We start from the raw sequence: 144,179 nt of genomic DNA on the forward strand, positions 1-144,179 counted from the left end.
TGGAATTTCAACATCCTCGAAAGGAGTGTATTCCGTTGGAGGTTCCTCTTCTTTGTAGAAGTGAAACACATGTGTTACTGGATTTGCTTCAGGTAAGATACTCCATGAATAGAATACCTCTGTCTGCCGATATTCATGTGTCTCTATGAGAAAGATCACCCTACCACCTCTTGATGATAGGCCATTTGTTATAAGTTTTATAGTGATGGTTTTCCTTAAATTTTCCAGGATGATTATAGCATCCGGGTCATCTTCAATAAAACCTGTAACGTCTAAGCCTGGTTGTGCTGCAGCTGCTGCAGCTCCACCGGTTGCGTTGTTGTCGCCGTTAAGCGACATTGTTTAATGAAAGTTTGTAGAGCCAGTTTCAAGGAAACAAAGATAAGGTGCACAATATTTTGGAACACTGTATCCTTTAACGTTGAACAAACTGAAAACTAATACATAGGATTTTCGTCCTACTCAGTTATGGCGGATATTTGATCCTTTTACCCAGTCCAGACGTCTATTGGAGTATTTTATGGGAAAAAGGGGTCTCTGAGAAAAGCACGACTGAGTTACTCTACTATCTAGTGTTAAATTAGTGCCTTACCAAACATTGGGCGCCATGTAGTGTAGTTCCTATATTCCCAATAGGCTATGCACATTAAATTAATATATCCTATAGTTTAGACGTAGGACTGAGGTCGACTAGGTCTCTATTGAAGGTATTAAACTTAATAGTGAGTGCCAGCTAGCTCAAAGGTCACTAGAAACTTTGCGAATGCACAAGAAGGGATTAGTTTCTGACAACCGCATAAACATGACAAATTTGTTTCCCAAGAATAAAAAATGTATCTCTAGAGTCACGGAAACAATAGATAAGTATTTCACTCAGTCAATCGTGCATGCTTCTTTTCTACAGAGGTGCAGAGAAATAGAGAGACGGGCGTTTTCAATAAAAGGTTTTATTGAACAGTCTTTTTTCTCATGCAAGTAAAGTGAACTGCTACAATCGCAATGCAGGCTGCAAAGTATAATGCTTACAGAGAGATCAATAGTATAAAATAATACTATAAGAGCATTGTATGGTTTCTAAGCCATATACAAATACATACATAAATAACAATGACTAAAAATACTCAACTGGTGCTTCTAAAATACGCCTCCCCCAATGTACCTAACCTAAGTCTAGTACGCGGGAGGGAGTAAGTATTGTGTAGCATAGGTTTGGTTTTCTTTGCCAAGAATCTATCCAAGATTTCTCTTAGGTACTAATCAGCTCCATACCTTAGTTTAGAATGAAGGAGGTCTGGTATCCCTGTCTCGGGACTCGATTTCCCAACACCCCGCAAGTGGAGCTTGGAAACACTGGAGCTGGATTCTCAGCGAGAGAAAGGACAGCTTCTCGATCAGTGTGTCAGCTGGAGGGTCGGCTTCCTTCGGCACTTGCTGTAGCGAGCTGCGTCGGGCAAGTAGAAGTTCGAACTGCTCCGAACCACTATGTCTTGCTAGAGCAAGTAAAGGCATATTTATACCATGAAGGTGTCTAGTGTGACGTAAAGTCGGGCGTAATAACGTCAGTAAAGAACCCCAAGGGAATAGTAGTTCTTTGTAAAGTACATGAGTTCTTGGACAAATCAATATTCAAGCAAGGGGAGGTCCCTGACTGCTTAAGCCAATTTTCCAAGAAATCGTTGTGACGTTTTGGTGCGGGTGGAAGTAGCCATGCCTGTATTTGGACTGCATGGGCTATGTATAAATAAGGGAATGATTTCTATGCCTATATAAGGGCAATGTGAATTGTACCTATATAAGGGCATGAATCGGGAAAATTAGCTCGGATCCTAAAACGCCATACAACACCCACTCCACTTTATTATGTATGACATTACTAAGTTCTAGGCACATAAAACATATCTAAAGCATGATGTGTTAACACCCCACCCAAAATACAAAAAAATGCATTGGTATTGGTTGTACACGAAAAAGAGCTTTTGTGCTGTACACATTTTAAAAGCAATGATTCATTCAAAGCATATAGTATGACATGGGAAATGCTATCCAAATGAATCACTAAAATACATTTATGAAATGGCTCCTAAATACAGAAGACAAAAAGGTCGAGACCATTCCATGACATAATTTATAATTCGTTTGGTTGTGGACAAGGTCAAATATTTTCTCAAAGAATTCTTGTTCTCTAGGAATAGTTCTACTTTAAGCAGATTACTTTGTGCCCCAAAAAAAAGTTCAACTTTGGAAAAAAGTCAAATCATGGAAAAATAGAGTTCTAAAGTTAGAAGTTTGTTATGGAAATTGAAGGTCGAATTCAGAGTCCCACAGAACACTGTGTGCTAAATTCTAAAGCCAGTCTCATTGTTTGGAGAAAACATCAAATCTTCTAAGCTGGCAAAGAATTTGTCTACTACTGTAGGTGAACGTTGGACTACCTCGTTAAGCAGATCGATCGCACAAAGATGAGAATCATCGCCGTCAGTGTCCGCCGCATTAGCAATGTTCGAAGTAGATGGTACCTGTAGGCCTGTCGCTCCACGTATCTCACTGTCTGCTGTTTGCATCTGTGAGATCTCAACGAATGCCGTCATCAGGATTGGTAGCCGCTGGGGACAACACAGTGCATGAGCCGTTCCCGGTCCAAGCAAAGTATCAACATCCGTTGGCAGGACTGATGGGAGTGTCAAACAGATGCCTAGCACGCATTCTTCTCCACATAGCAGGCAACGTAGAACAGGTAAGATGCAATCTTGCCAGATTGGTCGGAATGATAGAAACCACGTGGTATTTAGATCTCTTAAACGAGCCAAGCCCAGAATCTGTATCATGCGCTCACGACACTTCATTGCCAGGAGAGTGTTCTCTAAGGTAATCTCGGTGTCGACGGTGACTTGACTTGTCATATCGGAGCAGAAGGAACAAAAATAGTATCCATGCTATGAGTCCCAAAATTAGAGGCAGGCCGCCGAACACAGAGTGCACGAAGTTCGGAAATATGCCGAGGACTGCTTCAAAGGGTGCTAACAGTCCTGAAAAAACTGTCTTTAATACATGTACAATACCACTGGTATCAGAGATGTTTAAGATATGACCTAACATCTCTGAGAAATTTATAGGGCAGTTTGTGGATAAAAGGGCATGTATCTCTGCAGAAGTCCTCACAACTTGCAGATCATACGTCTCTTTGGACAAGGTCACTGGCATCGTTTTCTGTAAAAGAATGACTTTCATTCTGCTTAAATATCAATTCGTATAGAAGAGATGTTCGGTGAAGGCCATAACGGCGACTCTCCCTCCGTCTTGGTTGTAGGAAACAATACTTGCATACATCAAGTGACCCTGGCTGACACAGTTACGAGATAGGTTATTCCTGGCAACATGCCACAGCAGCTGTGATCATTTAACATATTATAGCCTCCATTAGAAAGCTGCCTAAAAATTGGATCTATCACTGCAGCTGGAGAACCTTGCAGGTGCCAGGATAAGTTGGTCGAAGAACCATAGCAGGCCCTGTGAGGGTTAATACCCTGACATAAAAGTGTACCGCTTAGTGCGTTTTTGCAGTTTGTACCACTAAGAAACACTTCTTTTCCCCCACTCCAACATCTGTGTGTATATGGTAAATCCCAGGATATCTTGATATATTCTTTACCCAACCTTTCATATACGCCTGCTGGTATATGTTTCAAACAATACTGAAAATGGAAAATTGTGACAGGCAGAGTGATTGTTCTGTGTATTATCCATTCTGTTGTTGGCTTTTCAGAAACAGGTAATGGTAATCTTTCCAGTTTTTCAATGCTCAGCACCGTATAGCCTGCTCCTCTTTGTGCAAAAGTGATTTGTTTATCTGTAAGGTTAAATTCAGAAAACAATGACGTGGTGTTGATTAGACACCATGGCACATAGCCAGAATGAAGATTTTGTAACGTCCAGCCTAAAAGCATAATAGAACGCAATTGTGACTGGCCATGCTGTAACATGACCAAGTCCTGTTCCATTATGTCTATGGCAGAGGATACTATGCTGTTCAAATAATAAATTCTGGATGACAGAGTCGTTAACCCATTGTCAACTACAGAGAGAGATTTCTCTAAATTAATACGATCAATTTCTCTTATTCATTCTGCAGTCTCTGCTTGTGTTGCTTTCCAAGCTTCATTATAAATGGCATATATACCAGCCTATATAAAATGTTTATGACGCTGTTTCATAGGTCCTTTTAAGAAGTCCCTTAACTCAACGCCATCTTTAAGTAAAGATAAGTGTGCTTTTACCTCTGTTAGTGTGGACTTTTGTAACCACTCAAGGCACAGTTTTCCTACAATGTATGTTGTTACTATCCCTGGGTGTTGTCTCTGGACATATCTTGGATCTGGCCGAGTGAATGTAAACCCTTGTGTTTTATTCAGGAATCTATCTTGACAGTTGTTTGTGTCTGTGGGCCAGATTAACCATTTTTTCCAATCAGGATCTGTTCTGTTTTTAAATAAAATAGTTTTTATGTCGACCACCCCCTCTGTAGTGTTCTTACTATCAGGTGTAGGTGTAGTTATGGACTGTTTGTTTAAATCTTTTATCATAGCTAGGCCAAGACAAGATGTCGGCTGAACAGTGTCATTAAAAAACATTATTTGTTCAGTCATGATGAAGGCTCTAAATAAAGCTTCCAAACCCTGCACCTGCCAGTCTTTTGTGCCCCAGACAGTGTTTCTCTCAATGTTGTCTTCCCAAAAGTCAAAACCTAATGTGGACAGCTGAGCATAAAAGGCCGCAGAATAAATTTGCTTAGCCTTAGTCAACATATTTTTAATTCCTGTCTTATTAACATTTTTAAAGAAAAATGTTTCTGGATTTGAGACATTAAAACCTGAGAAGTATTGACATTTTTCATAAAATGTTTTTTAGCTACCCTTTGGTGGCGTTGGACAATGTTCCCATTGATTAAAAGTATAAACATTTCTAGGATTTGCAGATTTCTGCAAAAAATGATGACCATAGTGATTATAACAGCACATTTGTTCATAATCTGATGGCCCATTTAAGTATTCATGATTTGTAAATTTTGCAGACATTTCTAAGTCTGACATCATATTATTAACCGTCTCAAAGTCCCAATCATCAGAAAAGGTACTAGATGAAACAACGTCACTCAAGGAAACCTTGAATTGGTGTAGAATCTTCAACAGTTCTGCAGGACCAAAGATGTCATAATCAGTTCTGTCCCAAGCTATACCACCAGGTATAAGAACGGCTGTGTTGTTCACTGATGACAAGTCTCTTTGTTCAAGATGAGATGATTTGTGTGGCTTGAGGAGTAAGTCGATGTTCTTACTTGCTGTGTCCTTTTTACTATATCTTCCATTTATCAGCATTCCCAAAATTAATACAAGAGTCAACCAAAGTAGTAGAAAAAGTACACCCAACACAATCCAAATTTCAATCCATGGTGAAACCAGATAAGTCTTTTCCAGTTGATGAAAAAATTCCTTTGCTTGTTCTTTGAAAGTTCTTTTTGCTGGCGTCGTTTCAGGTTCACTGGGATCCTCGGAAAACGTATCAAAGTTAAAGAAATAGCGAGAGGCAGTTCTATCAATTGTGGGTATTGCATCAAGATTATTTGAAATCGCTGGAGCTATTTGATCACTTGTCACATCAGTGTAGTCGGTTGCTATCTAAATGTAGACAGGTGTTTCTTGACGAACTGTTTTTGTTGCGTAGTCCTTCTTTTCGCACTGCAGAGTCTTCAAAGGTCATGAGTCTCTCAGTTTGAACCTCTTGAATAGTAGCCAGATTTGGTTATCTGCTACATCTTTGGACTCCACTTGGCCTACTACTTATGATTGGACACATGATGTGGTTTTACCAGGTCGATAGATACGACACTGTTCTCCTTTCTTCCAGCAAAGGGCGGCAGTAACACTGTTCTTGATGCGTGGATTGCTAGCACAGGTACTGGTTGTCTGTAAGAAGGCCCAAATTCCTTCTTGTCCGCGATCTTTTTTCTGACTAGATCCCCAATCTTTGGAATCCAGGCAGGCCTTGCTGGGACGGGTGGTTCCCCTTCAGTGGTCGTTGGCTTCAGCAATATGTTGCTTTGACTTCTCCTTGTTTCATTTAAGTCCTGCAAAACAGCCAAACGGTCTTTGATCTCAAAAGGTTTTTGTTCTACCACTGAAGTGTGACGATCGAGGTCCTAGACAATCATTCTAGTTACAAAAAGGATTTCATATGGAGTGATTCCACCCAGAGAACTTCTTGGCAGATTGTTAAGACTACGTTGGACACTTATTAGATGTTTGACCCACCCGTTACCCGAGCCTAATACTCTAGCTGTTATAGATTGCTTTATGTCCCGTTTTTTTCTCTCCACAACCGAATTCCCCTCAGGATGGAATGGACTAGAATACCGCAATGCAACGCTCAGATTGGCCATGGCCTCCTTATAAGCCTTTGAGCTAAACGCAGGACCCTGGTCAGAATGTAGCGTGCTGACTGCGTATGTGCCGATAAAGACTCGCAAATCTTTTATAACAGTTCGGGCGTCAGCCGAGCACTGAGGCCACATCCAAATAAATCTTGAGCATGAGTCCACTGTGACCATGATATATTTGTAGTTACCATCCCTCTGTGAGGGACCGCAGTGGTCCAGGTAAACACACGCTAATGGTTTATCTGAAATTAACAGGGGCATCTGCGCACGACGTTTCACTGTAGAGACTTTCTTCTTTTGGCAGATTTCACATTCCAAAACATAGTTTCTGGTCTGTGTCCTCATGCGCAGCCACCAGTATCTCTGTTTTAATAACGACACTGTGGCGGAAACACCTGCGCGTGCAGAGGCAAGCCCTTCGTGTGTTGCTAAGTTTAGTCCTAATCTATGTTCCATGTTTGGAATTACTCTATCCCCCACTCCAGGGATTCGAGCAAATGGAAAAATGTTTGCATCGGTGATCTATGAGTATTTGAGTGAAAAGCCTTTCGGAAGTGTTTTACCACTGTCTTTTATTGAAGCATTGACAGCTTGCATTATTTTGCTGTCTATTATCGTTTTTGAACGAGTGATTGCAGCTACGGAAGCCGTTTGCACAGCTTCCTTCACGGCTTTATCAGCCAAAGAATTCCCTTCAACATGAACACCATCACGTTGATGACTCAATGTATGGATCACGTGAGTTTTTTGTAGTTCTTTTTGTAACTGAACTACTTGTTCCCAAAGCAACTTACGCTTGATCGTGCCACCTTTTGCATCTTTGAAACCGTTTTGAATCCAGCTCTGCAAGTATTCATTGTAAGATTGAATGCAGTAATAAGAAACGCACACTATGAGTGTGGGGAATTCGCGATCGGTATTTTCAAGTGCCATCTTGAATGCTTGTAGTTCAGCTCGCTGAGCTGTACAATCTCCGAGAGATTGCGTTTTTGTGACCATAGGTCGGAATTTGCCATCGCACCAGCCACCTTTAACGATCGCGCATGCAGCACTATAAGCTTGTTTACCCCCAATTGCGGGCTGTGCTGATCCGTCCGTATAAATTAAATATCCGTACTGTTCTAGAGGCAGAATCTCAGTGGGCAGAGGACATTTTTGTTCGCATTGTAGAAATTCTTGTGCTTTTAAGTATGGGTCAAAAACGTATTCAACGCCTATTGCAGCAAGAGAGTTAACCCATTGTATCCATCTCGGATGTAAAGCCTTTGCATTTGGAATGCTCGCTTTTGTCACTGCCTCTAAGGAAGGTACAGGAGTAACGACCATTATGCGTTCTCCCTGTGCGAGGGCTCTCTCTTTTGCTACTGCAGTTTAAACCGCTGTCAGAATTTTTTCTGTAGACGTGAATTTCATTTCAGCTTATGTGTACAAGTGTGATTTATAAGCTATTGGTACTTTTTCTCCTTCATTAAAGGTTAAGTACTTGAATCTGCATCTTCCTGGAATGATTCGGATTACAAGGTTGCGTACGTTTATGCGAGTCTGTAAATGTGTTGTTGCTAAAATGTCTATTTGCACTGAACGCAAAATTTCTGTGTGTTTTTGAGTCCAATTAACTGTTTTGAAATCAGGTTTGATTAATTTGTAGAGAGGTTTAAACCTTTCTGCGTAATTTAAAATGTATGTTCTTCCGAAATTTAGGAAACCTAGAATTGACTCCAAGTTTTTCAGCGTTTCTGGAGGTTGGAGCAGCGCACACTTTTCTAAAAAGTTGGCTGCCAGGCTTTTGCCTTCACTTGATAACTCATATCCCAGAAAAAGGACGTTGAGGTGGGCAATTCTCGATTTCTTAAAATTTAATTTATACCCTTCAGAGGCGAATCCAAGTATAATGGTATTCACTCTGTTCAAGTGCCTATCCAAGTCATCGTCTGGTAGATAGATTTCATCGACATAAGATAATGCCTCATCATCATACGTTTGTAGTAACTCTGTTACTCTAGCTGAAAATAACCCCAGACTATTCCTAAATCCCTGGGGGAGACGACAGAAGTGACGCTGTGTCCCCATAATTGATAAAGCGGTAAAGTACCTACTTTCTGGTGCAATGTTTTTACAGAAGAAACCGTTAGAAATATCTGAAGTGGTTTTATATTTTTTACGCACAATGTTATTCATTAGTGCTGCACTGTGTGCATTTTGTACTGCAAAGGTTTTGCAACAAGAATTTAAATGTCTGTAATCCAAAACTAGACGATATGTATTGTCTGATTTGGAGACAGGAAACAAAGGATTGCTCATTGACGAGGTGCATGTTTCAATTACCCCTTGGTATTCAAGTTGATCTAATATCTCCCTGACTTGTTTTTTAGCTTCTTGCTTAACAGGGTACTGCCTTTGTGCAGTTGGTTGAGGTTTTAACTGGATTTAATGGTGAGGGGAATCCTCATCCCATCCTACATGACTTTTATATAATGCTGGAGCTTGGGCTACAGCCCATTTTCTGGCATAGGTGTATTTTAAATGAATTAGAATATGATTGGAGAAGGCTGGCATAATGATGTCTTCGTCATGTGAGCACTCCCTGACAAATTCCGGTGGCCAGTCTTTTTCAGCTAGAAGAATGTCATAAGCCTTAGAGAGCTTCTCCAAAAAGTTTGCTCTTATTTTTCTAGTTATATCCCCCTCCATCCGGAGTGTTACGTCATATAACTTATGTGGTTCACTAACCCTGGTATCAGCAGTTTCAACTTGGATGTACTCATTCAAGTCCACTGTCTCCAGATGATCCTTCAAGATCTTGCGAGCTACGGTTACTTCTGCTGCGCTGTCCAGCATTGTCTGAGCCCACTCCCCGTTCTTGAGTTGTGTCCTCAAGATCCTCGGCATGTCTGATTTTTAGACCTGCTACCTTCTTTTTGGTGAATTGGGTTTTCTTATTTTTTGGAACGTGTTGATCGTCTTTGGATTTCACACGTTCTTCTTTTTGTTCTGACCGTCCTCTTCTTTACGATTTCTGTGAGGAAGTCGGAAAGGTACGAGAGGAACGTTTATCAGTATCTTGATATCTATCAGGTTTTCTCAAATTATGCCTGTTCCTGAGGTTATACCTCTTTTCAGAGGGCTCCTTTTGAGGAGACCTACCTCGGGATTGAGAACGCTTCTCTTTAGAAGTTTATTTACTATTCTCCCACTTCTTTTTAGGAACAGTGAGAGTGTTTTTAATAAAGACCTTTTCAGGACTTTCAGTTAGTTGGGGTTTAACTGGTTTCCCACCCAAACTATCTCTACCTAGTTCTTCATAGGATTTTTCAATTATTCTGGCCAGTTCATATGGTTGCTTAGTTGCATCAAATTCACTTAACTTTTGGCGGATCGCCACAGATGCTGCCTCACCCTTAATATTAACTAATATTATTGTTGAGACCTGTTTAAAATCTTTCAGTAGTTTCATACCCAGATTTAAAACAGGCTCTGCCCCGTATTCATTTTGAATCTGTTTCAGGACGTCTGATATTACCGCCATAGACAGAACACCATGTGTTTTTGTGTAGATTGCAGCAAAGACTGTACTCCAAGTGTCACAGTCCTCCAGGTGTGGTGCCATCCCCATTGGTAAACAGATTGTTAGAATCCTGTGTTTCTCATGAGGGGTAGTATCGGGAAATACTGCCTCGATTTGAGTATTTGTTTGAGCCATCCAAAATGGAATTTGTTCCCGTTTTGCGGGCAATTTACCAATGACTGTTTGTATAGTCTGTGGTGTGATTTTATTTGTGTTCCCCATGTAAGGGGTGTGTTGTGGAATCCTTATAGGAGGTCGGACTGTTAGAGTCCGCATGACATATTGAACCAATTGTCTATGGATTTTGATTAGTTGTTTTAGTTGAACTAATAGTTCCGCACCTGACATTTCTTCAATGGCAGGATGGGGTGTATAGCTGGCTAATGCCGGCCATGTTGCTCCTGGTCTACCTAGTGGACCGAGCCTGGTAATGTGATTTTGATGTTGTAGGGCGCCTTTAAACCAGACCGCATGCTCTTGGTATGTTAGTGGAATTTCAACATCCTCGAAAGGAGTGTATTCCGTTGGAGGTTCCTCTTCTTTGTAGAAGTGAAACACATGTGTTACTGGATTTGCTTCAGGTAAGATACTCCATGAATAGAATACCTCTGTCTGCCGATATTCATGTGTCTCTATGAGAAAGATCACCCTACCACCTCTTGATGATAGGCCATTTGTTATAAGTTTTATAGTAATGGTTTTCCTTAAATTTTCCAGGATGATTATAGCATCCGGGTCATCTTCATTAAAGCCTGTAACGTCTAAGCCTGGTTGGGCTGCAGCTGCTGCAGCTCCACCGGTTGCGTTGTTGTCGCCGTTAAGCGACATTGTTTAATGAAAGTTTGCTGAGCAAGTTTCAAGGAAACAAAGATAAGGTGCACAATATTTTGGAACACTGTATCCTTTAACGTTGAACAAACCGAAAACTAATACATAGGATTTTCGTCCTACTCAGTTATGGCGGATATTTTATCCTTTTACCCATTCCAGACGTCTATTGGAGTATTTTATGGGAAAAAGGGGTCTCTGAGAAAAGCACGACTGAGTTACTCTAGTATCTAGTGTTAAATTAGTGCCTTACCAAACATTGGGCGCCATGTAGTGTAGTTCCTATATTCCAAATAGGCTCTGCACATTAAATTAATATATCCTATAGTTTAGACGTAGGACTGAGGTCGACTAGGTCTCTATTGAAGGTATTAAACTTAATAGTGAGTGCCAGCTAGCTCAGAGGTCACTAGAAACTTTGCAAAAGCACAAGAAGGGATTAGTTTCTGACAACCGCATAAACATGACAACTTTGTTTCCCAAGAATAAAAAATGTATCTCTAGAGTCATGGAAACAATAGATAAGTATTTCACTCAGTCAATCGTGCATGCTTCTTTTCTACAGAGGTGCAGAGAAATAGAGAGACGGGCGTTTTCAATAAAAGGTTTTATTGAACAGTCTTTTTTCTCATGCAAGTAAAGTGAACTGCTACAATCGCAATGCAGGCTGCAAAGTATAATGCTTACAGAGAGATCAATAGTATAAAATAATACTGTAAGAGCATTGTATGGTTTCTAAGCCATATACAAATACATACATAAATAACAATGACTAAAAATACTCAACTGGTGCTTCTAAAATACGCCTACCCCAATGTACCTAACCTAAGTCTAGTACGCGGGAGGGAGTAAGTATTGTGTAGCATAGGTTTGGTTTTCTTTGCCAAGAATCTATCCAAAACTTCTCTTAGGTACTAATCAGCTCCATACCTTAGTTTAGAATGAAGGAGGTCTGGTATCCCTGTCTCGGGACTCGATTTCTCAACACCCCGCAAGGGGAGCTTGGAAACACTGGAGCTGGATTCTCAGCGAGAGAAAGGACAGCTTCTCGATCAGTGTGTCAGCTGGAGGGTCGGCTTCCTTCGGCACTTGCTGTAGCGAGCTGGGTCGGGCAAGTAGAAGTTCGAACTGCTCCGAACCACTATGTCTTGCTAGAGCAAGTAAAGGCATATTTATACCATGAAGGTGTCTAGTGTGACGTAAAGTCGGGCATAATAACGTCAGTAAAGAACCCCAAGGGAATAGTAGTTCTTTGTAAAGTACATGAGTTCTTGGACAAATCAATATTCAAGCAAGGGGAGGTCCCTGACTGCTTAAGCCAATTTTCCAAGAAATCGTTGTGACGTTTTGGTGCGGGTGGAAGTAGCCATGCCTGTATTTGGACTGCATGGGCTATGTCTAAATAAGGGAATGATTTCTATGCCTATATTAGGGCAATGTGAATTGTACCTATATAAGGGCATGAATCGGGAAAATTAGCTTGGATCCTAAAACGCCATACAACACCCACTCCACTTTATTATGTACGACATTACTAAGTTCTAGGCACATAAAACATATCTAAAGCATGATGTGTTAACACCCCACCCAAAATACAAAAAAATGCATTGGTATTGGTTGTACACGAAAAAGAGCGTTTGTGCTGTACGCATTTTAAAAGCAATGATTCATTCAAAGCATATAGTATGACATTGGAAATGCTATCCAAATGAATCACTAAAATACATTTATGAAATGGCTCAGAAATACAGAAGACAAAAAGGTCGAGACCATTCCATGACATAATTTATAATTCGTTTGGTTGTGGACAAGGTCAAATATTTTCTCAAAGAATTCTTGTTCTCTAGGAATAGTTCTACTTTAAGCAGATTACTTTGTGCCCCAAAAAAAAAGTTCAACTTTGGAAAAAAGTCAAATCATGGAAAAATAGAGTTCTAAAGTTAGAAGTTTGTTATGGAAATTGAAGGTCGAGTTCAGAGTCCCACAGAACACTGTGTGCTAACTTCTAAAGCCAGTCTCATTGTTTGGAGAAAACATCAAATCTTCTAAGCTGGCAAAGAATTTGTCTACTACTGTAGGTGAACGTTGGACTACCTCGTTAAGCAGATCGATCGCACAAAGATGAGAATCATCGCCGTCAGCGTCCGCTGCATTAGCAATGTTCGAAGTAGATGGTACCTGTAGGCCTGTCGCTCCACGTATCTCACCGTCTGCTGTTTGCATCTGTGAGATCTCAACGAATGCCGTCATCAGGATTGGTAGCCGCTGGGGACAACACAGTGCATGAGCCGTTCCCGGTCCAAGCAAAGTATCAACATCCGTTGGCAGGACTGATGGGAGTGTCAAACAGATGCCTAGCACGCATTCTTCTCCACATAGCAGGCAACGTAGAACAGGTAAGATGCAATCTTGCCAGATTGGTCGGAATTATAGAAACCACGTGGTATTTAGATCTCTTAAACGAGCCAAGCCAGAATCTGTATCATGCGCTCACGACACTTCATTGCCAGGAGAGTGTTCTCTAAGGTAATCTCGGTGTCGACGGTAACTTGACTTGTCATATCGGAGCAGAAGGAACAAAAATAGTATCCCTGCTATGAGTCCCAAAATGAGAGGCAGGCCGCCGAACACAGAGTGCACGAAGTTCGGAAATATGCCGAGGACTGCTTCAAAGGGTGCTAATAGTCCTGAAAAAACTGTCTTAAATACATGTACAATACCACTGGTATCAGAGATGTTTAAGATACGACCTAACATCTCTGAGAAATTTATAGGGCAGTTTGTGGATAAAAGGGCATGTATCTCTGCAGAAGTCCTCACAACTTGCAGATCATACGTCTCTTTGGACAAGGTCAGTGGCATCGTTTTCTGTAAAAGAATGACTTTCATTCTGCTTAAATATCAATTCGTATAGAAGAGATGTTCGGTGAAGGCCATAACGGCGACTCTCCGTCCGTCTTGGTTGTAGAAAACAATACTTGCATACAGCAAGTGACCCTGGCTGACACAGTTACGAGATAGGTTATTCCTGGCAACATGCCACAGCAGCTGTGATCATTTAACATATTATAGCCTCCATTAGAAAGCTGCCTAAAAATTGGATCTATCACTGCAGCTGGAGAACCTTGCAGGTGCCAGGATAAGTTGGTCGAAGAACCATAGCAGGCCCTGTGAGGGTTAATACCCTGACATAAAAGTGTACCGCTTAGTGCGTTTTTGCAGTTTGTACCACTAAGAAACACTTCTTTTCCCCCACTCCAACATCTGTGTGTATATGGTAAATCCCAGGATATCTTGATATATTCTTTACCCAACCTTTCATATACGCCTGCTGGTATATGTTTCAAACAATACTGAAAATGGAAAATTGTGACAGGCAGAGTGATTGTTCTGTGTATTATCCATTCTGTTGCTGGCTTTTCAGAAACAGTTAATGGTAATCTTTCCAGTTTTTCAATGCTCAGCACCGTATAGCCTGCTCCTCTTTGTGCAAAAGTGATTTGTTTATCTGTAAGGTTAAATTCAGAAAACAATGACGTGGTGTTGATTAGACACCATGGCACATAGCCAGAATGAAGATTTTGTAACGTCCAGCCTAAAAGCATAATAGAACGCAATTGTGACTGGCCATGCTGTAACATGACCAAGTCCTGTTCCATTATGTCTATGGCAGAGGATACTATGCTGTTCAAATAATAAATTCTGGATGACAGAGTTGTTAACCCATTGTCAACTACAGAGAGAGATTTCTCTAAATTAATACGATCAATTTCTCTTATTCATTCTGCAGTCTCTGCTTGTGTTGCTTTCCAAGCTTCATTATAAATGGCATATATACCAGCCTATATAAAATGTTTATGACGCTGTTTCATAGGTCCTTTTAAGAAGTCCCTTAACTCAACGCCATCTTTAAGTAAAGATAAGTGTGCTTTTACCTCTGTTAGTGTGGACTTTTGTAACCACTCAAGGCACAGTTTTCCTACAATGTATGTTGTTACTATCCCTGGGTATTGTCGCTGGACATATCCTGGATCTGGCCGAGTGAATGTAAACCCTTGTGTTTTATTCAGGAATCTATCTTGACAGTTGTTTGTGTCTGTGGGCCAGATTAACCATTTTTTCCAATCAGGATCTGTTCTGTTTTTAAATAAAATAGTTTTTATGTCGACCACCCCCTCTGTAGTGTTCTTACTATCAGGTGTAGGTGTAGTTATGGACGGTTTGTTTAAATCTTTTATCATAGCTAGGCCAAGACAAGATGTCGGCTGAACAGTGTCATTAAAAAACATTGGGGCATATTATCAAGGGGGTTTATCTCCGCTTTTTTGGCTTTAAAAGCCAAGAAAGCGGAGATAAAATTATCTCCCTATTACCTAGCTGTCGCTAACACCAGTTAGCGACAGCTAGTAGGAGATAGCGACCATCTTGGGCCCCACTTTGCATGTCAGTGATATTTATCACTAATGACATGCAAAGTGGGCGTGCCAAGATGTTAGCGACTGGAAACAGTCGCTAACATCGCTATCCCCTATTACCAACTTTTGGAGATATTCGCGCTAAGCGCGAATATCTCCAAAAGCTAACACCTGCCCTGAGCAGTTCTTAGCAATGTTATCCAATGGGAGGTGGATAACATGGCTAAGAGCATTAGCTCAGTAATGCATGAATATCACTGACTTTTCAGCGATATTCATGCATTGCGGCCGTTTTTTATCGCATTTGCGATAAACCTTGGTAATACCAAGGTTTATCTGCGATAAAAATTGCCGCTGCTCAGCGGTAAATTTTTGTCTCTAACCAAGCAATAGCGATAATTATCGCTATTGCTTGGTAATATGCCCCATTATTTGTTCAGGGATGATGAAGGCTCTAAATAAAGCTTCTAAACCCTGCACCTGACAGTCTTTTGTGCCCCAGACAGTGTTTCTCTCAATGTTGTCTTCCCAAAAGTCAAAACCTAATGTGGACAGCTGAACATAAAAGGCCGCAGAATAAATTTGCTTAGCCTTAGTCAACATATTTTTAATTCCTGTCTTATTAACATTTTTAAAGAAAAATGTTTCTGGATTTGAGACATTAAAACCTGAGAAGTATTGACATTTTTCATAAAATGTTTTTTAGCTACCCTTTGGTGGCATTGGACAATGTTCCCATTGATTAAAAGTATAAACATTTCTAGGATTTGCAGATTTCTGCAAAAAATGATGACCATAGTGATTATAACAGCACATTTGTTCATAATCTGATGGCCCATTTAAGTATTCATGATTTGTAAATTTTGCAGACATTTCTAAGTCTGACATCATATTATTAACCGTCTCAAAGTCCCAATCATCAGAAAAGGTACTAGATGAAACAAAGTCACTCAAGGAAACCTTGAATTGGTGTAGAATCTTCAACAGTTCTGCAGGACCAAAGATGTCATAATCAGTTCTGTCCCAAGCTATACCACCAGGTATAAGAACGGCTGTGTTGTTCACTGATGACAAGTCTCTTTGTTCAAGATGAGATGATTTGTGTGGCTTGAGGAGTAAGTCGATGTTCTTACTTGCTGTGTCCTTTTTACTATATCTTCCATTTATCAGCATTCCCAAAATTAATACAAGAGTCAACCAAAGTAGTAGAAAAAGTACACCCAACACAATCCAAATTTCAATCCATGGTGAAACCAGATAAGTCTTTTCCAGTTGATGAAAAAGTTCTGTTGCTTGTTCTTTGAAAGTTCTTTTTGCTGGCGTCGTTTCAGGTTCACTGGGATCCTCGGAAAACATATCAAAGTTAATGAAATAGCCAGAGGCAGTTCTGTCAATTATAGTTATTGCATCAGGATTATTTAAAATCGCTGGAGCTATTTGATCACTTGTCATATTAGTGTAGTCAGTTGCTATTTCATTGTAGACAGGTGATTCTTGACAAACTTTTATTCCATAGTCCTTCTTTTTGCACTGCAGAGTCTGCAAAGGTGATGAGTCTCTCAGTTTGAACCTCTTGGATAGTAGCCAGATTTGGTCGTCTGCTACATCTTTGGAGTAACCCTGGGCGGGCAACTTCGCTACGCCCACGAAGTGGGCGTAGTGTTGCCTACTTCACCCTTTGCAAAGTAGGCGAAGCAGGCAACACTACGCCCACTTCGTGGGCGTAGCGAAGTTGTCTGCCACCCGCCTCCCTCCCGCCCTTCCTAAATGCTTAAATAACAATATAAATGAATTATAAAACCACTTATTTATTTATTTAATTTATATAGCGCGTTATAACCACCGGGGTCTCTAAGCGCTGTTTGTCCAGATTCCGTAGTGGGGTTCAGCATTTACTTGATCATGACACCACCTCTAGAGGCTGCTCCATGCTTGCTTAAACAGTGCAGTTTTTAACTTTTTTCTGAAGGATAACAGATTGCTTTCCTTCCTTAGCTCTGGGGCCAGTTTGTTCCACAAAGCTGGGAGTGTGTTGGAGAAAGTGCGTCCACCCACCGTAGCCAGTTTAAAACGGGATTGGGACAGGAGGGTAGCGTCCGACGAGCGCAAAGTCCTGCTCGGTGTATATGGGGACAGACGGGATTTCAAGTATCTTGGTGCCTTACCGTACAGCGCCTTACGTACGATACACAGACCTTTGAATACAACCCTCTGCCGAATCGGGAGCCAATGTAGCTCCTGCATCAGGGGGGAAGAGTGGGCAGTCCTAGGTTTCTTATAAATCAGCCGAGCAGCATCATTCATAACCCCCTGTAGCATATCCAGCAACCGCTGGGGCAGACCAATATACAGGGAATTTCCATAGTCCAACCTAGCCAGGATTGTGGCTGAGACCACGTGTCTCAAGGTGGAAAATGAAAGTAATGCAGAGATCTTCCTCAATTGTCGCATCAGGCCTATACAGGTACCCACTACCGTGGTGACTTGCTTTTTCATGGAAAGCTTGTCATCCACGTACAGGCCCAAACTTTTGACTGCAGACGCCGGTTCCGGTGGCACACCCAATTCCGCAGGCCAGAATTTCTCGCTCCAGGGGTTGCCCGTGATGGAAATAGGCAACACTTCCGTCTTGTCCGGGTTGATTTTTAAAGAATTCTCGGACATCCAATTGACCGTCGCTTTAAGTATGTCCTGCAGCCTGGTAGACGCTCCTGGGCCATCATCCAGGCGGATGATTATTTGGGTGTCATTGGCGTAGTTATATACTAGGCAGTCCATCCTATTCAAGAGTGCAATCAAAGGCTGCAAGTAGATATTAAAGAGTAGGGGTGACAGGGCCGAACCCTGTGTAACCCCACAAGTGATGGGGGCAGAGGTAGAAAGAAAATCCCCCAACTGTACTCTTTGTGTCCTGCCCTGCAGGAATGATGTAAGCCATGCATGTGCTGTACCCCTGATACCAAAGGACCTTAACCGCGACAATAGTTGTTCATGACACACAGTGTCAAAAGCCGCGGAGAGATCCAATAGTACCAGGGCGCTCGCTGTTTTTATATCAGCCCGACTCCTCAGTTCATCTAGGATTGATAGCATGACTAGTTCCGTGCTATGGTTGGCACGAAAACCCGCCTGATTAGGCTCCAGCAAGTTATTGCTCTCTAGATGTCCTGAAAGCAGTGCCAGCACATGCTGCTCGATCACTTTTGCCAAAAAAGGCAGCTGGGAGATAGGTCGGAAGTTCTTCAAACACTTCGTGTCCGATCCAGGTTTTTTTAGTAGAGGTATCAGGCGGGCCTCTTTGAAAGCTAGAGGGACCTGTCCTGTGTGAAGGGAAGAGTTCAACAGATGCAAAACTTCTTTCTCAACTCCTGGCAGTGCCAGTTTAAACACATCAGGAGGACATAGATCAACCCGAGAACCAGATTTAACTCGGTCCATAATCGTGAGTAAGTCCTGTTTTGCAATTGAGGAGAACTCAGCTAACAATGTAATATCTGCCGGACCAATATGGTCAGGTGGGCGAGGACAATCAAGGGGTATAGTTGCAGCAACTTCTCCCAGAATATCGGAGATCTTGTTCACAAAGAAGTCCTGAAACCTCTGGCAATCCTCCTGGGTGAACTCAGTGCTTTGCTCTTTGTTTGTCCTGAGCTCAGCCAGGACCCGAAAGATTTCCTTCTGAGGATTTCTAGCTGCCACTATTCTTTCCTCAAAGAAAGCAGCCTTCCTGGTTTGAATGGCTAGTTTATAAATCGCTAAGGATGAAATATATTCTTTCTTAGCTGTGGCGTCATACTCTTTCCACCATGCTCGTTCTTTCCTCCTCAGCCCACGTTTCAAATCACGTAAGGAATCATCATACCAGGGAGCCCCAGCTCCTCTCTCCACCTTCTTCACCCTGCGAAAGGGTGCCACCAAATCAATGGCTCTCCCCAGTCTATGCTGAAGGTGTCCACAAAGGGCATCAACATTAGCATTCTGCTCCTTTACTGGAGGAGACTCTTCCAGGAAATGCACCATTTTCTCCCCATCGATGTTTCTCCACTTCCGGGCCATTTTCCAACCTTCCCCAGGCTTGGACAAGTGGCCGTTCAATAGAATTCTACCCCTTATTAAGGAATGGTCAGACCAGGCACATGGCAAGATCTCTGTAGAGCTCTGGACTGGCATGGTGGTCCAAACTAAATCAAGCACATGTCCCTTCTCGTGTGTCGGTCCCTTCACTTGTTGAGTGAAGTCCAAGGAGGAAATTGCTTCCTCAATCTGTAGCGCTTGCCCCTCTTTAGGGGATTTTTCCCAATGGTAGTTGAAATCTCCGACAATAATCATTTTGTCATATCTCGACCGTAAATCCTGAACCAGTCTAATGAAGAGAGCCGGGAATTCTGGCGAGGCCCAAGGCGGTCGGTATACTACCAAAAACACCACACATACCGGCCCCCGCCTGAGTTTTACCCCCATCACCTCTGCGCCCCCCAGAGTTTCGGATAGAAACCTTTCGGCACGGAGACGGGCCTGATAGAAAAGAGCTACTCCGCCTCCTTTCTTAGCTCCCTCCCTATTGAAATGGAGTGCCAGATAATTATCTGGTAAGGCCGCCACTAAATCCGGCGCCGAGCAATCATCCAGCCATGTTTCAGTAAGGGCAAGGGCATCTAGCTCCCCGTCTTCCAATAGTGAGAAGACCTCCAACTTGTGGCCCGGTAAAGAGCGCGTATTCAACAGGCCATAGTTTAAAGCGTGAGTGTTGGAGTAGCGCTGCCGCGCTCTTGTGCTCTGAGATGTTACCTTGTCCGCCGCGTCCCCGGGGCTCCCTCTCGTCATCGCGCCGCCGCCGTCTTAGATACTAATGCGCATGCTCGGCCGCCCGCGCATGCGCATTAGTATCCAAGATGTGCGCGTCGGCGGCGCGATGACGAGAGGGAGCCCCGGGGATGCGACGGACAAGGTAAGTGGTTTTATAATTCATTTATAATGTCATTTAAGCATTTAGGGAGGGCGGGAGGGAGGCGGGTGGCGCGTAGTGGGGCTACACGAAGTGCGTGGGTGGGCGTCGTTTTTTGCCCACTTCGCATAGCTTCGCGAAGCCCCACTACGCCCACTACGCCCAGGGTTACTTTGGAGTCCACTTGGCCTACTACTTATGATTGGCCACATGATGTGGTTTTACCAGGTCAATAGATACGAACCTGTTCTCCTTCCTTCCAGCAAGGAGCGGCAGTAACACTGTTCTCGATCCGTGGATTACTAGCACAGGTATTGGTTGTCTGTAAGAAGGCCCAAATTCCTTCTTGTCCGCGATCTTTTTTCTGACTAGATCCCCAATATTTGGAATCCAGGCAGGCCTTGCTGGGACAGGTGGTTCCCCTTCAGTGGTCGTTGGCTTCAGCAATGTGCTTTATGTCCCGTTTTTTTCTCTCCACAACTGAATTTCCCTTAGGATGAAATGGACTAGAATACCGCAATGCAATGCCCAGATTGGCCATGGCCTCCTTATAAGCCTTTGAGCTAAACGCAGGACCCTGGTCAGCTCGACTGCGTATGTGGCGATAAAGACTCGCAAATCAGTTCGGGCGTCAGCCGAGCGCTGAGGCCACATCCAAATGAATCTTGAGCATGAATCCACTGCGACCATGATATATTTGTAGTTACCATCCCTCTGTAAGGGACCGCAGTGGTCCAGGTAAACGCACGCTAATGGTTTATCTGCGCAGGACGTTTCACTGAAGAGACTTTCATCTTTTGGCAGATTTCACATTCCAAAACATAGTTTCTGGTCTGTTTCCTCATGCGCGTCCACCAGTATCTCTGTTTTAATAACGACACTGTGTGTGCAGAGGCGATCCCTTCATGTGCTGCTAAGATTAGTCCTAATCTATGTTCCATGTTTGGAATTACTCTATCTTCCACTCCAGGGATTCAAGCAAATGGAACATTATTTGTATCAGTTATGTATGAGTATTTGAGTGAAAAGCCTTTCGGAAGGGTTTTACCACGGTCTTTTATTGAAGCATTGACAGCTTGCATTATTTCACCGTCTATTTTCTTTTTTGTGATTGCAGCTATGGAAGCCGTTTGCACAGCTGCCTTCGTGGCTTCATCAGCCAATGAATTCCCTTCAATGTGAACGCCATCACTTTGATGACTCAGTGTATGGATCACTTGAGTTTTTTGTAGTTCTTTTTATAACTGAACTACTTGTTCCCAAAGCAACTTACGCTTGATTGTGCCATCTTTTGCATCTTTGAAACCATTTTGAATCCAGTTCTGCAAGTATTCAATGTAAGATTAAACGCAGTAATAAGAATCGCACACTATGAGTGTGCGGAACTCGCGATCGGTATTTTCAAGCTCCATCTTGAATGCTTGTAGTTCAGCTCGCTGAGCTGTACAATCTCAGAGAGATTGCTTTTTTGTGACCATAGGTCGGAATTTACCATCGCGCCAGCGACCTATAACGATCGCACATGCAGCACTATAAGCTTGTTTACCCCCAATTGCGGGCTGTGCTGATCCGTCTGTATAAATTATACATTCGTACTGTTCTAGAGGCAGAATCACAGTGGGCAGAGGACGTTCTTGATCCTATTGTAGAAATTTGGGTGCTTTCAAGTATGGGTCAAAAACAAAGTCAACGTCTGTTGCAGCAAGAGAGTTAACCCATTGTATCCATCTCGGATGTAAAGCCTTTGCATTCAGAATGCTCGCTTTTGTCACTGCCTCTAAGGCAGGTACAGGAGTTACAACCATTATGCGTTTTCCCTGCGCGAGGGTTCTCTCTTTTGCTACTGCAGTTTGAACCGCTGTCAGAATTTTTTCTGTAGAGATGAATTTCATTTCAGCTTGTGTGTACAAGTGTCATTTATAAGCTATTGGTACTTTTTCTCCTTCATTAAAGGTTAAGTACGTGAATCTGCATCTTCCTGGAATGATTCGGATTACAAAGTTGCGTACGTTTACGGGAGTCTGTAAATGTGTTATTGCTAACATGTCTGTTTGCACTGAACGCAAAATTTCTGTGTGTTTTTGAGTCCAATTAAATGTTTTGAAAGCAGGTTTGATTAATTTGTAGAGAGGTTTAACCCTTTCTGCGTAATTTAAAATGTATGTTCTTCCGAAATTTGGGAAACCTAGAATTGACTGTAAGATTTTCAGCGTTTTTGGAGGTTGGAGCAACGCACACTTTTCTAAAAAGTTGGCTGCCAGGCTTTTGCCTTCACTTGATAACTCATATCCCAGAAAAAGGACGTTGAGGTGGGCAATTCTCGATTTCTTAAAATTGAATTTATACCCTTCAGAGGCGAATCCAAGTATAATGGTATTCACTCTGCTCAAGTGCCTGTCCAAGTTATTGTCTGTTAGATAGATGTCTTGAATCCCTGGGGGAGATGACAGAAGTGACGCTGTGTCCCCATAATTGAGAAATCGGTAAAGTACCTACTTTCTGGTGCAATGTTTTGACAGAAGAAACCGTTGGAAATATCTAAAGTGGTTTTATATTTTTTACGCACAATGTTATTCATTAGTGCTGCACTCTTTGCATTTTTTACTGCAAAGGTTTTGCAACAAGAGTTTAAATGTCTGTAATCCAAAAATAGACGATATGTATTGTCTGGTTTGGAGACAGGAAACAAAGGATTGTTCATTGACGAGGTGCATGTTTCAATCACCCCTTGGTATTCAAGTTGATCTAATATCTCCCTGACTTGTTTTTTTGCTTCTTGCTTAACTGGGTACCGCCTTTGTGCAGTTGGTTGAGTTTTTAACTGGATTTTATGGTGAGGGGAATCGTCATACCATCCTACATGATTTTTATATAATGCTGGAGCCTGGGCTACAGCCCATTTTCTGGCATAGGTGTATTTTAAATGAATTAGAATATGATTGGAGAAGGCTGGCATAATGATGTCTTCGCCATGTGAGCACTCCCTGACAAATTCAGGTGGCCAGTCTTTTTCAGCTAGAAGAATATCATAACCCTTAGAGAGCTTCTTCCAAAAGATTGCCCTTATTTTTCTAGTTATATCCCCCTCCATCCGGAGTGTTACGTCATATAACGTATGGGGTACACTAACCCTGGTATCAGCAGTTTCAACTTGGATGTACTCATTCAAGTCCACTGTCTCCAGATGATCCTTCGAGATCTTGCGAGCTCTGGTTACTTCTGCTGCGCTGTCCAGCATTGTCTGAGCCCACTCCCCATTCTTGAGTTGTGTCCTCAAGATCCTCAGCATGTCTGATTTTTAGACCTGCTACCTTCTTTTTGGTGAATTGGTTTTTCTTATTTTCTGGAACGTGTTGATCATCTTTGGACTTCACGCGTTCTTCTTTTTGTTCTGACCGTCCTCTTCTTTCCGATTTCTGTGAGGAAGTCTGAAAGGTACGAGAGGAACGTGTATCAGTATCTTGATATCTATCAGGTTTTCTCAAATTATCCCTGTTCCTGAGGTTATACCTTTTTTCAGAGGGCATCTTTTGAGGAGACCTACCTCGGAATTGAGAACGCTTCTCTTTAGAAGTTTGTTTAGTGTTCCCCCACATCTTTTTAGGAACAGTGAGAGTGTTTTTAATAAAGACCTTTTCAGAACTTTGTTAGTTGGGGTTTAACTGGTTTCCCACCCAAACTATCTCTACCTATTTCTTCATAGGAGTTTTCAATTATTCTGGCCAGTTCATATGGGTGCTGAGTTACATCAAATTCTCTTAACTTTTGGCGGATCGCCACAGATGCCTCCTCACCTTTAATATTAGCTAATATTATTGTGGAGACCTGTTTGAAATCTTTCAGTAGTTTCATATCCAGATTTAAAGCAAGCTCTGCCCCGTATTCAGTGTGAATCTCTTTCAGGACGTCTGGTATTTCCGCCATAGACGGAACACCATGTGTTTTTGTGTAGATTGCAGCAAAGATTGTACCCCAAGTGTCAAAGTCCTCCAGGTGTGGTGCGATCCCCATTTGTAAACAGAATGTTAGAATCCTGTGTTTCTCATAAGGGGCAGTATCGGGAAATACTTAAATGTGAGGGTTCGCAACGGACACCCGAGCTCTGGGGACCACCACCCCCCGGGGCTTTGTCAATGATGGGAGGTCAGCCGCACGGCCCCCTCTTGAAGCTTGTGATGGCCCTGGGGACCGCCACCCCCCAGGGCCGGCTCCTGCAGTGTTCCGGGGTGCCCACCCCCAGGACACTGTTATTTGCTATGGCAGGGCGGGAGCCCATCATAGCAAACTCTGGTTTGGTTTTTGGAAGAGAGAGCAGGAAACCTGCTCTCTCTTCCAAAAACCAAACCAGATTGCTTTTCCACACGAGGAGCTGCATCTTAGCAGCTCCCTGTTTGGAAAAGCAATGCCGGCTCCCGTTGAGGCGGGGAGCCGGCGGGACCGGGGAGGGAATTGGGGACCCCCACGGTCCCCAACGAAGTGGCCAGTCCCCGGGGGATGGGGTCCCCAGGGCCAGAAGTGGCCACGGAGGGGGGCCACTCGGCCCCCCTCCCCATTAATAAAAAAACGCAAGGGCTGGCCCCGGGGGTGGGGTCCCCGGGGCCATAAATGGCATGAGGAGGGGGGCCATGCAGCCCCCCTCCAACTAATTAAAAAAAATGAAAACAATGTCCATGCCCTGGGGGATGGGGTCCCCGGGGCCACATATGGCGTCGGGAGGGGGACCACGCTGCCCCCTTCAATTTTTTTAATGTTTTTAAAAAAGGGGTCAGGCCATGGGTGATGGGGTCCCCAGGGCCCATAAAATAGAAAAGGAAGGGGGGCCACACAGCCCACCTTCTTATAAAAGAAAAAAAATACATGCGATCGTGCCGGATGCCCCACCTCCTCCCAGCAGGACTCTGTAAACACGCCCCCCTGGCACGTTGTTAGATGGGGAAGTAATTCCCTTTGAACACTGGGAGTCCCTGGGGGCCAACTAGCCCACCATGTACCTCCAGTATGCCCTAGGGAGCTGCGTTGCAGAGAGGTGTTCAGAGGCCATGCCCCTTTCCACACCTCCCTGCAACGCAGCTCTGTGGTGCTTACCGAAGGTACCTGGTGGCCTAGTTGGACCCCAGGTACCCTCAGGATTTAAGGGGACTTAATCCCCCAACTTAAAACGCACCACGGGTGCGTTTGCAAAGTGATGAAGGGAGGGGGTGGGGCCTGAGGTGACATGTGTTAAAACACACTCTGTGGCACGTTTTAAGTTGGGGAATTAATTCCCCTTCAATCCTGAGGGCCCCTGGGGGCCAACTAGCCCATCAGGTACCTCCAAAAAGCACCAGAAGCCTGCATTGCCGAGAGGTGGTCCAGGCCACGCCCCTTTTCACCCCTCTCTACCACCACACTTACTTCTACAAAAACTTACACATACTTACTCTCTTAAACAATCACTTATAGAAAGACATACTTATTTATACAGGAACTCTTTCAATCTCTCACTCTCACATATACTCACTTACATACACCAATACTCACATATACTAGTTTAAAACATATGTAGTTACTCATAAAGACACTATTGAGACAGTCATTCACCCCCTAACACACCCATACACACACTCATCCACCCATACAGTCCTGCACACATGCTGTCTTCAACACATACAAACAGTGAGTCACTCAGTCATGCATCTACGCACTAAGTAATACCCCCACCGAACCATACAGAGACTCAGACACTCATACTGATACTAACCAACCCATGCAGCCACTTATACACAAAGTGAGAGACTGATACAGATATTTACATATTTACATATTACTCACGAACCCATGTATTCACTAAGATACACTTAATCAGTCAGTTATACAATAAATTTTACAAATAAAAATCATCCATTTAGACAGTTATATACCCCTTTATTCTTCCATCGACCTTGAGATATACATATATAAAACACATTTAATTTTCAGAAGAACACACATTCACTGGATGATGTCATCAGTGATGTAATTTGAGATGTCATTAGTGATGTCATGAGTGATGTCACTGACCATGTCATGAGTGATGTAATATGTGATGTTATCAGCAGTGCATTGCGGGCGGGCGAGTTATAGTTAGCTGAACTAACTATAACGGAGGAATTTCTATGGTTTTGTACGAGTGAAATGTCAAACCAACTATAAAGCCCCTGAAACCTATGTTTTTTCAGTGAATATTACCTACTGGCGGTCGCCAGTAGGGAGTTATAGTTAGGACCTATTACTCATAGGAAATCCGCAACATTCTATTGCCAATAACTTTGGCGGCGATTGATGAATCTTCTCAAAATTTTCCAAACTTAGTTCCGCTCCTTCCCTGAAAGTTTGGGGGTGATTAGTTAAGCGGGGGCCGAGAAAAAAGGGGGGTCCCAAAACATGTTTTCCCCATGCAATTTCCCATAGGACCTTTAGCCACGGCTACAGCCTGAACGGCTGAACGGAATTACACCAAATTTGGCAAAGAGGTAGTCCTCAGTTCAGACTTGTGCCTTTTGCTTAAATGGTGTTAATCTGTTCAGTAGTTCCTGAGAAAATTACGGTTAAATTCATTTATATATCTATGGGTGCGGTGGATCCGCAGATTGTGCGAGGATTGGCATCGTACCATAAGCGCACTGTCCCGATCACACGCTCAATGCTAATTGGCTGTCAATCGGTTGTAAACATTCGAAACCAGGAACTGTTGGCAGCCATTTTGTGCCTCGGTAGAAGCGAGGCTGAGGATATCAGTGGATTATGTGTGAAAAACTGAGAAAGGGGGCAGGGTAGACATATTGTTACCCTCTATACCTGCTTAGGGGGTCCCAGATAAACCTGAGCTGTTTTTATAAGTAGCTCCCAGGGGGGTAAATACCGGGGGCAAAATTATTATATTTTATGGGGGGCCCTTATAATTAGACCTCGGGGGGGGGGCTAAATACCGGGAGCAAAATTATACAATTTTATGGGGGGCCTAAAGTGGACCCCCATCCCCGGGGATCGTCACCCCCTGGGGCTAAAAAGAAAAAAATGGTGGGGGGAGGGGTGCAAGGTCCCCAAAGCCGTGGGGACCACCACCCCCGAGGCTTTATGTATTGTGGGAGGGGGACTGCATGGCCCCCTTCCTGGAGCACTCGAGGGACCCGTTACCCCCAGGGCTACAAAAAAACAATATAGTTGGGGGGGCTGTAAGGTCTCCAAAGACCCGGGGACCACCACTCCCCGGGGCATTATGTATTGTGGGAGGGCCAGCTCCAGCAGAGATTGATTTTCTACATGGGGAGCTGCATGTTAGTAGCTTCCCATGTGGATAAACAATGCTGGCTCCCAAACGCGTAGAAGTTGTGCAGCAAAGGCGCTGGATTTGTGCACCTTACAGATTATGAGTTGTCATGCAGCGCGTGCACACCAGGAGGCCGCACTGCCGGGGCTACAAAAACAAAATGGTTGGGGGGGCTGCAAGGTCTCCAAAGCCCCGGAAACCACCAGTTCCCGGGCTATATGTATTGTGAGAGGGCCGGTTCCTGCAGTGTCCCGGGGTGTCCATTCCGCCCTCCCATAGCAAGGAAATTTGTTCTCTCTTTCAAAATCTAAATGAGATTGATTTTCTACATGGGAAGCTGCATGTTAGTAGCTTTCCATGTGGAAAAGCAATGCTGGCTACCAAACATGTAGAAGTTGTGCACAAAAGACGCTGGATTTGTGCACCCTACAGATTATGAGTCATGCATGCAGCGCGTGCACACCAGGGGGCCGCACTGAGCAATGGCGACTCCCAAACGCATAGAAGTTGTCCACCAGAGGTGCTGGATTTGTGCACCCTACAGATTATGAGTCGTGCATGCAGTGCGTGCACACCAGGGGTGCGCATTGAGGACTGCGCTGGGTGCGCGACTTTTAATTTTACCGTTAAAAAATAGTCCCTATCAGTAATTTCTAATATCCTCGTGGACCCCATCCCCCGGGGCATATAAAAAAATTTGGGAGATTGTGGGGGGAACCACTATGCCCCCACGGTCCCGCCAGCTCCCCGCGTTCTTCGGGAGCCGGCATTGCTTTTCCACATGGGGAGATGCTAAGTTGTATATGGAAAAGCAATCTGGTTTGTATTGTAAAAGTGAGGATAGATTTCATTGCTCTGTCTTTGAAAATCCAAACTAAGTTTGCTATGGGAGGGCGGGAGCCGCGAGACTCATGCCCTCTCATAGCAAACAGCAGTGTCCTGGGGGTCGGCATCCCGGGACACTGCAGGAGCCGGCCCTCGGGCGTGGCGGTCTCCAGGGTCTTTGAGGGCTGTAGGCGTTGGCCCACGCAGGCTGCCTCCCTCAATACACAAAAAAACTTGAGTGGTGGTTTCCGGGGATTGAGGGGGTCGTTGAGGTCCCCACACTTTTAATTTTGAAGGGGGGCGTTGGCGCCCCCTACAACCATTTATTTTATAGACCCAGGGGGTGGCTCTCAGTCTTGTATAGTAAACAGCAATGTAGAGAATATCTTCCGGTAAGATAACGAAGGATTTTGAAGTCCATTTTCGGTGTTTGTTTTTACTTTGCAGGCGTTAAAGCAACGACAATTTTAACTCTGTTTTTGTAAATATGCCACTAAGTTTTGTAATGTTGACAATCTCGTCTTCCATTTAAATAGGCACAAAGTATTTATTGAAGTTGATTGTGAATCGTGAAACAACACTGTCTAATTGTGATTGATAAAGAAGTGAATGAGTTGTGTACTTGTTTTGCTCGTAATGTGCATAGGGGTAGATTTACTAGTTCATTGCATTACTATTGCATCACTTTTAAGATGGGAAAAGTGACGCAAAATTGGTGCAAGGGTGTTGTAAATCTGGTTTGGATTTTGATAGAGAGAGTAGAGTGCATCTGTAGGGTAAGTGCAGGTTACTGTAGGGGTAACAATTACTATTCTATGTCAAGTGGGGTGCATCTGTAGGGTAAGTTCATGTTAGTGTAGGGGTAACAATTAGTATTCTAACTCCAGGGGGGTGCATCTGTACGGAATGTGCTGGATAGTGTATCATTAAAAAAAATATTCCAACCCCAAGGTGGTGCATCTGTAGGGTATGTGCTTGATAGTGTATGAGTAACAATTAGTATTGCAAATCCAGGGGGTTGCATCTGTGGGGTATTTGCTGGATAGTGTATGAGTAATAATGACTATGAAAAATAAAGGAGTTAAAGGAGGAGACACGCACTTTCACGGGGAACGTGGAAGAAGAGAAAGTGACGAGCGATGATTTGTGACGTGTTTAGGCGTGAGAGTCTGGTTAATCATTAAATGGGGTCTGGCAGATAAGTGCGTATTTATTCTGCAAGAAGCCTTTTGGGGTCTTGCGAAAGCAAGTCATCTTTAATAATTGCCTCTCGCTGCATGTACTTGCAAGGTCATCTGATTTGCTCGTATGTTAAAAACATAAACTTTCTACACCTCTTTTTGATTGGTTGTGAAGCATTGTAAGAAGACGTATTACAGACCAATCCCTTTCCTTGCGCAGATTTTGAAAAACATTTGATTGGCTGTTGTGTGGTTAACTCTACCGTCCTGATCCTAATGTTGATTGGCTTGTTTTTTCTATGTGAGGTTACGATACCCTCACCATGTGCGTAGCGCATTTTGTGACGCAATTTATTTTACAATGCGTTTCAAGAACTAGTTGTAGTAGGGTGTTTTTAACGTAAACTGTCTACTCTGCTTTTTAGTTTGTTGACTATAACGGTATTCAAAAATATTATTTTATTTCTTATTCTATCATAGTTGTGCTGACTTTTCTCCTTTAGTGTGGAGTACTTTGTCCTTTCATTAAATGTCTAATTCTTCAACCATTTTTAAAAGAAAAATGTCCAATTTTTAAAAATATTTTTATTGAAACTATTATTTTCACCACACGGTTGAAATGCAAAATCTTTTTTTCATTCATTGGTATCACGCGTTGCACCACATTTTTTTTATTTTATCATAAGTACTCACTCCTTATCTTTACATTATGTGAGTGTTGCCCCATCATCTTTATTCAAATGTTTGGGCTTTTTTTACTTTCAGATAAAGTCGAATAGAAGTGCTAGGACAAACACTCCCTCACTACTTCATCTCTCTTTTTTTATGTACAGTTCATGTCATTATTACATATAACAATCATTTTTAAAAATGGAAAGAATTATCAACATTTAGAGGCACAAATATATTATTTTGTTAAAAAAAAATGCTTGCTAAGATAATCCTCTGTTCTTCAAGAGTGAAAATTGGGAAAAGCACTACTCAATATAAATACTTTTAGCTCATTTTCACTCTAGAAGATATAGAGTATTTTCCTTTATTTCAAAGTATTGCGTCGATACTTTATTTATAGTACATTTTTTAATCATTAAGAAATACTTGCATACTAAAAAAAATATTATTTATTAATGTATTATATTCTCGGTTGAAAGTCATCCAACTCCAGTTGAAGGATCCTAAAGTTATATATGAATTAAAATATACATTAACAATATGATCCCTCTGTGGAAATGAAATATACATTGAATTTAATGGCATCGCTGCTAATCATTACTTTGCACGTGGTAATTCCTTAATTAACTTATATTTTTTGTAATTATATTCCATTTAAACTTAATCATACCACATTCTATAATCATTTAAATATTTTTGCTTTGTTTTTAAAAAATATCAAACATATACCCATTCAGATAATTTACCTCTCTTCGATATTCTTTCCTTCTTTCGTCGAAATTCATCCAACTCCTCTAGAAGGAAGATAATGTATAATGTATTTTTAAATATACATCAACAATATGTTCCCTCTGAGGAAATGAAAGATATTCTGAAGATGCTTCCGCAGCCCCGAATCATTACCTTGCTTGTAGTTTCTTCGCCCGTATTGTTGCTCTGAAACTAAACTAATCATCCCAGGGGGGTGGTTTATATACTTTTTGGTTACTTAACACTCTATGGGATCAATGTATTGCTCCTCCCACTTTTAAGTCACGCTTTTCAGTTGAGAGGTGTTCTCATTTCCACTGTTTTAGTGTGTCACTGGTTTATGTAAACGTGCCTCTTTCCATTCTTTTTAACTTTCGTATAATTTCTAAAATGCTTTATTTAAACTCGTTTTTCTTATTAAAGCATTTTTATAGGTTACTTTTTTTAATACGAGTATTAACATTCATTCCCCTTTTTTTTCGACTTATTATTCTAGTAACTTCCCTTTGTTTGTAAAACTATTTTTAATATTCTTCATTACCGTAAACCTCTATTTTCCCTGCATCCCGTTGAAGAGGTACTCTTTGTTAAACTTTATATGCGAGTATTAATTTATTTAATTCCATTACTCCGAGTTTTAATACATTTATTTATCTAATATTTTTAATCTTTCTTTATACACTGCAAGGGATACTGTTATTTGTGTAGAATAACACTGTGGAGCAGTGTCCATTTGGTAAAATTGAGAGATTGATTTGGTTGGTTGATGTGTTTGCAGTTACATAAGTACGTACACTCTTGCAGTAAGCCAGGCTTTAGGGTATGCAGTGCTTCAAACTCCTATGCATTATGTATGTAGTGGTGTAACCACCTTCACATTTGTGCTCAGGCCTATAATTCCCCAGTCAGTATCTATATACTCTAGCAAACACAGTGTGAGTGCTGTTGGAATTTCAAAATGACTCTTTTGGTACTATGTAGTAATTCATTCAGTAAAGTAAAAGTGAACCACTTAAGAATTCACCCAGTGTCTTTACTTATATTAATGTAATCATTCAGTCAGTAAGCATGTACTCATGCAGTGAGGCAGGCTTTAGGGAATGGAGTGATTCAAAGTGCTATGTATTATGCATGTAGTGGTGTAATAACCTTCACATTTATGCTTGAGGACTACAATTCCCCACTTACTATACATACCAGGGGTCTCCAACCAGTAGCTCGGGAGCTACTGGTAGCTCACCAGCACCCTGAAAGTAGCTCTCAGAGGTGAAGCCAAACCAAACCAATCTCAGAGATTCTGTGGATATTAAAGAAGGTAGCACTTCTCATTTCACTACCCTTAAGAGTTACTGACAGCGAAAGCAATGGCAGGGCCTGTTCATAACATTCAAACACAAACTGTGGTGGCATATCAATTAATCAATTAGGGATGTAATTTAATTTAATTTAATTTAATTGCGGGTTTATATAGCGCTAGGAATCGACTCCCGGAGGAGTATCTCCACGCTTCGACCGCTGGGGAACCCGTCCTGGCTCACCCTGAGAGATGGTCCCTGATGGGTATCTCTAAGGTGCGACCAAGCATCCCCGGCGGTCTGGGGGGGCCGTTGTGAAGATGAGGCAAGCTGATGCCCAGAGTTGCCGTGTGTGGTTTCTGACTAGAGTAGGCACCGAGGCGAGAATTATCGAGTCCGCTGACCCTGGTCCACGACCCTGCCGCGTCGGGAATCGAACCTTGGTCCCGGGCCGTTCTCTGCTTACGGGTCTGCCGCCTCTAACCAGTGAGCCACACTTCTCCACTCATGTATAGAGCTTACTACTAACTTGTGAGGGTTTCCAGGCGCTAGGGGAGAATGTGGAGGGGATTTGTGCAGCTTTGGTCATTCGAAAAGGCAGGTATTATTGTCTTTCTGAATTCTTTCAGTGTGGGGGTTTATTTGATGCTGAGGGGGAGTTAATTCCAGGTTTTGTCCATGATGTACGAGAAGGGTGTGCCTCCTGTCTGGTTATGTGAATAGAGAGGATTTCGGGCAAGGCCTGATCAGCGGAGTGGAGGTTTCTTTTGTGGGTGTAGAAGGAGATTGAGGTATTGGAGTCCGATGTTGTGGAGGGCTTTATAGGTGTGTGTGAGCAGCTTGAAGGTCACTGTTTTTTCGACGGGGAGCAAGTGGAGTGCTCTTTGATGCTGGGTAATGTGGTCTTGTCGTGGGATGCTGAGGATGAGTCTGGCTGCGGTGTTCTGGACAGTCTGAAGTTTGTGGAGTAGGGATTTGTTGATTCCGGCATAGATGGCATTCCCGTAGTCCAGCCTGCTGGTGATGAGTGCTTGGGTGACGGTCTTCCTTGATTCGTGGGGTGGTCTATTTGAAGGTCTTGTTGAGTATGTGGAGGGTGTTGAAGCATGTGGAAGCTGCAGCGTTGGCCTATGGGTCTGTCACATGAAATATGTTTATTCACTTTAAATCTAAGTTGGGGAGACTTACTGTTGTGGTAATACCATTTGTGGAACACTGCATGTGATGATTTGAATGTTACTTGATTAGAAGCATTTACTATTGATAAACGTTTTCCTAGCATTCTGCTGATAACTTAATTTGGAATTTTTTTGGGGTTACTACTGACAATTGTGCTTACAGTGGTGATAGTGTAATGTTAATTCATACCCCCAGCACAACCCCTAAACTTCACAAACACCACTATACTACCTTAAACCCTAAACACTATACCCAGCATGAACCTCTACAGTACATAAACACCACTGTAATACTCTAAACCCTAAAACACTATCCCCTACAGTAGACGAACACCACTGGACTATCCAAACCCCTAAAACACTACGTTCAGCACGACCCCCTACACTACACAAACACCAGTGTACTACCCTAAACGCTAAATGTACCATCAACATGACCCCCTACTCTAGACAAAGACCTATGCATTACCTTAAACCCTAAATATATCCCCAGCAAAACCCGTTCACTACACAAACACCCCTACACTACCCTAAATCCTAAAACACTACCCCTAACACTTATACAAACAGCACTTCATTTATTTATATATATAGTAACTCATAGTTAGTGTTATAAAATCACTAATACAAGTATACAGTTATCTATACAGTTACTGATGCAATTGCTGAGTTATATGTATACTTCTTTTTATACAAGAAATGTCACATACGTTGCCTCTTATTTTTGTACTTTATTGCACATGCACTATTGAGAGATATATTTGCTCATCACCACACCCATAAAGATGTTAATTCACCCAAACAATTGTTATAACATGTAGTCTTAACGTCATATACCTACTGAATCAACTATTTATACATCTTTGGGCAGCCACACATCCCCCACCGAACCACACACACATTCATTCTCCCATACATATACTTAGTTAAGTAATCAATAAGTAATATAGACTTTCACATATCTAGTAACCAACTGGTGCAGCAGTTTACAGAACAACTGACAAAGTAGTAGAAATATTCCCACAGTTTAGTCACTATTCAATATATTTAATGAGACATTATAAATTAGTCAAGTAAACAATCAATCACACTGCTACCAAACTCTTTATCCAGATTTGTTTATATCACCTCATTCTTTAATGCAGATTATTCTATATATAATACATATTTAAATAACAAACCAAACCACATTCCCTGGATGCTGTCATCAGTGATCTCATAAGTGATGTCATATGAGATGTCATCAGTGATGTGATCATTGATGTCACTAACCATGTTATGAATGATGTAACATATATACGTAAAGAGCTGCGTATGAAGGGGCTGTATTTAGAAGGAAAGGAAAAGTCATGCAGGGTAACTTTTTTTCTCCTTGTAAATATGGAGGAGCCACCTGCACAACCAGTATGTCACAAAAAGTGATGTACTGGTGGCGCAGAGAGCTTGTTAATCTGCCGCAGAATTGTTTTCATTTCTCCTCATTTTTTTCATTCAAATATACGCTACAATGCGCAGCATACATTGTAGGAGAAAAATGCCTTTACTGATTGTTTTTGTGCAGGAAGGTGTGTCTTCCTGCACAAAAAAGAAACTCCACACAAGACAGATATTCTTGCACCATGGTGCAAGGGTGCCTGTATCACCAACCACATGCATGTAGTTTAAGCAGCAGTGGAGAGGGAAGGACAGACTTCCAACATATTTATGTATATATGTTGCATCTGTGTCCTTTGGAAGTAGCTTAGCACGCTATAGCTAAAGAGCTTACAGTGGCATGGTACAACACTTCCTTATAGTTATGCAGTTATGCAGTTATACATTCATCATATATGATAAATGCATTATTTAGTCAATTATGCAGTACGTGTACATTTATGAAAACTTTCACACTCTAGCATATACATTTAGCTCTTTCTTTAACCAGAGTAGTTAGTTCTGAAAATAACTTTTTTTTGTTTTTTGTACTTTTATATTTTTTTGTTGATTTTCAGAACGTTTTTTGTTTTTTTGTTTTTTTTTAAAAGAAAAAAAGCAAACAGGATGAACAAAACCATGAACTTTGAGGAAATTAAAAAAAATCTAGCATTGATGGTTATCAATTGGTCTGCAAACTAGGTCTACTGATTGCAAGTGATTATAATGGGTGGGGTTCTTCAATAGTTACAATAGTAAGTGACTTGGGATGCGCGTTGGGTGCGTACACGTAGCACGCATCTAGCGCGACTTCTCTGAATTGCATTTAAAAGTAATATAAGTTTATTAAAACTAAAAGAATATTATTTTTTTCTCCTTAATATTTATATTAAATACATATATATATCTATCTTTGTTTATACCGAATAATTTTGCGGAAGTCGTGCGCCCACCGCGTTGAACACGTACATGACACCATGCGGAAACGTGCGCGCGTGGTGTGGCGTGATACGTATATGTTGTGTATGCGCTTGAAGTCCCGTACAGGTCGCATAGCAATCGCGCATGAAAATACGCACCTATCGCACACCCTACGCGCATCCTACAGAACAATGGTAAAATGGTGGCTACGTTCTGCGCAGCAATCGAGAGAGGCGCGCTATGGGTGCGGGACTGCTCAACAAATTGTAAAAAATATATATATATATATATATATAAATATATTTTAATAAATATAACAAATATATATATATTACATTTTGTTTTTTAAATGTTTTATTAAAAATGTGTAATGTAATCTAAAAGAAATATCGAAAAATAATTATATTTGAAAAGAAATTGTAAATCAGTATCAAATTAATAAATATAACAATTAATAGATTTAAAATTTGTTGTTGAATAAATCTTTGAAAATCACTGAAAAAAACCTTGGGTTTCAGGCAGGGTATAGTTAGGAATTATCATTTAAAAACATTTGAAATTTACTGAAAAAAACATAGGTTTCAAGCGGGTTATAGTTAGGAATTATCATTTAAAAAATCTTAAAAATTCACTGAAAAAACCATAGGTTTCAGGGGTGTTATAGTTAGCTGGACATTTCACTTGTACAAAACCATTGAAATTCCTCCGTTATAGTTAGCTGTACTAACTGTAACTCTCGCACCTGCAATCCACTGGTGATGATGTCATTCATGACATGATCAGTGACATCACTCATGACATCACTGATGACATCTCAAATGACATCACTGATGACATCATCCAGTGAATGTGTGTCTTTCTGAAAAAGAAATATTTTTTATATATGTATATCTCACGGTCGATGGACGAATAAATGGGTAAATAAGTGTCTAAATGGATGGCTTTTTTTGTAAAATTGATTGTATAACTGACTTATTAAGTGTTTCTTAGTGAATACATGTATTAGCGAGTAATGTTTAAATATCTGAATCAGTATCTCACTTTATGTATAAGTGGCTGCATGGGTTGGTGAGTAGCTACATGAGTGTCTATATGGGTTATTAGTTGTTTTTTTCACTATCAGTATGAGTGTCTGTATGGTTTGGTGGGGGTATTACTTAGCGCACAGATGCATGAATGACTGACTCACTGTTTGTATGTGTTTTGAAGACATCATGTGTGCAGCACTGTATGGGTGGATGAGTGTGTGTATGGGTGTGTTAGTGAGTTAATGACTGTCTCAATAGTATCTTTATGAGTAACTACATATGTTTTAAACTAGTATATGTGAGTATTGATGTGTATAAGTGAGTATATGTGAGAGTGAGAGATTGGAAGAGTTCCTGTATAAATAAGTATGTGTTTCTATAAGCGATTGTTTAAGAGAGTAAGTATGTGTACGATTCTGTAGAAGTAAGTGTAGTGGTGTGTGTATAGCTGTATATGCAAATAAATGGAGTATTGGTGTGTAACAGGATGTATAGATGTACGAGTACATATGATGAGTGAGTACAAATGTGAGTGACTATATAGAACTGTTGGTGAATGAGTGGATGTGTATGTAGAGGTTGGAATTACTGAATAGGTTGTTGTAACTGGTATTGGTATCTCCATTTTTTTTAACATTTTAGTTTCTATTTTTGAATGTGTGTATCAAAGGTTATATTTCGGTGAGAGGAGGTCTGCCACTCTTTCAAAAGGATGATGTCATCAGTGATGTCATTTGAGATGCCATCAGTGATGTCATGAGTGATGTCACTGACCATGTCATGAGTGATGTAATATGTGACGTCATCAGCAGTGCATTGCGGGCGCGCGAGATATAGTTAGCTGAACTAACTATAACAGGGGAATTTCAATGGTTTTGTATGAGTGAAATGTCCAGCTAACTATAACATGTGTGAAACCTATGTTTTTTTCAGTGAATTTCTAAGGTTTTTTAAAGGCTAATTCTTAACTATAACGTGGCTGAAACCTATGGTTTTTTCAGCGAATTTCTAAGGTTTTTTAAATGCTAATTCCTAACTATAACGTGGCTGAAACCTATGGTTTTTTCAGTGAATTTCAAAGGTTTTGTAAATGATAATTTTTAAATGTATTAAATGGTTTTTTTTAGACTGATTTACTACATTGTTTTAAAGTATTTATTTTTAGAAATTTTATTTTTTAAATTACATTACATATTTTTAATATAAATTGAAAAAAAATGTTTTTAAAAATATTGAAATTGTAATATTTGTTTTTTATTATTTTATATATTTTTTAATTTATAAATATTTTATATAGCAGGCAATGACATCCTATGGAAGGAAATTCAAGTTACTGGTAAGTACGATTAAAATTACTTTTCAGGATCAGTACTGGGCTGAAAGATGCAGCACTGAAGTCTCTCCTGATAACAGGTGAGTAAATCGGATTTCGTAGTTCGACTGATTTGAGAGGAATTTTTTAAAGTTCCAAAACTCCACACTTAGAAGAATTTCCAAGTGAAACCAGTCAATGTTACCCTATGGAAGGAAATTCAAGTTACTGTAAGTATGGTTAGAATTACTTTACAGGAGCAGTAGTGGGCTAGCACTGAGGTCTCTCCTGATAACAGGTGAGTAAATCGGAATTTGTAGTTCGGCTGCTTTTAGAGGAATTTTTTTAAGTTCCAAAACTCCACACTTAGAAGAATTTCCAAGTGAAACCAGTCAATGTTAGCCTATGGAAGGAAATTCAAGTTAATCTAAGTATGTTTAGAATTACTTTTCAGGATCAGTAGTGGGCTGAAAGATGCAGCACTTAGGTCTCTCCTGATAACAGGTGAGTACATCGGAATTCGTACTTCGGCTGATTTTAGAGGAATTTATTAAAGTTCAAAACTCCACACAGAAGAATTTCCAAGTGAAACCAGTCAATGTTAGGCTATGGAAGGAAATTCAAGTTACTGTAAGTATGCTTAGAATTACTTTTCAGGATCAGTAGTGGGCTGAAAGATGCAGCACTGAGGTCTCTCCTGATAACAGGTGAGTAAATCGGAATTCGTAGTTCGGCTGATTTTAGAGGAATATTTTGCTCAATAGTTCAGGAAGGGGGCGGGCCTGAGGTGACATGTGTGCAAACATGCACCGTGGTACGTTTTAAGTTGGGGAATTAATTCCTCTTCAATCCAGAGGTCCCCTAGGGGCCAACTAGCCCACCAGGTACCTCTAGTATGCGCCAGGGGGCTGCGTTGCAGAGAGGTGTTCAGAGGCCACGCCCCTTTTTACAACACTCTGCAACGCAGCTCGGTGGTGCTTACTGGAGGTACCTGGTGGGATAGTTGGCCCCTAGGGGACCTCTGGATTGAAGAGGAATTAATTCCCCAACTTAAAACGCGCCACAGGGCGTGTTTGCACATTCATCACCTCAAGCTCCACCCCTCCCTTCCCTTCAGCGACCACTGTGCCCTCAGCCTGGTTGCCCCCACGCTCCCCGCCTGCTGCCTGCCTCCTACCTGCTGCCTGACTGCTGCCTGCTGACGCCACTCCAGCCCGGCGCCCCAGCCGCCGCAGGGCCGCCCGCCTTGATCGCCACTCCAGCCCGGCGCCCCAGCCGCCGCAGGGCCGCCCGCCTCGATCGCCACTCCAGCCCGGCGCCCCAGCCGCCGCAGGGCCGCCCGACTCGATTTTCGCGCCGGTTTTTGCCGCGACCCCGCCCCCCCGCCTGCTGATAGGACAACGCGCTCCCCGCCTCACAGCTGACCCGCCCTCACGGATCCCTTCTTAAGGGGACCCCGACCTCCTTTCTGCAGCGACCACTGTGCCCTCGGCCTGGTTGCCCCCACGCTCCCCGCCTGCTGCCTGCCTCCTACCTGCTGCCTGACTGCTGCCTGCTGATGCCACTCCAGCCCGGCGCCCCAGCCGCCGCAGGGCCGCCCGCCTCGATCGCCACTCCAGCCCGGCGCCCCAGCCGCCCGACTCGATTTTCGCGCCGGTTTTTGCCGCGACCCCGCCCCCCCGCCTGCTGATAGGACAACGCGCTCCCTGCCTCACAGCTGACCCGCCCTCACGGATCCCTTCTTAAGGGGACCCCGACCTCCTTTCTGCAGCGACCACTGTGCCCTCGGCCTGGTTGCCCCCACGCTCCCCGCCTGCTGCCTGCCTCCTACCTGCTGCCTGACTGCTGCCTGCTGACGCCACTCCAGCCCGGCGCCCCAGCCGCCGCAGGGCCGCCCGCCTCGATCGCCACTCCAGCCCGGCGCCCCAGCCGCCGCAGGGCCGCCGGACTCGATTTTCGCGCCCGTTTTTTCCGCGACCCCGCCCCCCCGCCTGCTGATAGGACAACGCGCTCCCCGCCTCACAGCTGACCCGCCCTCACGGATCCCTTCTTAAGGGGACCCCGACCTCCTTTCTGCAGCGACCAATGTGCCCTCGGCCTGGTTGCCCCCACGCTCCCCGCCTGCTGCCTGCCTCCTACCTGCTGCCTGACTGCTGCCTGCTGACGCCACTCCAGCCCGGCGCCCCAGCCGCCGCAGGGCCGCCCGTCTCGATCGCCACTCCAGCCCGGCGCCCCAGCCGCCGCAGGGCCGCCCGACTCGATTTTCGCGCCGGTTTTTGCCGCAACCCCGCCCCCCGCCTGCTGATAGGACAACGCGCTCCCCGCCTCACAGCTGACCCGCCCTCACGGATCCCTTCTTAAGGGGACCCCGACCTCCTTTCTGCAGCGACCACTGTGCCCTCGGCCTGGTTGCCCCCACGCTCCCCGCCTGCTGCCTGCCTCCTACCTGCTGCCTGACTGCTGCCTGCTGACGCCACTCCAGCCCGGCGCCCCAGCCGCCGCAGGGCCGCCCGCCTCGATCGCCACTCCAGCCCGGCGCCCCAGCCGCCGCAGGGCCGCCCGACTCGATTTTCGCGCCGGTTTTTGCCGCGACCCCGCCCCCCCGCCTGCTGATAGGACAACGCGCTCCCCGCCTCACAGCTGACCCGCCCTCACGGATCCCTTCTTAAGGGGACCCCGACCTCCTTTCTGCAGCGACCACTGTGCCCTCGGCCTGGTTGCCCCCACGCTCCCCGCCTGCTGCCTGCCTCCTACCTGCTGCCTGACTGCTGCCTGCTGACGCCACTCCAGCCCGGCGCCCCAGCCGCCGCAGGGCCGCCCGCCTCGATCGCCACTCCAGCCCGGCGCCCCAGCCGCCGCAGGGCCGCCCGACTCGATTTTCACGCCGGTTTTTGCCGCGACCCCGCCCCCCCGCCTGCTGATAGGACAACACGCTCCCCGCCTCACAGCGGACCCGCCCTCACGGATCCCTTCTTATGACGCCCCCTCAGCGACCGCGCAGCGGACGCGCGCAGCGGGAGCACCGAATGAGCGCCGAAGGTGCGCCAAAGGTAAGCCCGTCTGCGCCCGTCCGCGCCTGGCCCGCGCCCAGTGCCAGGGCCCCTGGCCCCCGCAGTTCCCAGCCCACCCGCCGGACGTACGACGCCGCCACCCTCAACGCACTCAACACCTGTCGATTCCCAGGATGCTACCGAGCCACCCCGAGACGCACCCACGGACCCTTCTGCTGTACCGCCTGCAAGTTCATCTGCATCCGGACCTGCCTCGCACCAGCACCCGCCAAGACGAACACCAGCAGCAACCACCTCAAGTGCATCCTGCTCAACACCCGCTCAGTCCACAGACACGCCATCGAACTCTGGAACCTCATCGACACCACTGCTCCTGACGTTGCCTTCCTCACGGAGACCTGGATGAACGCCTCCTCAGCGCCCGACATCGCCATCGCCATCCCAGAGGGCTACAAGATCACCCGGAGGGACCGCACCGCCAACCAGACAGGAGGAGGCATCGCCATCATCCACAGGGACACCATCCGCATCACGACCTTCACCGACGACATCCTGACTACCGCCGAACACCTACACTTCCAGATCCACACCGACCCGAAGACCACCCTCAGAGGCACCCTGATCTACCGACCCCCGGGACCACGCACCCAATTCAGCGAGGACATCGCCGACTTCGTCAGCCCGCATGCCCTCCCCTCCGCTGACTACATCCTCCTGGGGGACCTCAACTTCCACCTGTAGAACAACAACGACCGCAACACCACCACCCTGCTCGACAACCTCGCCAACCTCGGACTCAAGCAACTAGTGACCACCCCCACCCACCTCGCCGGACACACAATCGACGCCGTCTTCTCCTCCAGCAAAGACATCGCCTTCAGCCACGCCACAGGACTCCACTGGACGGACCACAGCTGCGTCCACTTCACCTTCAGAAGAACGACGACCCACCACCACCAGCAACAGGTCGCCCGCAGAAGCTGGAGCAAGATCACAGCCGACCAGCTCGCCGCTTCCCTGAGCCAGCACCCTCCCGCCAGCTCAGCGAACCCCAGCCAGGCCGCCAACAACCTCACGAAGTGGATCAGCAACTGCGCGGACGAACTCGCCCCACTGAGGACCCCGCCCAGCAGACCCGGCAGCAAGAAGGCCCCGTGGTTCACCGACGAACTCAAGAGCTCCAAGAAGAACTGCCGAGCCCGCGAGAAAGCCTGGAGAAGGGAGCCAACACCGGAGAACATGACCACCCTCAAGCTTGCCACCCGGAAGCATCACCAACTGATCCGCGACACCAAGAAAACCGCATTCAAGGACCGGCTGGATAACAACGCACACAACAGCAAGGAACTCTTCAACATCGTGAAAGAGCTCTCCAACCCCAACGCCGGAAACAACGACATCACCCCATCGCAAGAACTCTGCAACTCCCTCGTCTCCTACTTCCACAACAAGATCGCGGACATACACAACAGCTTCAACACCCAACCGACGAACGCCACGTCCAACTCGACCGAACCACCGCCCCCCACCACCACCCTCCGCGCCTGGACTCCGATCTGCACTGAAGAAACCGTCCGCATGATGAACTCCATCCACTCCGGATCTCCGACCGACCCCTGCCCTCACCACGTCTTCAACAAGGCCGACGCCGTCATCGCACCCCACCTGCGTGACATCATCAACAGCCCCCTGGCGCATAGTGGAGGTTCCTGGTGGGCTAGTTGGCCCTCAGGGACCCCCAGTATTCAAGGGGACCTAATTCCTCAATTTAGAACCCGCCACAGGGCGCGTTTGCAGAGTGGTGCAATCCGTCACCTCAAGCCCCGCCCCCTACCTTCACCACTGTGCAAACGCGCCCAGTGGCGCGTTCTAAATTGGGGGATTAAGTCCCCTTGAATGCTGGGGGTCCCTGGGGGCCAACTAGCCCACCAGGAACCTCCACTATGCACCAGAGGGCTGCGTTGCAGAGAGGTGTAAAAAGGGGCATGGCCACATTACACCTCTCTGCAACGCAGCCCCCTGGCGCATACTGGAGGATCCTGGTGGGCTACTTGGCCCCCAGGGACCCCCAGTATTCAAGGGGAATTACTTCCCCCTCTGCAAACGGACCAGGGCGCGCGTTTGCAGAGTGGTGCAGGGAGGGGGCGTGGCCTCCTCCCCGATCCTGGTTTTTTGAAGAAAAAAAAATTTAAGAAGGGGGGCCGTGTAGCTCCCCTTCTTTTTCTTTTTTGTGGGGCCTGGGGACCCCATCCCCCAGGGCCAGACCCCAAATATTTATTTCTTTATTTTTTTAACAGGAAGGGGGCTGCATGGCCCCCCTCCCGTGGCTAATTCCAGGCTCCGGGGACCCCATCCCCCTGGGCATGCCACATTTTAAAAATATTTTTAAGGAGGGGGGCTGCATAGCCCTCCTCCTCAGGCCACTTAAGGCACCGGGGATCCCATCCCCCGGGGCCGGCCTGCCTCCTTTTTTATTTATAAATTTTTTTATTATTTCGGGACGGGGGCCGTGTGGCCCTCCTCCCGGGCCACTTCTGGCCCCAGGGACCCCATCCCCCGGGGCCTGGCCCTCTCTGTTGGGGACCGTGGGGGGGTCCCCAAGCCCCCCACGGTCCCTGCCAGCTAGCCGCATCCTGGGGGAGCCGGCATTTCTTTTCTGCATGGAGAGCAGCTAACATGCTGCTCCCCATGTAGAAAAGTAATCAGCTTTGGTTTTTGAAAGAGAGAGCAGGTTTCCAGCTCTCTCTTTCAAAAACCAAAGCAGTTTGCTACGGTAGGGTGGGAGCCGCGAGGCTCCTGCCCTACCATAGCAAACTACAGTGTCCCGGTGGTAGGTACCCGGGACACTGCAGGAGCCGGCCCGGGGGGGTGGCGGTCCCCAGGGCCACCACAAGGCTCCAGGAGGGGGGCCACGCGGCCCCCCTCCCAACATTTAAAAACCCCGGGGTGGTGGTCCCAGAGGCTGGGGGGTCTGTCACGGACCCTCGAATTTAAATATGTAGTGCCCCGGGGAGGTGGCGGTCCCCGGGGCATGTGAGGGGGATTGAGCCCCCACAGTTTTTTTTTTTTTTAAAGAAGCCCCAGGGGCCCCCGCATACATCATATTAAAGCCCCGGGGGTGGTGGTCCCCTAGGCTAGGGGGGCCTTAGAGGCCCCCATCATTATACATTGAAGCCCCGGGGGTGGCGGTCCCTGGGGCTGCGGGGGGCCGTGTGCCCCCGCTATAATACATACTTTGCCCCGGGGGTGGCGGTACCCGGGGCAGTGTGGGCGGGATTGGGCCACCCCACACTTTATTTTCATAAAGCCCCTGAGATTTGGCCCCCCGGGGGCTAATTAACATTATATCGGGGGAGCCCGCACTTTGTTTTTGTGGGGGGATCGGCAGGGTACGCATACCCTACGTGCATCCCGCAATTAAAAAAATATTAATAATTTTTGGGGGCCTTGGGGGTCCTTGTGGGATCCCTAAGCAGGCCTAGGGGTCAGGGTGTTTCTACCCTGCTCCCTTTTCTTGTTTTCCGCGTTTCTTTTTCTGTTTTCTTGTGCCTCGGTTCTACCGAGGCACAAGATGGCTGCCAACACTTCCTGGTTTGGCGTGTTGACAGCCAGTTGACAGCCAATTAGCAAGCAGCTTGTGCTCGTAAGGGTACGCGTATAATCCTCGGACGGTACTTCGTCTATAGATATATGTATGATTTTACTTTTGATTTTCTCAGGAACTACTGCACGGATTTACACCATTACAACAAAAAGCGTCATCTGCGAACTAAACTCTACGTTTTTGCCAAATTTGGTGTAATTCCGTTCAGCAGTTCAGGCTGTAGCCCGTCTTAAAGCTCCCTATGGAAAATTGCATGGAGGAAACACGTTTTGGGACCCCCCTTTTTCTCGGCCCCCACTTCATGAATCAGCCCCAAACTTTCAGGCAAGGACTGGAGCGGAGCAGGCCATCTTCTTGGGGAATTTCACGAATGTTCGTCGACCAGCACCAAAGTTATTCAAATAGAATGTTGCAGATTTCCTATGGAAACTCGGTCCTAACTATAACTACCTATATATATATATATATATATATATATATATATATATATATTACCTACTGGCGGTCGCCAGTAGGTAGTTATAGTTAGGATTGATTTCCATAGGGAAATCGCAACATTCTATTGGGAATAACTTTGGCGCCGGTTGAGGAATCTGCCTGAATTTTTCAGCAACGTTGCCTCGCGGTGCTCCGCTCCTTCTCTGAAAGTTTGGGGGGGATTCGTCAAGCGGGGGCCGAGATAAAAGGGGGGTCCCAAAACGTGTTTTCCCCATGTTAATTTCCATAGGGCGGTCGGTCGCACTTTTAGCTCGAACGGCTGAATGGATTTTCACCAAACTTGGCAAAATTGTAGGGACTGGTAGCCCGATGTGCCTTTGCTATGTCTCAAGATATGTGCTCCAGAGGATTTTGAGTAATTTAGGTTCAAAAAAATGTATATATCAATAGCCGCGCCCCGGTACGCACACCGGGGAGCGCTCCGGGCGCTCCGGGCGTGCCACGCGACTTGCGTACGGAAAGCTGATTGGCTCTCGGGTGTCTGTAAACATTCGAAACAGTCCGCAGTGGCCGCCATCTTGTGTCTCGGTAGGATCGCGACACAAGAGGTGGCAAAAAACAAAGGGTGAAATGACCAAAAGGGGGCAGGGTAGAACCCCCCTGACCTCCTAGGTTTGATGTGGGGGCCATAAAGGGGCCCGCGGGGCGGAATTTTTTTTATTTTTTTTTCGATTTTCGCGGGGGGAGCGCCCGGTACGCGCACCGGGGAGCGCACCGGAAAGCGCACAAAAGAGAAAAAAGAATGCCAGAGTTTAAAATTTTTAGCAACATTTTATAAATGTGAGGTAGTTCTGAAAAGAACTTTTTTTTTAATTCTTTTTGTTGTTTTATATTTTTTTTATTATTTTACTGAACATTTTTTTTTTTTGTATTTTTGAACAATTTTATATTTTTTGGGTGTTTTCTAAGGGAACAAACAAAAAACAGGGAATTGGAAATGGCTCAACAGGAGCAAAAAAAAAGAAAAGAATTAGTGCTTCCTTTTCTTGTTGCATTGATGGTTGTCCACAGCATTATTTATTAAGGTGACACTAAGTTCACCATAACATAATGTTTTGCCACAGAAAATGCAAACAATTTTTATGGTGCCAAATTTTTGTTGTATATTTGGCACCATTTGGCGTCCTTCAGGACCAGAAAGTGAGTCTTCAGTAGAGGAGGTGCTGGCCACAGGGGTGGGTTGTTCTGAAGTTCCTGTACTTCAGCCTGGGCTAAGTTATTGGGATGCTACCTCTCCATGTGGCGGATCATGGTAAAATTACCAAATGAATATTTTTTTGGGGGATTGCCCCTGGAGAGGACTGAGCCACAAATTAGACAGGTGACTTTGGGGGGGGTTCACCTTTTTTTTGTCTTCAGGGATTGAAAAGAATTGCCAAATAAAGTGCACTTTAACGTGCCTTTGCCTTGGTTCTTCATGCAGGAAGCGCCTTGATTGTTCCTCCTCTTCTTCCTCCTCTTCTTCTTCTCGTCCAAGGAACTGTGGTGGTGGACCTTCTTTTCTTGGTGGTGGTGGTGGTGGTGGGGGTGCACCAGCTGCAGCTACAAGTGATGCCATTGCACTGATCAAAAATAGCTCTTGCTCTCTCAATGATGAAAGTTAGAATGAGGAAAAAAGGAGGGGGCTTTCATCATTTGGAGAAAAAAAATGATGAGAACCAATGAAAAGTGTTATTTTCAGGTCACATGACCCGATGCGCTTACGTTACGCGCTCCGGCGCGCTTACGCTATGCGCACCGGGCCGCGCCGCGGAGCGCTTCCGGGTGCGTTTACGCAGCGCGTCATAAGACACATCACGCGGCAACGCGATACATCACGCTTACGCGACGCGCCATAAGACGTATCACGCAGCTACGCGATACGTCACGCTTACGCGACGCATCACGATGTGGTATTTCGATCGCGGCAATAGCGCTAACGGGGCGCTCACCGGAGCGCGCACCGGGACGCTCCACGAAACTGCGCTTACCGGTGCACTCCCCAGTGCGCGCACCGGGAGCGCACCGGGGCAAAAAAAAGAATATTAAACATTAAAAAAAATGTATTACATACATAGAAAATATAGTATACATTATAAAGAAGAATATATATTACAGCTATAGATATTTGCTATTAAAAAACCATTCAAATTCACTGCACTCTTGAACCCATCTTGTGGATCATCTGCTCACACATCTATGCACATAATCACACACCTCCCAGCCACCCACACACACACTCTTTCTCTCATACAAATACTTGGGCAACCAATCAATAACACATATAGATACTCATATAGCTACTGATCAACAAATGCAACAGGTTATACAACAACAAACATAATGATACACACATTCAGACAGTTTAGTCACTAACCCATGCATTCAGAAAGACACATTTAATCACTCACTCCTACAGTCAGTCACGCACCTACTTAATGTTTCATCCAGACACTTATACATCCACTCATTCTTCAATATGTAAAACATATTTAAACTTCACAGAAACATACGGTCAAACTGTTCTGCACCAATAGAAAGTGTTAGTTTCAGGTCACATGACCCGACGCGCTTACGCTACGCGCCCCGGGGCGTGCCCGTAGTCGCGCTCCGGGGTGCGCCCGCGGGCGCGCGGCGTAAGCACGTCGAGATGTTGCGCGATCGTATGCGCACACGTGCTTCCGGGTGAGCTTACGCTGTTCGTCATATGATGCATCACGCGTCTACGCGATACGTCACGATGCTGTTTTCGTTTGCGAGAAAAGCGCTAACGGGACGCTCCCCGGTACGCGCCCCAGGGCGCGCCGCAATATTGCGCTTACCCGCGCGTTCACCGGTACGCGCCCCGGGAGCGCCCCGGGGTTAAAAATAAAAAAATAAATAAAAATTTACATAATTATAGAATATAAAATTCGCTTTAAAATGTATTATTTTTTATACCTATAAAGATTTGCTATTAAAAAAACATTGAAATTCACTGAAAAAACCATAGGTCTCACACCAGTTATAGTTAGGAATTAGCATTAAAAAAAACGATTACATTAATTTAAAAAACCATAGGTTTCATATCAGTTATAGTTAGCTGGAAGTTTTACTCGCATAAAACCAATGAAATTCCCACATTATAGTTAGTTGGACTCACTATAACTTGCGCGTGCAATGCACTGCTGATGACGTCACATATTACATCACTCATGACATGGTCAGTGACATCACTCATGACATCACTGATGACACCATCCTTGTGACAGAGTGACAGACCTCCTTTCACTGAAATGTAACCCTTGAAACACATATTCAAAAATAAAAACTAACATTTTCAAAAAAATGGAGATACCCATACCAGTTACTACAACCAATTGAATAATTCCACCATCTATATACACATGCACTGATTCACCAACAGTTCTATATAGTCACTCATACATATACTCACTCATCATATGTAGTGATACACCTATACATCCTGTTACACACCGACAGTCATCCAAAAGTTACTCACACACATACTCACACATGCAAATAAACTATTGAACATCCATTTATTTGCATATACAGCTATACACACACTACCACTTTACTTCAAAGAAAACTTACACATACTTACTCTCTTAAACAATCACTTATATAAACACATACTAATTTAAATAGGAACTCTTACAATCTCTTACTCTCAGATATACTCACTTATATACATCAATATTCATATACACTAGATTAAAACATATGTAGTTACTGATAAAGAAATTAGTGAGACACTCATTTACTCAGTAGCACACACATATACACAGTCATCCAGCCATACAGTCCTGCACATATGCTGTCTTCAAAACACATACAAAGAGAGAGTCAGTCATTCATGCATCTATGTGCTAAGTAATACCTCTACCAAACCATACAAACACTCATACTGATACTAATAAAAGCATCTAATAACCCATATACATACACATGTAGCTACTCACCAACCCATGCAGCCACTTATACACAAAATGAAACACTAATACATATATTTAAATATTTAAACATTACTCTCTAATATATGTATTCACTAAGATACACTTAATAAACCAGTTAACCAATCAATTTTTTTTTTTAAAACCATCCATGTAAACACTTATTTAAACATTTCTTCTTCCATCAACTTTTACATATACATATATAACACATAATTATTTTTCAGAAAGACACACATTTACTGGATGGTGTCATCAGTGATGTCATGAGTGATGTCACTGACCATGTCATGAGTGATGTAATATGTGACGTCATCAGCAGTGCATTGCACGTGCAAGTTATAGTGAGTCCAACTAACTATAACGTTGGAATTTCATTGGTTTTATGCGAGTAAAACTTCCAGCTAACTATAACTGATGTGAAACCTATGTTTTTTTAAATGAATTTAATCGTTTTTTTTAATGCTAATTCCTAACTATAACTGGTGTGAAACCTATGGTTTTTTCAGTGAATATATATATATATATATATATATATATATATATATATATATATATTATATATATATATTATATATATATATATATATATATATATATATATATATATATATATATATATATATATATATATATATAATATATATATACATAATAATATTTAGGTTGGTGTTTAAATCTAAATGTTTGTAGCTAATGCAAAAAAATTGGGAGATTAATTGTTTTATGTAAAAAGTGTTTTTTAATCACTTTTTATTAATTAGAATGTAATTATGTTTGAGGTAATATTGTAGCCAATATTCTTTTAATCAATATTTTTTATAGATTAGTTGTTTATTTAAAGGTAACAATATTTTTGTTTCCAATATTACTGTTTTCAATGTAGGTAAAAATCTATATTTTGGACGATATTTGTGTGCTTGATATTTGTGCTTTTTCTAGTTACTTATAGGAAGTTCATATTTTTTTAATCGATTTTTAATTTCCGAGACCTGTCTGAATACAACTAGATCTTGTGTTTGTAACAATTTTGAAGTGACCCCCCAAAGTGGGCATTTGATAATAATAAAAAAATTCGAGGAAGTGGCTGCATGCTAATTCATACTAATGTGGGGGAATATCGTAGCAGTTCTCAACAGTTTGAATAGTCATCTTCCCAACTGTTCAACTAGTGGTGTCAGGCGAATTACAGCTCAAAGTGACCAGGGAAGAATTTTTTTTAAAAGAGGTCAGACCTGCCTCCTAGGAGGAATGCTAATCAATATAATACCTGATCCTAAGAAGCTTTCACCTGAGGGTCTGGAACCCCAGCTGCTGACATAACCAAGGCAACACCGGCATTCCTCTTGTGTCCTTTCTCAGAGCAATATGGGGAAAGCAATTTCTATGAGCCGTACCTTCAAAGGGGGAAACAGATGATATCCAGTAGTGACTTGAGCATGAGTGTCAGTTAAGCGGATAACTTTGCCTCAATGAATTTTGTTGGCAATATTTACTGACTTCCACATGATAGGAACTCACCTTTTAACTTCTTTGTAAGCAACCTTGAGTGTTTTCTTTTGCTCACCCTTATTCAGCAATCTGTTGCTTTGTAGTATTGTTTGAAATGTAAAAATACAGTATTGGTGTAAAGAAATGTTACATTAGGCACAGGGGACTACAAGGTGGAGGATTCACGTGCCATACTGTGCTAGATTATGATTGTAATTTATGAACTACACAGTAACCAAAGAATCTCTATGAATAAAGCAGTAACCCACTGAGTTCTGCACATAAAATATTGTTCTCTAAATATGCATGGTACGCGGTCTGTGCGGCAGGCATTTTAACCATCTGTGCTACCTTAGATGAGTTAAAACTGCCCCTAGACAACACCCCCATCTCTCTCCAGAAGGTACGTTAATCATCAGAGTTAACTTGACACGTTTATTGTTGCCTGAAAACCGCTGAATATACAAGGAATTTTGCAGTGCTTTTAAAACTACTACACTGCTACAAAACCTCCTTCACTAACAAAACCGGGACTCCAGCCTCTCGGGGAAACATCTGATGACCCAAATGTCCAGTCAAAGTGTGTCCACTGGTACTATTTCCTCCACGATATTAGCCCTGTGGTGTAAGAAATCCAAAAAGAGATTCACTTCAAGATTTCAGCCTCCCTCAGAAGTCGTAGGGTTCTCCATAACCACCCGCCTTTAGACCAAGCGCCTAAACTGAGGAAACTAAGGTGATATCCATGAGGCACTATCCACCCTTTTCTTTTTCTACAACAGGAAACTCCTACCCTCCTTGTAACCTTCCTCTCTTTTCTTTGCCATTCTGTATTCCCTATCCACTATCCTTCCTCTGCACTTTTGTTTCTCAGCTTCTAATTTCTACTCTCTGCCCTCAGCCTGAAGTCTTCATTGTCTCACCCTATCCCAATAATTGTTCGACTTCCTCTCTACTCATTCTTACTAACCTTTCTCTTTCCTCCATCTACTCCCTTGTTTCAACCCTCTCTCCTGCCTTTTCTCTCCCTCTATTTTACCTCATGTCTCAGCTTTTCTAAATGTCTTCCCCTCCTTTTGTCTCTCCCTTCTCTTACCCAACTCTCTTTTTGTCTAGACATAACATATATGCACACTGTATTTTATTGCTCTACAGCACGGGTACTCATAGTACCGGCCGCGGGCCGCTAGCGGCCCGGCAAGCCTTCCCTGGCGTACCGCGGACCTTGCAGTACCTGTGTTTTATAGAAACATTTCTAAAGAGTGTCTGCAACCGGAGCACGACTCCGAGAGACTGCTGCTCTGTGGGGGCCGGGTGATTCATTTTCATAGTCAGAGTGGAGCTGCAGGGGCCTACTAAGAGGTGAAATACTACAAAGCTCCATTAACATGCAAATGTTCTTTTAAAGACCCGTGAAGTTGATGGGTGCGGCTGTGTGTGTGCCCTGAAGCTGTCTCAGCCCGGACACACACAGGCAGGGTGAGATGACAGGGCAGAATGCTCTGAATTAAATACAGAGAAACAGAAAGGCAATAATTTGAATGTTGGCGCAGATGGCCGATAGAAATACTTATTGACCCTCTACAACTTCATTGTCTTCAGTGAATTATTAATTGTTCCAATGTTTGTATTGAAATCAGCACAGAGAATAGATTTCCGATATTGATTCAGCCAATCAAAGCTTAGAAATCTTCTATTAACTACTTTGGCATATTTCCATGTGTAGTGTGAAGCTGAGGTATGATGCACAAAATAGGGTCAGTGGACAAGATTGTTCTCTGATGAGGGTGAGGTCAAAATAACAGGTGCGAATAGCTTAACTGAGCACAGCTTGGCTGGTGCTACGTGGCGTGAATTGCCCTTCCCCTCGTTAGGGGCCTTCAGTTCAGGGTAACTTCAGGCAGGCAATTAACAGTAGTTCATGCCCTCACCAGAATGCAATAACGCGACGATGGGTAAAAGATTTAATTGTCGGTGCCAGGGTGAGCAGACTTGATATAACCTCATCCAAGGAGGGAGGGAGACAGAGGAAGAGGGAGGGAAAGGGAGGGAAGGAGAGTGCGACCAACAAATGGAGATCGAGAAAGGGAGACAGACAGAAGGAGGGAGACAGACAGAGGGAGGAAGGGCGACAGAGGGAGGAGGGCGACAGAGGGAGGGAGACAGAGGGAGGGAGACAAAGGGAGGGTGACGGAGTGAGGGAGGCGGAGTGAGGGAGGAGAGGGAGGGAAGCGGAAGTGAGGGAGTAAGGTGAGGGAGTGAGGGAAGGCGAGTAGGGGAGTGAGGGAGTGAGGGAGGGAGGGAGGCGGGGAGGGAAGCGGAAGTGAGGGAGTGAGGGAAGGGGAGTGAGGGAGTGAGGGAAGGGGAGTGAAGGAAGCGGAAGTGAGGGAGTGAGGGAGTAAGGGAGTTAGGGAAGGGAGGGAGGGAATGAGGGAGGCAGAGGGAGGGAGGGAGTGAGGGAGGCGGGGAGGGAAGCGGCAGTGAGGGAGTGAGGGAGGGAATGAGGGAAGCGGAAGTGAGGGAGTGAGGGAGTGAGGGAAGGGGAGTGAGGGAGGCAGAGGGAGGGAGAGATTGAGGGAGGAGGAGAGGGAAGCGGCAGTGAGGGAGTGAGGTAGTGAGGGAAGGGGAGTGAGGGAGTGAGGGAAGGGGAGTGAGGGAAGGGGAGGGAGTGAGGGAAGGGGAGTAAGGGAGTAAGGGAAGGAGAGTGAGGGGAGGGGAGTAAGGGAAGGAGAGTGAGGGGAGGGGAGTGAGGGAAGGGGAGGGAGGGAGTGAGGGAAGGGGAGTGATGGAAGGGGAGGGAGTGAGGGAAGGGGAGTGAGGGAAGGAGAGTGAGGGGAGTGGAGTAAGGGGAGTGAGGGAAGGGGAGTGAGGGAAGGAGAGTGAGAAGGGAGTGAGGGAAGGAGAGTGAGAAGGGAGTGAGGGAAGGGGAGTGAGGGAAGGGGAGTGAGGGAAGGGGAGTGAGGGAAGGGGAGTGGGAGTGAGGGAAGGGGATAGGGGAGGGAGAAAGTGAAGGGGGGTGAGGGACAGAGAGAGGGAATGGGGAGCGGGGGAAGGGGAGTGAGGGTGAGGGAAGGGGAGTAAGGGTGAGGGAAGGGGAGTGAGGGAGAGGGAAGGGGAGTGAGGGAGAGGGAAGGGGAGAGGGAAGGAGAGGGAGGGTGAGGGAGGGAGAGGGAAGGAGAGAGAGGGAGTGAGACAGTCAGAGAGAGGGAGAGTGAGGCAGAGTGAGTGAGACAGAGGGAGAGGGATGGAGGGAGGGAGACAGAGAGAGATAGAGGGAGGGAGACAGAGAGAGATAGAGGGAGGGAGACAGAGAGAGGGAGGGAGACAGAGAGAGAGGGAGGGAGACAGAGAGAGATAGATAGATAGAGAGAGGGATGGAGGGAGGGAGACAGACAGAGAGAGAGAGAGATGTCTATGCGGGTCTTGTGGCTCAGTAGACGAAGACGTCTGCTGCAGGGACCTGTGTTCAACCTCATAGTCACAGTTTTTTTGTTACTCTAGGCCCGCCCCCACCCCCACTGACCCCGCCCCCACCGGTGCGGCCCTCGGACACAAACCACACTGTAAATTTGGCCCCCAAGAGAAAGTTTGTGAGTACCCATGCTCTACAGGGTCATATGTTAACACGTCAAAACATATATTACTTTGCTTGCCCTCTGCCGTGTAAGCATTAATCACTGGTTGCATATATAAAACAAGCATTTGCAATCCAATCAGTCTGACTTTTGGGACCTTATATGCATTTAGCTATGCAGCACAAAAACCTGGGTGCTGAAACATCTACTGTTCTTTAACATGGAGGGAAAGTAAGCACCAAAATGCGTGACATGCCAGGTATGGGAACACATGGAGAGAAATATTGCCTATCAGCAGGAAATGGTATAGTGCAAAGCTCTGTTTTTAATATAAAATCAGGGCCTTCGAAGGTCATATCACTGAATACAAGATTTGAAAAAAATATTATTGTCTTTGGGTGCTCATGGAAGACAATTTCTATGGACTGGAATCTAGAGAATGTTAAAGTGATTCTGGTATTTTACTGACCTCTGCTGGTCGTTTTCTATCAAGAAAGTTAAATGGAGGCAGTTGTCAGAAAAATTAAAAGCTACAAAGTCCCTCAGCAGAAAGCAATTCTGGTATTTTACAGACCTCTATTGGTCATTTTCTATACAGACAGTTAAATAGAGGCAGTTGAACAAGTAGGAAAGGAATTCTGTTTTTTTACTAACCTCTACTGGTTGTTTTCTATCAAGACAGTTACATTGAGGCAGTTGAACAGAAGCGGAAGCAGACAAGTCCTAGGGCTGATCTCCAGAGCCCACAAAGTACATACACATATAAGTATATACTAAAGTATATACAAGAGGTCTCGAATGCTTGAATTAAAAAACTGCTGTACACCCAAAAAAACCATGATGTGCAAATCAACTGCTCTTCTTTGCTGTCTTAATGTTGCTGGTTTGATACATAGAACATTTTGGTTCATGTGCATAGTCAGTGGTTTATGTCTGCAGAAAGGTTGCCTTGCATGGGCTCCTCAGTAAACTTTACTGTTCATAGTTTGGTTTGGCCTACATTATATTTGTCTGACTCAACATATTTTAGGAGGCAGGGATAGAGGTCATGAGGCGTCTGGAAACAAGGGACTCAGTATTCTGAAGACCTCAGAGAAGAAACTTCTGGTCCAGGGAGAAACTGCTGGCCTCCTGAGCAGTGAGGTAACTGCACGGAAATATGTTATTTAAATGTTGTTGACAACAGAGAAGCGTTTTATTTTTTATTCTGATCATGGCATTTTAATTGTTTCCAGAATCTTTATCTGAAGTGAGCTTTTTAAGAGTGCAAAATAATATTTTTAAGTGTGTGATGTATTTATCACTGTTTTCAGAAACACCACTCCTAAATGTCTTGCTTTTTCAGGCCATCTAGGGGTAATTTAATAGTAACTGTTGTTTTCAACAATGAAATTGTCCAACTCTAAAAGCAACTGTTTGTAATGTAGGTTTCATAATCTGTTTTTCTAATTCCTAAAACATTTCAATGAAAGCAATCAACCCCTGGGGAAGCAGAAACACTGTTGGGTTCATTCAGGGGTGGTGACACAGCTCAATGCCTGATCAGGCAACCTGCACCCCTTCTGTTTTTTGGACTTCTTTTTCCTTGTGTCTAGTGGGCTTGGTACACGCCAGGGGTCAGATTGGGATCAAACCCCTTGTCATGGCAAACCACCTATCTGCTCCCCTTGTGGACAAAATGACTACTTTGCCTTTTAAGGAAGGGGTACTACCCAGTTCCAAAGTGGGACACCTAACCACTTTTTTACCACACTGTAAAATCTCTGGTCTCTAGTGGGCTTTCTACCATTCCCCCCCTCCCGGGCCAGATTAAAGGCAAAACTTCAATTGGGGCAAATTTCCTATCTGTCCCCTGTGTGGGAATTGTAAGAAAGACTCTATTGCCCCTTTTCTGGGGTGGGGGTAAGGCCCAATGCCACCCCTATTTTTGGGGTGCCACTTTAAACCCCCTAGTGTCTAGTGGGCTTGCTACCACAGGGAGGGCTACTCAGGGCCGGACTGGCCGTAGCTGGCATCGGGCGTTTCCCCGGTGGGCCGCTAGGGTGGGGGACGATTTTGGGCCTCTGGGGGCCGTTTTTGTTACAGGGCCGTTTTTGCAGCATACGGTCGAAACCGGCCCTGGCAAACAGCTCGGCCGCTCCCAGGGGTGACGGCCGAGCTCTTTGCCAGGGCCAGTTTTGCTTCCCAGTCCGGCCCTGGGGCTACTGTGGGGCAAACCCTCAAGTGGCCCTGGGGGAGGGGGCTGTAAGACTGTGTTGCCCTTTTTTGAGTGGAGGTATGGCCCAATGCCAGGATGGCGAGTCTCCAGGCATTTGTTAAAAGAAACTTAGCTAGTGCCTAGTGGGATTTCTAAACAAACAGGGTGGGGGCAGATTGGGGGCAACCCACCCCCCAGTCTGCCATTTTGAGGAGGCAAAAAGACTGTAGACTTCATTACCCCCATTTCTTTTCATCCAATAACAGTTTTTCTGGTGTTGTAAGGGTTCCTCCCCATCTTCAGGGGCAGATTTGAAAAAAAATCCCCAATTTGCCTGCAAGGTGGGGGGGGCAAAAAGACTGTATTATCCCTTTGGGGTAAGGGCGTGGCCCAGTGCCAAGATGGGCTGCTCCCACCCCTTCCAGTGACCCATCCCTAGTGTCTAGTGGGCTTACTGCCCCTCCCCCAGTGGCAGACTGGGTATATTAAGAGTATCAGGACCCAGGAAGGGGAGGGTAGCAAAGACCCAAGCCCTGGGGTGGTGCTCCCTACCCCAAATACATTGCAGGTGTCTAATGGAGTGGATCCCTGCTTGGGGATTATACTCTCAGGGCAATACCCAAGCAATGATCCACCAGGGAGAGACAGCAATAGAAAAGGGACATTCTCCCCCTTCCAACACTGACTCTCCCACACAGATTGGGGTAGGGGAGGCAGAGTTATGCCCCTGGCACCGATCAGCATGTGAAACCAATGGGCACAAATGGTGTCCACTAGTTTCACTTTCCCATCTTTGACATCACTGCACCGTATGGCGCATGGGCATCACAGATGGCCAGGGAGAGGTGGGGGTGGAAGCAATTCCACTTCTTCCCCCACAAAACAGTAGGTGGTGGAAGCTTCCAGTGCTTGTACGGAGGCTTCATGAGTTTAAAAAAAAGTATTTATTTATTTAATGCGATTTTTCTATAGTGCGAACATTACCCGAAGGTGTCAGAGCGCTTTATAAAAGAACCAGTTGCGATACATAAGGATTTACGAATACATGAGCTACATAAAAGATACAAACAGGAAAAAAAATTGCAAATGTACAAGTTGTAACGTCACACAGGGAAGAGATACAAATAGAAAAAATTGCATATGTACAAGTTGTAAAGTCACTCAAGGAAGAGATACAAATGGATAAACTCTAAGAATCACATTGGAATGGTAGTGAGTACAAAGGTCTACTACATATACTAGTGGTTAGAGTTATCTCTATATACATATATATACAAATAGTAGATTTTCTCAGGATTCCATTTTACCAGCGATTCGGCTTGGACAAGTATATATCACGGAAATTAAAAAAAAATTAAAATAAAAAGGGGTAGAGAGCGGTATGTGGGGGGGAAGAGTTGGAGGCTGAGATTGGTGAGAGGAGAGACGGGGAAAAAGAGATAAGGCAGTCCAGCGTAAGTAAAATGTCTGAAGGTCAGCAGGATGGAATCCAAGGGACCAAAGGAAAGGACAAGAATCAACAAAATGGCGGACCCAGGTCGTGGGCATCGATGGAAACCATCTCAACATGGCAAGATGCACCCAGGGCAAGAGCGACAACAGGAGAGGGTCCCAAAATGGTGGGGCGCACACTAGTTCCAGTCCAAAAGATACGATGGCCAAGTCCAAAACCAGGGAGCCAACCCAACGGAGGAAGAACAAGAGGGGAAAAGGAGCCAGACAGTCAAAAGGAGGAGCATTTTCAGTATTTGCACCTCCTTTCACCACTGCTGCACACACATGATCCCTGGTCTAAATGCTCCCACGCTCCTGTACTGGGAACCACAGTCCACCTGTGTCATTAGCTGGAGGGGTGTTAAAACAAATCCCCAGGTCTCCACTCAGTTTTCATGCTCGACAAAAAGCTGATGTCTCTCTGGCTCTCCCAGGGGGGGGGTTATCGGTGTCGTCATATGTAGGGGGTGAGCGCTGTAATTAAAATCCTTTCCCGGTCGGGTAACCTGTCCCGCCTGTCCGCTGTGGCCACGAGCCCCATCCACACACTGCGGTCGGGCCACACAGGCGGATGGAGGATGCAGATCCAGCGATCACAGGCTGCACCACCTGCGTGCGCCCGCCGGGAAGATGAAAGGGCAGCAGGGGGCCCGCTCCTGATGTCGCAGCCCCGGCATTGTTCTAGTGTCAACCACTGGCCGTCAGCCTCACCGGGGGAGGTAGTGTGGCCACTGGAGTTGTCTGGAGGTGAAATATGCTTCAAGCACGCATAAACAAATATCTCCTACCAGGCACTTATAAGTGCTTTGCCTACGGATTGGTATTGCTTTGGTGATGTCACTGTGGTCAGAATCTATACTTTAGAAAAGCCAAAGACGGATGTGATTTCTAGTGATGTGATTTAGGTAAATAAGAAATCACAACGTCAGCACACTGGAAACAGGGCGGCCTCTGGTGAGTGTTTGCTTTCATTGAAACCACTTAAGGAATTAGAAAAACAGATTATGAAACCTACATTACAAAAGTTGTTTCTAGAGTTGGCAAAGACTGCATTGTTGACAACAGCAATTACTATCAAACTGTCCTCGGATGACCTGGAAAAGCTAAACATTTAGGAGTGGTGTATCTGAACACAGTCGGAATTACATCACACACTTTAAAATATTATTTTATGCTCTACAAAAGCTCACTCTAAATATACATTCTGGAAACAATCGAAATGATGATTATCAGGATTTGTCTGTTAAAAAACACTTTTCTTTTGTCAACAAATAATTTATAGAAAACATCTCAGTGCAATACCTCAAGGCCAAGGAGGCCAGCAGCATGCATTTTATTTGCACCAGAAGTTTCTTCCTTGAGATTTGAGAACACTGAGCCCCTTGTTTCCAGAGTCCTCCTGATACCTCCGAAAATCTGCTGAGTCACACTGACTGAGTTCATTGTAGAGCACATGCAAGGCATAGTTACTGCAGTCATAAACCACTGTATAAGCATGGGGACCAAAATGCTCTGTTTATGATCAGTTAAATTAAGATTTCAAGGTAATGTGGCTCTTTGAGCCAGTATTGCGTCACTTTTTTTTAAGCAACAGCGGCGCAAACAATGCAGCCAAATTACAGTGTGACACATCTAGGGAGATGCGTCACGTTGTAAAGCCCTGCGTCACATTACACTTGCGACAGGTATAATGTATGCAGGGTGGGCGTTCCCATGCAAAAAGCCATGTAGAACTGACGCAGTGAAAATTACATTTCACTCCGTCACTCTAGGCCTTCACTACGTCAAAATCCCTACGTCTGCTCAGACCAGGCTTAAGGAATGGCGCAGGGATTTTTGTATGGGACTCACCTATCTCTTGTGGCACATTGTTGGAGTTGCGTCACTTTCATGAGCAACTCCAGTGATGCGTCACTTTTGTGCCAACAGATGTGTCAGTATTTCTGACGCATCTATTAATCCCTGTGCCATGGAGCACTGTATTGTAAATACAGCACATCCATGGTGGCACAAGGACATTTGGCACTGGTGCAATGAAACTGATGCATCTATGCAGATGCGTCAGTTCCTTGTAAATCTGCTCCAATGCCTTTATGGATGTGCATCCGTTTTTGTATATGCAACCAGTAATTGATGCATACACAGAAACCCCAGCAAATTCAGTTACATTATCAGAGTAATAAACTACAGTGAGCATTTATATGAGGTAATTATACATTTAAACCATTTCCTATGCATAGTTTAATCTCTGCACCTTTCACTTCAATTGCAAGCAAACAAGAAAGATGTTACTTTTAAATTTCTGCAAAGGCAATTGAAACTTGAACAAGTAAAAAGTTGCATTTGCACCCACAAGTGATAGGTTTCCAATCTCAGAATTGCAGTCTACAGATTTTCATGGGCACAGACATGATGTACTGCTGAAAAATATCTTTGTGTTACATTTTCAGTCACCAAATGTGTATGAAATGTATGTAATTGGCTTATGCATAATTGCACAAAATTACGCAAAATGCAAAACCGGCATTTAGCACCATATTTTTCGTGCAAAATGTTTCCTTGTGTCCATTCTGGATGAGAGTATGTATTTTGCTCTAAAACAGGTAAACAAATGTACTATGAACAATAAACACTCAGGTTCTGGTTGTTAATGTTGCTCTGTTGTGAGATGTAATTTCGCCACTTGGTATAACGGCATTAATTTGGGAATTTCATTAAAAAGCGTAATGCAAAATTAGTGAGATTACAACAGCGTAACAGGGATTTCACTTGGTCCTATTTGTGTCATGAAAATAAGCAGTCACATGGGAGTTTCCTGGCAGTACACTGAACAAAACAAAATTGTAGGCATTATTAACAAGCATTTGCATTGCAATAGGTCTCGCATTCACGTGAGTTTGAGCTATTGGCATTGTAAATGAAAATGCCTTTTATTTATGTTTTGGGTTTTAAAACACAAATAAAAAGCATTGTCATTTACAATACAAATAGCTTAAACCCTCGCAAATGCAAGACCTATTGCATTGCAAAAAAGGGCTTTCTCGACCGATTGTTACATTGTAAATATCAGAAGAAGAGACCGGCCTGCTACGTCTTCAAAGTAGTGATAAATAGAGCAGTGAAGAAGTGTAAGTGTTGTAAATTACACAGACACAAAGTGTGAAGTGAGAGTTACATATGATCTGAGCTATAAACACTAACAAAGCACTCCAACACCTTTCGCTCTGTGATTACACTGTTGTGGCTCAGTAGGAAGAGCGGGAGAGGAGGGCTATTTCCTGCCTTCTCTGTGATTTGAGTGTGCAGTGTGGCATTGCGTAATGTCATTGCTATCTTTGTCCTGATAAAACATTTGAGCTGTAGTAGGGCCATGTCTTCACCTCTTGGTGCAGGGCGGGCTGTGCTTTATCGCAGGCATGGAGGGAGGAATGGTGTCGGCTGCAGCTCCGGCCTCGTACAGTGCCCCTGCTATTAATAGTGAGCGAGAGGCGCTGAGAAGGTGGTATTGGTATTGATGGTGGTATTGGTGGTATTGGTGGTATTGGTGGTGGTGGTATTGGTGGTGCTGGTATTGGTGGTATTGGTGGTGGTGTCACTGGTGGTATTGGAGGTGGTGGTATTGATGGTGCCGGTATTGGTATTAGTGGTGGTGGTATTTGTATTGGTATTGGTGGGGGTATTGGAATTGGTGGTGGTACTAGTATTGGTGGTAATGGTATTGGTGATGATACTGGTATTGGTGGTCGTGGTACTGGTGGTGGTGGTATTGGTGGTGGTATTGGTGGTGGTGGTGGTATTGGTGGTGGGGTATTGGTGGTGGTGGTGGTGGTATTGGTGGTGGGGTAGTGCTGGAGGTGGTATTGGTGGTGGTGGCGGTATTGGTGGTGGTTGTGGTATTGGTGGTGGTGGTTTCGGTGGTGGTATTGGTGGTGGTATTGGTATTGGTACTGGTGGTTGTGGCATTGGTGGTGGCGGTATTGGTGTTGGTGGTGGCGGTATTGGTGGTGGTGGTATTGGTGGTGGTGGTACTGGTATTGATGGTATTACTGGTATTGGTGGTGGCGGTATTGGTGATGGTGGTATTGGTGGTGGTGGTATTGGTGGGGGGGTATTGGTGGTGGTGGTATTGGTGGTGGTGGTGGTACTAGTATTGGTGGTATTGGTATTGGTGGTGGTATTGGTGGTGGTGGTATTGGTGGTGGGGTATTGGTGGTGGTGGTATTGGTGGTGGTATTGGTAGTGGTGGTGGTATTGGTGGTATTGATGATATTGGTGGTGGTGGGATTGGTATTGCTGGTGGTGGTATTGGTGGTGGTAGATTTGGTGGTGGTGGTATTGGTGGTGGTGGTATTGCTGCTGGTGGTGGTATTGGTGGTGGTTGTGGTGGTATTGGTCATGGTATTGGTGGTATTGGTGGTTGTGGTGGTGGTATTGGTGGTGTGGTATTGGTGGTGGTATTGGTGGTGGTATTGGTGGGGGTATTGATGGTGGTATTGGTGGTGGTATTGGTGGTGGTAGTATTGGTTATAGTGGTGTTAGTTGTGGTGGTGGTATTGGTGGTGGTATTGGTGGTGGTATTGGCATTGGTGGTGGTATTGGTGGCGGTGGTATTGGTGGTGGTGGTATTGGTGGTATTGGTGGTGGTGGTGTTGGTGGTATTGGTGATTGTGGAATTGGTGGTGGTGGTATTGCTGGTGGTGGTATTGGTGGTGGTGATATTGCTGGTAGTAGTGGTGGCATTGGTGGTAGTATTGGTGGTGGTACTGGTATTGGTGGTGGTATTGGTGGTTGTGGTACTGGTATTGATGGTGGTGGTATTGTTGATGGTATTGGTATTGGTGGTGGTTGTATTGGTGGTGGGGTATCGGTAGCGGTGGTGGTATTGGTGGTGGGATATTAGTGGTTGGGTATTGGTGATGGTGGTGGTATTGGTGGTGGTGGTGGTATCAGTGGTGGTATTGGTGGTGGTGGTGGTATTGGTGGTGATACTAATAGTGGTGATGGTGGTATTGGTGGTGATATTGGTGGTGGCATTTGTGGTGGAGGTATTGGTGGTGGTGGTGGATTTGGTGTTGGTGGTGGTGTTGGTAGTGGTGGTGGTAATGGTGGTGGTGGTGTTGGTGGTAGTATTGGTGGTATTGGTGGTCAGTGGTATTGGTGCAGTTGGTATTGGTATTGGTGGTATTGGTGGTGGTGGAATTGGTTGTGGTATTGATGGTGGTGGTATTGGTGGTTGTGGTATTGGTGGTAGTGATATTGGTGGTGGTTGTATTGGTGGTGGGGGTGGTATTGGTGGTGGTGATAGTATTGGTGGTGGTATTGATGGTGGTTTTGATGGTGGTATTGGTGGTAGTATTGATAGTGGTAATAGTGGTATTGGTGGTGGTATTGGTGGGTGGTGGTATTGGTGGTGGTATTGGTATTGGCGTTGGTATCAGTATTGGTGGTGGTGGTATTGGATTGGTGGTGGTGGTATTGGTGGTGGTATTGGTATTGGTGGTGGTATTAGTGGTGGGGTATTGGTGGTGGTATTGGTGGTGGGGTATTGGTGGTGGTATTGGTGGTGGTGGTGATATTGGTGGTGGTGGTATTGGTGGTGATATTGGTGGTGGTACTGGTTGTGGTACTGGTGGTGGTTTTCATGGTGGTATTGGTGGTGGTGGTGGTGGTATTGGTGGTGGCGGTGGTAGTATTGGTGGTGGTGATATTGGTGGTGGTGGTATTGGTGGTGGAATTGGTGGTGGTATTGGTGGTGGTACTGGTGGTGGCACTGATGGTGGTATTAGTGGTGGTATTGGTGGCAGTATTGGTGGTGGTGGTATTGGTGGTAGTAAAGGTGGTGGTGGTATTACTGGTGGTGGTGGTATTGGTGGTGGTATTGGTGGTGGTATTGGTGGTGGTAGTCTTGGTGGTGGTGGTATTGGTGGTGGTGGTATTTGTGGTGGGGGTCGTGGAATTGGTGGTGGGGGTACTGGTATTGGTGGTGGTGGTATTGGTGGTGGTATTGGTGGTAGTGGTGGTATTGGTAGTGGGGTATCAGTGGTGGTGGTATTGGTGGTGGGGTATCAGTGGTGGGGGTGGTGGTATTGGTGGTGGTCGTATCAGTGGTATTGGTGGTGGCGGTATTGGTGGTAATGGTATTGGTGGTATTGGTTCTGGTGGTGGTGATATTGGTGGTGGAGGTATTGGTGGTGGTATTGGTGGTGGTGGTGGATTTGGTGGTGTGGTATTGGTGCTGGTGGTATTGGTAGTGGTGGTATTGATGGTGGTTGTATTGGTGGTGGTGGTGGTATTGGTGGTGGTGGTGTTATTGGTCGTGGTATTGGTGATATTGATGGTGGTGGTATTGGTGGTTGTGGTATTGTTGGTAGTGATATTGGTGGTATTAGTGGTGGTGGTGGTATTGGTGGTGGTGATGATGGTATTGGTGGTGATGGTATTGTTGTTGTTGGTGGTGGTGGTATTTGTGGTAGTATTGGTGGTGGTGGTATTAGTAGCGGTGGTGTTATTGGTGATGGTATTAGTGGTATTGGTGGTGGTATTGGCAGTGGTATTGGTGGTGGTGGTATTAGTGGTGGTTGTGTTAGTGGTATTGGTGGTGGTGGTATTGGTGGTGGTACTTGTGGTGGTATTGGTGGTAGTGGTATTGGTGATGGTATTGGTGGTGGTGGTATTTGTGGTGGTGATATTAGTGGTGTTGGTATTGGTGGTGGTGGTATTGGTGGTGGTGATATTTGTGGTGGTGGTATTGGTGGTGGTGGTATTGGTGGTGGTGGTATTGGTGGTGGTGATACTGGTGGTGGTCGTATTGGTGGTGGTGATGGTATTGGTGGTGATATTGGTGGTGGTGGTATCAGTGATATTGGTGGTGGTAATGGTATTGGTGGTATTAGTGGTGGTATTGGTTCTGGTGGTGGTGGTGGAGGTATTGCTGGTGGTGGTGATATTGGTGGCTGTAATGGTGATGGTGGTTTTGGTGGTGGTGTTACTGGTCATGGTATTGGTGGTATTGATGGTAGTGGTATTGGTGGTTGTGGTATTGGTGGTAATGATATTGGTGGTGGTGGTGGTGGTGGTGGTGGTATTGGTGGTGGTATTAGTGGTGGTGGTGGTGGTATTGGTGGTGGTGATGATGGTATTGGTGGTGGTGGTATTGTTGTTGGTGGTGGTGGTATTGGTGGTAGTATTGGTGGTAGTATTAGTGGTAGTATTAGTGGTAGTATTAGGGGTGGTCGTATTGGTGGTGGTGGTATTAATGTTGGTGATGGTATTAGTGGTATTGGTGGTAGTGGTAATAGTGGTTGTATTGGTATTGGCATTGGTATTGGTGGTGGTGGCATTGGTGGTGGTGGTATGGGTGGTGGTTGTGTTAGTGGTATTGGTGGTGGTGGTATTGGTGGTGGTATTGGTGATGGTATTCATGGCGGTGGTGGTATTTGTGGTGGTGATATTAGTGGTGTTGGTATTGGTGGTGGTATTGGTGGTATTGTGATGTATTGTTGGTGGTGTTGGTGGTATTGGTGGTGGTAATATTTGTGGTGGTTGTATTGGTAGTGGTATTGGTGTTGGTGATATTGGTGGTGGTGGGGGTATTGGTGGTGGTTGTATTGATGGTGGTGGTGGTGGTATTGGTGGTGGTGGTATTGGTGATGGTGGTATTAGTGGTGGTGGTGGTATTGGTGATATAGGTAGTGCTGGTATTGGTGGTGGTGGTATTGGTGCTATTGGTGGTATTGGTGGTGGTGGTATTAGTGGTGGTGGTGGTATTGGCATTGACAGTGGTATTGGTATTGGTGGTGGTAGTGATATTGGTGGGGATGGTATTGGTGGAGGTGGTATTGGTGGTGGTGGTATTGGTGGTGGTGGTGGTATTGGTAGTGTTGGTATTGGTGTTGATGTTGGTGGTATTGCTGGTGGTATTGGTGGTGGTAGTGGTGGTGATGGTGGTGGTATTGGTGGTGGTGCTGGATTTGGTGATGGTGGTATTGGTGATGGTGGTATTGGTAGTGGTGGTATTGGTAGTGGTGGTTGTATTGGTGGTGGTGGTATTGGTGGTGGTGGTGGTATTGGTGGTGGTGGTGGTGGTATTGGTGGTGGTGGTGGTATTGGCACGCAATTGTGGTGGTACACGGCTGACTCAGACGCGGTGCCAGGTTCTCTCCAACTCTCAAGATCCCGCACCCACAACCTTGAATGTGGAACAACTGGAAGCCTGTCTTAACGCCGATGCCCGCATGGACACGGCTTGCACACCAGCAATTGTTTCTAATCCAGGTGCCCTTGAGCCTCGCATGACAGGCACATTCTTCTTCCAGCAGACCACCATCACAGCGGACACGGGACCGTGTCCCTCCAGCACTGTCAACATTTTCAACCCGGTCCTGAAGATGATCCTAAATAATTGGATCGAAACGTCATCGACCTGTCAGAGCAACTGATGGTGCACTGCTCTTGTGGTTCAACAGAAATTGCTACCAATCATTCAAAGTACCTTGTAAATCATTGACTTGAACCACCGTATTCACTGTACTGTCTTGTTCACAATTGCACCTTGCGCCGTTTTTCGCTGATAACACATTGTCACTTGCGTCGCCACCCTCTGTGTCATGTACACAATTGAACACCCAGTCCAATTCGGGTTGTTTATGCAATTTCTTGCCTACAGTGCTATCACAACTCTATTATTTATTTTTTATTTTTTCTTATCCTAATCTGTGCCCAAATATATGATGCCATGTGCACTTTCTTAAAAAACCAACCGAGAGTCTCCCTTTCTTTCATGTAATGTATTGTACATACGTTTCTAACTGTCCTGCCTAATGATACCAGTTGAGATTCAGTTGTTTTACTCACTCAGAGTTATTGAAGCTGTCAAAAATGAGGCAGCACTTTTGAAACTCCAGAGAAAATGTCCCTTTACAGAAGGGATCTATTACTTGTGTAGAGTACCACAGTGAGGCTTCATTGACTTCAAATGCCATGGTTGGTGAAGGACTATTTCTCATACATTGTAAAATAAAAGTTCCTGAATTGCTCCTCAACATTTCTTTGCTTACCAAGTGGCAAGCACTCTAAAATGGAACACGCTGCAGTGCCAAAGTCACTAAAAGTGTCACCCAGCCTACTCTCATGGAGATGTTTCACATCTACACCAATTATGTTGAACACTTGGTAGACAAGGGTGTTTTCAGACTCTAGTTTTTACAATGTCCACTACAGCAGAGTGTACTTTTTTCGAATTACTATCAATATGTGACCAAAGATCCTCACATTTCTAGCCTATGGCATCATCAGTCAGCAAAAGTTCTGTAAACGGTTGTCACATGGATAATATTGCATTCATGGCCTCTAGGACTGAGAACCACCAGCTAAGTGACAAAGTTGGGATGACTCTTTCTTTGATGCCACACAATGCACAAAATGAGAAATATTTGCGTTTTAGTTTCTGGGCATAACAAAACAGTACATCAGAATGGACTAAAAAGTCAATATCATTCTTCATTAACTCTGAAGATTGTAAAGATGCTTTCAGCATACCATCTAACAAGTGGCAAGGATCTCTTACAGGGAAGCACTTCAGCCCAGGTATCGATTTTGAAAGGTCATCACACAACTTTTTCATATTCATAGCTGAATCACTGTAAAAACAAACAATATCACTTCAATCTTTGTCAAACTTGGTAAGAACTTTTTGCAGCAGCCTTCTAAGTGACAATGCGTTCCATGTTTTCCCAAAGTCTGGTGTCATGTTTTCACCAGTATCCCAGATGCTTTGTGACTGCACTCTTTTCACATATACCTGTCACTATACCTTGCATTGAATGTTGAAAGCCTGGGGCGTTTGGCAATTCACTTACTATCAAAACTGACTCACTGGAAAAGGGGGCAGCTGTATCAAGGTTTTTTACACATTCTATGAGGGTAAATGTGATGGTACATATTGGGAAAGTTTCTTATGAAACCTACATTTTTCCTATCAGTAAAAGACTCAAATGTAGCCAAAAAATCAAATATAATGTTGATATTTCCTGATTATCTACAGTTTATAAAATACATAAACAACACCTAAAACATGCTTCTAACCCTGTATCTTTAGACCAAAGACCACAAAACTGAACAAGTGAAGAAGAAACAATATTTTAGTGACATCCCTAAACAACAAACTCAAGCAGAATAATGTTAGCCCAGTCTTTCTTACTGCTACCTTATATAACAAAGTTACATTGTATTGGCACCTTCAGGAAGAAATAAAAATGACTCTTTCACTCTCCTTTTCCTATCTTTGAATGGCATTTAGTTTGTGGTTGTACAGGTTTCTTTTCATTGTTTATATGTTCACACTGGTGAGGGCTATTTCCCTTCCGATGGGGTTTTATCTGTTATTATAGGTTTAAACCTATAACCGGACAGCCTACATATATGCTAGGAAAACTATAGAAGTCAAAGTGTCTCCAGTCTCGACTGTTAGTTTGGAATTCAAAATCTCTTTTTTCGCAGGCTGAAAGGCAGGTGTCCACTAAACTACTTGCTAAGCTATCATTCATTACCTGTCTTACTCCAGCAAGGGGCTCTGACAACATGCACACTACTAGCGAGTTACTTCAATTATCGAAGCTGCTGAATTTAAGTAAATTTGCCAGTCATAAGCATAGCTTTTTAGTCACCATCATGTGCACTTCGGGGGTATAAACTGGTAATCCAAAGAGTGAAATTACAATGCTGATAATGCAACGTGCTGTTGTATAAAAAGCCATAACAGAATGTGTTGCAATGTAAAAAGCCACAGGGCAGCAATATATTGTATGACAGAGCGCCTTTCACATTACAGGACATCGGAGCACCATATATGCACACGATTTCCAAGGAAAATATAGGAGAGATACAGAAAAAGTGAGGAAAGGGTGCTAGACAAGGACACAAAAGGAAGGAGACTGGAAAGAAGAAACTGATAAGAAGAAAAAGAGAAAGTGTGTGTGAGAGAGAGAGAAAGAGAGAAGGGGTAAGATAATGGAAAGAGTGTGACAGGAAGAAAACGATAAGGAGAAGAAAGAGATGTTTGAAAGAAGGCAAGAGAGAAAAAAGAATGCTGCATAAGATTTGGGAGAGACAGAAGCAGAGGAAGAAATTTAGAGAAGTAGAGAGATGATGAAGAAAAGTATAAGAGAAAGGCAGGGGTGAGGGCTGAGACAAGGAGTAGTTGGAAGAAAGAGGACGGTTAGTAAGAGTGCTTAGATAAGAAGCAAAAGAATTGCAACAGGGTGAGAGTGAAGACAGCAAGATGGAGGCAGAGAGCAAGGATGTGAAGCAACGTGCAGAGGAAGGATAAGGAAAGGGAATAGTGAATGGCTAAGGAAGAAGAGGAAGGCAAGACGGCTATAGGACTTTCCTGAAGTTCAACACGGGAAGGATAGAAAGTATCTCCTGGATACCACTTTAGTTTCCTCGTGGTATAGCAGTCTAGGCTCTTGATCTAAAGGTACGTGGTTATGGAGAACCCTACGCCTTTCTGGGGAGGCTGAAATCTTGAAGTGAATCTATTTTTGGATTAGTTTCACCGTAGGGCTATTATAATGGAGTAAATACTACCAGTGGACAGACTTTGACTGTCCATGGTGCTAGAAACTAGGTTGTTGTGCCCAGGTGCTCTAGACTGCCTCTGTGCACTTTCCCTGTGATTGACTTTTGACAGGCTGAGGTGCAGCAGGGAAAGCAGCAGATTTCAGTTTATGCACACTCTGCCTGAGGGTACCAGGGTCTAAATCATGGAAGACTGTCCAAGTCTACTGCAGCTTCTTAAGGCTTCTTCAAGCCCGTTGCATTTCATGAAAAGTCATCTTTACAGAAACTAGTCACGTTATATGCATTTAACTGCCTTGTTCCACTTATTCTCAGACTTGAAATCTTACATACAAACACACTGGTTACACAAACATATCACACGAGAAAACCGAAAGCACTGCAGCCACGAGCATCCTCTTTAAAATCATGTTTAAATGAACATTTTAATCTGCAAAATAAAACTTCCAATGGAAACTCCAACCCAGTTTAAAAAAGTAGAATAGTACTTTTAAGCTGAAATGTAAAAAAACGTGACGTGTGGAAAGCTTGAATTAATCTTAGATACTGATAATTACTAAAGTCCACATCTCAGTCTATTGTTTTTCTGCCCACAATGGCACCTCAGATTATGCCCAGCCATAAGCAAACCAGCTGTGATCCTGCGTCAATATGAACAGTTCCGACGAAACTGCCAAGCCAGGTTGTGGTATCTTGGTATTCTCTATGCAATCCTTCTTTACCACTAATGGAATGTTCATGTGATGCATCTTTCAGAATGTTGGTGATCTGCCTGGCAGATTACAGTTGGCTGGGCTGAGCGCCTTGCTGGATGCTCCTGGTGGGGGTCTCTCTGTATAACTTGGAATAAAGCATCTCTGAAATACATCATCACTTGTGGACATTTCATCATTACATATTGGCGACGATCTTAAGAAAGAACCTACATCTGTCAAGTCTAGAAGTACTTCATTCAACTTAATATTAAGAAAGGATCTCCTGCAACAAGAAAAGCTACCCCAACTGCCATCATGACCCCACCAGTGACCTACAATCTGTCGCCCACAGCAGTTTGGCAGTTGTCCTGTGTACCTGTGAGTCTACAAATATTTTATTGGAACTGTGCCCTCACGCTGGGTAAGCCTGTTCTTCTGTTTCGTGTTGTGGCTCACGCTATACTCTCACTTAAGAGTAAGCATTTTAATTGCCAACTGTGCCAGTGGTCCCGTGTACAAGGAGAGTCAATTAAGTTCTGTGTTGGAGTTACGCCATCAAATGGAGTAAACCCGAATCTTTTAAGTTCCTGGCTCATCCTTTGCTGTGCCTTCACATGAGGGTAGGCATTGACTTTCACTGAACTTCTCTACGATGTCTGGGGAAGAGGTGTGACTGTTTTAGTATGGATACATGTGCAGCAGTGACTTATCTTTATTGAAAGTTACATTATTTAAAGTGTTTGCCCAGAGGAGACTTTTGGTTACAGAACTGGCCCCATGTTTCGAAAGTGTGTAAAGGATGTGGTTAGGTGATATTCTGCCTGTTCACCCGTTTACCACCATGGTATGCCAGATCTCAATTATTTTCGTGAAGATTCACTTTCACGTACATTATTTTTTTTTGTTGTTTGAGCGGAAATCGAGCCATTGAAGCCATCGTTATTTCAACTGCCTTTTCCTCATTTAAATATGCAGCGCGTGTCTTTCACCGTGCACGCACTCACCTGCTGTTTTCCACGGAGCTCCTGTGACGTGCTGTCTTCTCTGCCGGATCCTCAGATGTCGTTTGGTGTGGGGAAACGCCGTGAGCCACCCAGCTTTGCGTCACTGTGCGTGCCGCCATGTTTGCTTTGCGAGTCTTTACGTGTCTTCTGTGACTCTCAGCGCTGTTTACGTGGTCTGCCTCAACGTCATGATGCAGCGGACACCGAGAATAGTGAAATTTTTCCTCATTTTCCACGGAGTGTTGTCATAAATCTAAGGTACTGTGCACTTTCTCCTTGAAAATGACGGAGTCTTACGGAGCGCTGTCATGAATCTTATTGTGTTCTTCATTTTAATAAGGATATTTTTCTCGGGGGCAAGGATCGTGCTCCGGCGTATAATATTCAACTGTATGCCTATAAGTGAACTTTAATTCCTGTGTTGCACTACTTCATGTATTTATTTGCTTAACATAAAGCGTGCAAATAATTTTTTAAATATTTTTGTTATGGGTTCTAGTCCCATTTACTTGCAGTGGGTTTTAGTCCCATTTGCTTAATTTAAATGCTTCTGCAATGGGTTTTAGTCCCATTTGCTAGCAGTGGGTTTTAGTCCCACTTGTTTAATTTAAATGTTTTGCAATGGGTTCCAGTCCTAATTGCTTTCAGTGGGTCTTAGTCCCATCTGTTTATTTTTTTTCTATGCTTTTGCGATGTGTTCCAGTACCATTTGTTTACAGTGGGTGTTAGTCCCACCTGTTTTATTTCCAATGGGTTCATGTCCCATTTGTTTGCAGTGGGTTTTAGTCCCACCTGTTTAATTTGCAATGGGTTCATGTCCCATTTGTTTGCAGTGGGTTTTAGTCCCACTTCTTTAGTTTGCAATGGGTCCCAGTCCCATTTGTTTGCAGTGGGTTTTAGTCCCATTTGTTTATTTGGCAAAGTTTTTGCGATGGGTTCAAGTCCCATTTGTTTGCAGTGGGTTTTAGTCCCTTTTGTTTATTTTGCAATGTGTTTGCGATGGGTTCAAGTCCCATTTGTTTGCAGTGGGTTTTAGTCCTACTTGCTCTATTTCACTGGTTTTTTTTTTAGCAATGGGTCATAGTCCCATTTGTTGTAGTGGGTTTTAGTCCCATCTGCTTTATTTCATTGTTTTTGGCTATGGGTTTCTAGTCCCATTTTCCTGTAAGTGGGTTTTAGTCCCACCTGGCACCACGTCAGTTGTCCCCATGGATCTCGTCCATTTTTGTTTTGTGCCCTGTAGGGTGTGCGCATTTTGTCTCCTTCAGAGGAGTTATGCTAGGGTTCAGTCCTTTAGCATTATGAGTTGCATATGTTCCTTACTTGTTTGGTGTTTTGAACATGTTATGTGTTTCTATTCACATATGCTGGTTTACCAGTTACTTTTAAGAGACTAGGTTTTACATTCACATATTTAGCTTTTGTTTTTTCTCTATTTAAGAGCTTTTATGCTTGCTTTGCTAAATTTGTTCAGATTTGATGTATTTTTATTGCAACTTTTTGACACCGTTATCTCTTGCATTACGTTATCGTATTTTGCTTAGAGATAATAGTGTTTAGATGAGGTTTCACCTCTATTGTTCCTCATTTTTCTTGTTCTTGCTTTGGAGGTATCTTAAGTGCTTTCTCTTTTCTTAGTGCCTTGCATTGTTGCTTCTTTTTCAAAGTTCTGTAAGAAGGGAGGATGGTTTATATGTTTTACATTCTTCTTTCTTTGTTTTTTTTATGGCTGTTTTCTCTTTGCTGTTTCTTTCTCCGCTTTTGCTCAATTTACTTGCTTTCATTTTCTCCTGTTCTCTGTTGCTGTTTTAGCTTTTTGTTTTCTGTTTAAGAAAAGAGGATAACGTGGTATCTTGGTATTCTCTATGCAATCCTTCTCTACCACTAATGGAATGTTCATGTGATGCATCTTTCAGAATGTTGGTGATCTGCCTGGCAGATTACAGTTGGCTGGGCTGAGCGCCTTGCTGGATGCTCCTGGTGGGGTCTCTCTGTATAACTTGGAATAAAGCATCTCTGAAATACATCATCACTTGTGGACATTTCATCACTACACAGGTCCTCCTTGAATGGAACAGAGAACGTCCTTGGGTTTCTTGGGTTCCAGTTTAGAGAGTACCTGGCCTGGCAGTTCGGGCTGGAATGCTCTTAATGGAGCAGGGTCAAGGCTGATTCGCATATGGCTTGGTCCAAACTGAGGTGGCATGGTGTTCAAAATAATGATGGATTAGGATGCGGCCTGAGTAATTACCAGTGGCTGAAATTAATTCATGCATTCCATCTATCACTTGTATACTTCCATGCAACACCCTAAGTGCACCTTGTATGCCCAGGTGTGGATCTCATGCTCACTGAAGCTAAGCTACACCTGACTAACGAGCCATTATCCGAGTAAAACCAGTCCTGGGTTGCTAGAGTACTAGTTCAGGAAGCACCTAGCCAGGCAGTTCGTTATGGACTGTTATTGTTGGAGCAGGGTGAAGACTGATTGCATATGCTTGGGTCCAAACTGAGGTGGCATGGTGTTCAAAATAACAATGGACTGGGACGTGGCCCGAGTAACTACCACTGGATAGGATTAATTCAAATATCCATCCATCAGTTTTTGTATATTACTTTTAACAGCATAACTTTGCAGTTCTCAACAGATACCTTGAGCAAAAGATCCAAAGCATTTACCTCTGGGGGTTAACAACAAGTGCTTCTAAGATTCATAGGGAGTGGCTTCTTCCAGTACTTGAGAAAACTGTTCCTCAAGACTCAAGAGTCATTGTGAACCCCGTCATTGTCTCCATACCCTGATATATACTGAGTCAAACTATAGTATAATGCAAGCAAACCAACTCAGCCAAGGTGTCTGCAGTCCATTAACCAGTGTGATTGACAAATAAAAAGAAATAGTATGCAGCAGGCATATGAAAAGTATGGTCATTTATATTGTGCACACAATCATTATGTAATGTTTAGGAAACAGTGCATTGTTTATACAAGCACATATATTATGTTTACAAATGAAGGTGTTCATTATGTGAACAATACAATGATGCATGCCTACCTCAAATTTAGACATGCAAACCGCTATGATAAACATGCAAATTAATAGGTTGCTGTAAAATTTCTGCTTGCTTTGCATAGTTGTCCTGGATTTGTTTTTATTTTGCTGGACCTTATTTGTGTTTGCTGGATTTACGACCCTGCGCACTTTACCCCTGTTAACCAGTACTAAAGTGCCTTTAGTCCCCCTTTAAACATGATGATTTGGCCTGTTCCATATCCATACGGCTAGGTCCAAATGGAGGTGGCATGATGTACAAAATAACAATAGACTTGGATGCCGCCAAAGTAATTGTCAGTTTTTGAGATTAATTCACAGATTCCATCCATCACTTTGTGTATACTTCGGTGTCTCTGGAACTAAGCAGCACCCGAATGACGAGCACAGTCAGGGTGAAATCGGTCTTGGGTTGCTTGCATTCTGGCAGTTCGGCCTGGACTTATTCTATTCGAGCAGGGTCAAGACTGATTTGCATATGGCTGTGTCCCCACTAAGGTGGTATGATGTGTAAAATAATGATGAACTGGGATGCGACCTAAGTAATTACCAGTGTCTGAGATTAATTAAAGCATTCCATCCATCACTTTTTCTATATCACTTTTAATAGCATAACTTTGCATTTATGAGCAGATAACTTGAGCAAATGGTCCAATGCATTTTTCTCTGGGGGCTACCAATAAGTGCTTCTAAGCTTCATAGGAAGGGGCTTCTCCCAGTACTTGAGAAAACTGAGCCTTCACCTTCCAGAGTCCTTGTGACCCCCGTCATTGTCTCTGCCCCCTCAAATCTACCGGATCAAATCATAGTATAATGCATGCAAACCAATTCCACCCAGGCGTTTGCTTTACATTAATTAGCGTGATTGGTAAAAAAAACATATAGTATGCAGTGAGCATACAAAAAATATATTCAGTGATATTGTGCACAAATATCATTATGTAATGTTTAGAAAATAGCATATTGTTTATACAAAAACATAAATTGTGCTCACGAACCAAGGTGTTATTCATGTGAAACCTACCATCATGCATGCCTACCCCTACTTTACACATGCAACCAATATGTTAAACATGCAAATCAGTAGGTTGCTGTAAGAAGTCTGCAATTTTTTGCATGGTCACTCCGGGCTTTTTGTCTTTACTGGACCTATTTTTTATTGTATTTATTTTGCTGTTTTTCGAACTCTGTGCGCTTTATCCCTGCTAACCAGTAGTAAAGAACCTGAGTTCCCCTTTTAAACATGATTGAATTGGCCTATTCCTAATTGGTATATTTAACTTGCCTATACGTCAATAGTATATGGTATAAAATGTGCACCCAGGGCCTGGAAGTTAAATGTCATGTGTGGACTGTTATACTCATTGTGCCATCCAGTAGTGTGACAAAGTAAACATGGCTTCAGGCCTATCCTGAGAGGCCTGAGTGCTGCAGGGTGACTTTTTAAAATAAACTTGTTTGACATATTGAAATATTAGTAAGTCACAGCTGTGTAAGCCTTGCAGTCTACAAGGAAAGGTACATGGTATTTACAAGTTGGGTATCTAGAACCTTAATGTTACCATGTTTCTACAGTGCTAATGCCCTACATGCTATTTCCATTGTGGGGTAGGCTTAGGTGTCATATGTAGCAAAACAGACTACAGATAAAAATACAAATTCTGATAAGTCGGAAAAGGGAACAGTTATTTTTAATGGTTATTAAGAATTCAATTCAATGGTGAAGCAGAATTTTTAATAATTATCAAGGAAAGGTAACTTTTAGAAAGTTACCATTTACCTGCATGAATTCTCAGAAGGCTCATTAGCATAATCTTCTGACATCTCTCAGCTTCTGCTCAGCCCTAAATATGTATGAAATAGGTGTGAAATGCCTCCAATGAGCATACAGGTTGACATGAATGGGAAGAGATGACTGATGGAAATGGAGGGAAGAAAAGTAGTTGCCTAGGGTCACACGGTTTGGTCAACATTGGAAGTCAGGATTGAAACCAGGTTTCCTGAATAGATTGTTTAATTCCTATCCTGGATGGGTATCACATTATGTTCCCCTTCTACCCTGATGGCAATTTTATTAGTGACCCAAGAGGCAAGTCAGTTGTATTGTGCTACCTATACAAGGCCATTATTGCTGTTATAGACGAAGTCACGTTACTGTCAATTAAACAATATCAGAGAGTTTTGTACAGTGCACACCCTGAGCTGATTTTTTTCAAGCTGCTCTCAAATGTGATGTTCTTGGAAAAGGAGGCCTAGAGAAGAAAAGCAATTGTTCAGGATTACACAGTTTGGTCATGCTGTGAACCTGTATATGAAACCAGAGTCTCTGGCTGGCTCAGGGCCCCTCAATTAGTTTTGCCCTTGGTCCAACAAGGGCTTCTAACTGACCTGGGTATGTTATGCAAGTGCATTCAAAATACCCTTTATATTTTTATAAGATGGGGTGATAGCACTGGAAACAACCCCCTTAGTAGAACAGGTACACCTTTGGGTAGAAATAGTACAAGCTTCCCAACTTCAGAGGAGAGGTACATCTAGGACAGCGTCAGCACAAGCCTTTTCCATCATAGGACAGATAAAAACCTGGGCAGCTTTATTTCTTCACATAACCAGTACAATATGGCAGTAGCAAAGCAAGCTTCCCTCTCTCACTGAAGGCAATTTATGCAGTCTTCCATTTTTCACTGAACAGATCTGGCTGAGCAGGCTAGTACTAGCTTCCATTGCTCACAGAATATGTACAGTTAAGGCAAGAGTGATGTATGCACAGACAGGTCTCTGGAGTGAGTGCTTAAGTCACTGAGGTGAATGTGTAGGTGGATGAGTGAGTGAATATGCGAGCTGTGACACCATTCTTGCTGAGGTGATATTCCTAGTTAGCATCGTTAAAGTCCTGCTGCTGTCAGTTGGACACTTACTGTTTGTGTTGATCTTTGTTGTGTTGAGAACTAACCATTACCCAGTAGGTCATGTTATTTGGAGCAGCCTTGCCACAGTACAACCAACTAATATCTAGGCAGACAGGTGCCAACCTCTACAAAAAAGTTTGGAGTTCACTCTCACCAGGCGCTGTTTCACCCCAGGCTCGGTGCTGCACTTGTTCAAAATGTTGAGCTCTGCCAGTGTGTAGCCCTAACCTGTTTTCCTGATGGTTTGAAGTGAGACACACAAAAAAGAGGGAGAACGGTGGTCACAAAAAAGGGAAGGCACCCACAGCTTCCCATAAATTTCAAAGAAGGGTACTGCGCTGTGGAACCAAACGCAGGGCACAAGTCGTGGGTACATGTGGGTACACGCAGGTACATGGAGTCCACCCACTATTTTCACAGGGTGGACGCCGTCCCCTCTGCCAAGAACTTGAGCCCCACAGAAATATGTCCAAGTGTAATTTGGAGTCACCCAAACACGTTTAGCAGCACCTGCCCGTTGTCTGCTTTCCATTCCTAGCAGCAACGTGCTGGGAGCAAGGGAGCTTTTTTTTCACCTCCAGCTGGGTCGAAGTTAAAGGGTCATCAGGCCTCCTGTTGTTCACACTTAAATGTAAATGCCACTGAGGGGAAAAGGGGAAACAAAGGCACACAGCTCGTTATCCCTTCACAGGTACTTAATAGGAGGTGGCTTTTGCCTTTGTTCAATCCTGGTATATAAGAGATGCATGCACTCTAAGAATGGCAGGTGTGTTGGTCTGTCCCAGTATTTACACAAATAAGAATTTCAATAGCACTATTTTATTTATTTTCTAGCGCATCGCAATCCAATGCAGGGTGTCAGAGCTCTGCACATAACATACACTGACAATAAATCATGTACATCTGTAAATCAACGTACAAGGCGAGTTACATGAGACAGGGTCACAAGGTGTGTGAGTCACATGTCCTTCATAGTTCATTGTGCTGTATTACAAGGATTACAATTTATGAGCTGCAGGTAACAGAGGATCTCTGTGTTAAAAGCAGTAAACCACTTTACTATCTACATGAAATAAAAATCTGTCATCTGCATGTTACCTGATGTGCTTTGCAGGAGAAACTGTAACCCTCCATGGTACTCTGATTCAAATCTGGGACTTCACAAAACACAGGTCTCTGCAACAAATGCATTCACCTCCAGAGTTACCTCACCATTAATATTATTCCCTGAGATTTAATGGGCACCTTTATAGAAGACTAGCAGCCCGTCCCGACTTTGTCCGGGTATGAATTGCTGCCGGCCAGTAGTATATTGTTTTGTAGGATTTCGTTTTGATAGCATTTCTTATCTGTGACAGGCCTGTGAAACGCTCCGATTCACAGTGCACTGCTGATGCACTTAAGAGTGCGCGTTCAGTAGTGTGTGAACTCGAGTTTCCCTACTTTATTATTCCTTGCAATTATATATAGCGCGAACTCGACAACAAGGCATGAGCACAATTTACATTACAGAAGAATACATTCATTTGTGGTAGGCACGGGGAGACAAAGCGATTTGCCTGGAATCACAGGATGTTGAGCTGATGCCGAGATTCGAACGTAGCTCCCCAGCTCTAAAGTTCTCAATTCTAGAACTTGTGGCGGGTGGTGTGTCTAAAAGTGTATGTTGGTGCTGGCCATCAATGAGAGAGACCTGTGCATTTTTCAAATGGGTGGTGAAAAAATATGAGTATGTTGCTGGAGATGTGGGCCGCCGTGCCACCAATTTACTTACCGGGGGAGGGTAAACACCCATTAGTCCGCAACTTTCTTTCCGCATACCATCACTCCGCATTCTTTCATTACAAAAGTACCATGACTCCGCAATGCCATTATAACGCATGGCATTACATTTTATATGCTTTTACCTCGCAGACATTTACAACGAAATTCGTTGTAAATGCATGAATGTTAAAAGCATGTTTTTTTTTTAAATGTTTGGATAAGGTAAGTATGGGTATATGGGTATATGTTTTGGGGTACTGAGGTATATGTTTTGAGGTGTTTGGGTATTTTAAGGGTTCAGATATAGTTTTGGGTTATGGGGTACAGGGGTAGTTTTAGGGTTTAGGGATAGGTATGGGTTTTGGGGTACAGGGGTATTTTTAGGGTTCAGAGCTAGGTTTGGGTTTAGGGGTATAGGGGTATTTTTAGGGTTCAGGGGTAGGTTTGGGGGTACAGGGGTATTTTAAGGGTTCAGGGCTAGTTTGGGTTTTGGGGTACAGGGGTATTTTTAGGGTTCAGGGGTAGGTTTGGGTTTTGGGGTACAGGGGTATTTTAAGGGTTCAGGGCTAGGTTTGGGTTTTGGGGTACAGGGGTATTTTAAGGTTCAGGGGTAGTTTTGGGTTTTGGGGTACAGGGTTATTTTTATGGTTCAGGGATAGGTTTGGGTTTTGGGGTACAGGGGTATTTTAAGGGTTCAGGGCTAGGTTTGGGTTTTGGGGTACAGGGGTATTTAAGGGTTCAGGGGTAGGTTTGGGTTTTGGGGTACAGTGGTATTTTTAGGGTTCAGGGATAGGTTTGGGTTTTGGGGTACAGGGTATATTTTATAGGGTTAAGATGGGTTAGTGTGTAAGGGTGTTGGGGTATTTAAAGGGAGCAGGGTGGGATTAGCACACGATATGAGACATGGCATGAAGGGCGGAACGTACCACTCGCCCCCAGAGTTTGTCACGCCCCCTGCACATATTTTATAGGGTTAAGATGGGTTAGTGTTTAAGGGTGTTGGGGTATTTTAAGGAGTAAGGGTGGGTTATGATTATGGGGTGCAGGGGTATTTAAAGGGAGCAGGGAGGGATTAGCACACGATATGAGACATGGCATGAAGGGCGGAACGTACCACACGCCCCCAGCGTTTGTCACGCCCACAGCACACGCCCACAGCACAACGCAGACACGCCACCAAGGGACTACTTTGCTGGCACGTTCTTTTACCTTTTAAATGTATATGGTGGGCGTCTGCATAGCCTATGTCCTTCTGCTGCAACTGCCCTTTCCAACGCTGTATTGGGTGTTGTGAATGGTGCTGTGGTTGCTGAGATTACCCGCCTCAAAGGTTTGGGCTCTCTCTTTATTATATTAGTATGGACTAGTAGCCCGTCCCGACGTTGTCCGGGTATGAATTGCTGCCGGCCAGTAGTATATTGTTTTGTAGGATTTCGTTTTGATAGCATTTCTTACCTGTGACAGGCCTGTGAAATGCTCCGATTCACAGTGCACTACTGATGCACTTAAAAGTGCGCGTTCAGTAGTGTGTGAACTCGAGTTTCCCCACTTTATTTTTCCTTGCAATATTATATAGCGCGAACTCGACAACATGGCATGAGCACAATTTACATTACAGAAGAGCACATTCATTTGTGGTAGGCACGGGGGAAACAAAGCGATTTGCCTGGAATCACAGGATGTTGAGCTGATACCGAGATTCAAACGTAGCTACCCAGCTCTAAAGTTCGCAATTCTAGAACTTGTGGCGGGAGGTGTGTCTAAAAGTGTATGTCGGTGCTGGTCATCAATGAGAGAGACCTGTGCATTTTTCAAATGGGTGGTGAAAAAATATGAGTATGTTGCAGGAGATGTGGGCCGCCGTACCACCAATGTACTTACCGGGGGAGGGTAAACACCCATTATTCCGCAACTTTCTTTCCGCATACCATCACTCCGCATACTTTTATTACGAAAGTACCATGACTCCGCAATGCCATTATAACGCTTGGCATTACATTTTATATGCTTTTACCACGCATACATTTACAACGAAATTCGTTGTAAATGCATGAATGGTAAAAGCATGTTTTTTTTATGTTTGGATAAGGTAAGTATGGGTATAGGGGTATATGTTTTGGGGTACTACTGAGGTATAGGTTTTGGGGTGTTTGGGTATTTTAAGGGTTCAGATATAGATTTGGGTTATGGGGTACAGGGGTAGTTTTAGGGTTTAGGGATAGGTATGGGTTTTGGGGTACAGGGGTATTTTTAGGGTTCAGGGCTAGGTTTGGGTTTTGGGGTATAGGGGTATTTTTAGGGTTCAGGGGTAGGTTTGGGGGTACAGGGGTATTTTAAGGGTTCAGGGCTAGGTTTGGGGTTTGAGGTACAGGGGTATTTTAAGGGTTCAGGGATAGGTTTGGGTTTTGGGGTAAAGGGGTATTTTAGGGTTCAGGGGTAGGTTTGGGTTTTGGGGTACAGGGTTATTTTTAGGGTTCAGGGCTAGGTTTGGGTTTTGGGGTACAGGGGTATTTTTAGGGTTCAGGGCTAGGTTTGGGTTTTGGGGTACTGGGGTATTTTAAGGGTTCAGGGCTAGGTTTGGGTTTTGGGGTACAGGGGTATTTTAGGGTTCAGGGGTAGGTTTGGGTTTTGGGGTACAGTGGTATTTTTAGGGTTCAGGGCTAGGTTTGGGTTTTGGGGTACAGGGGTATTTTCAGGGTTCAGGGGTAGGTTTGGGTTTTGAGGTACAGGGGTATTTATAGGGTTCAGGGCTAGGTTTGGGTTTTGGGGTACAGGGGTATTTTTAGGGTTTATGGATAGGTTTGGGTTTTGGGGTACAGGGTATATTTTATAGGGTTAAGATGGGTTAGTGTTTAAGGGTGTTGGGGTATTTTAAGGAGTAAGGGTGGGTTATGATTATGGGGTGCAGGGGTATTTAAAGGGAGCAGGGAGGGATTAGCACACGATATGAGACATGGCATGAAGGGCGGAACGTACCACACGCCCCCAGCGTTTGTCACGCCCACAGCACACGCCCACAGCACAACGCAGACACGCCCACAAGGGACTACTTTGCTGGCACGGTTCTTTTACCTTTTAAATGTATATGGTGGGCATCTGCATAGCCTACGTCCTTCTGCTGCAACTGCCCTTTCCAACGCTGTATTGGGTGTTGTGATTGGTGCTGTGGTTCCTGAGATTACCCCCCTCAAAGGTTTGGGCTCTCTCTTTATTATATTAGTATGGATGCTTTAACTCATAAAATATTTTTAAATGCAGCCTTTGCAACCAATTAAGTAGAACAGAGCTACTGCCATGCTTCTCCTTGTTGCCAATTTCTATGTGACAGGGTTTGAAAATATATATATATTAGTTGAGGCCCACATTTTGCGTCAGGATTGCCCACTTTTTTGGCACAACCCTGATGCCAAATCTCATTTGTTAAATCTCATAATGTGCTTAAATGTACTCCTGATATAAATGATAAACATGTATGAGGTCTTAATATCTGATGTCACTTCTTGTGATGTCACATCCAGTGAGGTCCCTTCCTGTTATGTGAAGTGCAATGTCACGCATCGTGACATCAGGTGCTGTCATGGCACGCGTCATGATTTCACTTGCATACTGCCTAACCTAATTAGTCCTCCCACTTCTTTTTTTTAGGACTTGTGCCCTGACCAAACGCAAGCAGTAAGAGGCACTGAATCAAAGCCCTCATGGTGTGATGAACCTGTGTGCTGCCTTGTATTTTGCGCTTGCTTGGACATAGTGCCTCATTCAAAGTGCCATGCTGGTTCGCCAATCCTGGTGGGAGAGTAGGCCGTGGGCTGTGTTTGTCTGGGCCACGTGTAACCCTGGGCTCGCGGAGCATGCGTAGTTTGCGCTACTACGCGCTACGCGAATTGCACGTAACACTGTGCAAAAACACGTAGCGTAGCATAGCAGCCTTTTTGCTTGCTCGCGGTCCTCAACGATAGGTTGCCGACCGCGAGTGAGCAAAATCAACATCCCGGCGAGACTTTTTCCTCGTTCGCGATCAGCAACATCAAGTTGCCGATTGCAAACGTGGAAAATATACCTCCCGGCGAGATTGTCAACGTGGGGAGGTCAAGTTTCTCATTGCGAGTGGTCGCGCATGCTCACAACCGCTCGCGATGAGAAACTACCAATCTGCGTTGAGAAAGCTGCTGCCCGAGTACAAATCTACTCGAGCGGCATAAAACGACCGCTTGCACTGTGCAAGATGCCGTTTGCAATGATTGCACATTGCGGACAAGCATCCGGCACTGTGCAATCAGTGGGAACAGCATTTTTCCTACCGCACTACGTAGTTTGCATAGTTTGCGTAGTGCGAAGTGCACTCCGCGTAGCTACGCGTGGCACTACTACGCAAACTACGCTCAGGGTTAGCCATGTGGCTGTGTTTGTCTGGGGTTACGGCCTGTCAGAGGCTGCAATACCACTCCTGATTTTCTCTATACGTCACTGGTTGTACCTTTAGCCACCGGTAACTGGCTTCCCAGAAGATCCTCGGGTGCTGCATGCTGTTATTAAAGACTTTATCTCAAAAAAATGCCATTTACACACTGAAATGTAAGTCGAATGTTGATAGAAACCAAGAACTGTCGATTGCTGTACTCAACCAACATCACTGTATTCTAAAACGTCATGCATTTGTCAGTGCCCAGAATCTTAATCCTCTACTGCCATCTTATGGTAACTAGTTTCAATTACATACGCGCCAAAAAAATGTCACTCCTACGTGACTGGAAGTGTACTGGATTCACCGCTCCAGAATCGCATGATAGGGACATTTGTATTTGGGTTTTCGTCAGCACCAAACCGGTGATTAAAAAAACAGCCATCCAGCATTCGCACCCCCACAGACACAGAACACACACTCCACAAACGCGACTTCTAGCCCCTGACCCTCAAGCCCTCCAAACGGAGAAGAACTAGATGGTGACCAGCAAATGAATAGGGTGAGCCTAGCGAGGAGTCGGGCTTGGCTCTCAGAACCAAAGAACGAGCCGAGCCTTAAGGCGATTTTCAATGTAAATGATACACAAAGACCGAGTAAAATATGGTAAAGACTCTTTCAAATAGAGAATTGGTTATTTCTTGAATCCTTCTGTTTTACTATGGTACGTTACATTATATCACTACGTTGACATCTGTTAAAAGTAATGTTTTTTAAACATGAACTTTGCCTTGCCTTTTTGCCCAGATCATACTGCTATAAGTACATGAAGAGATGTCAGTTTGTCATGTGAAATTTACACCTGGCCAAAGTTCTGGTGTGTGGACCAACGCTGTATATTAAACCTTAAGTAATTGAGGCTTTTATACAGCATATATCCTGAAGTCAATTTCTTAAAGGCCGTCTCGGATTTGAATTAAAATGATGCACAGTGAAGTAAAGTGATTTTGCTAAGATCACAACATTTTATCAAGTGGATAAGTTGGGACTTGGACACCAGTTTCCTGTGCCATTCAGTCACTGGAAGGATTTCATCTTCTCTCTCCTGTTGAACACCTAATGCTTTGTGCTTCTTTCAGGAGCTAAATTGGTTCACCATGTTAAATAAATGCACATATTACATGTTAAATTGAGCCGACGCACCAAGTCTTTCTACAAAACAAGTACAACGTTATGGGAAGGCAAGGGATTCCATTTTGTTTTATTTTGCTATCATTCCTTCCCCATCAGGGTCGGTTCAACTGGTCAGCAAAGGTTGTTATAGCTATTAGCAAGACAAAGGTCTCCTTTGCAGAGTTACTGTTTTCACAGAGACCGGTGAAATGCAGAGGTGAGCTGCAGACAGACAGCACTTAATTTTGGCCATTTTTTTTTTAAGTTTTCATTGTGTGCTCGGTAATAAAAAAACGAATTTCAGGACTGATCAAGGTAAGGGGGTGGGGTGCAGCCTATGTACAGCAATCCACTACATCTTCCTTATCAAGCAACTCAATCTTGAAGGGGGTGGGATTTCAAAATGAAGAAAGACTTTGACAGAGAGCTGCTAGCCAGCACCACATCTGCTGCAGAGGTGAAGGGGGTGGTTGGGGGGCTTCGAGAATGAGGTGTGAGTCCTGGAGGAGCTCTTGCTGCACCACAGCCAGGCATCTGACTGGAGCTGTCCATGACTCACTCACCTCTAAGGAGCAACATCCAATGGCCACCCAGACATGAGAGGGGTAAGATGGCACACCATGGCCTGCACAATCTCCCAGTGGCTCAGGGGATCCTGTGTAAGGTGCTGTATTTTACTTGCATTTCTAGAGTGCTTAATATCCATGAGTAGGTGCTGAAGCGCTTTAGCCGGTGGGCAGTATGTTACACTGTGCTTAGATGGGAGAGTGTTAAATTGTAAAGTAGCCTACTCAGGAAGCAATTCGATGTTGTACATGAGTGGCCAGAGTGGTGCTCTTATCTTGTCTTAGGTCACAACGCCCAAGCGGGTGATGGCAATAAGAGGCATGGGATAGGACACATGCAATTTACATTTTTTGGCGGTGCCTCATTGAATTGGGTCTCTATGGAGTCCACCTACGTGTGGAGAGGAGTAGCACTTGATATGCACCGCAAAGATGCTCTATGCATTCCCTCTGTAGTGACTGGTGAGCACTGATTACAGCCAGCCAAGATATATGATGTGAGCACACAGCCATGGAGACCAGTTACAGAGTCACACTAATGGTTAGAGCTGCCCGGGAGAGAGAGTGGAGCAGCAACATGCAGCCAGGATGAATGCCTTCTAGGATCCTCCCAAGAGCGACAAAGTAGGGGCACACAGAACTGCCTTGGTTATAGCCAACCCGAGAAAAGGTATTGTAGGGTCCCCCGAGTAGCTCCTGGAGCATTGAAGGATCACCTGCAGAACCGCGCCTGCTGCTATGCTCTGCAAATAAACTCTTTCTAGACCTTTCCCTCTTCTATCCCTCCGCTATTCTTTTCAATCCAACTAACAGACTCACATGTCCACCACTCAAATTATTTTCATATTACCCTATACTACTTCATCACTAAGCCTTTTTGGGTTCCGGAGTAGCGTGCTGATCACGGAAAAGCACTTTTTTTTTTATTTCAACAGTTTTTATTAGCAAATTTTCATATATACATTCAGCACAGTGGTAGCGTTGCCTCGCGGGCTCCGTAGGGGTTACAACGGGCTTGGCGGGCTACATGGTGGGCGTATATCACGCGATCGATTGTATATGCATGCTATTGAGTGTTGTTGCACCCTTGTACAAGGAAATAAAGAGATGAAGAGAAGAGGGTGAAAGGAAAAAAGGAGGTGGAGATAGAGACAGGTTGTCGCTCGGTTATGCTGTGCCAAACAACGGTGAAATGGGGGTCACCCATATGACCATCTCACGGGGGTTCGTACGTTCCCAGGTGTCTGTCTAGAGATGTCCACATTTCGCCTCTCGCTGTGTGGTTGGGGGCGTGTGTTGCTGCTATGTTGTCTGCCCCCCTCAGGAAGGTAATCCAGTTAACCCAGCCCTTGAACGTGGCTTTACCTGTGTTTTTCCAGTTAGCTAGTATCGTTTTGACTGCTGTCGTGAGGAGGAGGTCTATCAGGTCGCCGTCCTCTTTTGATTGGAGGTCTGGGGCCATGAAGGCCGTCGCTAGTCCTACAAAGCCTGGCTGTATGTCCCTCCCTACTAGCTTTGTGATGAAATCTGTGATTTTGGCCCAAAAGGCTCTGACTCGGGTGCAGTGAAAGATTAGGTGAGCAAAGTCTCCCTTCTCTCTCTTGCAGTTCCAGCAGGTGTCAGTTTCTCTGACCCCTACCTCTGCGAGTCTGGCTGGCGTCCAGTAAGCTTTGTGTAACAGCCAGTATTTTGTCTGTGTGACTTGGGGTGATATTTTATTTTGGGACGTGGACAGCCACAAGCGCCTCTTTTCCCTCTCGTTTAGTTGTCTGCCTAGGAGCTCTTCCCAGAATCCTATTGTTTTGTTGTTGAGTTTTGACGTTGTCGGACTTAATAATTTGTATAGGTGGGAAGTGTGGTGGCCTAGCTTGTTCAGGTTCCTCATGTATTGTATGATTGAAGGAGTATTCTTGTTCAAATTGGCTTTCGTGATGGCAGCTTTGATTTTGAGGAACTCATAGAAGTCTAACTCCGTTAGGTTGTGGAGGTTTTTTAAGGCTTCGAAGGTCAGGGGTGTATTGTTCTTTTCCAGCTGTTGGGGGGTGGATATGCCCTTCCCAGACCAGGTGGTGTTGGCTAGGAGCTTCCCCTTGTTCTTAACTTTGGGGTTGTACCATATGGACTCCCATTTGGTGTAACTTATGCTCTGGTCCATTTTTTTGTCTACTTTTAATAGGGCTGCCTTAGTGTTTTTAAGGTTGGTATTGTCGGCCTCTGGGTGTTTTTTCGCCGTAAGCAATGCTATGGGGTCCAGACCTCCTAGCATGTCTCTCTCTAGTTCTAACCATACTGGTGTGTATTCCTCATCAGGGGCTAGCCAATGGGCCCCTTGTCTGGCTAAGCATGCGGTTTGGAATGTCTTGAAGTTAGTTATGTTGAGTCCCCCTAAATTAAGAGTCTTAGTTTTTGCAGGCTGATCCTGGGTTTTTTATCCTTCCATATGAATTTGTTAATCATGGTGTCTAGTTGTTTGTGGAAGTCTATTGTGAGTGTAAGCGGAAGCATTCCTACCAGGTAGTTGATTAGTGGTGTTATCATCATCTTGATGGATTCCACCCTTCCCCACCAGCTTATGTATCTGGGTGACCAGGCGGTCAGTTTATCCTTGATCTTTTTTAGGGTGGTAGTCTCATTGTTTTCTAGGGTATCTCTGAGGTCCCTCCCGAAATGTAGACCTAGGTATTTAAGGAGCTTCCTTTGCCATGCTAACCCTGAATCGCCCAGGACCGCCCTAGTTGTATGGACGTTCATAGGTTTACATTCCGACTTGTCTCTGTTGAGTCTGTACCCCGAGACTTTTGCATATGTCTCAATGGTTTCCATTAGTGCCGCTATAGATTCTGTTGGCTTCTTGGTTATTATCAAGACGTCGTCAGCGTATGCTGCCAGTTTCACCGTCTTCCCGTGTGTGTCTACCCCCGCAATGTCAGGGTTGTTCCTGATCATGCTGAGGAGTGGTTCTATTGCCAGTAGGAAGAGGGCTGGTGACAGCGGGCAGCCTTGTCTCGTTCCCCTATCTAATATTAATTGCTCTGATGTTCCTACATTGACTACAACTCTGGCTTTGTTGTATAGGGCCATCACCATCCCTCTGTAGGCCGCACCTAGTCCAAACTTCTCATGTACTGTTCTAGGAATGGCCAAGACACTCTGTCAAAGGCCTTTTCGGCGTCTAGTGCTATCATGACCGCTGGGTCAGCACTAGTGGCCGTGCGGTTGATCAGGTGGCAGAGAAGTCTTGTGTTATCCTGGGAGAGCCTTTTTAGTTAGGGCAGTCAACGTGTTTGCGTCCGCGAGATTTGCACAGTGGCCTCTCTCTAGGTCTCTGATTTTGTTCTCGAGGTCTTTGATCTTTTTATTTCTCTCTATTCATCTTGGCCTTGATATTTAGGAACTTCCCTCTGAGGGTGGCTTTTCAGAGCGTCCCACAGGACGCCTTTGTCCACTTCCGCATTGTCGTTGAAGGACAGGTACTCCTTGATCGCTTCTTCAATCTCTGTGGCATGTGTGGGGTTCTGCAGTATGTCGTTGTTTAGTCTCCATCTGCGGCTTGGACGTTCATTGTGCCTGCCGCTGAGGGAGAGACTGATGTGTGCGTGGTCCGAGATTGTTATGGGTGCTATCTCCGTGTGGTCAATGAGGTGTGTGTGTGTGGCTGACATGAATATGTAGTCTATTCTGCTGTATGAGTTGTGGGGATGCGAGTAAAAAGTGTATTCCCTCGCGTCTGGGTGTTGTAGCCTCCAGGGGTCTCTAAGGTGTAGCTTTGTGCATAGGTTTAGCAGGGTGTTCTGCTGTTGAGTTCTATGGCTTTGCCTAGTCGGGTGTCTGTCTATGGCCTGGTCTAGCACCTCATTCATGTCTCCGGCCAATAATACCAGGTCGTCGTGGGGGGGTTTGTCTAGTCTGCTGTTAGACGGGGACCCTGAGGGTCGGCCGTCTACTGAGGGAGAGGTCCCCGATGAGGACCAACTCCGGCGATTGTACAGATATGTCACCTCCCTCCCCACAAACAGCCACCACACCAGGTTGAGTTCAATACTTTTATATAAGGTTTGTAGGGCACGGATATTGGCGATACAGGATATATCGGACCCGAGGGTCCTCTCACTTCTAGTCTCTGTAGGGAAAAAGGGGGTAGCGGGACAGTCTTGGTACCGGGTCGGTACAGGAGGTGGCAAGAGGTGAGCTCACAATCCTCGAGGCTGGCGAGTCTGCAAGTCGGGCCGCGGCAGCGCCAGCAGGCCAAGACGATGGTTTCACGAGGCAGAGGGCCGCGGCAGCGCCAGCAGGCCAGGACGATGGTTTTCACGAGGCAGAGGGCCGCGGCAGCGCCAGCAGGCCAAGACGATGGTTTCACGAGGCAGAGGGCCGCGGCAGCGCCAGCAGGCCAAGACGATGGTTTCACGAGGCAGAGGGCCGCGGCAGCGCCAGCAGGCCAAGACGATGGTTTCACGAGGCAGAGGGCCGCGGCAGCGCCAGCAGGCCAAGACGATGGTTTCACGAGGCAGAGGGCCGCGGCAGCGCCAGCAGGCCAGTCGCGGATGAGTTCTTCTCGGGTCTCTCGACTCCAGGATACAACTGCCTTCCTGGTCTGGCCCTGCCCCAGTTATAGGTCTGGTCCCCTTTGATGTCCGGACCCTCGCGCCTGGGGGCCGGGAGGTCCGGGATGAGGGAGTCCAGACACCCAGCAGGGGGGTGGAGCCAGCGCCCAGGGCGGCCTGGGGTGATCGACACCTGGCGGAGGAGAGCCGTTGACGATTCCTTCTCCCATTGACTCGCCAAGTGGTCACTCTGCCTCCTGGGAGGAGGTTGGTGCCTCGATGTCGGGGCCGGCCGGGCCCAGGGTTAGGGTCGAGTTGAGGCCACGCGGCCTCGTGCTGTAGTACCCCAAAATGGCGGCTGGGCCGAGGCCGGGGTGCGGATGGTGACCCGGGCCAGCTGGGTCCGGAGCTGGTGTCTTGTGGTGGAGGGATTGCAGGTTACTTCGGGTGGTCGCCGGGGACTCTGGTTGGGGATTGAGGGAGAGCCAGGGTCCGGGTCCCGTTGCGGGGAGGGGGGACAGCCCGACCATGCGGCCTGTCCAACATGCGTCCCCCCCAGCTGAAGGCGGGGAGAGTCAGCCATCTTCCTGGGGACTCTCCTCGCTGAGGCGGAAAAAGCGTGACAGGCCGTCTGCGTTGGCGTGGTCCTGGCCTGGACGATGTTCCACCGTGAAGTCCATCCCCTGTAGGGAGATGGACCAGCGCAACAGCTTCGGGTTCTCCCCCCGCATTTGCATCAGCCATTGCAGGGGTCGGTGGTCTGTTTGCACCCGGAAGTGGGTGCCGAAGAGGTAGGGCCGGAGCTTCTTGAGTGCCCAGACTACGGCGAAGGCCTCCCTCTCAATGGTGCTCCAGCGCTGTTCTCTGGGCAGTAGGCGTCTGCTGATGAAGGCCACTGGTTGGTCGACCCCTTCGGGGTTGAGTTGGGAGAGGACGGCCCCCACACCATGATCGGAGGCGTCCCTCTGCACAATGAATTCCCGGCTGTAGTCGGGAGCCTGGAGCACGGGGGCCGTGCACATGGCGGTCTTCAATTTCTCGAAGGCCGATTGGCAGTCCGGGGTCCAGTTGACTGTTTTGGGGCTCTTCTTGGAGGTGAGCTCTGTGAGGGGCCCCACGATGCTGCCATAGTCCTTCACGAACCGCCGGTAGTATCCGGTGAGCCCCAGGAAGGCCCGGACCTCCGTTTGGGTCGTAGGGGGTTGCCAGGCCTGGATGGCAGCAATCTTGAGCTGGAGAGGGGCCACCAGCCCGCTTCCCACTTGGTGTCCCAGGTAGGTCACGGACCCTTGGCCAACCTGGCACTTGCTGGCCTTGATGGTGAGCCCGGCTTGCTGGAGGACGTGTAGAACCTCCCGCAGGTGGCGGAGGTGGTCGGTCCACTGATGGCTGTACACAGCAATGTCGTCCAGGTAGGCGGCGCTGAAGTCTTCCAGGCCCGCCAGTACCTGGTTCACCAGCCGTTGGAACGTTGCCGGAGCGTTTTTCATGCCGAAGGGCATTACTTTAAAGTGGTAGTACCCGTCCGGGGTAGAGAAGGCGGAACGTTCTTGGGCCCTAGGGGTGAGGGCGATCTGCCAGTAGCCCGCCGTTAGGTCGAAGATGCTCAGGTAGCGGGCGGCCCCCATCCGGTCAATTAGCTCATCTGCCCGGGGGATGGGGTGAGCGTCGGTCCTGGTAACTGCATTCAGCCCCCGATAGTCCACGCAGAACCGGAGCTCAGGGGCAACGCCCGGGGCGGCCGCCTTGGGAACCAGGACGACTGGGCTTGCCCAGGGGCTGTCTGAGGGTTCGATCACTCCTAGGGCCAGCATTTTGGACACCTCGGTCTGGATGCAGGCGCGCACCCGGTCTGGTACGCGGTACGCCCGGTGTCGAATAGGAGGGCTGTCCCCGGTGTCCACATCGTGAAGGCACCAGGGGGTGACTCCGGGTGTGAGGGAGAACAGGGAGGCGAACCGCCTCAGGAGGGCTTGACAGTCTTGGCGTTGCTCCGGGGACAGGGCCTCGGAGAGCTGGACCCCTTCCACTGAGCCATCTCGCTCGAGGGTCCTCAGTAAGTCCGGAAGGGGTTCGGAGTCTTCTTCCGTCCCGTTATCGGTAGCCATCAGGAGGCTGAGTTCGGATCGCACAAAATGGGGTTTGAGCCTGTTGGCATGGAGGACCCGTAGAGGGTTCCGGGCAGTCTCCATGTCGATTAAATAGGTGACGGGCCCCTTGCGTTCGATCACCTTGAAGGGTCCGGACCATTTGTCTTGGAGTGCACAGGGTTCAACCGGGGACATCACCCAGACCCGTTGTCCCGGTTCGAACTCAATGGAGGATGCGTGCTGATCGTACCATCTCTTCATGTCCTCCTGACTGGCCTCGAGATTGGCTTTGGCGGTTTCTCGGAACCGCCGGGTCTGGTTGCGAAGAGCCAGGAGATACCTGTAGATGTCTGGGGGAGTTTTCTGGGGAGGCTGCTCCCAACCTTCCTTGACTAGGCTGAGGGGGCCCCGGACGGGGTGCCCGTACAGGAGTTCAAATGGGCTGAAGCCGAGGGATTTCTGCGGGACCTCCCGATAGGCAAACAGGAGGCATGGAAGTAGCACGTCCCACTGGCGTCGAAGGGGTTCCTCTAGGCCCATAATCATTCCCTTGAGGGTGCGGTTGAACCTCTCGACCAGTCCGTTTCCTTGCGGGTGATAGGGGGTCGTGAATTTGTAGGTGACCCCGCATTGTTGCCAGAGAGACTTCATATATCTGGAGATAAAGTTCGTGCCCCTGTCGCTGACGACCTCCCGGGGGAACCCCACCCGGGAGAAGATCCCCATCAGGGCTCGGCCCACCACGGGGGCCGTCACAGTCCGAAGAGGGATGGCCTCGGGATAGCGGGTGGCGTGGTCTACTAGGACCAGGATGAACCGGTGTCCTTGGGCTGTTCGGGGGTCGAGGGGCCCCACAATGTCTATTCCCACTCGTTCGAACGGGGTGGTGACGACAGGAAAGGGTTGTAAAGGTGCTTTGATTTTTCGGCCACTTTTTCCGCTGGCCTGGCAGGTGGGGCAGGCCCTGCAGTGGTTGGTGACATCCTTTCGCATTTGGGGCCAGAAAAAATGGGTCACCAGGCGGTCGTAGGTTTTATCCTGTCCCAGGTGTCCGGCAAGGGGGACATCGTGGGCTAAGTTCAGGAGAAAGTCTCGGAAGCGAAGGGGCACCACCAGTACCCGACTGGCTCCTAGTTCTGCAATTTTCTGCTCGCTGTAGAGCAGGTCTTGGTCCCAGTAGATCCAGTGGGCCCCCGAGGTATCCCCTGTGCTCTGGGCCAGGGCTTGCTGCCGGAGTCCTTCGAGAGAGGGACATGTTTTCTGTTCGGCCCGGAATTGTTCCTGAGTGGGGCCTCCCTCCTGACGCCATTGTGCCAGGTCAGGGACGTCCCGAAGCTGGTCGGATCCTTCTTCTGTTTGGGTCGAGGGACTGGCTTCTGGGGCGGCCTCCTCTGGGATGAGCGCGGGAGGAGGTTCCGGCCACTCGGGCTCTTCTAGACTGGGGACCGCGCGGGCGGTCATGGACCGGGTCGTGACGCAGACCCATTCAGGGAGGCCGAGCATCCCCAGGTGTTCTCTCCGTTCGACGGCTGCCCAGGGAGAGCTTTCGAGGTCGTTTCCTAGGAGGCAATCCACGGGGGCATCATCGCGGACAGTTACCTTTAACATCCCTGTTACTCCTCCCCACTCGAAGGGGACGCAGGCCATGCGACACAGACTTTCGGAGTTGTCTGCTGATCGGACAGGGCAAAGAATGTTCGGCAGGATTTGGTCTGGAGTGACAAGGTGGCGTCGGACCGCCGTTACACTGGCCCCGGTGTCGCGGAGGGCTTCCGCCCGGCGGCCATTAATGTTGACCCACTGGCTGTACTTCTGCGTGTTGGCGGGGAGGGGGGCCCGCGGAATCATCTCTCTCTCCCCCAAGCAGACCAGCGCCATGGCGGCTGGTGCCCACTCAGAGGGGTCGGTCTCGTACTCTTCTTGGTCGTCCGGGATTAGTTCTTCCCCTAGGGCGGCCGCTGCGACCTGGCGGGGGGTAGTGTTCGGATTCTTTGGGCAGTTGGGATCACTGGCGTAGTGGCCGGGTCGCTGGCATCTGTGGCACATAACGTTGGCCCGGAAACCGGCCCGGATGGCCGGGCTCCCTCGGCCGGCCGGGGTCGAGGGGCTGCTTGTGGGTGACAAGGGGCCGGGGTCTCTCCCCCGACCCTGGCCCCCTCCTCCTCCTCCCCGGGGGCGATGGGGCCCTGGGTACGGTCTGGATGATTCGCTGGGTCCGTTCCGGCCAACTCGGGTGCTTTCCCACCGGTCGGCTTCGGCGGCGAGTTGTCGAGGTTCGGTTAGTTTACTGTCCAAGAGGTGTTGCCGGAGTTCCACGAAGCAGTTGTTAGACAGGTGCTCCCATACGATAAGGTCAAAAAGTTGTTCGTAGGTGGTCACTTTGTTGCCCTTGATCCACCCTTCGAAGGCTCGACTAAAGAAGTTCACGTACTCCACCCAAGTCGTACCCGGAATCCGTTTGCAATCGCGGAACCGCTGGCGGTACATCTCGGGTGTGAGCCCGTATCGAGTGAGGAGGGCGGCCTTCATGTGGTCGTAGGATGTCATCAGATGGTCCGGGAGTTGCAGCAGGGCGTCCCGCCCTTCGTTGACAAACCTCCCCCATAACCCGGCTCCCCAGTCGCTCCGGGGAATCCGGTGGGAGGTCATGGCCACCTCATAGGCTTTAAACCACTGCTGTATATCATCGTTCTTGTAGTATTCCCGGATGACATCTTTGGGGATGTGAACCTTGGGCTCGGTAGAGGCAGGCAGGGTCGGTCGTTCGGGGAACCCGAGTTCTTTATTCTGTTTCTGGATTTCCAGTTCCTTGAGATTGCGCTCATGTCCGTACGCTAGTTTCTTTTCCTCTAGCTCTCTCTGTTTTTGCTTCTCTTCTCGCTCCTCTCGGAGCCGTAAGTGTTCCAGAGTTATTTTTTGTTCCGCCAGTTTGAGTTCTCCATCCAAGCGAAGTCGGGCCAGTTCTAATTCGTGGAGTCTGCTTTTTTCTCTTTCTTGGATCTCTTCCAGGGAGAGACCCGCTCTTCTTTCTTCAATTGGTGCGGGGCCCGTTTCGGTTGTTCGTGTTCGGGGTACGGCCGTACCCGTTTCTGCCCAAGCTTCTAGGGCTCGTTTGAAGTCTTCCTTTGTGCTCAGACCTGTGGTTGGAAGGCCAAGTTCTATGCAATATTGCTTCAGTTCCCGGTGGTTGTAGTCTTCCAATTTTTCCATCTGGAATTTTTCCGTTGTTCCGCTCTCTGTTGTCATGGTGGTTGTGTGTCGTGGGGAGAGTGACTCTCTGTACTATTATGCGTAGGTTCGGATCGCGCCGCTGGCCACCAATGTTAGACGGGGACCCTGAGGGTCGGCCGTCTACTGAGGGAGAGGTCCCCGATGAGGACCACCTCCGGCGATTGTACAGATATGTCACCTCCCTCCCCACAAACAGCCACCACACCAGGTTGAGTTCAATACTTTTATATAAGGTTTGTAGGGCACGGATATTGGCGATACAGGATATATCGGACCCGAGGGTCCTCTCACTTCTAGTCTCTGTAGGGAAAAAGGGGGTAGCGGGACAGTCTTGGTACCGGGTCGGTACAGGAGGTGGCAAGAGGTGAGCTCACAATCCTCGAGGCTGGCGAGTCTGCAAGTCGGGCCGCGGCAGCGCCAGCAGGCCAAGACGATGGTTTCACGAGGCAGAGGGCCGCGGCAGCGCCAGCAGGCCAGGACGATGGTTTTCACGAGGCAGAGGGCCGCGGCAGCGCCAGCAGGCCAAGACGATGGTTTCACGAGGCAGAGGGCCGCGGCAGCGCCAGCAGGCCAAGACGATGGTTTCACGAGGCAGAGGGCCGTGGCAGCGCCAGCAGGCCAAGACGATGGTTTCACGAGGCAGAGGGCCGCGGCAGCGCCAGCAGGCCAAGACGATGGTTTCACGAGGCAGAGGGCCGCGGCAGCGCCAGCAGGCCAGTCGCGGATGAGTTCTTCTCGGGTCTCTCGACTCCAGGATACAACTGCCTTCCTGGTCTGGCCCTGCCCCAGTTATAGGTCTGGTCCCCTTTGATGTCCGGACCCTCATGCCTGGGGGCCGGGAGGTCCGGGATGAGGGAGTCCAGACACCCAGCAGGGGGGTGGAGCCAGCGCCCAGGGCGGCCTGGGGTGATCGACACCTGGCGGAGGAGAGCCGTTGACGATTCCTTCTCCCATTGACTCGCCAAGTGGTCACTCTGCCTCCTGGGAGGAGGTTGGTGCCTCGATGTCGGGGCCGGCCGGGCCCAGGGTTAGGGTCGAGTTGAGGCCACGCGGCCTCGTGCTGTAGTACCCCAAAATGGCGGCTGGGCCGAGGCCGGGGTGCGGATGGTGACCCGGGCCAGCTGGGTCCGGAGCTGGTGTCTTGTGGTGGAGGGATTGCAGGTTACTTCGGGTGGTCGCCGGGGACTCTGGTTGGGGATTCAGGGAGAGCCAGGGTCCGGGTCCCGTTGCGGGGAGGGGGGACAGCCCGACCATGCGGCCTGTCCAACATCTGCTCTCTACATCGTTCCAGAACTCCTTGTTTTCTGCGTTAGGACCGTAGACATTGGCTATGTGTATGGTCTCGTCCCCTTTTTTTAGGCTCATTATCAGCAGCCTGCCATCTGCATCATTGTGGCATTCATGTATGGCTAAGTTACTTTTCTTATGTATCAGTGTGATGACTCCTCTTTTTTTCTGTATGGCCGGTGAGCAGAAGGTGCCGCTCATCCAGCTCACTCTGAGGCGCAGCGCATCGTCTTCTGAGAGTTTAGTCTCCTGGAGGACATACACGTCCGCCTTGAGCTTTGCTAGGTATTCTAGTGTCTTTCTGCGCTTTACGGGGTGGTTGAGGCCTTTGACATTTAGGGACACTACCTTGATGTCTGAGTTCAGCTGGCTAGGTGCCTGTGGCGTTCTTGTCATGTAATTGCGTGTTTGTCGCATTTTAGTTGGGTGTATCCCGTATGCTGGTCGTGCATGTGCCTCCCCTGCCGGCTTACCACTGGTTCCAGCGCTCTAGATCTCTGACCACCGTTCTTTGGCCAGGACCTCTCAATATATATATTTTGTGTGACATTTCCAGTACTTGCATTCCCATTAGTAAATTGTCCAGCTTTCTATTTTGTGCTTCACATCTGTGGTGTCCAGGCCTGGCTAGACACACGCTGCGCTGAGGCTAGGCCTCTGACTTCAGTCGCAGAAAGGAAGGCACCCATACACTTATGATTATGTATGAGCCAAGACCCCGCGCGGTCTTGCGCTCCTTTATTTATGCCTTCGGGCGAGCCCGCCCTCCAGGTGCGTGCATGCATGTTACAAATGTAGCGTGCAGGCCAGGTGGCACCGTCACAACAACATCCTGATTCATTCAGTTTCTAATCTCTCCTAAAAAACACATGCATTCCAAGCAGTTACTGTTCCTCGTTTAATAAACTTTAAAAATTAAAAGTGTCAGCAGTTGGAAAAGGACAAGCCTCATGCAGCAGTCCTTGTCCGGCTTTTCTGTAGAAAGGCTGCAAACTCAGCTCTTCCACAACCGGAATGTAAATAATGCACGCTGCTGAAATGTGTGGAAAAGTTGCTTTGCTGTGGGAGACTTCAGACGCAGTGCTCACACTCTCCATCACCATTAGTGACGTCACTTCCCACTGAGAAGTGGCTCCAGCCTTGTGAAAAGCTTGTGGACAATTGAAAGGGGCGGAGGCAGTCAGGTTTAAGTCTGTTATGCATTTCGTGTGTGACTTACGTGCCCCCCCACTACTAGGGCCTTAGTGCGGTGCGATCAGTGCGGCCACACTGGGGGCAGACCTGGAGGGGGCACTGGCCTCGGGGGGCCTCTGTGCTTAGCGATAAGGTAGGATTTAAATCCACCTGCTGCACAGTTCCTTATTCGTCCAGCTTTCAGGAAGCAATAAAATGTCACGATAACTCTTGTGATCAATGTTCCTGCTAGAGAGAGAGAGAGATCAGAGTTTTGCCTAATGGCAGTTTCGACTCGCTATAAGGTTGCTCACAGGGTTAATGTGCCTGCTGCAAAGAACAGGTCTGTATTTTATGTGGATTGCCGAGTGGATTAGTAAAGCCAGCCTTTACCAGTGCTTTAAATCAAGTGAAATGTATTTGAGAGAGGAGCTAGGGAGAAATGAGAGGCATTTTTGCAGGGTGGTAGTGAGGTAATCAGAGATGGGGTGTTCTATAGGGGGCGCCACCGGCACTAAAACCGGCCCTGCCCACTACTGTAACCTCACTAGCTCTTCAGAAACTCTTGCCTGTTACGTTAGCATAGAAGGTTGATGCTCCTGCTGCACAGATCTGCCTCTTACATCCTTGTGCATTGCATTGTATTCCACTCCATTGTGTATCTGTAGAGAACCCTTCCAAGGAATATGTAAACCCAGATAGAGAGACAATTCAATTTCTGCCTGGTGGATCATTGTACAACATAAGGATTTATCGTGCACATTGGTTCCATACAGGGCTTTAAGTGGGCCGGGTCTCACCGGGTCTGAGCACCGGTGGTTTTTTAAAGGGGGCCTCGAAACGGGTCTCTATCGGGTTCTGTTTTGTGCCCTGGCACAGGCTGTCCGTTTTTTCCAGACTGCAGTGACAGCAGGAACATCAATGTGCGCATGCTCACACTGCTCACTTCTCACTAGTGGAGACGGCATGACGTCATGCCAGGTGAGCGTTGTAGGACAAGGGAAATCCTTTAAAGAGAGTCATTTTCACTCTGGATTTCCCTTCTCTTTTTGAAACTTATGAGCAGCAACATTGTTGTTGTGTCACAAAGAATTTAAGTGGAAGCTTTTTCAATATTATATACAAGCCATGGTTGCTGCTTATTCATCTTATGCAACTAACAACCATTGACAAAGTCAAAAGTCCTGACTTGTTGTAGGTATGATGATACTTGTAGTATCATATATCTGAATGACAGAAACAGCAAAATACAAGTTGGGGGGCACACTATGCTAAGCACAGATTTTAAGTTTAAGTGTTTTAAGCCATTCCCTTAATTACATTGGCCACGCCCATTTGAGTGACCTTTCAGTTTTTTCATCCCACTGAAAGCCCTGGTTCCATACTAGAACAGCAGTCCATTTAACTAGGGGAACTCTTTGTTGAATGACCCGGATCTACTGGCATATCTCACATATCAACAATACACCACGTGCAAAGACTGGGACTTTATTTAACAAAAGGTTCATTCTGGGGTCTGCAGTCTTGGTTTGCTTCTCATTTAAACTGAGCTGCTGTGAAAGAAAAGCCTAGGACTGGAACCATGGCATCCTGCTGACATTGAGCGACGAGGGGGCAGCTGCACTGACAGGAACTTGTTAATTATGCGGGTTTGGTTTGTCTTACAAAATGGTACAGATTCAATCAGGGTTTTTTATCCCCTAAGTTTTGTTGGGGGTTTCCATGCTTTGTGTTGTTCTATCAGGCGTTTGAACACATTTCTGTCTCAGTGGCGGCTGGTGCCTTTTCAATTTGGTGTGGCGTAAACATTGTGGAAGAGAGTTAAGTCACGATTGAGCGAAGCAAGGCTTCGACGGACATAAGTGGGGGTTGGCTTGTTTCCCTCGAAGAAATTTGTTAGAAAAAGAGTAGGCAAATAGTACATTTGAAACCAAATTTCAGAAATCATGAAGGTAAATATCATGTACAGCTATTTTGTATGGAATACAGGCTCCTCCACTAGGACACTTTGTGTGGTCCTGTACCTCAGTATACTTATCTGTACATATAAGTAGCACCTAGAAAACTGAGTATTTGCATTTGCTTACATTGCCATACATGACTCAATGGCTGCTTTCCACATGTGGTTATGATTACAACTTAGCTAGTAGCACAAGATGGGGAACAAATACATTTCTAAGAGAAGCTGAAGCCCACTCTACATATATATTTTAAAGAATTTGTAACAATAAGTGATGTTCCAGCCCAATCTAAAAGTGTTAAATCATCCTCAGACTGTGGGTACAAGAGAAGAGCCCTAAATGTTGTCCACACGCCAAAAGAAAATCTTTAAAATGTACACACCACCAATGTTTTGCCGCCATTTTTACAGGTACTCGAAGCATTCCTCTAAATTTGCGACTGAACTAAACTATATGAAGTCATCTTTACAAGGCCGGAGGCATCAAGATCTTTCCAGGCAAGAATGGGGAGATTACAGAACTGGCAAAGCAAAAACACAAATGGCCAGCAACGTAGCTGCAGGCCACGTTAGTAGTATGAAACCGTGTAGAATTGCTACAATAAAATAAAAGAAAGGATTCAGTTAGCCCAGATTTACTACGTCTTTTTTGGACGAGATAGTGGGACACTAAGTGGCACTTGACAAGGTAAATTCTTGGTATAATCAGCGCAGTGTCTTTTCATGTACAAAAGATATTTTTGTGCCAAAGTTGACACAAGCGTGTTACTAAATTATTTGGCGATGGGGTTCTCCAACCTGTTAATATATGCACAATTTTCCCGTTCTTGCAATGAGGCGCTGCAGATTTATACACTGCACACCACGACTTTCAGTAAATCTAGCAGGCCTTACTTTATTAAGCTGGAAAGCATGCCTACAGTTAGAATGTCTGCCTGCAGTCGTGGCTCGCAATTCTCAGGGGGTGGGGGGGTAGGGGGGGGGGGGGGCTCAAGCAGGTGTTACCACGAGGGAAGGGGTGGGGTACAAGAAAAGAAAAAAAGTAAAACTTACCTGATCCCGCACCGCCTCTGCTCCTGGGCCTGTCCGGAACAGGAATAGGCATTCTCCCAATCACAATGCTGCAATGGCAGCGTTGTGATTGGTGCAGAGTCCTGGGTAGCATGTAGGGAGGCCACTTTCTCTATGTAGGTTGAGAGAAAATGTAGAGTGCGCATGACTGCATTGGTCGGCGCCAGGGCCGACCAAGCAGTCAGGGCACTCAGAGTGGTGCAGGGCACTCAGAGTGGTGCAAGCCACTCCTACCCGACCTGTCCGCCCCAACCAGGCATATCCTCCCGCCCGCCCCCAACCAGGCATACCACTGTATTCTGGCGCTACGAGAAAGCAGTGGGGCGGCACTCCAACGCCCTAATGGAGGAGCCGCCCCTGTGTCTTTTGCTGGGAACCATACTGTAGTACCTCAGTCAGCGCTTCGAGGCCCTCAGGGGTGAAGTAGCCGCACTATAAAAATCGTGATTGATTGACGGGGATCTTGTTTGCAGCTAAATTGGTATTACTTTTGAATGTAGTCTTAGTTTTAATGAATCATATCTGCATAGGTGTCAGCTGTAAGTGTAGCAATGGCACTGAGTTTGGGGCACAGCAGATGGCAGAGCTGCCTGTTGCCGCCTGCCCTGCTCCGGCTGCAGGCTAAGTGCGGGCCTGCCCTCCAGCTGACCTAAAGCACTGGCTGGCAGGTTCAGCATTTTACAACGTATCTTTATAATTTACCAAGGCGCCACATGGCTGAGTGTGAGAGCCTGACATCACGGCCAGAGACAGCCGCGGGGGGCACTCTCATGTTGTGTGATACATAAACTCAAAGTGTGACAGGTGGCGCCTGACTGATTTGCGCGGGGTGGCGCAGTTTGAAAATCATGCTGCCCGGCTGGAAGCTCTGCTGATTCTAGCGCTCGCATCGGGCCGTCAGCGGTGTGGTGATATATTATTGCTGACATTCCTAATATTGCAGAGCGGGTCTTTCTGGGCCTAGGGAAAGTGTGGCACACGTCATCAGAGTCATGTCTAAATTGCCACACAGACTGGTTGCCAGGAGCGGCTGGTGACATTTGAAAGTGGTGGGCGTAAACTAATTTGCATATTGCACCGCAGCGATCGAGTGCAGCGAGCGAGCCCGAACCACCTTGCATCCATCCATACATCATTCATGCATCCACCCATCTATCCACCCACCCATCCTGCATCCATACATCCTTCATTCATGCACCCACCCATCCATCCATCCACCCATCCATCCATCCACCCATCCATCCATCCATCCATCATGCATCCACCCATCATGCATGCATCCATGAATGCATCCATACATCATTCATGCATCCATCCACCCATCATGCATCCACCCATCATGCATGCATCCATGAATGCATCCATCCATACATCATTCATGCATCCATCCACCCATCCATCCATCATGCATCCACCCATCATGCATGCATCCATGCATCCATCCATACATCCATACATCATTCATGCATCCACCCATCCATCCACCCACCCTGCATCCATACATCATTCATTCATGCATCCACCCATCCATCCATCATGCATCCACCCATCATGCATGCATCCATCCATCCATACATCATTCATGCATCCACCCATCCATCCATCCACCCAACCATCCTGCATCCATATATCATTCATTCATGCACCCACCATATGCCGTCTCTGGGGTAATTAATCAGTGCATTTGTTTTCAGATGACCTTGTAGCACGTTATGCCCCCAACAGCCTATTGGGGGCATAACGTTTTACAAACATAACACTGTTTGCAACTGCAAAAAGAGAGAATTCCACTCTCGGAATGCCGGCGATTAAGACAACACATCAGCAATACTCTTTACAGGACCCTCTGCCGAGCCTACCGAGCAAAAAATGCATTTCTCAAGTCTGCGGAACTCCCGGAAGAGTCCTAAAATTTGCTCAAAAACAGCCCAGCTGCGCAAAATGAGCTTCAGTGATAAACAGCATCAAGAACCAGAAAACCGGATGACGTGAAAAGAAGAACACACATTACGTCTGAGCAGCGCAGACAGTGTTAGTCTAAATTATGGCACAGTAGCAAACTCTTTAATTACCAGTACACTATTTAATCTCACCAATGTTTAGAGAAACCACAATGAATAACAAGCATTTACAATGCAACGGTTTCGCCTTTGCCAAAGTTAGAGCTATTGGCATTGTAAATGACAATATTTTTAGGTCTCGCCTGTCGATGCGCATGCGCATCGAGCTTGCGAGACTATTGGGGCTTAAACAGTCTTTAACCAACTTGCAAGGAATTGTGGCGATTCCTTGCAGTGCCCGTGAAATTCAAGCTTAATGCGCATGTGCATTGAGCGTAAAAGCGCGTGCACATGCCCCCAGCCGCCTGCTTGCATGTATTTTCCCTCAGCCGCACTCCTCCCACACCCCCGCTCCGCCCCCTCCCCTGCCTGCCGTGTCGCATTTCTTCAGTTCCCTTAGCCGCACTCCAGGCCCCTGCTGCTTTCACACACTCATGCCGCTCTCCCTGCTCCGCCCCCTCCCCTGCCCGCCGTGTCGCATTCATCCCCCCTCCCCTTCTCTGACTTTCCTCCGTCTTCTCCCCCACAGGCAACAAGAGGCTAGTTCACGACGCCCGTCCACATCACAGCCTTCAGCCTCCCTCCCGCGGGCAGCTTGGCCTCAGGTATTCACCCCAGCGTGACTTCTCCTCCCCCCTAATTACTTGCCTGCTGTTTACTTCTTTCACGGCAGCTCTCTCGCACATCAAAGGCTGCCCCCCACGCCTCGCAACAGACTTCATTGGAATGCGCTCCATGCATTCTCCCCTCCCTTTCAGCCTCTTTCCCAGCTCCAAGCCGGACCCTCCTTTCTCACCTCCTCTTTCTTTATTTACAGGGAGAACTTGTATTTTTCCCCGAGGCAACCAGTTCTGACACACACCAACTTAGAGCTTGACTTGTACTGACGCTGTCACCCCAGCAGACATGCAAGCATCAGACATCCACAAGCATCAGACATATATATTCACCCACTCTGCTTCAGTCACCCACTCTGCTTCAGTCACCCACTCTGCTTCAGTCACCCACTCTGCTTCAGTCACCCACTCTGCTTCAGTCACCCACTCTGCTTCAGTCACCCACTCTAAATCTTTCACCACTCTAAATCTTTCACCCACTCTAAATCTTTCACCCACTCTGCACCTTTCACCCACTCTGTACCTTTCACCCACTCTGTACCTTTCACCCACTCTGTACCTTTCACCCACTCTGTACCTTTCACCCACTCTGTACCTTTCACCCACTCTGTACCTTTCACCCACTCTGTACCTTTCACCCACTCTCTACCTTTCACCCACTCTGTACCTTTCATCCACTCAGCACCTTTCACCCACTCCGTAACTTTCACCCACTCCGTACCTTTCACCCACTCCGTACCTTTCACCCACTCCGTACCTTTCACCCACTCTGTAACTTTCACCCACTCTGCACTTTTAACCCACTCTGTACCTTTCACCCACTCTGTACCTTTCACACACTCTGTACCTTTCACACACTCTGTACCTTTCACACACTCTGTACCTTTCACCCACTCTGTACCTTTCACCCACTCTGTACCTTTCACCCACTCTGTACCTTTCGCCCGCTCTGTAGCTTTCAGCCAGTCTGTACCTTTCACCCACTCCGTACCTTTCACCCACTCCGTACCTTTCACCCACTCTGTACTTTTAACCCACTCTGTACCTTTCACCCACTCTGTACCTTTCACCCACTCTGTACCTTTCACCCACTCTGTACCTTTCACCCACTATGTACCTTTCACCCTCTCTGTACCTTTCACCCACTCTGTACCTTTCACCCACTCTGTACCTTTCACCCACTCTGTACATTTCACCCACTCTGTACCTTTCACCCACTCTGCACTTTTAACCCACTCTGTACCTTTCACCCACTCAGTACCTTTCACACACACTGTACCTTTCACACACTCTGTACCTTTCACCCACTCTGTACCTTTCACCCACTCTGTACCTTTCACCCACTCTGTACCTTTCACCCACTCTGTACCTTTCACCCACTCTGTACTCTGTAACCACTCACACCCACGCAAGCCCACTTTCACCCACGCAACGCCACTCACCCACGCAACGTCACTCACCCACGCAACGCCACTCACCCACGCAACGCCACTCACCCACGTAACAACACTCACACATGCAACGCCACTCACCCACGCAACGCCACTCACTCAAAGCAACACCACTCACACACGCAACGCCACTCACACACGCAACGCCACTCACACACGCAACGCCACTCACACACGCAACGCCACTCACACACGCAACGCCACTCACACACGCAACGCCACTCACACACGCAACGCCACTCACACACAAGCCGAATATGTGCATGCAGCTTTCCAATATAGAAAACAAATTGGACTTTATTCGCAAAAAAATATATACTACAATTGGACTCCTTGGGTTCACTCACATGCAAACCTCAAGTGACTCCAACTATTAAATCTTCATTAACACAAACAAAGATACTTGGCACAAAACCACCCAATAGGCATACTGCCAATAAAACCATGCTCAAATCAGGCCAGAAAGTTAGTCTCGTTTTGCCATCAAGGAACAATGAATTTACAATAAACATGGCCATTGAAAATGTATTCTTAAAAATGAGGATTGGAATTATATGGCCATTAAGTTATTAACTATTTTGCAGATGAAAAGAAACCGTAAGTCCGTAACTGACACACTAGTTAGAATTCTTTAGATAAGTACTGAGCTCTGACATCGATGTACAACCTTCAGGCCATAAATGTAAACCCCGTCAGGACTGAATCCGACCTTCATCCTTCTGAGGTGGATACACGGAGTACCACTGAGTGATCAACAGACACACCTTTTACGAACAGCGCTATATATAACAGCAAAACTAACGAAGCAAGGGAGGGTTAAAACAAGAATATGCTTTATTAATAGGGAAATTCAAAAGTGGGGCTGCGACGTGATAAAATAAAATGGAAAGTAATGATTGACGTCATTGACAGCACATGTGAACATATCATCCACGAGCTGATCACGTAAATATCGTTCCGGCGTTTCTTCCGCCGATTACTTTCAAGATTCATCTGGCAATGCATAAGTCTTAAAAACACCTTTGTAAATCAAACCAATGCACATGAAAACATTTTCGGCCATATTGGAAAAAACATAGACTATTTGAAAAAAAACCGAGCCAAAACACTTCACAAACGATCACAGGCTAAAGCAAAATAAACTGCAAGTACAAAAACATATTTACTGCAAACACCAAGTAACACTAGTTTACCTTTCACACACACTGTACCTTTCACACACTCTGTACCTTTCACACACTCTGTACCTTTCACACACTCTGTACCTTTCACACACTCTGTACCTTTCACCCACTCTGTACCTTTCACCCACTCTGTACCTTTCACCCACTCTGTACCTTTCACCCACTCTGTACTCTGTAACCACTCACACCCACGCAAGCCCACTATCACCCACGCAACGCCACTCACCCACGCAACGCCACTCACCCACGCAACGCCACTCACCCACGCAACGCCACTCACCCACGCAACGCCACTCACCCACGTAACAACACTCACACATGCAACGCCACTCACCCACGCAACGCCACTCACTCAAAGCAACACCACTCACACACGCAACGCCACTCACACACGCAACGCCACTCACACACGCAACGCCACTCACACACGCAACGCCACTCACACACAAGCCGAATATGTGCATGCAGCTTTCCAATATAGAAAACAAATTGGACTTTATTCGCAAAAAAATATATACTACAATTGGACTCCTTGGGTTCACTCACATGCAAACCTCAAGTGACTCCAACTATTAAATCTTCATTAACACAAACAAAGATACTTGGCACAAAACCACCCAATAGGCATACTGCCAATAAAACCATGCTCAAATCAGGCCAGAAAGTTAGTCTCGTTTTGCCATCAAGGAACAATGAATTTACAATAAACATGGCCATTGAAAATGTATTCTTAAAAATGAGGATTGGAATTATATGGCCATTAAGTTATTAACTATTTTGCAGATGAAAAGAAACCGTAAGTCCGTAACTGACACACTAGTTACAATTCTTTAGATAAGTACTGAGCTCTGACATCGATGTACAACCTTCAGGCCATAAATGTAAACCCCGTCAGGACTGAATCCGACCTTCATCCTTCTGAGGTGGATACACGGAGTACCACTGAGTGATCAACAGACACACCTTTTACGAACAGCGCTATATATAACAGCAAAACTAACGAAGCAAGGGAGGGTTAAAACAAGAATATGCTTTATTACTAGGGAAATTCAAAAGTGGGTCTGCGACGTGATAAAATAAAATGGAAAGTAATGATTGACGTCATTGACAGCACATGTGAACATATCATCCACGAGCTGATCACGTAAATATCGTTCCGGCGTTTCTTCCGCCGATTACTTTCAAGATTCATCTGGCAATGCATAAGTCTTAAAAACACCTTTGTAAATCAAACCAATGCACATGAAAACATTTTCGGCCATATTGGAAAAAACATAGACTATTTGAAAAAAAAACGAGCCAAAACACTTCACAAACGATCACAGGCTAAAGCAAAATAAGCTGCAAGTACAAAAACATATTTACTGCAAACACCAAGTAACACTAGTTTAAACGTTGAAGGTTGTTGCATACCAATAGTGTCTAAATTCATCTCAGCCTTAAATATTAATCAAAATCATTCACAACACAAAAGAATAATACTGCAAAAGAAAGACACTGTGATTACAATACAACAGTACAATCGCAATCGCACATTGTCAACAAAAAAAATATTTCCCCAAAAATGTCTGAAGTACAGTACATAAAATAACTACATCGAAAGATATTTACTAAAAACAACATTTATACATAGCACATAAAAATTTTGAAACTTTCAATAGCTAGACACGATGTGCAAAAGAAAAGTCAAATTCAGTCGGAATATGTCGTACGTACATCACAAAAAATTCCAACATTGCCATATATTCATTACAAACAACATTAATACATAGCAGATAAAAATTTGCAAACGTTCAATAGCTGTACACAAACAGCATACAAAAAGTCAAATTCAGTTGGAATATGTCGGAACTACGTCCCATAAAATTAAGACATTTGCAATATATTCATTAAAATCAACATTTATACATAGCACATCAACATTTTAAAACGTCACATAACTATACACTAAGTACATACGCAAAACGAAATACAGTCTGAATACGCAAACGTCATAAACAATACAAAACATTAATAATATTAAAATTCAAACTTACCTGTCAAACGACGCAGCAACAACACAAGAAGCACAACGCGCCTTTCACACGTGACGGTTCTCGAAGATATGGGAATTTCCCCGTTGACGCACGTCAAACGCAACGCTACGTCACAAAACGTAGCGCTGCGATTGGCTAGAAATTACGTCACACTAAACATTACATCAAAATAAAAAAAAGACTAGAACGCTAATCTCCCTTACGTAACAAACGTAAAGGGAATACAAAGCGTACGACATTTTTACATAATAAAAATAAAACACACTTTAAAAACATTCACTAAACACTTATAATCCCAATACAAATACACGAATACACACACACATTACATTAAAAATATAAATTAACACATGCAAAACACTCACATATGCCAATCACACATGCAACCCCACTCACACATGCAACGCCACTCACACATGCAACGCCACTCACACATGCAACGCCACACACACATGCAACGCCACACACACATGCAACGCCACACACACATGCAACGCCACACACACATGCAACGCCACACACACATGCAACGCCACTCACACATGCAACGCCACTCACACATGCAACGCCACTCACACATGCAACGCCACTCAACCACGCAACGCCACTCAACCACGCAACGCCACTCAACCACGCAACGCCACTCAACCACGCAACGCCACTCAACCACGCAACGCCACTCAACCACGCAACGCCACTCAACCACGCAACGCCACTCACACACACAACGCCACTCACACACGCAACGCCACTCACCCACGCAACGCCACTCAACCACGCAACGCCACTCACCCACGCAACACCACTCACCCACGCAACGCCACTCACCCACGCAACGCCACTCAGCCACGCAACGCCACTCACACACGCAACGCCACTCACACACGCAACGCCACTCACACACGCAACGCCACTCACACAGGCAACGCCACTCATCCACGCAACACCACTCACACATGCAACGCCACTCAACAACGCAACGCCACTCAACCACGCAACGCCACTCACACATGCAACGCCACTCACACACGCAACGCCACTGAAACAACAGCACCACTGAAACAACAGCGCCACTCACACACGCAACGCCACTCACACACGCAACGCCACTCACACACGCAACGCCACTCACACACACAACGCCACTCACACAAACAACGCCACTCACACACACAACGCCACTCAACCACGCAACGCCACTCACCCACGCAATGCCACTTACCCACGCAACGCCACTCAGCCACGCAACGCCACTCACCCACATAACGCCACTCACACACGCAATGCCACTCACACACGCAATGCCACTCACACACGCAACGCCACTCACACACGCAACGCCACTCACACAGGCAATGCCACTCATCCACGCAACACCACTCACACACGCAATGCCATTCACACTCGCAACGCCACTCACACACGCAATGCCACTCACACACGCAACGCCACTCACACACGCAACGCCACTCACACACGCAACGCCACTCACCCATGCAACGCCACTCACCCACGCAGCGCCACTCACCCACGCAGCGCCACTCACCCACGCAACGCCACTCACCCACGCAACACCACTCACCCACGCAACGCCACTCACACATGCAACGCCACTCAACGTCACTCAACAACGCAACGCAAATCAACAACGCAACGTCACTCACACATGCAACGCCACTCACACACGCAACGCCACTCACACACACAACGCCACTCACACACACAACGCCACTCATCCACGCAACGCCACTCATCCACGCAACGCCACTCATCCACGCAACGCCACTCATCCATTTGCAAAACGAAAAATGTCAAACTCTTCTATTGCGAGACCTATTGCATTTTCAATGCTTGTTATTTATGTGTTGGTTTTGAAAACAGATAAATAAATGGCATTGTCATTTACATTGCCAACAGCTTAATCTCTTGCAAATGTAAGACCTATTGTACCCTACTGGATTTCACTGAAGAAATTCAGAGTCTGGTCTGCAGGTGTCACGTGACAGATGCCCAATTGACAGCTGAGGGGGTTAAATCGTGCTGGGGTGGCACATTAAGGCAACGCTTGCTGAAAGCACTACACTACCCTACTGGAGTGTCAGTCTTTTTGGACATGGTCCACTCACTCATCTTGAAACAGGAAGCTCGCCAACAGTTCCACAAAAAATACCGTCATTAAATCTTTCCTTTTTAAGGGTTGGACATTTCAGTTGGCGTCTGCTCTCAGTCACGCTCGTCTTGTCGCCCATTGTCAATCACGCGCCTCTCTGTGCCTGGCTGTCAAGTGCCGGCGCCATCCGAGTGCGCATCTTCAGTCAGCCACGGTGTGCTAGCCAACCGAACTGCATTATGGGATGGCATGGTGGGTTAAAGAACCTGTTTTACAAACATGTGTCCGTGCTTGTGAGGAGGTAGTGCACCTGTTGAGGGAGAGAGAGTGTGTTTGCATATGTGCGTGCATGCATGTGTGTGTGTGAATAAGCACTTCCAAGATTTAGTGGGACTAGAGTTTTTATCTACAAATCATTGTTTTCAGCTGTGTTCTAATGGAATCAAAGCAACACTACACCCCCCATAATGCATAGTGTGATCACATAAAAGTACAGTACTGGAAAGAGTGTCCATAATGACCAGCAAGACGGTTTTCACCCTAAGAAGGATGTGCTTCAGTCTCCAGTGCCACGGGCGAGTGGAAACACACACTGTGCTGGTGGAGAAGTAGAAGAAGTACAAGTGTCCATAGAAGAGAAGTAGAGGGGATGCACTCTCCATTCCCTATGCACTCTCCACTCCCTTTGCACTCTCCACTCCCTATGCACTCTCCACTCTCCACTCCCTATGCACTATCCACTCCCTATGCACTCTCCACTCCCTATGCACTCTCCAATCCCTACGCACTCTCCACTCCCTATCCACTCTGCACTACCTATGCACTCTCCACTCTGCACTCCCTATCCACTCTCCACTCCCTATGCACTCTCCACTCCCTATGCACTCTCCACTCCCTATGCACTCTCCACTCCCTATGCACTCTCCACTCCCTATGCACTCTCCACTCTCCACTCCCTATCCACTCTGCACTCCCTATGCACTCTCCACTCTGCACTCCCTATGCACTCTCCACTCTGCACTCCCTATGCACTCTCCACTCCCTATGCACTCTCCACTCTGCACTCCCTATGCACTCTCCACTCTGCACTCCCTATGCACTCTCCACTCTGCACTCCCTATGCACTCTCCACTCTGCACTCCCTATGCACTCTCCACTCCCTATGCACTCTCCACTCCCTATGCACTCTCCACTCCCTATGCACTCTCCACTCGCTATGCACTCTCCACTCCCTATGCACTCTCCACTCCCTATGCACTCTCCACTCCCTATGCACTCTCCACCCCTATGCACTCTCCACTCCCTATGCACTCTCCACTCCCTATGCACTCTCCACTCCCTATGCACTCTCCACTCCCTATCCACTCTGCACTCCCTATGCACTCTCCACTCTGCACTCCCTATGCACTCTCCACTCCCTATGCACTCTGCACTCCCTATGCACTCTCCACTCCCTATGCACTCTCCACTCCCTATGCACTCTCCACTCCCTATGCACTCTGCACTCTCCACTCCCTATGCACTCTGCACTCTCCACTCCCTATGCACTCTCCACTCTGCACTCCCTAAGCACTCTCCACTCCCTATGCACTCTCCACTCCCCACTCTGCACTCCCTATGCACTCTGCAGTCCCTATGCACTCTCCACTCTCCACTCCCTATGCACTCTCCACTCCCTATGCACTCTCCACTCCCTATGCACTCTCCACTCCCTATGCACTCTGCACTCTCCACTCCCTATGCACTCTCCACTCCCTATGCACTCTGCACTCTCCACTCCCTATGCACTCTCCACTCTGCACTCTCCATGCACTCTGCACTCCCTATGCACTCTCCACTCTGCACTCTCTATGCACTCTGCACTCCCTATGCACTCTCCACTCTGCACTCTCTATGCACTCTGCACTCCCTATGCACTCTCCACTCTCCACTCCCTATGCACTCTCCACTCTCTATGCACTCTGCACTCCCTATGCACTCTGCACTCCCTATGCACTCTGCACTCCCTATGCACTCTCCACTCCCTATGCACTCTGCACTCTCCACTCCCTATGCACTCTCCATGCACTCTGCATTCCCTATGCACTCTCCACTCTGCACTCTCTATGCACTCTGCACTCCCTATGCACTCTCCACTCTGCACTCTCTATGCACTCTGCACTCCCTATGCACTCTCCACTCTCCACTCCCTATGCACTCTCCACTCCCTATGCACTCTCCACTCTCTATGCACTCTCCACTCCCTATGCACTCTGCACTCCCTATGCACTCTCCACTCCCTATGCACTCTCCACTCTGCACTCCCCACTCCCTATGCACTCTCCACTCCCCACTCTGCACTCCCTATGCACTCTGCAGTCCCTATGCACTCTCCACTCTCCACTCCCTATGCACTCTCCACTCCCTATGCACTCTCCACTCCCTATGCACTCTGCACTCTCCACTCCCTATGCACTCTCCACTCCCTATGCACTCTGCACTCTCCACTCCCTATGCACTCTCCACTCCCTATGAACTCTGCACTCCCTAGGCACTCTCCACTCTCCACTCCCTATGCACTCTCCACTCTGCACTCTCTATGCACTCTGCACTCCCTATGCACTCTCCACTCTGCACTCTCTACTCCCTATGCACTCTCCACTCCCTATGCACTCTCCACTCCCTATGCACTCCCTATGCACTCTGCACTCTCCACTCCCTATGCACTCTCCACTCCCTATGCACTCTCCACTCTGCACTCCCTATGCACTCTCCACTCCCTATGCACTCTCCACTCCCCACTCGGCACTCCCTATGCACTCTCCACTCCCTATGCACTCTCCACTCCCTATGCACTCTCCACTCCCTATGCACTCTCCACTCCCTATGCACTCTGCACTCTCCACTCCCTATGCACTCTGCACTCCCTATGCACTCTCCACTCCCTATGCACTCTCCACTCTCCACTCCCTATGCACTCTCCACTCTCTATGCACTCTGCACTCACTATGCACTCTGCACTCACTATGCACTCTGCACTCCCTATGCACTCTCCACTCCCTATGCACTCTGCACTCTCCACTCCCTATGCACTCTCCATGCACTCTGCACTCCCTATGCACTCTCCACTCTGCACTCTCTATGCACTCTCCACTCTGCACTCTCTATGCACTCTGCACTCCCTATGCACTCTCCACTCTCCACTCCCTATGCACTCTCCACTCTCCACTCCCTATGCACTCTCCACTCTCTATGCACTCTGCACTCCCTATGCACTCCCTATGCACTCTCCACTCCCTATGCACTCTCCACTTCCTATGCACTCTCCACTCTGCACTCCCTATGCACTCTCCACTCCCTGTGCACTCTCCACTCCCCACTCTGCACTCCCTATGCACTCTCCACTCCCTATGCACTCTCCGTTCCCTATGCACTCTCCACTCCCTATGCACTCTCCACTCCCTATGCACTCTGCACTCTCCACTCCCTATGCACTCTCCACTCCCTATGCACTCTGCACTCTCCACTCCCTATGCACTTTCCACTCCCTATGCACTCTGCACTCCCTATGCACTCTCCACTCCCTATGCACTCTCCACTCTCCACTCCCTATGCACTCTCCACTCTGCACTCTCTATGCACTCTGCACTCCCTATGCACTCTCCACTCTGCACTCTCTATGCACTCCCTATGCACTCTCCACTCTCCACTCCCTATGCACTCTCCACTCCCTATGCACTCTCCACTCTCTATGCACTCTGCACTCCCTATGCACTCTCCACTCTGCACTCTCCATGCACTCTGCACTCCCTATGCACTCTCCACTCCGCACTCTCCATGCCCTCTGCACTCCCTATGCACTCTCCACTCTGCACTCCCTATGCACTCTCCACGCACTCTGCACTCCCTATGCACTCTCCACTCCCTATGCACCCTCCACTCCCTATGCACTCTCCACTCCCTATGCACTCTGCACTCCCTATGCACTCTCCACTCCCTATGCACTCTCCACTCTGCACTCTCTATGCACTCTGCACTCCCTATGCACTCTCCACTCTCCACTCCCTATGCACTCTCCACTCCCTATGCACTCTCCACTCCCTATGCACTCTCCACTCCCTATGCACTCTCTATGCACTCTGCACTCCCTATGCACTCTCCACTCCCTATGCACTCTCCACTCCCTATGCACTCTCCACTCCCTATGCACTCTCCACTCCCTATGCACTCTGCACTCTCCACTCCACTCCCTATGCACTCTGCACTCCCTATGCACTCTTCACTCTCCACTCCCTATGCACTCTTCACTCCCTATGCACTCTTCACTCTCTATGCACTCTGCACTCCCTATGCACTCTGCACTCTGCACTCTGCACTCTCCATGCACTCTGCACTCCCTATGCACTCTCCACTCTGCACTCCCTATGCACTCTCCACTCTGCACTCTCTATGCACTCTGCACTCCCTATGCACTCTCCACTCTCCACTCCCTATGCACTCTCCACTCCCTATGCACTCTCCACTCCCTATGCACTCTCCACTCCCTATGCACTCTCCACTCCCTATGCACTCTCCACTCTGCACTCCCTATGCACTCTGCACTCCCTATGCACTCTCCACTCCCTATGCACTCTCCACTCCCTATGCACTCTCCACTCCCTATGCACTCTGCACTCCCTATGCACTCTGCACTCCCTATGCACTCTGCACTCTCCACTCTCCACTCCCTATGCACTCTCCACTCCCTATGCACTCTCCACTCCCTATGCACTCTGCACTCCCTATGCACTCTCCAATCCCTATGCACTCTCCACTCTGCACTCCCTATGCACTCTGCTGTCCCTATGCACTCTCCACTCACCACTCCCTATGCACTCTCCACTCCCTATGCACTGTCCACTCCCCATGCACTCTCCACTCCCTATGCACTCTCCACTCCCTATGCACTCTCCACTCCCTATGCACTCTCCACTCCCTATGCACTCTCCACTCCACTCCCTATGCACTCTTCACTCTCCACTCCCTATGCACTCTTCACTCCCTATGCACTCTGCACTCCCTATGCACTCTGCACTCCCTATGCACTCTGCACTCCCTATGCACTCTGCACTCCCTATGCACTCCCCACTCTCCACTCCCTATGCACTCTCCACTCTGCACTCCCTATGCACTCCCTATGCACTCTCCACTCTCTATGCACTCTCCACTCTGCACTCCCTATGCACTCTGCACTCCCCACTCTGCACTCCCTATGCACTCTGCACGCCCTATGCACTCTGCACGCCCTATGCACTCTGCACTCTCCACTCCCTATGCACTCTGCACTCCCTATGCACTCTGCACTCCCTACGCACTCTCCACTCCCTATGCACTCTGCACTCCCTATGCACTCTCCACTCTCCACTCCCTATGCACTCTCCACTCTGCACTCTCCATGCACTCTGCACTCCCTATGCACTCTCCACTCTCTATGCACTCTCCACTCTCTATGCACTCTCCACTCCCTATGCACTCTCCACTCCCTATGCACTCTCCACTCCCTATGCACTCTCCACTCTCCACTCCCTATGCACTCTCCACTCCCTATCCACTCTGCACTCCCTATGCACTCTCCACTCCCTATGCACTCTCCACTCTCCACTCCCTATGCACTCTCCACTCCCTATCCACTCTGCACTCCCTATGCACTCTGCACTCTAATTAGAAGTTGCTGCAGGCAATATTTGTTTTAATATCAGGGACACCAGCAGTCAAACCCCACACACGATGAATGCACTGTCCGGCCAGACCACCGGGCACTGCCCGATTTGCTCTATAAGCCAGTCCGACCCTGCTTAAAGTTGATGTTTTTTTCTATTCAGTTGTTTAAACAATACGATAAACCATCACAGTACTTTACTGCCCGTTTGCTTAGGGCTCTGTGTGCGTCAACGGTTGCTATGTACTCTTCCTCGGTTTGGACTGCAGGGTACCTCTAGCTTTTGTTTCCTGAATTTGCAATCAAGCACACGAAGGCACATGAAAGCAAAAATCCGCCAGGTTGCATCATGTTAAACATTTTTATCCGTTCAAGATCTTATTTTGTTTTTTTAAATTTAATTGTTTTGCCAAATCTTGGACTGTATTGGACGTTTTACCCATTTGATGTTAATCACCTTTGCAGCACGTACTTTATGGCCTCTGATGCTCTTCAGCGCTTTGCAGTGCGGTTAGGATATGAAGCGCTATATAAATTCAACTGTAATGCATTACGAAAAATGCCAAACCATGAAAAAACTCCCTGTTGCAAATCTTATGAGCAGTTTTACAAGTGTCTCACGAGGGGCACGAGATGCTTAGCCCATACGAGTCTATTTAGGCCGTTTGGGTACTGAACACCCGCAGTTTTAAGGACATTATTAAAACGGACTGTAAAGTCGAACTGAAAGAATGAAAAGTTATGCATGCTGCAACAAAGGGGATCAGCCGAGCAATTTCACATCAGACAAACCACTGCGGAGTCCTCACTACAAATAAAGGGGCAAAAACTACTTTTAGCGCCAATGCACTTGATGAACAGCCAGATCGTGGCCTGTGTCTTCATCATGTATTTTTAACCAACGTACACTGAATTCACGTGCTCCACCACTAAAAAACAAGCACTCACCTGGGCTTCCTCGCATGGAATGACCAAAACAAACACAGAAGGAAAAAAAACGAAACTCCGCCCACCGCCGCGATGACGACATCGCAGAGGCGGAGAGGGAAAAAATCGCGGGAACGCCCCCGAATCTGGTCCGGCCTTGACGGACAGATCCGGCTCCCAATGGCTAGCCTCCATTTATGGAGCTAGCTAATGGGAGGTGGGGGACGTTCCGATAGCCAATATGGTAAACAAAAGATTTCACCTGCGCGAACTGCTTGCGCAGATCGCCAGGTCGAAACCTAAAAATGACAGTGTGTTTACCCGAGTGTGAACGAAACGGGTCTCCCTGGCCGAGCGGGCGCCAGGATTGGCTGGGGGGGCACCATGACTGCTCGCCCAGTCGCCCTGTGCAACCCCGGGGGCTGCGGCCCGCCCCCTGGTCCTCTCTCTAAGGGGAAAATCACAGGGAAACCATCTGCGCATGCGCGGGCTAGTTTGTGCCCAGAAATCTAATTGCGCAGCAAGCCAATCCTTCCCCCCCCCCCCTCCGCACTCCTGAAAAGTCGGCCGGCAGGTAGCGCGATTGTTTTAATATTTTTATCTGTATTTTATTGACGACGCGGTGGGTCCATGGGGCTTAGTGGGGCTACGCCCCTACGCCCCAATGGACGCACCGCGCCTGCTGGTTGCAGCGTGTCTGCGTGCGTGTGTGCGCGTGTGAGTGCAATGGATGGACAGAGAAAGTTCATGTGCAGGTGCATGAGCTCACCGTCCTATTTTGTTGGTATTACAACCTGAAGAAGACTATGCATAGATAGTTAGTCTGAGGTCTGGAAGTAACGCCCTCTCGAATTCTCAGGCCTCTGCCCCGCCCCAGTTTTACTAAAATACGCCCCTGTCACGGAATTAACTACTAGCGTCTTCCAATTCAAAATTAGACCCGGTGAGGAAGTCAGAGCATAATCCATCATATAAGCTATACTGCCCTCTCATGGGCTCAGTGAATGCAATGGGGGCATTTTTTACACCAGGCAAGATTGGCGTCACGCAAGCTGTTTTTTTTGTTATTTTTTGCAGTTCAAAGCAGAAATGTTATTCATTATGACAGCTACTCTGAGGATCCAGTGTGAATCAAAGAACTAGATGCCTTGAATTTTCTCATAATTTGGGATGGTGGGAGTTTTACTCCGGAAGTGCCAGAAAAACCCGCCGTGCTCCGCGGAGTTCCGGCAGCGGCGGAGTCTGTGCAGTTGCACTCCCCGCACTGATTTTTAGCACTAGGAGTTTGTCCCGCACTTTAAAATCAGTGCAAAATGCACCATGCGTCACACCAGAGGGCGCTGCTGCTGCTTTCTGCCACTGGAGTCGCAATTCTACTCGAGCCGCAGCTTCCTCAATGCAAATGGCAGATTTCGAAATGCGAGCGATCCCGACCTGCTGCGATCGCCCACGATGATAAATCTCACCAGGGAGGCAGTCTAGCGCACGAGTTTTTCTCGCGAGCACTCGCCAACTTACCGATGGTGAGCTGCTCAAGAGAAAAACCTCAGCTCAATGTCACTTCACTGTGTTTTTCGGAACTCCACACTCTAAGTGGAGTGGACAAAACTCCGCTGGTGGAGCAGAATTCTTCGCCCACCCCTAGTGTTTATCCCAAGCTATCAAATTGTTTTGCATGCCTAGTAAATGGATCATTGGAATGACTAATTTGAGTATTGTTTCCCTAAATAAAGGACCTTCATGCAACCTTTCTTTCCTATTTCGGAATGCACATGGGTTTGAAAGAGCACTGAAAGAAGGGTATTTGGTTAATGTTTTCAGTAAAAAATTACAGGAGACAAGTTTGCGCAAAGACTCCATGACTAATGAGTTTTTAGCACTTCATGCCAATATAATTGGAAATAACATGAAGCATGCATCTGGTGGCTTTCTCATGTTAATTTCTACATTGGTGGTGAAAAAGGGACCCCCAATTGACAATGCCTGATTGGATATTGACATGTAGCCATTAATTATACTCCAATGAAGAAAAGGTACATTATATAATGTAATAAAAGTCTATTTTGTGGAAGTGGATTGAATGTAAGGATTACAAGTTCCTAAAAGTTTTTGAAAGTGATCTAGGTTATATCTGCACATTTTCCCGAACACTGTTGCTTTTATCTCAGGGGACTTTAACTTACTGTTAAATTAAAAAAGAACAGATATTTTGTACGAGGATTTATTTTTGGCTAATCAAATAACTGTAGCAGTATTTCCTAAGAGATCGATATCTAAATGTTTCTTAGATGTTTTGAATTTTCTCATCATTTGGGATGGTGGAAATAAATTGTCAGTTTCAATGTGACACACCAGAAGCTAAGACTTAGTTATGAAATCAGCAGTGCCCAATCAATTATTCTTATATCAGAAGATTTCATTGGTTCAGCCACTGATTTTAGGATTTTAAAAAATGATGGAAGAGATCACTAACTAATGCAACAAAAAGTGAAATAAATCTCGACACATCACAGAGTTCTTTCTCTTATATTAGGCTTTCCGTGTTGCTTTAAGACTTGTCTAAAAAGAAAAGAATTTACATCAACTTTCTCAATTTTAGACTTATATGAACAGCATAGTCCTGCAGACAGGATGTGTAAAAACTAATAGGTACACCAAAGTAAGAGGAATTAGAACGAAGTTAGAATAAAAGTGGCTAGTTTGATTATCCAAGAGCATTCAGAAAAATATAGCCAATTACAATGCAATTATAACAATTTGTTGCAAACTAGGAACTTAAAGTATTTCAACAAATGTTGGAACCAAGGGTCAGAGGCCATTTACTTGAAGGATAGCAGAAGACTTTGGCAATTAGAGAAAATGGTACACTAAAGAGAAACAGATTAGAGCTTTTTGTATGCACTCCGGGATAGGGTGTTCCCTGAGGAATTTGGGGTTCTCTGGAGTGGGGTGGTGACAGCGACGGGCAATTGTCCTGTTCACAGGAGCCCCTGTGTTGGGCTTTGACCAAGTCCCAAGCAGGACATCAGTAAGTGCTTAGTTAAATGGGAGAAGTGGTTCCAAAGGGGACACTCCCTGCTGAAGCATTCCATCAAGACAGTCTTGACTGCCACCAAGGGCAAGTTAAGGTCCACTCCAACAGCAACCCTATGCACCACAATTACAAATGAAGTTCCCTTCTCCATAGCCATGGTAGGGGGAGAAAACATGGCAGAACCTGGAGAAGTGTCCAGTCTATTGGCTTCACCCAGATCCTCACACTGGTCCAAGGAGTCACAAGGCTGGCATTCTTCAGTGTCCAGCGACCTCTCCCATTCCTCCCACAGTCCTAGCCCATAGGAATAGGACGCAGGCTCCAGCCTAGAAGGCATGGCTCCAGTTAGCACTGGAGTCAAGCAATGATTCTCCGGCTCTGTGTCAGAGTCAAGGATATAAATGGGGATGGTGCTGCTGGTAGGTACTGACGGCGCCAGGAACGTCAGCCTTGGCACTTGCCCCAGAGGAAGGTCAACATGGCACAACCGGCACTGATCCGGATGCATCTGTGGATCCTTGGGACCAGACTGGTACTGGAACCACCAGCATGGTTTCAGGAGGGACCCCTCCCGAATCCGCAAGGCCGAATGCATGCCAGAGAAAACAGGCTGCCCAAATATGCGTTGCATAGCCCTATAAAACTCTCTCAAATGGGCATAAGTTGCCCCGGCTCCCAGAAACTTGGGAGGAGGCATAGAGCGGATCCTGGCTGTGGCTCAACTGCAGAGCCAGCCCTTGAGTGACGCTCCCTCGTCGGCCTATGGACGAGGTGAAGTCAAAGCACGCTTTGACAAACTATTTTTGTGGTGGGACTTACCTGAATGACCTGATGACTTTGAGTGTGACAAGCTTCTCGGACTTCGCAACCGCTTCCGGGATCTTCATCTCGACCAAGATCTTGATTGTCACGGTATTGCAAGTCAAGCCACCAGAAGATTGAGTGATTTCTCCCTCAAAGCCTTCAGGTGCATGGCGGGCACTCTGAGCAGGCCTTCTGGTCATGGTCCCGCTCGAGGTAGCAGGTGCATTCAAGGTGAGGGCCCATCACCAACATCGAGAGGTGACCGGTGCAACAGGGCCTGAAGCCAGCCAGGATGAGAAAACCTCAAAAAACTTCCAGAAAATGTAAAAAAAAAAGTTTGTCAAACATTGAGTAGGGGTAGCTCTTTCCAAATGTGTATTACCGGCATGTAAAGAACGGACGTCAATATGCTGGGATGGCGCCTATATAGGTACCGCTTACATCACCTCTGGCATGGACAATGATGCAACGCGTAGCCGAACGACACAATCTACCAGCGAGCAGGGGTACTGCTCAAGAAAAATGTCAGGAATCAGTCTGATGCCTGGGAATAATTCTAAAGTGAGGAATCGGAGGCTAAAAGTCTCTATCAGATAAGCTAACTGGACTAGGATCATAAGAAATGCTACAAAGGGACCAGCACAACTGTCCCACGCAGCCAGCTTACTTAAAACCATAAAGTGCACGCCTATTCTCACACCACCTCTTCCACCACACAGTAAAGCGTTGTTTCCCACAACTGCACTTCAGTAGTCAACACATACAACATGGAAACATCTCCCACATAGGATTAAAAAAAAGACAGTATACTTCCAACCACACACTCTACAGGATGTAGCATGCTGCCTGTGTAGGCAAGGGCTTCAAGGCCCCACATGGGGTAATAAATTGCAATTTAAATGTTGCAGTAATATACAACCAAATATTGCGCTTTTACCTCACATCCCCCACCATCGGCTCTCCAGTGTTTCTTGAGAACAACTTGCTGGGTATCAAAGTCTTTGATTTAATAGGATACCTTCGATGTTACAGCCTTTCTTTTTACCCTAAGCTTACTTTGTGTCCCCTATACGTATTTGCAATGAGATAGAGGTGGCTCTGGCTCAGCCCAATGTCCTCTTGGTCCCTGGAGCCCGAAACGAACTGAGCTCCAATGTGGCTTCTTTCTGCCCTAACCTAAAGCTCTAACCCATGGGTACTCATATACATTTGCCCAGGAGCCACAAAGTATGGTCTGTGGTGTGACCGAGGGTCGCACTGTGGTGGTAGGGGGTCCTGGGGGGTCAGGGATTTTGTGAGGAGGTCTAAAAAAATGTTAAATAAATGAGCAAGCATTTATTTGCAGGGTAACAAAAGTTAAGTGGTGCAGCTTGCCTGTTTATTTAACATTTGTTCTGAATATTAGTGCTCAGCAATTAAACTGCAGTTCGTGCTACTGTTCACCAGGGGGGCGCATGTAAAGGTCAAGAGGGCCGCAAGTGGCCCCCGGGCCATACCTTGGGTATCACTGCTCTAAACTATGATGCAAGGATTAAAAAAAAAATCTTTGATGTAAAACAGCAGAGAGAAATAGATGGCTAACTAGTGGGTGAAAGTCACAATGCAAAATCCGAAAACTTGGATTTTTCCAGGCTTAACTAAATTGTGCGATCCTAGGCAAATATTTTATTTCACAGAATTTCCTTTTTCCTCAATGTATTTGAGAGCAGTTTGAAATATGTGAGTTCAGGGTGTGGGCTGTAAAGAACGCCTTGCTTGTATCATATTTGAATAGACTATAATGTTGCTCCGCGTAAGAATCTAGGCCACATATAGGGTGTACATGACAAATGACTCACCTCTTAGTTTATTCATTGTATTGTTGTCATGGCGGCAGATGGGACGGAAATGAATATTTTTAAAGTTTATGTTTAAAAACTGTCACTTTTAATAAATGTCTTCAATTCAGTTCTATAATCTCAATTTTTATATGGTGCTTGTTACACAGTTTACGTGCCAACATTTTCTGGGCTCGGCTCATGCACGGACTCTTAAAGAAAAGCTTGTCTTTCCCATTTCTATGCAGAGGAATAATAAAGGTGGTTCTGTACGCAGTGCATATTTGAATACCAATGTCGCTGCTTGCAGCTCGACCTTATATGAGACCCAAATGGCTCAAACTAGCGCCTTACAAAAGACATGTGTCATTTGGCGCTGTATTCTCCAATATCGGCAGTATGAAAGGCAAAGTACACCCTGCCGGGTTCGTGGAACGTTTAGTCAAAAGGATCAGCAGGTATCGCAGACACAAATCCACAGCCTGCGCTCAACCCTACACACCTGTTTTTCCAACCACTTTTTAGATGTCTTTGCTATGTCTTTTAAAATACTGAGGCGCGCCTGCACAGAGATAATACAGGAGTTACATTTGACACGCTTCAACAGTAGGGTGACCACATTTTGAGACGGGAAAATCGGGACAGGCCAGACATAAAGGCAGGACTAGAGCCTTTCTTTTATGTCTGGCCTGCCCCGATTTTGCCCAGCCTTGTAAATATGTACACACATGCACAGACACGCGCACGCATGCACACACACGCATATATATATATATATATATATATATATATATATATAAATAAATATATATATATATATGCAAAAAAAAGGAGAGAACTCTGGGTAGTTCTCAAGTTTAGGTGTAAAGCAGCTCCTATTAGAGCACTCTCAACAACAGCGACACTCTAGATCTGCTCACCTCAAATGTCTGTTTTTCTATCAAAGTTTTTAAGCATAGGATTAGCACCGTGCTATCCACGCCGAGATAGAAAATGACTTTGCTGTATAAATGGCAAAAGACTTTGTCATTTTCTATCTCGGCGTGGATAGCACTGTGCTAATCCTATGCTTAAAAACTTTGATAGAAAAACAGACATTTGAGGTGAGCAGATCTAGAGTGTCGCTGGTGTTTAGAGTGCTCTAATAGGAGCTGCTTTCCACCTAAACTTGAGAACTACCCAGAGTTCTCTCCTTCTTTTTTGCATAATTTATGCGTCACTCTATGCCTGAAAGGGTTTTGTTTTGATATAAATATATATATATATATATATATATATATATATATAAACACACACACACACACAAAACATCAGCTATGCCACAACCTCTTCCCATGCCCTCCATCCCCACTCTGTATCACCATCTGCTGCAGCCGACCTGCTACGCTGCCAGAAATAAACAAACAATTTACTTAAGGAGAGCACACTTTTCAGTTCTCCTTTCAGGAGGACTTGACCTTTGTTCCAAAAACCGAGACATAGGCTTAAAATTAAGGAAAGCATTGAGACACCCTTTTTTTTTTAAAATATATTTTTATTGTTTTTCTTTGACAAGATACACACACACATATAACAATTAACACTGTTCGTTGTTTCATTTAGCATACACAAATTACATAAAAGCGTTTGGTAGGTGGTTGTTAAACAAGAATTCGGCACGATAATCACAGCACACTTCAATACAGACATTACCTCACAACAAGACAGAAACCTTCTCGACTTCCTCCTGACAAGTGCAACAAAAACAGTGCTGGCCAAATGGGACACCCTTTTAAAAACCGGAACTGCCTGGGGAAATCCGGGACGTCGGGTCACGCTACCAAATAGGTATTTGTAACAAATATATATTCGTAAGGTCGGTGGGATAAAGGAAGTGGCAATCCAGCAGAACGAAGCTGAGAACAGACCATACAACTTGAACAAAAATCTCTCTGTGGGGCATTGATGGGGGTGGGGGCTAGTGCGGGAAGTACCCAAGAGGCACTTTTGTCTAGGTAAAGAGGTGGGTGTGTGAGGTCTTCAATAGAAATCCTTTTTCCGAGCATGTGTGAAGGAACAAAATGGTTACTTACTAGTAGGAGTAGTTTTGCAGCCTTAAGAGTATTCTGGATTTACCAGTTGTCGTCAGGGGTAGTAAGCGCTATATAAATGCAATTACAATACAATACAATATATTCTACCATCTAGTTGTTCTGTCCAGAATTGTGTCTTGTCCTTCTCTCTTTTGTTTCATGTGTGTGCATCATAGAATACCATTTTGTGGTAAGTAGGTTTCCTTTGTGACGCCAGTTGTCACCTCAGAATTTCCTATGCGTGGTTGCCAACTTCATATTCTTTCTTTGCTACTGGTGCCTGTCCTGGTTGGAACTTTCCTCGTTTTGAAGTATTGTTCACCTCGCTAGTTTACATTACCCCCATTTCCAAGGAGGCGGGCGGATCGCATGTAAATCCAGAAAACTCTTAGGCTGCAAAACTACTACTGAGAAGTAACCATTTCATTTTGAAGCATGAATCCTTTTCTGGATTCACATGCTGTGCATTTGATTACGGAGTGATATTTGTTGAAATGTGGGTGAGTTTGCAAAAAGGTGTTGTTGCACTGTCTCACCTGTGCTTCTTTGCTTATCTGGAAGTCCACACAGTAGTGTTTCATGAAGGTGTTTGGGGATGACTAAGTCGGTAATGGAAACGTCTGCAAGGAACTATAGGGTTGAACCCGTCTACCTGGTTGAGTGTTCCCTGGAGCATGTGGATGAACAAGTTACTTACCTTCGGGATCGCCTTTTCTGGTGGATACAGTATCTGCCTGTGGATTTCCTCACCTTATGATTACCCCCTGTGCCAGCATTCCGCAGAAATTCTTTCCTAGCTCTCCCACGTCGACTAGGACTTCACAAAAGCATGGCTCAACTCGCGACACCGTATGACATCATCGGAACCATAAGAGGACCTCGTCGGCATGCTGACGTCAGTTCCACCCAGTTTTTCCGTGCCACCGAGGCAAACCGGTGGACCGACACATTTTCAAATGTATACATAGTATACCGAATATATACTCTTATATAAAACCACAAATGCATAATGTTAGATTTGGGGGTCTCTAGTTAGCACAGGTAGGTACTTGTGACAAATAGGGACCCTTGCCTCTAGTCAGAATAAGGGGATTACACTCCTAAAATAACCCCTGCTCACCCCCTTGGTAGCTTGGCACCAGCAGACAGGCTTATCTCAGAGGCAGTGTGTAAAGCATTTGTGACCACATACAGTAACCTACTGACAACAATACAGATGGACACCACACAAGGTTTTTATACCAAAAATAAGTATACTTTAAATAGAGTTACCACAAGACCATAAACGACAAAAATACACAATACTGTTACTTTAAGATGGTAGATTTAGCTTGGGTAAGTTCAGTTCTTAAAATGCGACACTTTGCGTCAATGTACCTTAGGTTACGTTGCGCTTCCACGACAAGCAATGTTGCAGGGAGGGAAATGCGGCAAAGTTCAAGTACAAAGAAATAAAGGCGTGAAGATCTTCCAGATGCGTCACGCTTCTCCAGGGATGCGAGAAGTTCTCGGTTTGATGCGTGGACTGCAGCGGCGACACCCTTGTTCCGCGATGCGCCGGCAGCAGATCCACTCGCGACACTCTTCTCCCCCGATGCGAGAAGCTTCCGTACGATGCGACAACTACAGCGGCGACATCCACGATGCTCTGGCAGCAGCTCCAATGGCGGTGCGCTTCTCAGGGATGTGAGGCGCTTTTCTTCGATGCAGTGCAATGTGACAGTTCCAGGGGCGACACTCTCCCTTGGAGTTGCAACGACAGGCACATCGACGGCGACACACTCCGACTTCATTGCACGACTCTTCTCTCGATGCGGTGCAATGCGACAGCTACAGCGGCGACACCCTCCTTCGGAGTTGCGACGGCAGCAGCAGCGATGGCGACATGCTTCCTCTTCGTTGCAGCACGCTTCTCTACGATGCGGTGCAGTGCAACAGTTCCACCGGCGACACCCTCCTTCGGAGTTGCGACGGCAGGCACAGAGACGGCAACACGCTTCTTCTCGATGAGTCACGCTTCTTCTCGATGAGTCGCGCTTCCAGCTCCTTGCAACACACAGTTCCTCAGAAGGCCCAAAACAGCAGCAGGCACTTCCAAAAGACCTCTGGGGAGCTGGAGGGGGGAATCTTTTGTCCCTGAGACTTCAGCAGGAGGCAAGCTCTTTTCCAAGCCCTTGGAGATCCTTGACAAGTTGAAAGCAAAGTACACAAAGTTCCTTTCTCCTTTCTTTGGCAGTAAGGCAACCACTACAGACCAATCCCCCAAGCAGCACTTCAGCTTAGGAATAGACTCTCCTCAGTTTCTTCAGGTTCCTCTCCTCAGTAAAGGTTTCTTCTTGCAATCCAAAGTGATCTAATTTCTTGGGATCAGGGTCCCAATATTTATACCCCAAAATCCTTTGTCCTCTGAGGGGAGAGGGGCCTTTGCCTAGTCCAAACCAGTTCTGGAGCACTCTGTTTACATGACTCCTTCTTTCCTTTCACATTGCAGGGCAGAAACATCAGACGCCCCACAGGAGGTGGAGTCAGCATTGTGTAGGGAAAGCACAGCCCTGGAGCACTTTGTTGACATGATTCCTTTGCTTCTTTCACAGTGCAGGGCAGAGACATCAGACACACCACAGGGGGTGGAGCCAGCACTGTGGGGGGCGGGCACAGTCCTATTCAGGTCCCAGGTGCAACTCCTCCCACCCACCTAGATGCAGATCTCTCTATTCACCACTGGGCTGACTCAATCAACGGATCTTTATTCGGTGATTAAAAAACACCATAAAAGCACATATATATACAATTTAAAACACAATTAAACATTCTTCTAGACCACAACTGATATTTACATAAATAGTTTAAAAAGGTACATAAAATCCACAAACAGAGCTACCCTCTTGTTTTCCTGAGTTTTAAAGACACTTTCAAGAAGTTGATTATACAACACAGTGTTCGGGGATCATTTGCCCTTTGCAAGAATATTAAGGCGGCTTTAGCATGTCCCAATTTAGCCTGTTTAAAATGTCTACCAAAAATCTGCGCCTAGGGGTTGCATAAAATGGACACAAAAGTACAAAATGAAGGGTGTCCTGCGGAGAACAATTGTTGCAGCCGCAGGCACCCTTCTGCTCAACCGATACTGTGAAACCTGGTGGATCAGCTAATAAATTAGGTAAAAGGTTAAGCCTAAAACGGGACATTAAAAACCTATCCTGAGCATTATACATAAGATAAAGATAGGGTTCCATGCCCTCGGTGCTCTTAACAAGGCCATGTGCACTTACTGAGTGTTTGGTCCCTTCAATTGCTGCTCTACGTGTGGTTCTCCAAACCAAGAACGACCTCTTTATTTTAATTTTATCAAGTGGTAAGATTGCTTTTGGGTTTATAAAAAGATCCTTCCGGTCTATGTCTTCCAGGGTAGTCTTCACATATTTCAACCACAGTATTTCCAGGCCTTTGTCCCTATCCAAGCAGTCTCTTAACATTTGTCTGGTCAAGACTGCCTCAGGGTTTGCCCAGATTTTTAACCAAGCCATAATCAGTCTGAGCTTAACCAGGTGCTCGATATATGGCCTCCCAAGTTCCCTGTGAGCAATTACAGCTGGGGTGCTCTGGGGTATTTTCAGGATCGATCGCAGGTATTTATTTTCCTCCCGCTGCAATTGGTCAACATTTACAAAACCCCACACTTCAGAACCATACGTAGCTTTAGAGCAGCATATAGAACTATACAAATTCATAGCTTGTTCAGGGGACCAGCGACCCAGGCTACGGCCATAACCTGCTATAGCACCATTTGATGAAACCAGTTTGCTACATCGTTCGTCCACCAGGGAATCAAACTTTAGTGTCCCGTCAAATAACAAACCCAGATAGGAAAAAGACTGCACCTTTTCTAATGTGTGGTTCCCTATTCTATAAGAGAACCTTGTGCATGGTTTTGTTCCGGCCAGCATTACATAGGACTTGCTTAGGTTTACAGAGAGATCTAGTGTTTCCATAAAATTGACAAATCCGTCAATTAGACTCTGTAAACTATTCGGGGTGCGGGCCAGCAGGACCGCGTCATCCGCGTACAAAAGCACCAAAATGTGTCGCGTTCCTACTTTTGGGCAATCCGTCTTCAAAGCAACCAGAGCCTCCTCTAGGTGGTTAATATAGAGCGAGAACAAAAAAGGGGCGAGAATACAACCTTGCCTCACCCCGCTAGTACACGGAAAGGGTTCAGTGTTCTCCCCCTCCATGTTATAGCGGACCATGGCGGTGGTGTCCCGATGTAATTCTCTAAGAATATTTATCAGGCTCAAGTCAATTCCCAATTTAATCATCAAAGACCAAAGTTTTTCCCTATTGACATGGTCAAAGGCTGCAGCCAGATCCATGAACCCAAGATAGATTGCTTCATTGCTGGTTTTAGTGTATTTTGCCACCAGCATATAGAGGTCCGGCATTGATCACTTGTGGACCTCCCTGTCCTGAAGCCGTACTGAATGTCCGAGATGATGTTATGTTCTTCGGTCCATTCAGTAAGGCGATTAAGAATTACCCGGCCCAGAACTTTGGCGGAAACATCAATTAGTGAGATTGGCCTATATCACTGGGGGTTGTCCCTGTTACCCTTTTTGAAAATAGAGACAATTATTGCCGTGGACCAGGAGCGTGGTAATCCCCACCTAATCGCCGCATTAAACACTCTAGTGAGGATAGGGCCCCAGAGGTCAACATTACTCAGGTACAGATCGGGTGGTGTGCCGTCAGGGCCAAGGGCTTTATTTTTTGTCAAGCCCTGAATTCCCACAATAATTTCCTCTAGGGAGAATACGACTACTTGGCTCTGTTGTCCTGCCCCACCCTCCCCCTGGGCAATGTCTTGACTGTGATTATATAAGCCCTTAAAGTGTGTAAGCCATTGTTCCGGTAGGATATTTGTGCCAATCACAGGGGCGTTACAGTCCTGGAAACATGGTTTGTTAATTATTCTCCAGAATTCTGTCATATCCCTTCGGTCTGCGGCCTCCCATAAATCTGCCCATGCATCTACTTGGAGTGATAATTTCCTCTTCTTTACAGCGCTCTTATATGCCTGTCTGCACTGCACTACTCTTTGTGTGTCCTTAGGCTGATTTTTTAAGCTAGTTTTTAGCTCCTTCAGGGCGCGTGAACATTCCCTGTCAAACCATCTCGGATGGGTGATGTTTCTCATAGGGACATGTGACTTCATAAGGCCCTCTACCAGGCTAGTTACTAGCCCAAACGCCCTAACCAGCGATGGCCCCTCAACCTCGAGGTCTAGACACTCGCCTATAGATACTTTCCCAGTGACCATTAGTGATTTATAGAAAGCCTTGCCATCAATCTTTGACCACCTGAGCCGTCTTCCCTGGTCCGTGACCCTCACAGAGGTACCAGCCACGGAATCTATCTTAGAGCGACCCATGTGTGTCAGCTCTAAAACCACGGGATTGTGGTCACTAAATGGGCTCCACTCAATCCCCACCGAACTAATCCAGTTTTTTGATAACCTGGACGCTACGATATAATCAATAAATGACGAACACCCTCTCCCTTTAAACTTTGGGACAAGGGTTCCATCTTGCTCCAGTCCTACCATGTCAATAGTGTGTTCCAAGTCGTAGGTTTTTATAAGTTTACTGAAGGTCCTTCCCTCAGTTGTATGTTCGAAGTGAGGGCCTTTCTCGACTGGGCAACATGACCATTCTGCATTCAGGGGGAACAACGCTGGACATAAATGGCAGTTAAAATAACCCATCACAAGGACAATTGGTTCCAAGGCCCCTTTCCTTTCGGCTAACTCCTGGTTAAGTCTATGGTCTAATTCCTGAGGGGTGGGATTGTTTTCTCTAAGGGCTCCTGCATTGTATACATTGAACAGGACCAGCATTAGCCCGCTACCCCTAAACTTCACTGCCTGGAGATTATGAGATGTCCAGGAAGGACCAGTCCATGTACCTAAGAGATTTAAATCTACATAGACAGATAGTCCTCCAATTGCTCTTCCTGATCTCAATTTCTGGGCGGGCACAAAGAAACATTTATACCCTATAATTTGGAAGAGACTATTATCAACCACCCAGGTCTCTTATAGGCTAATTATCTGGAACTTACTTATATATTGCCGCCATTCCATATTGTCAAATTTACTTGCTAAACCGGCTATGTTCCAAGAGATTGTTTTTAGCCCACCTTTTAGTGACTGATCACAGGCTGATCCATAGGCACTTCGGTTTTCCGTGGCGGACCCGTCATCATCCCTTACAGATATTACTTGAGCCCCTCGATACTGTGGTGGGAGCGGGGATAGATCGTCCCTTAACTCCTCCTCAAAGACAAGAGCCTCCCAGTGCAGGCCCAATCCTGTGTTCTGACATGCAGCTGGTTTCACCCCGTTAGATCGTGTTGATGTGTCAGCCTCTTCTATAGAGAAAAGATTTGTGAGGGCAGCCATGTGGGGCTGCCTCAGCCTCCCCCCTCGCCAACCCTGCATAATCGTGTTCCCACCTTCACTTTTTGGTGACTTCTCGACTGGGTAGGGGGACTTGATCAGTCAATCATTTTCCTCTAAGGACGTGAAGGGCCTAAATCTGTTGGACCATTTAGATGATTCCCAATCTCTTGCCACAGGGCCGCCTGAAGTGTAGCTTCTAACCATGTTTGGATTTGGACCTTCCCTGGGTCTCCCAAAGGGGTGGGCCGAATCATAGGAGGCAATTTGTCTGGGATAAAAGTATCCTAGTGGTAGGGATCTTATAATGCTAGCCAGATTAGCTGTCCCACCGGCTACAATATGCTGCACTAGACTTGCGTCCCTAAAGTTCACTATTATACAGTGCCCGCAATATCTTTGCACCTGGTGCCTATCCAGCTCACCCTTCTGACGTGGAGGATTTCCCCGTTTTTGTTACCTGTCAGCAGCCTGTTCTGGTTCAGCCAATGTGTGATCTTGTTTCTTAACTCAGCGTGTGACTCTTTCTGCTCTACCTTTAAATCCGGCACTCCCGCGAGTACCACTACATAGGGGCACGTTCCGGTGGTAAATTTATAATGGGTAGCATTTCAGCAGTTGATTTATTGGCCCCACGGCCAATCTGGTTTACTGCTACTGCTTCAGGATGATTATTTTGCCAGTCTATTGATGGCACAGGGAGTACCGCCCCTGCCCGCAAAGCCCACTCCCCTGAGACCCTACCCCTATCCGGATTCAGGGGGGTGCCTAACAGATATGGGGTCTGTATGACTATGTGCTGCTCACTAGACCTCCTGCTAGATTGTGTTACAATCTGTTGATCTTGACTAGTGTCGGTAGTAGTCTGGTTATGTTTAGTGCCGATGTCTGAGGCAGTGCCCTGCGCCCTACCCCTGTTCTTTAGTTCGTTTATACTTTTATCCAGCCTACTAGTTACTGGCTTTAACTGGCTTGCAATAAATGATTCTAGGTGATCTTGTAAGTCTGAAAGTATTTGCGCCATCCAGGTCGGGGGGCTAACAACTGGGGAACCTGCTCTGCCCTAGCTTCTCTCGGCAGGCTTCCAAATTCAGTAGGGGGATAGCTGGTTTTAGTTTTCTTACTTCTTGGCTTCTTTAGGCAAACTTTTCTTTTCCGGCTGGTTACAGCTTTTTTGCCATGCATGGATTCCACCCTATCTACGCCGGTACCCCGTTGTGTGCAAGGGATGTCCTGATCAGAAGGCTCTAAAGAGGCGAGTGGAGAAATGACCATAACCTCATTCTCTGATACCTGGGGCTTGGGTGGTCAGGGGCAGTGGGTGACATTTCAAAGTGGTGGGGCGCAAAGTGATGTGCATACAGCACCATAGCGAGCGAGCGCAGCGAGCCCGAACCCCAAAAGGGGGGTTTGGGGGATTACCCCCCCCCTAGAAAATTTTGAAAAAAAAGAAGAAAATCGTGCATTTTCAAGCAAATTTGAGAAAGCAGGAAGGTTAATAAAGCAATTGTGAAAGTGCAGTTATTACATTAATAGATGGCATAACATAGGTAGCAGCTTATTCAGTATAACCGCAGAGCTTCATACATTCCGTCCTATTACGCTCAGGTGCTGAATTCAGACTATAAGACTTTCATGAAAATCTCAGCTCTAAGAGTAGAAGAAGTTGCACAGCAGTTGGGAAACAGCCTTCACAAAGCATTGGGGAAATGAGAGGCAATTACTTGAAAGCAAACTGAAAGCAATGCATCAAGTAGTAACTTAAAGCAATGCATCCAGCAAAACAGTGCATGCAGTCAACCATACAAAAGTAAACTAAAGCAAGTGTGAACCTGTGAACCTTCACTTTGAAAGCAGGGTGCTAGTCAACAGGCCAGTCACTTACATTTAAACTGAAGAAGAGTACACCTCAGCATGCAGGCACCAACATAAAAGCACCAAGCAAGTCAAACAGTTTAATGAAAGAAAAATGAAAGCAATACTTCCAGCAAACTAGACAGTGACTCAAAAAGTAAACTGAAGCAAGTGCACACTGAAAGGAATGCGCAGTCATAAGTCAGACATTCACATAAAAGCAACTTACCAAGACACCCAATCAATTACATGGAAAAAAAACTTGAGCCAATGCACCCAGAAAACCATACCAGCACACCAAAGCATCCCACCCCTGATAGGATGGCAGCTGTGCTCTTAGGGTCACCTCTCAGTTTTTTGGCAGTGTTGAGCACCCCCCAGTTTTATGCCCTGTACGCCTGAAGGGGAGACAGGCAAAAGGGGTCATAATGGGACATCTGGCACAGCCACTTTGTAATCGAGGTCACCCACCCAGCTCAAGACTGAGTTACAGGCTGATCTTAAATCTTTAAACAACCACAAGGGTCTCCAGCTAGTTGGTTCTTGAGCCAAAAGAGTCCTCAGCTCACTGGGAGTCTTTACATCGCGCCTGAGATGACATGACAATGTCCCTTAATCCGGAGCAACTGTGGGGACTGGTCTCGGTCTGACTTGGTACATCAGAACTGCCCCATACCTTACTGCATTAAAAACATTCAACAGTTTCTGGAGTGAGCCACTTGTACAAGTGGACATAAGTACACCGAAACTCTGGAACTGTCACAAGTAAGCAATCTGAAGTCTTGGCAGCTGTAAATAAACACTTTGAATGTCAGATCACCAATTAGCAATTAAAAGGCTTAAAAGCTCACAAAAAGCAACTTAATTACTCCACATGTGAATGTCACTTCAGACCAGCTTTCGCCTTTCCCTTTATTTTCACTCTACACACTCCAGCGGGCTGCAATCACCAGGGAGGAACACATCCAGCTCATAATTTGACTTCCCAACAATAAAACAATAAAACCAGCAATTTACAGAGTATTGGGTTGTGACAATCAAGGGTTCACCGGTTTGGACAAATGCCAAACACCTTCACAAGCTTTCATACAATGAAATCTCCTAGCTTTCCCAGACTGCAGCCTTCAATATGTATGCTGTTCGCACGCCATATGCAGAGCTCTTTTATCATGCGCAGAAGATGATGCAGTCCTGTCACATACACACAGTCCAGGCACTGGAGAAACATTGTTCGAGCTTCGAGAGATTACTATTGAATTCCAGTGACGTCTACATTCCTTCCAAGATAGGGGTGACACAGGGGCCTCTCATCTCATATTAAAGGGGGCACAGTCATTTTGCGGTAAACCACTGAATGCACGGTAGAGCTTCCTTGGTGTGATTGGGCCTGTCTTGGCAGAGTCCTCTTTCACAGGGCATCCGAGCTGTACATCACACACGCCTTTCATTTTCCACACTCTGCTGTGTCAACAGCTACCTGACAGCTGCGCAGCAGTCTGACACAGCCGTTGTGCAGCACTGGTGTGCTGGAAAGAGAGCCCTTGGTTTCCATTCTCCCATCATTCACTGTGCCCTGTGACATTGTCCCCTTCTCACATGTTGACTACTGCAAAAAGAACAATTGATGGACAGAATGCTGAACGATATCAAACATTCACCCCCAATACAGAGATACAGGCCTAAATAAATTGTTTTTTTTGCCCACCATGCCATTCCAATTTAGACCCAGCGATATGTAAATCAGTCTTGACCCTGCTCCCAATAGGAACAGTCCAGCCCGAACTGCCCTGGACCGGAGACAAGCATCCTAGTACAAGTTTCAGGTATCACCTCATATCAGCCAGGCTAGCTTTAATACTATGTCATAGTGAGCAGGGGACCCACGTCTGGGCATACCCGTCCCACTCAGGGTAACAAATACAAAACAATAATTGATGGAAGGAATGCTGAACAATGTCAAACATTGGCCACCAGTAGAGATCTCGGCCTAAATCCATTCTTTTTTTACCCACCATGCCATTCCAGTTTAAACCCAGCCATACGCATATCAGTCTTGACCCTGCTCCCCATGGGAACTGATTTGCAAATGGCTGGGTCTAAACTGGGGTGGCATGGTGAGCAAAAGAAGGATGGGTTTAACCCAGATCGCTTGATTGGAGGTGAATGTTTGATCTGTTCTGCATTCAGTCCATCATTTGTTTGTCTTTTGCTTTCTCACCCATGTTGTCTGAGGGCAGCACAAAGACTTGGGCAGTTCACTGGGTTTTCCTTCACTGCTGGGTCTGCCCTGCTTCCAGTCTGTGAAAATACCCTCCATAGAGTACCTCCTGCCGAAGAAATGTCTGCCCACTTGCTCCCCGCCAATGAGCTGCCTGCTTGTGGAGAATCTGAGACTGAGCAGCCACAACATCCTGGCAGTAAGGCAGGGACACTGAAAGCATGCGATTCTGCGGCCGTGCTGTTTTCCGCATATACTGCATAATGTACACATTTTATACAAACAATGTTTCTAGCTCAAACCGGTCAAAACTTACCAACATTTCGCTACAAGTATTGCTGCACAGGAGAAAGCCGAATGCAAAGATTGCCTGTGTTTTTTTCGTTGCTTACAGGGTGTTTGGAAGTTTAACTGGAGCTAATGATGTGAAACCTTAGCCCAGACAGTGTTAACATGTGTGAAAATGACAACATTGTGAAGTAACATGGTCACAAAATGTGTAGCAGTAGGTCGCATCATTTTCTTTATCCTGCCGGATAATGTAGTTAACCCTGATACATAATTTGGTTATCTCTTGCCGCATAATTCTAGTGGTCCTGTAGGGAGATCCAGTTACCGCCGAGATATCCCTCTTGGAAATTCGGCCGTTTTGTAGGCGTGCTGCTTGCCCTGCTCCAGCACCTAGAGGTCACTGTTCATGGACAAGCACTAGTCATTGTCTAATAAGCCTCCGCTGAGTTGGAGTTATTGGTCATCCTGGCGGGCGCGTGCTGCACCCCGGTCCCCTCAGTTCACCCGGCGGGAGCGGCAGCTGTGCACAACCCCGTGAAGAAAAACAAGCTTTGCTCCCAAGAACATTTTCAGGACCAGGGGCACAATGCCGGTGATACCGGTGAAATAAGATGCTACCGCGTTCGTGTATTCTATTACATTGGTCCCATTTGTTGGCCACCTGCAACAAACTTCCTGTGAATGATACACTATTTGAACGATTTGTGGAAATGACCAGATATTGCCCTTTGTATCGTCGTTTTTACCGTGTGGCTGTTTTCCTCGGTAAAGAGTTTTTTCTTTTGAGGTAAATGCTCTGCCTGGACTGCCTTTGTATACTTGGCGCTGAACTGCTGATTGTACTGTATTTCCCCCTAGCGCCTCCTCGCACTGTGGCGCCGACACTGGCCCAGCCGTGCCAGAGGGAGCCCGAGGGGGGTGGGGGGGGGGTGTAATTTGTCCTGAGAGACTGAGATCTGGTCCGATGGGTCCACGGGAGTTAGCCTAGCCCTAGAGGCTTGTTTAGGGCAACCTAGCTCCTCATCTAGCTACAGGGCAGCCAGGCATATTTAGAGACCCCCACCCTTTCTTCTCCGAGAAGGAGATGCATCTCATTCTCGGGCTCTCTTCTCCTCGGCCCCTCTTTCTCTGTCCTTTTCCTTCACGTGCCTGAGAGAAGCCTCCACGGCCCCCTCTGTCCTGCCTGTGTCTCTTCCCCTCAGCCTCCCACTGCCTCTCTCCTCAGTTTCCCTCTGTATCGTTTCCCTTTGCTCTCCCCTGTTCCGCGCCCCCATCTGTTTCCCCTTTATCTCCCCTCTCTCTCTTCACACTCCCCCCCCCCCCTCTCTGTTCTGTTCAGCTCCTTCCATCACTTCTCCTCAGCTGCGGGTCTGCCCCTCCCTCAGTGCGAGCTCCAGCAACGCGCCTCCCTCCCAGCCTCCTGCAAACATGAGCCCGCGTGGACTCATGGTCGGTCCCTGACACCGCAGCTCTTGTCTTTGCCTCTCCTCCAATTGCGGAGGGTGGGAGGGGGGGTCCGGGGAATTAGAATAAAGAAGGGAAAACTTACCTGACCGCCGATCAGCGCCGCCTGCATCTTTTAAGTTCTGGGACCTTGGCGCCTTCACTGGAGCGGAAACCCCGCCCTCCGTCCTCAGCCAATCCTGGCGCTGGAGCAGCGCCAGGATTGGCTAGGGAGGCACATTTGCTGCTCACCCTGTCGCCCTTTGGAAACCCGGGCTGTGGCACCAAACAAGCACCCCTGGGTCCAGCTGGGGAACTTACAGTGCGCATGGTTGAGAAAGTTGCCAACTTTCCCAAGCATGCGCACTGTAAGTTCCCCAGCGGGACGGTCTGCTACAGCCTGAGTGTGGACTGTCACTCAAGCTGCAGCAGGCCACCCCCCCCTGTGCAATTTCCTGCGGTGGCTGATCTGTTGCAATGCAAGGTATTTTAATTAGAAGATTGGCCGGCGGCCGCGATGCGGGTCCATGGTGGCTGGTGGGGCTACGCCCCTACGCCCCATTGGACGCACCGCTGCTGTTGGTGGTTAAGTCAGTTATTGGTGTGAGTGACAAGCGTCTTTCCGTGCGCTCTATTTCACTTGATACTACCCCAATGGCTTTCCTCAACATACGATCAATTGCAGTTGGCTGAGCAGTTAAAAGGGGGTGTATACATGTGTCATGTGATACTGCACGGGGCGTTGGAGGCAAGTTCAACTTTGCTTTGGTCGAGCGAGTTTTTACTTTACTGGCCATACTGGAAAAAATCTGTACAATCTACCCCAGATGAACCTTATTTATGCAAGACCCAAACGCTCAAGTTAGTTCTCCTTCAAAGCGCACTCCAACGCATTAATGAATAAACACAAGCCAACCCCCCAGAACCGTTTCTTTCAGTCAACTTGCGTTTTACAGGTCCCGATACCAAAATACAGTCTGCCTCCCCTCCAGTCTTTCTTCTTTCTTGAACACCGTTAGTCCACCCAATCTGCTGCCAGTTCGCAGAGCCACAAGGGGGGGCCCAGCCCGGCCTCCTTTGGCCCCTGATGGCCACAGATCGCCCGCCCTTTGCCCAGGCTTAGCCCGGTGCAGCCCGCGCGTGCGTCCCGCGCTGCGGTACACCGGCTTCCCTTTTGAAAAGCCCTGGCGCTGGCTGATGACACCAATGGCAGGCGCCTGGGCTGAGACTGGGGCTTCTGGGAGTTGTAGTTGGTCCAGCTGCAACGGTCGGCGGCCGTTCCCCTCACGGCGCTCCGCGGACCTGGTAGCACACTGGCCTCACAGCAGCTAGGGGGGCGAGTGCCAGCAGATGAAGGTTACCCCCAGCAGGTGAGTAGAAAATCCTCAAGAGGGCTGACTCATTCTGTCTCCTGGAATCCCCCAGCCCTGTCACTCAAACTCCAGACAAGGAATATACAACCTAGCAGAGGCAGGCTTTGGATAGTTAGACAAGAAAATACCTACTTTCTAAAAGTGTTATTTTCAAACACAGAATGTTAAAACCAACTTCACTAAAAGATGTATTTTATCATTCTGAGTTCAGGGATACTAAACTCGAATTTCTACCATGTTCCCTGAGTCAGTTAGGGTTATAAGAATGTAATAGTCTAACTGCCCATTCTGGCCTATGGAGAACAGCTAGCCTTGCAATAGTGAAAAACGAAAATAGCTGTAATTCACTACTAGGACATGCCACACACACAAGGGCGTGTCCTACCTTATACTTACAATGCACCCTGCCCTTGGGCCTAAAATAGGGGTGTCTGATGTGAAGAAAAGGGAAGGTTAAAGGACTGGCAAGTGGGTGCACTTGCCCAGTCAGCATGACAGTACCAGACTGCACACAGGCTCTGCAATGGCAGACCTTAGACACATTTTACAAGGCTGCTTCTATGGGTGGCACAACCAGTGTTGCAAGCACACCAGCAGCATTTGGATTTACAAGCCCTAGGCACTCCTCGTGCACTGTACTAGGGTCTGACAGGTAAACCAAACCAGCCAATCGTGGAATCACCAATTCATACATTAATTTATAATAGGGGGAGCATATGCACTTTAGCACTGATCAGCAGTGGTAAAGTACCCAGAGTCATAAAACCAACAAAAACAGGTCAGACAAAATACAGGAGGAAGGCAAAAATTTCAGGGATGACCCTGCAAAAAGAGCCAAGTCCAACACATAACCAATAAAGGCATAGAGAAATAGCAACCAATTAAGCATTTCTCATTAATAAAACATAAACGTGATTAAGACATATTAAAAAGCAACCATGTGAAACAAATAAAAAATGTTTGGGTAGAAACAGGTGGACAACGGGGAGGCAGGCGGGACAGTGAGGAATCCACAGGCAGATACTGTACCCACCAGAAAAAGCGTTACCGAAGGTAAGTAACTTGTTCTTCTGATGGATACTTCTGCCTGTGGATTCCTCACCTTATGAATAGATTCCCAAAGCCGTACCTCTCCTGGAGGAGGGTGTCCATCTGACTAGACCAAAAAATCTTGCAAAACTGAACGAGCAACATGGCCATCCCTCCTAAACTCAGAGTCCAAGCAGTAATGCTTTGCAAAGGTGTGGACGGAGGCCCAAGTTGCTGCTTTACAAATATCAAGAACAGGAACACCTCTAGCCAAAGTAGAAGAAGTAGACTTAGCTCTGGTGGAATGAGCTCGGATACCTTCAGGCAGTTCCTTCTTGGCTAAGGCCTAGCAAATCTTAATGCACAAGATGATCAATCTGGAAAACGTCTGCTTGTGCACACCTCTACCCTTCATTCGTCCAATGTAGCCCACAAAGAGCTGATGGTCCAGCCTCAGATCTCTTGTCTGATCCAAATAAAAGCTGACAACTCTCTTAGGGTCCAAACTATGCAATCTCTCCTACTCCTTGGAAGGGTGAGGGGGAGGGGGAGGACAGCAAGAGGGTAAAGTAATGGACTGTCCCATATGAAAAGGGGTAACCACCTTGGGAAGGAAAGCAGCCCTGGTCCTTGGAACCAACGTATCGGCATGAATGGTCAAGAAAGGAGGTTTCAGGAGGAGCTACGATAGCAACCAAGATGGCCGCGTGAGTTCCCGGCTCCGCCGACCTCCGTCTCCTGCCAGTGAATCCTGTCATATATCCTGACTTTGCGCCCTGCCTTCTTGTGTCTGAACGGGTCTGGACCGAAATGGTGCAATCCTAAGATTTCTGCCATTCCGGTGGAAAAAGATACGTCGAGTGGCATTTTGCGGCCTACATTAGCTTGACAGCCGGGGTCTCGAGTACTGGCCCAGCCGGGCTGAAGTTGAACAACATCGGCCGTGGTTGTGTGACAGGGCTGCTGGTGCTGAGGTGGCAAGTTTTCTTTTCACCCGCTACGGACGGCGATTGGTGTGCCTGGTATACATTGAAAGAGGGGTGACTACACATAACTGCAGCAGCGGACCGGGGTTCCTGGCCCGGAGGCCCGGTTTTGGGAGCGGCCGGTGCTCACCGGGTGGGGTTCTCCACCTGCGGTAGCTGCGTCCGGACTATCATTGTCGCCAACGGAGTGTCCCCCTCTGCAATCTTCCGTTCCGCATCCGCTTGTTTTCCCCTTCGAGGGACCGGGCTCTCCGGAGCCGACACTATGATTGAGACCGAATGCAGTGTTGTGGAAGGAACCGGTAGTGTCCCGTCACTACTAACTGTGTTGGCGGCCAAAGGGTTATTCCATGAATGTATTGATGCACACCTACACACAATGATGACTTGCTTGATTGGAATTGAGTCGACCAGACCGGACCCTGTTCCACTGCGGGAAGCGGAACTACTCGAGATGCCCTTGGTGGCCACTTCGACGGGGGATCCAGACCCTGTGTTGTGGCAGGAGACGGAGCCTTTGAACTGTGATGTGTGCGAATGGAGAGAACACAAAGTGGTGACTGGATCGTGTGACCTACGACTACTGCTGATTATGGATGGACTACCTGCTGTTCCCCCTCGGGAACCCTACGCTGGAAACTGTGGTCGGCCTAGACCTGCGTTACTCCCCTATGTGTCTATGCCGCTAAGATGGCGGCCGCAACAATGCTGTGCATCCATGAGGGTTAGGGGAGGCTCGGACCCTGGTGGAGTTATCGGCACTCTCCACCCTGTGCTACATCCTGGTTTTGACTCTGTTCCGATCTTTTTATGCTTTGACTATCCTGCTGAAGTGGCAATTCGTGGAGGGGGTTCGGGTGTCTGCTCGAAGGGGACAAGGTTGAGATTGAGAGACTGAGTTTCACATCGAATCTCGCTGGACATGGGGTTTGCGATGGTACTATCAATGGAAGGCAGGGCGGTATTTGAAGTTTCCCCTTTTACGCTACGAATTTACAGCTTACTACGTTTTTGATTTCTTCAGGGGATTTTTGGTTCGGGAGGGGGGCCGGGGATATGTTAGACCTCCTCCTCTTCTTCCTTCTTTTAGGGCTTAGTTAACTGGGGCGACAGGCACGCTGCTAGTGGGTTGGGCTGTAGCCATCTGCAGGGGTGCAGGGTGGGGGGATGTTTTTTTTGGTTTTGTCTTTATTTTGTTTCTATGGCCTTCTCCTCTTTCCTTTCTTTTTCTACGGGATGTGGGTGGATTATCCTGAGCTGCTCTGTTTCTCATATTCGGGTGTCATGTCTTCTGACTGTAATCATCCTGATTTTGCGGGTGGACGGGCTTTGAAGGTTTCAGCCTAGCCGGGTTGTGGATTGTTATGTCCTTACTTCTGCTACGTTTTTGCTAGTGTTGACGTCTCAGTCATCGTTTAATTGATATGTACCCTTTTAGTCTATTTGCCTGTTCACCTCCGCAATGTGCTTCGTTGCATGGTACCCGATGTATGTACTCACTCTCTTGTTTTTCTTCAAATAATAAAAACATATATAAAAAAAAAAAAAGAAAGGAGGTTTCGAACTAAGAGCGTGAAGCTCACTTACCATCCTAGCCGAGGTAACGACAATCAAGAAAACTGTTTTAATTTCAAATTTGTTTTATTGAGTTTAAGAGCAAGAAAAACAGGCATAGTAAGGCGAATAGCATGCAGTAGGTTTATGTAGCGAGCGAGACAGACAGGCACGTCTTCTCTGAGAGGCAACCAAGAAGCATATAAATCACGCCTACCCAATATTGCATTGCCGACATTTAGGTGAAGATGCCATGTGGGAATTACAACCAAACAAAACAGAAGGAAAAACTCAACCCCCCACCCTTCACCCAACCGCCCCTCCCCCCCTCCCCCCACCCCGGCCAGTATGCCAATAGTTCGGAGTCTCCCTGAGTTCACTCTCGGGCTAGTGTGTAGCAAGGTGTCTAAGTTTGTGGCGGGTTCTGCGGTGGTGTCGTGAGCCGTAGAATGCGAAGATATTTTGGGCATGTGATTTCGTGAAATTCCCTGGATAAGAGGGACAGGAGCGGTTGCCAGGTCTTCTGGAAGGAGTCAGTCGAATGTGTGAGTGTGGCTTGGATGCGCTCCATGCCCAGTGTGAACCACAATTTGTGTAACCAGCCAGTGTGGGTGGGTAATGTGGTGGAGCCCCATAGTGACAGAACGTGTTGTGACGCTGCCTGCATGGCAATGCCCATCTGTTTGCCACGTAGTGACTTTAAGGGAAATGTGAGTGCGTTGGGTAGCCCTAGGATAGTGTATGCAGGAAAGCGCGGGATTTCAGTTTCAAAGGTGGAGTCAATATCGTCTAATACCGCTTTCCAGTACCCTTGCAGAGCGTTGCATTCCCACAGGAGATGGGTCAGAGTGCCCCTTTCACCGCAGCCCCTCCAACACAGAGCGCTTCGAAGAGGATTGCCCTGATTGAGTCTTGTCGGGGTAAGGTGCCAGTAGATGGCCAGTTTCACCGCCGACTCCCTGGCGCTAGTATTACGAGTGGTGTGTGCCGCTCTATGGTATACGAACCCCCATTCCTTGGGCGAAAGTGTCCTTCCGAGCTCCGATTCCCAGCGCCTCTGCCCCGCTGTTTTAACCGGGCCGGCCGCGGGGGATAACATTTTGTAAAGGTCCGATATAAGGTGCCTATCCGAGTCCTTCGTAATCAGCCATTTCTCAAACTGCGTCATCGGTCGAGCGACTAGGGGAGCGCGATCCGGGTGTAGAAGCCAGTGACGAAGCTGGAAGTATTGGAACATGTGAGGTTTATTCACTCCGTAGCCGTGTGTGATCTCGGCAAGGGGGAGGAAGCCCTCTAAGTCAAAGAGATGGCCGGCCGAGCGGCAGTCCGTGTTCCGCCATTGTAGAAAGGCACGGGGATCGGCGCCCGGCAGAAATTCCGGGTTATCAAAGAGCGGAGTGAGCGGGGATGGGAAAGTTGTCAGGCCCCGTTTGACCGCTACCGTGTCCCAGGTCTTCATGATGGTGCGAGTAACCGGAGATTTAAGAAGGTATCGCGGTCTATGCCGGCGGGCAAGAAATGGGATCTTCCACAGCGATGTCTGAGCCATCGCTCTGTCTTGAAAGAGCCACCTCTTTTCTGACTCAGGCCTGTACCATTCCACCAAGTAGCGGAGCTGCGAGGCCTGAAAATATTGCCTGAGATCAGGGATCCCGAGGCCTCCCTCATCAATACGTCTGTGCGCCACCTGTTTATGCAGACGTGCGCGTTTCTTTTCCCAGATGAACTGGTGGAAGGCATTTTGCAATTCAGCAATCGCACCTGGCGGCGGCATTACTGGGAGGGTCTGGAAAATGTACAAGATCTTGGGCAAGGCTGACATTTTTATTGCCGCTATGCGGCCCAGCATGGAGAGGGGTTGTTTTGACCATCGCGCGAGGTCGGCTCGAATTTGGGAGACAAGTGATTTATAATTAAGGGTCACCGTTGAGTCCGTGGAAGCAGTAAGAGTGATCCCTAGGTATGGAAGCTGCGCGGAGGTTTGTAAGTCGCAGCCAAAATCAGGTGGTGGGGTGTTAGGAAGGGCGTTCTTGCCCAGGGGCAAGATCAAGGATTTCCCCCTGTTGATTTTGAAGCCCGACACCGCTCCGAAGCTCTCCAATTCCTCCAGGAAAGCAGGTATAGAGCTGGACGGTCGGTCCAGAGCAGCGATGATGTCATCGGCGTATAGCCCCACCACGTGGGGTTCATGGCCGAATGAGATACCACCAATGCGAGGATTGTCTCGAATTTTCTGCGCCAGGGGTTCCACGTACAGGGCGAATAAAAGGGGCGAAAGGGGGCACCCCTGACGCGTGCCTCGTTGTATTTCGAAGGGGTCCGACTTTAGGCCGCCCAGCCGGACCCGGGCCATAGGGTGGTGGTAGCAGCTCGCGATCCAGGCCTGAAACCGGTCGCCCAGTTGGTACCGCTGCAGGACTTTTTGTAAGTAGGTCCAGTCGACACGGTCGAATGCCTTTTCCGCATCGACGGCTAGAAGCACCGAGTCCGAGACCTGAAAGTGAGATTTATCCACGAGGTGCATCAATCGTTTAGTGTTATCACTGCATTGGCGGTTCGGGACAAAGCCCGACTGATCCGGCTCGAGGATACCCGGTAGACAGGGGCCCAAGCGGGCCGCCAGCACCCCTGTGAAGAGCTTTAAATCTAAGTTAAGTAAGGAGATTGGACGGAACGCAGAGCAGTGCGTCGTGGGTTTGCCCGGTTTGGGCAACACCACTATGTCAGCTGCCAGCATGTCCGGCGGAATGGAGCTCGGGCCCTCGAAAGAATTAAACAATCTCGTGAGTACCGGAGCTAGTACGTGGCCAAAGAGCTTGTAAAAGCCTGAGGAAAAACC

The sequence above is a fragment of the Lissotriton helveticus genome, chromosome 11, assembly GCF_964261635.1.
Source record: "Lissotriton helveticus chromosome 11, aLisHel1.1, whole genome shotgun sequence".
NCBI lineage: Eukaryota > Metazoa > Chordata > Amphibia > Caudata > Salamandridae > Lissotriton > Lissotriton helveticus.